Genomic DNA, 132,136 nt, shown 5'->3' with positions numbered 1-132,136 from the left:
CATTATTTGGTGTCTCCTGCCTGGGACTGAGGCAAGCAGAGGAGTGGGAGCTACAGACTGAATTGGTGGGAATAACAGGCATTGCTCCCACCTTCTTACTCCAGCTTCAGAGCTCTGGGAATCAGACCGTGTGAGCGCTCGATTGATGTGCTTGGGGGGAAAAGAAAGATAGGAGACAAAAAGGGAAGGGGGAAAAATGAAAAGCAGAAGTGCAGCAGTTTTGGGTAGGACCGAGAGACCCACCAGGTGCCAGGGCAGAGCAGGCAGGGGCTGCAGCTCTGGGCTAGGATACATCCCAGCACTGTGTGAGGACATCAGTTGGCACCTGCCTGCACTCTGCACACAGCACTGCACCTCGGGGTCAGCACGTTTGCTGCTCTCCTCTTTGTCCTTCAGGAGGAAGAAGAAAAAGCTCAGGCAGGAGGAGATGGCTGGGAGAGGCTGCGTGGACGTGGTGTGAGCAAGGCTGGAGGGGGCAGGTGCAGGGAGTTCTCACCGTCTGTGTGGCAGGGAAATGATGTGCACTAATAACAATTGTGTGGTCTGGGAGGTGAACCGGTGTTCCTGTGAGCTCAGAGCAGGGCAGGGTTGTGGGTTCTTGCACTCTCGGCCCAGAGGAGCGGCTCTCCTTCCCTCTAGGTGTCATTCATTCCTCTATAGGTGCATCTGCATGGACTGTCCTCCACCGTTCCCATTGTCCTCCTCTGAAATGCACACTGTGGGTGCGCTCCAGCAGCAGCTGCAGCTGCAGACATCTGGAGGGGCTTTGCCTGCAGTGCAGTGAGCTCAGGGCACTGTGGGACAGCAGGGCACTAAGTGCCATGTTCCTGCCCGCCTCTATCCCACCTCCTCACACTGGAACGCTCAGACAAGGCTGTTAACTGACAGAGGATGCTCCTTCTTGTGGCCCTGCCCGTCGGGAGGTGGAGGGGTGGTTCATTGCAGTGTGAGCATCACTGCAGCAGCACATCCTGCAGGGCCGGGTGCTGGGAGAGCCCTGTGGGATGGGATGCTGCTCCTTCCTTCCAGCTCCAACAAGACAGCAGCTGAGTGGGCAACGAGGCGATGATTATTTCCTTCTCTGTAGGGACGAATGTTTAGGATTGGGTTGTTTGGTTGTTTTTTTTTGCCTGATTTCTTGGTATTTTCCCAGGGGTGCCAAAGGTCACCGCGGTCCCAGGATAATGAGGATTGTGTGTCACACTGGGCTTCAATGGGTTAATTTTTGTGCTTCTCTCCCCAGCTCACTGCGGACTCTGGCTGGGACAGAACATCTGTCTGTTGCTATGGCTGCAGTACACTTGAAGGGGATGACTGGATAATTATTGCAAACATCCATCCTGCCTGATGTGCTCCCGGACCTCGCTGGCCCAAGTGAGGGGCAGCGACCGACAGCTCCGGAACCGGCCTTGGCCACGGGGACCCTACCTAGGGACTGCGCCTTGGCAACACCTTTTCATTTGCATCATTAATGAGGCTGAGGCTGCAGGGCTCCTGGGAAATCCGACGCAGAGCAGCAGCGAGGAAATGGCACGGAGGGTTTGAGCCTTCACAGTGGCTCAGAGCTCTGCTCCCCGCTTTGGGGCTGGCAGAGGGGATGTTCTCCTGTTCCCATTCATTTACTGCCCACTTCCATGTGAACAGATTGCTCCAGGCCTGATCCTGCACACACCTCCTGCAGGGCTCTGGATACAGTGCTAGGTGCAAACCCACTGCCTGCAGCACCACTGTGCCTGCCGAGCCCGGCCCTATGCCTTGTGGGTTGTCCTTGTCTCAGCCTATTCCCACGTCTGAAATAACACAGCAAGAAATGACACCGAGGTTCCCCATCTGACTTGGTGCTGCTGCGCTCTTCGCCCAGCCACACAACTTCAATGTGCCCATTGTATGGGTGTGTTGGTTGGTTTTTTTATCTGTTTATCAACATGTGGAGGGACAGTGAGTCAGTGGGGGGAGTTCTGGGGCTGGGATGAGCATGGGTGTCCTCACCCAGGGCAGCATCACAGTATCACAGCAGGGACCCTCTGTGGGGCTCCCTGGGAGCCATGCTGTGCAGGACAGGGCAGACCTGCTTGTCCCAATGCCCACGACATTGGCGATATGTAATCACAGGGTGCCAACAAATCAGAGCAGGACACAACAGAACTCATGGCTGCTTCATGCCCAGGGGTGGAATCACTGTGGAGCACTCCCCAGGGCTGATGACTTGCTCCGATCTGGGGCAGATCTGTGAGCCCTGCATGACCCCCTCCAATGGGAGGGCAATGAAGGGGGGGGGGGGCTGCGGGCTGCGTGCTGCTCCTGGCCCTGCCTGATCACTATCACCCCAGCAGTTTTGTGTATGATTCAATAAACTCCTTTGCTTGCACAACTTACCCGATTCTCATCAGCATGACTCAGGTGCAAATGATCCGCTCACATTAGCAAGGGAGAGAGTCAAACCCCACGGCTGCAAAACCTTCAGGAGATCCAAGTTTTGATTCAGGTCGGCCTGGAGGGCATCCAAGTGCTTCCCTCTGCGGCCATTGCGGAGGGGATGGGGAGCATGTGGGTGGAAGCGCAGGCATTGCCCGGCTCTACCAAGGGGGGTCCCAGGGTGTGCCTCTGCTTGCTAAGCCCACTGAAGGTCTGTCAGAGTCTGGGGGACTGCTGGGTGCCCAGCTGCCAGGGTCACAGTGTTGTGCCATGGCAGGGAGCAGGGTGTCACCTCCTGGCAGGCCCAGTGCCGGTCCGATGGTTACCCACCTTTCTACTCCGTCCTCTATGGGGGAAGGACTCCTGCGGTCAGCTCCGGGTGCTGCGATGCCGGTGGGGAGGGGACACGCAGACCGTGCCTTGCTGGGGGAGGTGGCAGGAGCGGCTTCAGCGAGGCTCACCCAAAATGTGCCCTCACCTGGAGCTCACAGCATGGCGATGGAAGCTGCCAACCCCCCTACGTCCTGGGTTTGGCCCCATTTCCAGCGGGGCTTGGCACCATATGGTGCACGCTTTATTTGTTCTGCCGCCACTCGGGAAGCAGGGCAGGGGCTCATTGTCTGCAGGAGGAGGTGGGACGCAGCGAGGGGACGTGTCCCGGGGAGCGCTGCCCCCCTCTCGGCACAGCGCAGACCCTCAGCACCTCGAGCCCCGCGGTGCACCCACGCGCTCATCCCTCGGCACGCAGCGGGACACGGGCGGGTGGGAGGAACGCGTGGCAGCGCCGAACCTGACTCATCGCAGCACAGGCAGCGATCCTGCGACAGCGATGCTGGGCTTGCCCAGCACCAAAAAGTGACAGCTCGCTCCTCCCACCCGGCTGCGGGAGCGGGAGCCCTCCTCCCCTGCACGCCCGCATCCCCTCTGTGCGCCCGCACCCCATCCCGCAGCCCCCGTGCCCATCCAGTGCTGCGGTTCTGTCCCACTGCTGCTCGGCGCTCGGCTGCTCTGATTGAGCTACAGAAATGGGGGAAGGGGAGAGGCTGCTTAGAGCCTCCCAGGCCCATCCCTGCAAGATTTGCATACATATATATATATATATATATATATTGTTCCTGGGCCCTAAATAAGACATTTCTGAGGGGAAACGAAAGCGTCTCCTTCCATCCCCGTGGGTGCTGCGTGCTGGGACAGCAGCAGCCGCTGGCGGAGGGTGGAGGGGATGTGGCCCTGTGCCCACCATGGGAATGCTGCAGGCACGGTCGGACTGCCCCCCCCACCCCCCCACCGCCCCACCAGAGCCCTTTTCCCAGCAGTTCCACAGTCCAGAGGTTCTCCCGCTGCTGACCCAGGATCAGGTCCCGCTGCACACAGGAGGAGCCCTGAAGGCTCCGGGCTGCACAGACCTGCACCTTTTTCCTTTCACTATTTCTTTTCCCCTTTTTTCCCTATATATAGATATATTGCCAGAATTTCCAGCACGTCCCTCCTCTCGTGTATAATTCAGTCGCATGAAGAGAAGCCGTGAGCGGAGGGGAGAGGATGAGGAAACTTGCAAAGTCAGCCGCGGAGAGGGAATCTGTGTCAGAAAGCATTACAAAGGGAGCGGGGGGATTGGCTCCAGTTGCTTCCAGTTGCTGTTTGTTTGTGCCAACCCCTTCGGAAATTGCCCAGCGCAACGCACGGCTCTTTCTTTCCCTGCGTCCCTCTCTCTCCCTTTATTGCACTGCAGACTCCGGCTGGGACAGCCCATCTCTGTTGCTATGGCTGCAATATGCTGGAAGGGTTTGGCCGGATGATAATTGCGAGCATCTCTCTCCTTCCTGCCTTGCGGTTCCCCCGGTTCCCCCGTCCAGAGATTCTGGCGGATCCGCGAACCTCTCCGTCCCCCGCACGGCGACAAGCGGCGCAACGGGCTTTTAAGGCGCATTCGATCCGACAGCGCTGTCTGGGCGCGGGGCGGCCGTGCGGGGGGCGGCGGGGCAGTGCGGGCAGCTCCGATCCCGCAGCGTCGCCGAGGGCCCCTCCTCGGGGAGCGGGGGGGCACGGCTGGGGCGCGGCGCAGCTGATCCCGAGCGCGGAGCGCAGCTGAGCCCCGCCCGCTCCCCCCTCCCGACCTCCCCCCCCGCCCCTCCCCGGCAGCTGCCGCAGCGGGGGCAGCGCGGAGCCGGCCCGGGGGTGCGGGGCGGTGTGCGGGGCGGTGCGGTGCTCTCTCTCCTCCCCTCCGCCCCGCCGAGCTCTCAGCTCCCAGCCCGGGCCGGAGGCGGGGGGGATGAGGGAAATGAAAGTGGCAGGGAGGGGAGGGCAGGGCGGAGAGAGCCGGAGCGGGGAAAAAGGGGGGAGACGTGGGGGGATGGGGGGGGGGGGGGGGGGGGAGCAAATCCCCGGTGCTGGGAGGGAAAGAAAGGGCTGCGCGGGGGCGGGGGCGCCGGGCAGGAGCTGGAGCCGCGCCCGGCCGGGACGGTGCCCGCAGCCCCAGCGCCGGGAGTGAGGAGCAGCGGCTGGGACGAAAACGGGGCGCTCTGCCGGCTCCTTGCAGCCCCCGGTGCCGCCGCCCCGCAGCAGACAGAGCCGAGGGGGGTGCGGCCGCGGGGCACGGAGCGCCGCAGCGCGGAGCCGCGTCCCGGGGAGCAGCGCTGAAAGCGGGAGCCGAGCGCTGCAGCAGCTGCACGGCACCGGGAGCCGCGCCCGGCCGGGCTGAGCTGCGGGCACTGCCGTTGTTCGGCCCCCCGCGAGGCTTCCCCTGGTGCCAGAGCCCGGCGCTTTGTGGGGCTGCTTGGGGAGAAGCCCCGGGCTGCGGGCACGGCTCCATCCCATGAGCTGTGATGGCAGGGCGGGGAGGGGGGGCGGCAGCAGCACGCCAAGCCCTCGCCTTGGCTCGCTTTGCCCTGTCCTCGCCGTGGGGCCATCTGTGCTGTGCAGCTGAGAGCCGCAGCGGCCGCGCCGCGCCGTGCCCTCCTGGGGCTGCAGCCACTCTGCGGTGCTTTCCCCATCACGGGTGCCCTGATGGGTTGAAATGGGATAGGTTGGGATGGGATGGGGCTCGGCTGCGGCCTTGGGACCACCGTTAGTACTGAGCTATTGCGGTGCCACGGCCCCAGTGCCCCCGGCCCCTGCTCCCCTCTGCGCCGTGCCCTGTGCCTCCCTGCGCTCCTGATTACCATCTTGTTTTGAGCCTCTACAGCGGCTGTAATTTGATGCTCTCGAAGTTGGTGTTTACAAGGGACGAGGCAGCCATCAGAGGGCTCTTCTTGTTCTCCCAGTGAAAGGATATTCCTCCCTCCGTGTGCCAAGCACTGCTGGGTTACACCCGGCACCTTCCAGACACGCTCACAGGGTCAACAGCTCGGGATCTGCAGAGCAAAGCCTGACAGCCCCGCACGGCTCCGGGCAAAGACGGGGTGCTCAGCGGGGTGTGTGTGTGTGGGGGGGGGGGTGGCACTGAGCCCCACAGCACCCTGCCACGTGCTTTGGGCCGCCCCCAAGGCAGGGGGTGTGCAGGGCAGCCCCACGAGATTCATCAGCTCCCTGCTGACAAATCCCTTCACCCACAATAGAGCAGAGCGCGATGCAGCTCGGTGCGGGGCCCCCAGCGTGGCTGCAGCCCTGCATCGCTACCTCTTCACTGGGGCTCCGTGGGGCTGGGCAGCCCCCAGACCTCCTCAGTGACTCATCCACAAGCGTGGGGAGGGGGTGGGGGGCGAGAAAGGGAGGGGGCTGGGTGGGTCCCTCCTGCTCTCACCGGTGCTGAAACGGAGCCGGGGATCAGAGCCCAGCCGGGTCCCGTTGTGGGTGCGGGCCCTTTGGCAGCTCTGCTGCGGCGCAGCGTGACACCGGGCAGCGCCTGCAGAACAGATGGCACCGCCTCACTGACAGCGAAAGACCCGCTGCCCTCCAGCCTGTTTGTCACAGCCGGGAGCGGGCAGCCCACCCCAGGGCCCTCGGGAGCAGGGTCTGCAAAATGCCATCGACAAGGGCAGGCTGCGCTCCAGGCAGCGAGCGGCGCGGGGCTCAGCAGCAATAAAAGCTGTGCGAGCCCTTTGTGCTGCGCCATGTTTAGGCAGCGCTGTCTATCACAGGGCAGCAGACCCTCCCTTTTTCTTTTCTTTTTTTTCCCCCTTTTCTTTATATTTTTTTTTTGTGCCCCCAGCTGATGGGAATCCCGCTGGGAGGGGAGTGATGGATAAAGGCCAAGCAGCTAATGAGAGGGAGAGATGTTAATAGGGGAGCCCTGCGGTGGGAGAGGCTGGGGGGCACCTGGGCAAGGGGCTGTGGGGGCAGCTTAGAAATCCTACGGGAGGGGTGTGGGGAGGGGCAGCCCCCGGTTACCGTGTGCCCTACATAGGTGGTGGATGGTGACTCCTCTCTCTATACAGAGCTGGATCTTCTGTAGTGGAGGCTAAAAATACCAGCCTGCCTGGTTCAGTAACCAGATGCCTGGAGGTAACCCCCAATGAGCCCAGTGTTTCCTATCGTTATCATTTTTAATCAGCTCTGACGGGTGAACTGCCCCGACGTGGCACGCTGTGGAATGGGATGGGGCTCCTCCGGCACCGTCCCCAGGCAATGGGAGGGAATGGGGACAGTTGGTCTTCGGTTTTATTGTGTTTTGAATCATTCTGGGCAACGGGGAGAGGCTGGATGACATGACGGGGCTCCTGCACACCCAGTTGGGGGCTGACTGATGCTGCCTGCAATAGGCTCAGTGCTGTGTGCCCGTGTTCCCATCCATCTGCCCCAGCACTCGCAGGGCAATAGTATATAGGACTGTCTTGGTGGTGGACGTGGTGCCCACGAGTGATGCTCACAGCTCTGCCTTAGGGTGGTTCCAGGGCTTCTGCCAGGGAAGGCCACGTGGAAAAAGGCTCATAGGAACTGGGGGAGATGGTAATGATGGAGGGGAGTGGGGTTGGGAGGAGGGTAATGGCTGCTGGGGGTAGAGAGGGGGAGGGGTGCTGGGAGGGAGAGGAGTGGGGCTGGAGGGAGAGATGGGGAAGGGATGGATGCCCATAGAGCAGATGTAGGGAGCCGTGTCTGGAGGATGGAGGAGGGCTGGGGAGCAGTAGATGCCAGGGTGGGTTGGCATAGCCGAAGGCAGTGCTGGATCTGGGATGGGGCTGCGGCGGGATGGGGCTGCGGCGGGATGGGGCTGCGACGGGATGGGGCTGCGACGGGATGGGGCTGCGACGGGATGGGGCTGCGACGGGATGGGGCTGCGGGCACATCGCGGTGCTTTGGCGCCCCCTGCTGTCCGCACCGCGCACTGCAGGCAGAGGGGCGGGGAAAGGGGAGCAGCGCGTGGTGCCCGCAGTGCCCCGGGTCGGCAGCGGATGGGGGGGGGGGGGGGGGGGTCTGCTCCGCTCCCCCCGCGTGGGGAACCCATCTGGAGCCCCGCGGGGCGGTGTGGGAGCATCACCGCGGGGTGAACTGGCGAGGACGGTGAGCAGAGCGGGGCTGCTCGCTGGGAGCGGCGCTCACCGCCCCCTATCCCGGCTGCCGTCCCTCTGCCATCCGCCATCCCGCTCTGCTGCGAGACAAAGCGTGATCAGGGCTGGGGCTGCTCCCCCAATCGCAGCGGCAGACGCGGCGCACAAGGGCCGGCAACGCTTCTGCAGATGTGGGAACGCTCAGAGACGAGGACGGCACGAGGGCTGCTCGCCTGTTTTGCAGCGGCACCGGCACCGCTGGGACCACTGAGGGCGCGTGTTGGAACAAAGATGCTCCGCAGCGCTGCGCGTTGTGCCGGCAGCACAGGGGTTAACGCCGCTTTCCCTCTCATTCCATGGCCAACTCGGTGGCGTGGTCGGGGATAACCTCATTAGCGGCTGCGCTGCAGCAGCGATGCCCCTGGGACAGAGCAGACCTATAAAATGGAGCTGAGCGCTGCGGGGAAGCGAGGGGAAATGGTCGCTGTGTTGGCGAGGAGTGGGGCAGTGCCCTCTGCTGTGGGGCTGGGAGAGTCGGTGGGATGCAGGCTGGGCCCATCGTGGCCGGTGGGGGGAGGGGGGCTGCTAACAGCCCTGCGATGAAGCCACCGGACCTGGACAGGAATGCTCCGAGGTTGTGGGGCAATGTGAGGGATGAGGGTGCTGGAATCCCTTCCCTTTGGAGGGGCTGTGGGGCTCCACCACCACCCTGTGCCCAAGCTGGTGCCTGGGCATTGTTTGCTCCCTGCGCCTTTGTGTGCCACGGCCCCGTTCTGGTTGCCACCTCCCCGTGCTGCAGGAGAAGATGGGTTCCTTATGGCTGAGCATTCATTCGCCCCGCTGATCGACAGCCTGCGGTCTGGCTGAGCAGCCCCAATTGTTCCCAACGAGCCCGGACAAAGAAATGCCTGGAGAGATGGCACGGCTGGGGAACGGAGCACATGCAAGGAATATTCCTGCAGCCTCACACACCGCCAGCCTTTCCTCCTCCAGCAAGAATGGGCGGCAATGCTCCGTGTTCACACGTCTCCATGAGCAGGGCTGCAGTGTGGCTGTCCCCACGCAGGCCGTCCCCATGGCCCCGCTCCGGCCACCGCAGCCTCCCCGCAGAGACGGGGCCGGTGCTGAGTGCCCCGGTCAGGCTGTGGGGTCAGCGCCATAATGCAGTGTTTGTTTCGGGCCGTAGGGGTCACAGAGGCCCCGCTGTGCATAGCCGGGCTCTGGCCTCTGCCGAGAGGAATTTGCTGATCTGTGGGTTTGGGGCACCTGAACTTGTTCTTGCGATTGCTGCAGATTGATGTGGAGCTGGGGCTGTGTTCCCTGCCTGCCTCCAGTCCCTGTGCTCGCCATGCTGGTGCTGCAGTGTGGGGCTGTGCTCTTGGCTGCTGGTTCTGGCTGTGCCATCCTCCTCCCTGTCTGAGCCCCATCTGCAGGAGCTGGGAGACGGGATGTGTCCGCATGGAGCAGCCCCCATTACAGCCCCTTCCTGCCCGGATGGCTGCTGCAGTGGGAGCTGCCTGCAGCAGGAATGTGGTGGTGCTGCAGATGGGAACAGCAGGACGCTGGGATGATGGAGGCGATTCGAGGTGTGCAGAAACGGAGCCAGGCACAGCACGGTGCCCGCATCACAAGGCAGGTCCTGTGCCTGCAAACCCCAATCAGGGCTGGGGCTGGTGCACCACCATCCCACAGCTCCTCCCAGGGAGGTCTGCGGGGCCCCACAGCCTTCAATCCTGCAGCAAACACTTTCTAGGAAAAGCTCTTGGCATTCCTCCATAGGTATCTGTGTGCTCTGGTTGCTCCTGGTCCGCTTCCAGCTCCTGGAATGGGAAACCTTGGAGGGATGAGTGTGGTGGGAGAGGTCACCCTGCCAGGCAGGCGGATGAGAGGAGCTCTGCCTGGAGCTGAGCTGTCTGCCTCCCAGGGCTGCTGATCACAGTGGCACTGAAGCTGTGCTGGGGTTGATGGGCCCTGGGGAAGCAGCCCCCATCTCCCAACTGTCGCTCGCTCACGGGGGACACACGTGTGGGATGTATGGGGTCATGGGATGCTGCAGCCCAACCCGTGGGGTGATGCGGCCCTTGGTAGTCTCTGGGTGGGAGGAAATGGGCCGAGAGAGCCCCAGGGGAGGCAGAGGACAGCAGCAGTGTGGTTAGCTTCACCCCACACCGCGAGGGGCCCCGTTTCCCCCACGCCTGCTGTCCCACAGAGATTAGGTCTGACAGGCGGCCGCAATTGGCAGCACCGGTACTGCAGGAGGCCCGGAGCCACCAGGAAACCCGGGCAGAACCAGGCTGCAGTGGGACTGCCCACAGCCCTGCACTCACCCACACAGGATGAGGCCGCACCACATCTCCCAGCCTGTGCCAGCATGTGACCCAGTCCCTCCTCTGGACCTGGCTCCATCGCACACAGCCAAACACAGGGGACAAATGGCTCTGGGGGCTGTGGGTGGCCGTGACCCCCACGCTCTGCACTGGAGACTGTGGAGCAGCACAGAGGTGACCCCCACGCTTGGGGTCAGCGTGCTGCAGCCCTACAGAGCTTCATCTGAAACAGGAGATGGGGATCCTGAGCCGCTCTGAGCATGGCATCTACCAGCGGCCCTTTGCCACAATGGGATGGGCTGCAGCAGCAGGGAGGAGAGCAGGGGGGGGTGAGAAGGGAGGAATGGCCAACAGAAAACGTAAGGCAAAAAAATCCCTTTTGTCTGCTGGAAGCACTCGGGGGCTTTTCCTGCCACCAAAAAGGGAGGTGGGATATTTTGCAGGGCTTTACGTTAAAGAATTTGGGTTGTTATTTTGTTGTTACCTTCATCAGGTGACAAAGCTTAAAGTGCTCAGGAATGGCCCGACGTGTCAGGAAATCAATATGCAGATGCTGTCCCCAGGCTTTATCAGCAGGATCCCCTGCGCTGTGCTCCAAGCACGTGACTCAGCCTTTCCTCACCATAGGCTCCAGTCGCTCCTGCAGGATTGCATGAAATGCAACACAGATTTTCTGCAAGCTGAAAAGGCAGATGTGGGAGAGATTGAGATGGGATGTAAGGAAGGTTTCACAGTGGGGTGGGAGGCAGCGGCGCAGAGATGCAGTGATTCAGCAGGCTGGATGCTCTCCTTGCATCCCATCCATTTCTGCTCTGTTCTTCCTAGTTTGAGATCAATTCTTTGCTCAGTTTCTTTCTCAATAAAATCAGAGTCTGATACAAACAGGGAAGGATGGGAGCAGGTTTATTTCTTTGCTGTTTTAGTACAAGTGTCCACATCTGAGCATTTCTCATAACAGCATAAAAAAAAGAGACAGGTGGACTTGTAGCACCTTCCAAACACTTGCCCAAGTTTTGGCTTTGGAAGGACTGACGGGTCCTTCTGACACAGCTGTTTGTTGCACAGCCTCATCTTCTCTTACCAGCTGGGACAGAGCAGATCTGCAGGTCCACAAGGGGAAATTAAACACCCTGGCCAGGTGACAGGTCAGGTCCTTGTAGTTTTAGCTGAAGCTTTCAAGTGTGGTTTTGGCCCGTTCCATTTCATGTAGGAAACTGTAAAACTGGGGCAACGTCAGCTCTGTAGGACAAAAAATAATAGAGGTATGAAGTCTTAGATGTCCGGTTACACTGAACACTGGAAAAGCCATTCTGGTGCTGTCACAGAGCACAAGAATCACCTAAGCTAGGCAGGGCTAAACTCTGACTCTCAGCAGCTGTTTCTTTATGCTGGCTGGGCTGTGCATGGGTTCCAGGTGAGGACTCTTGGAACAGCAACTGGCACTTTCAAGTTGTTTCTTTTCTTCCTCTGCCAAGCTGCTCTGACTGCTTCCCTGCGCTCTGTGGTGTATTTGCATTTACTTCTGCAAAGATGTGAGCACTGCCCTACAGTCTGTTCCCAAATACTTCCCAGTGACCGCATCAAGGGGCAGCAGCATCTCCCAGCAATGCTCCCACATTGATTCCTCCTGGGTCTGCACCCAAAGCTCCCCCACCTTCCCAAACACCCAGAAGCTCTGAGCTACAGCTCACATTTCATGTTCTCCAATGCTTGCTTCTTTCCCAGAACTGTTAACTCACCTACGTACACATTCTCCGTTTGGCTCCCTTTTTTAATCACCAGCTTCAGCTAGGGGGAAGAAGAAGCAGAGAGCTATCAGTGCGGAAGCCCGTATTTCAAGCACTGTGAAAAGACAGGAGTCTGCTCTGCGTTTCAGTGCAAACTGCTGCGTGGAACGCATCTCTGACAGGCTTTGCAAGAAGTGTCACTGTAGGAATAGATAAGGGAGGATCTCTGGGAAGTCCTCACAGATGATTGAGTTTCCCCTCCCTCCCTGAGACAGCACCACCTTTGCTAGATCGAGCTTTTTGAACAGCTTTTCAGAGTGGGTTGCACTTGTGTGACACAGCGTCTTCTGAAGAGTAACAAATAGCAGCACGTCAGCTGGCAGCTCGCTCAGGAGGCTGAGGCAGATGTGCCACTGCAGAGCCGGCTCCTATGAGATCCAGCTCTCCTCTGCTCCCTCTCACAGCCAGTTCCCCCCACACACACACAGGCCTGGCCACGGCTTGTTCCCTGACTGCACTGCAATTCTTTCATGCAGGACATTTACCTGTAAGAAGATGCTTCCCACTTTTTCAAGTTCGCTGCTCCCAGCTGTCACTGCGATTCACAAAGAGCAGAAGGGAGACAATGTTAGTTAAGCTGTGAAACAAAACGTGCTGCGACCAAAAGGTGCTCTCGGCTTTCCCGACCCGTTCAGTTTAAGTTTTAGCTCCGTTACCACCAAACTTCCACTCCATGTCTATCAGCTGGTTAATCATCAGTGTCTGACCAACAGCCAGCCGTGTCAGGGTGGGGGCGTTCAGCTTCCACTGCAAGAGCAAAACACGCCATCAGTTCAGAGAGGCTCAATGTGTGGTACCTGTCATTCTAACATCAATCAGAAGACAAGTCCCTTGTGTCAAGGGACAAACTAATGCAGTCAGGAGGGCTTTAAGGATGAGTCCCACAAGTTTTAATTCCATCTGTCTGTCACTTCTGGAACTGGAACTCACCGGTTTTGTTTTAACGTTGGTTGTGTGTAACAATATCTGCATGAAAAGTCATGTGTTTGTGTTAAGTGTGTGACCCTGGGGCTCAAAGCGTGCACAGCAGAAAAACAATCAGATGGAAGCCACAAGGAGCTGCAGGAATCACTGAGCCCACGGGCTGCAGGATATGTCAAACCACAGCACCATCATACAAGGGTTTCTTATCAGTTATCTGAGAATGTTCAGTTTGGAATTTGGAGCTGGTTTGGAAGAAAGCAGCTGATGCATTTGCATGGGGTTCTGCCTTTCCCTTTTTCTCACAGGCTGATTTTTTGTCAGTTCAGAAACAAGCAAGGAGGTATTCATACCTGCTCTGCAAAATAACTGGCTTTCTCTTCGCTGAGGCCTGTGGGAGAAACCATACGAGGTTACTAAAGGTGATAACTATTAATTAGCTTTTATTTAGCGAAGTCACGTGACCTACCTAGAGCAACAAAATCTGCTCTGACTTGCTCAGAAGACAGATTTCTCTTCAGGGCACCTGAATAAACAGTGCAAGGGGGGAAAAAAAAAGTCAGCTTCCACTGAGTGGAACCATTCCTTACCAAGGCCAACAAATGCAGGGATGGAGACCTTGCCACAGAAAGACTGTTCTTGGGCTGTGTTTTGAAACAAACCACAGCTTGCCAATAGGAAATACAGTTGTGTCTGCTGGTATCTTTGCAGATGCCCAGTGCTTTAAAAGTCAGTCCTATGGAAGTGCCTGAGAGAGAGAGGGAGAGATTTCATTGCAGGTAACCATGGTAACGGCAGCAGCAGTTGTGTTTTGAAGTTGCTGCTTTCTCTCCTATAGAAGCTTTGCTTGTTAAAGGGGGAACTGTTAAGGCTGGCAGGCTACTAATTTGACCTACCTGCTGTGTTTTGGATTATGGGTGTGAACGTGTGCATATAACACTTTCCCCTGCTGTGTCTGCCTCCTTTGTTCCGGAGCTCAGGCAGCACATGGAAGTTTACAAGGATTCTGTTCTCTGAAGCCAGAAGCAGGAATAGGGAACACTCAAAGAGACTGCCAGCCCCACGTGGCTCTCTGTGTAGCACAGAGGCAAAGTTATCTGCTGTGTTCTGCTCTGGTGCAGCCCGTGGCATCCCAGAGCTACTGAGAAGGTGTAACAGGACTGAAGCCAGTGCACGCAAACAGGAACTGTGACGCTGAGTGCACCCAGTGCACAAACAGGAAGGGAGAAAATGCCAATTCTGCACTAAATACCTCCAAGACAGTTGTAGGGAAGGAAGCTATTCTCAGTGCTTCTCTGGGACAGAAGAAATGGCTTGAAACAGTAGAATGAAAGTTTAGCCCAGATGCAGGAAACCGTTGTGCGTGGCCTCACTGCTGTGAGGAACACTGCGGGAAATGGGGGACTGAAGGATATTTATAAGTAACCATTGATAACAAGGATCAACACGGCATGAATGTGCATGCAGGGAGGATGTCTGATGCAGCGTTACATCCAAAAGCAGCCAAAACATCAGAGCAATCTCATACAGTGCTGGAATCCGAACAGGGCATGCAAAGGGAATTCTCCCACCCTTCTCCTCCAGTGTTTATGAATGAGAATTCACTGAAGGCTTATGTGGTTTTTCTAAAACAAGACTCCAAGGACAGACATCACATGTACACGGCCCGGAACTGCGCCTGCTGCTTCCCAGTCCAATCCAGAGGGGTGTGAACGCAGCCCTCAAACGGCGCTTTGTTCTTGTAGGGGTTACAGTGCTGGTTTACTTGGATGGAAGTGCAAAGATTTGGTGCCAACATAAGACTGTGCTGGTCTAGCACAAGTGGATTACAGGTATGGGTTGAACCGAGTTCTGTTACCATCACAATGTGTTGTGCTTGCAGGTGAGTGAATGTAGCCAGGCCTGCAAAACGTGTACAGAGGCAGAGTGGAAAGAAGACAAAGCCTGAGTCACTCAGCAGGGATACTGCAACAGGAGAGCAATGCTTCAATCTTTGATTCTTAAACTCTAAGCTATTTATGAGCTACTATTAGCAAATCAACTGCACAAAGTTCTGAAGACATGAGGCCTTTAGCAGCATGCAGGAATGGACACAATAGTTTGGCCTCAGGGCACCATATGCATATGTACCACATACGCACCACTTACCATTGGGTACCAGAAGAATACTTTTGACAATGTTCTTCAGGGGGCCCAAGCTGATTTTATTCATGGCTGCAAAGTCTGAGAGCTGAGTGAGAAACCTTTCTACCTGCTCAAGAGAAAGAGCAACAGCATGATCTTATCTCTGCACGCTTCTCACCTGAGAACTGCGTTCGTGCTCTGTGCAGCCTTACCTCCTTGGGCTCTGTCAGAAAGCCAAAAAGCACTTCAGTCAGCGCTGAGAATTGCTGTGAAGAAACAGGACAGTGTTAAGAGTGGAGCAACAGGCTTCGTTCCTCAGCATCTCCTTCCCCCCTCACCACACTGACTGGGGCTGACGTCCTGCCCTGACATTGCTCTGCCTGTCTTCTTGTGCTGGAGTTGGAGCTCCTAATGCTGGAGTGTTCCCTCAGCCCTTAGCATGACAAGGTGCCTACGGGCAGCATTTGTGCACGGGCTCTCTTCATAGACACCCAAGGGGTTTGTGCAGCTGGCACCACACGGGGCTTTTGGCTCTGCAAACACCCACCGTGATGCACCACGAAAGCCACGGGGGGGTGGGGGGTAACCAGAGCGACTGGGGGGACAGAAGCCTTCAAGGCCTCACTGCTGCCCCCGGGCCCTGCTGTGTGCAGAGCTCACCGCCTCCCAACGCTGCTGGCAGCAGCGCGGCCTGCAACCCGGGGTAGGCCGCGCTCGGGGCCTCACAGCCGCCCGTGTTCGCTCTCCAGGCACCGCCTGCCCCCCTCCCCCCTTCCCCCGGCCCCGCACCTCGGCGCTCAGCTGGTTGAGGTGCTGCACATCCCCGCTCCCCGCCTCCGGCCCCGCATCGCGGCCGACGTTCAGCAGCCCCATGGCGGCTTCGGCCCCGCCCGCCCCGCCCGGCCCCGTCGCACCGCCTGACTCAATCTGAGCGTTGGCGGCCGCACTTTCCACAGAGGAGCCGGCAGGATCGAGGGGGGGGGGAGCCCTTTGGTGCCGTAGGATTTAGGGGAAAAATAAAATAAAATAAAATAAAATAAAATAAAATAAAATAAAATAAAATAAAATAAAATAAAATAAAATAAAATAAAATAAAATAAAATAATAAAATAAAATAAACCCAAAATAAAATAAAATAAAATAAAATAAAATAAACCCAAAATAAAATAAAATAAAATAAAATAAAATAAAATAAAATAAAATAAAATAAAATAAAATAAAATAAAATAAAATAAAATAAAATAAAATGCCCAAAATAAAATAAAATAAAATAAACCCAAAATAAAATAAAATAAAATAAAATAAAACGAAAATAAAATAAAATAAAATAAACCCAAAATAAAATAAAATAAAACAAAATAAAATAAAATATAAAATAAAACGTTAAAAAAGCTGCCGTTTTTGGGGCAGATTTTCTTTATTCATGTATTGATTTATTTTATTGATCCATCCATCCAGCAGTCGATGAAGGATAAAATCACCCCCTCACTTCTCTGTTCCATTACCCCCATTTCCAGGACCCCAAACTCGGTGTGTTTCCCCCCCTCAGGACCCCCCAGCCTTGTGTCTGCAGATCTGTGCCTCAGCCCCTCTGTCCCAAAGCTGTTCACCCATAGGAAAACCTTCATGAAAGGCAAAACCACGCGGTTCACAATTGCAAACACCAGCATGGGATGTTTCCATGGGTTTATAAGCAAAGATCAGGCAGCGGAGCTCCACGGAGGATGAGGAGTTAAGCCAGATTCACTCCATGGCTGGGAATCACAGCCCCGTGCCCTTTCTTTCCCCCCTTTGCCTCCCAGCTCAGCCCGGAGGTCCCCACTCCATTCCCAGCATGGTGGGATGCTGCTCTGACCTAACAGCATAGCGGGGGTGGGAAGCTGCACGTGGGATTGAATGGCTGCAGGGTTTGACCCTCAGCTCAGCCCAAAACAAGTGTGGGTTTTTCACCTCGCTGTTGATACGATGCGTCCGGCCCCGTGGTGAAGTGACCAAATTCATTCACAGTCAAAGAAATGATTAAAGAAAACGAGGAAAGAGACAATCTTCTGTTTGGTTTGCAAGCCAGGATCAGCCACGTGGCAACAGCCTGTGACTCATCCTTAATTCCCCATGTCTTTCTAGGGTGCTGCTTTAGGAACTAATTAACGATGGTCTCAGTGCTGGTGCGTGCTTGTGTGAGCATGTACATGGGATGGCAGAAGGGAGAAACCCATGGAGGTAAAGAATTTCCCAGGCAGCAAACCAAATTCTTGGGGGAAAGTTGAGCGACGGGATCCGCAAAGAAGAGTTGGAATGGTGAGATGTGCTCCTAAATCCTGTTTGAACAACCAATGGGAAATGCATCCATCCTGCTGTGTGGGACACGGCTTTGTGGCAGTGTGTGCTGAGCACCATCAGCCCTCTGTGCTGGGACCTGGCTGTGGGGTCAGGCAGTGGTTGTTGGGAAAGGATTTGGGGTTCATCTATGAACACGGCTGATGAACTGCAGGCCATCAGCATCAAGGTGCTGCTTTGGGGCATTCTCATGCAGAGCATTGCTGATGGGCTCAGAGCTGCGGGTGGCATCTGGGTGCTGTTAACTGCAGGCACTGCAGCAGGAGCAGCAGCAAAAAGCAATGGGAGGAGGAAAGGTGAGGAAGCAGGGTATTCCAATGGGGTGCTCCAAAATAAACTGCAGGAATAATGTGCCCTTTTTGAGACACTTTTTCAGCTTCATTTCACCTGTCCGCTCAGCCCTGGGCTTCCTCCCTGCCTTTCCCCTGTGTATGGGGAGCATCACCTCAGGAAGGCTCCTTCCCTTGTGTTCCCAAAAGACCAAATCCCAGCTGGCACATCCTCTTTGGGGATCTCAGATGCCCCATGGCCAGCCCTGGGGCACATTCCTGGGGCAGGAAGGCTCCCAGCTGCTGCTGTGGGGAAGGCCCAGAAGGGTGAGAGACTGCCAACGATCCCAGAAATCACCCCGGCACCTTCCACCCCTCCAGGACCAGCTCTGTTTGTTCTGCCGATGGGAAGCATCCCCTCCAGCTGTGCGGATTTGGGAGAGCATCCCTCCAAGAGGCTGAGGAATGCTGACATTCTCCCCTGCCTGCTCTTGTGATGGATATTGCCCAGCTGGAGGGGGAGCACTGTTCCTTCAGAGGCTAACACAAATGGCACCTCTGAGATCAGGATTTCAGTTTATTCTGCAGCTTAATGCTCTTTCCTTTCTCTCATTGCACTCTGTGCCGTTTGCTCCCAGGGAAGTGCTGCTGCAGGAGCACATAATTGCAAAGGCAGCGGCGGTGTGGCAATGTGGGCTCTGGGTTCTGCTGTGCTCTTGTTGCCTTGTGACCACGGGGAAAACATTTCCTCTGCAGAGCTCTGCCTGCTGCTGCCTGCATTCACAGCCCACCATGTGGGGCCTCTGCTCTTCAGGTTGGGCTGCAGCAAATGCATCCTGTTTTCTAGAAAGAAAAAAAAAAAAGAAAGAAAGAAAAGAGGATTTTGTGGCCAGAGAGGCACGGGAGGTTTTTCTTTGTGTGCCTTCTTGTTTGAAGTTCACATGCTGGTTGCCGCAGTCTTTCGAGATGTTCTGGTTACATGGGTGCCAATTGGTTTTAACCTTATTTTTATTAGGGACTTATAGTATGTGGTCCTGGCCAGCCCACAGGAAGGGCTTGAAATGCCGTGTAGGAGGGAGAACACTTCCTACCTTCATGTCAACAGCAGCTCCCCACAGATGTGAGCAGGCAGCCCAGCTCTGCACAGGCTGCAGGCTCATTCTCACACGTGGCAGCAGGCTGAGGCTTTCCAACAGCTGAGACAGCCTCCAGCAAAGCCCAAACCCTGCAGAGATGGCACAGGGCTGTGTGAGGATGTGGGCATGGGGCACAGAGCCTGCATGGAGGGGGAGGAGGCGCCTTGGGAGATGCACTCTGTGGGGTCACTCGGAGGGTTTGCAATGGTTTGCAGTGTTTTAATGGCACCACCTTCAATGGAAGGCTGAACAAACACCTCGCCTCCACCAGGGCCTGGGACGGAGATAACAAGGATGCACTGCTGAAGGCTGTAGGGAATAAATCATACTTGCTCAATTGCTTTATTTGTCTGGGATGTCCAGGCAAGCTGCTTGCAAAGCACAGAGCAGTTTTCAACTCACATTTTGGTGCAAAGAGACAGCAGGTGCCCAGAGGAGATGGGGCAGAGCTTTAAGAGGAAGCAATATTCGTTTGCCTGGCCAGGACAGCAAAGGAGAAATTTAGGAAGAGGTTTGACAGAAGGGAATAGGGCAGGCAGCCAGGATCAGGTGGCTGCTGTGACCAACCTGGGCACGCATCCCAGCCTCTGGCAGATGCATTGGTGACAGTGGTGAGCTCCAATCCCACAGCTGCATCCCACTGCTGGTCCTCACTGGGGAACCTCAGGCTGATGGGGAGCAGAGCTGTGGTTGCTCTGGCGCTGCTGTGACTCAGCATACCCAAAGTGCCTGGCAGGAACCTCAATACAAAACCTCCTTTAGGATTTTGTCTCTTTTAGGTTCTTTTTTAGGAACCTTTTTATTTATTTTTTTTTCCCCCTTTTGCCCATAAAATGACATACTTACTTTCTTGATGGGTAAGAAATAAACTCACAGCATCTCTCCGCGGCTGTGTGCAGCGGTGCCGGGGTCAGGGTTTAGCTCATGATCTGCTCAGAGCGGCTTTGTTCAGTGCCGTGCCTTTTTCAAACCGTATGCACAGAAGTGCTCTCCTGAATTAAATGATAACCGAGGGAAGAGAGGGAAAGAGGCGTTTCCACGGGCAGGAGATTGATGGCAGGTCAGCGGGGCCAGCGGCGGCAGGAAGGTTTTGCTAGAAAGGGAGAGGAGCCTGAGGGTCCTTGAAGTAAGGGCTAATTCCACTCCTCACGGTGGCCTGGAAACACACAGAAGCATTTTGCTTCTCAAAATTTGAAGAAACCAAACAGGATTGCATGGATTTAATCCATTCAGCAGGGCTGCAAATCAGCTCGAGGTTTATTTGGCGTGTGTTTATTTGAATGGTAATCTCCAGCATTCCCAAAAGGCTTCCCCGGACCAGATTTCTCATCTCCTCCTCTTGTTCACTTGCAGGGCTTTTCTCTGCACGTGCAGCCACATTTTTCATGCTCACGTTGTGCACAGTGGGGTGGTGGTGTGGGGAACCTGCTGTATGGGCCCATGGGCTGGGCCAGGAGCTGCGTGCAGGTTGCTGACACTTTGGCTGCCTCATTTTTCCTCCTGGCCTTGAGAGCTTATTTTCATCACAGCAGGCTAACAATATTCCTTCTCCTTCCTGATATCCAGTTTTCTGTTGTACCCAGCAGCAATAACAAGGGAGCAGAGAAGATTATACCCCACGTGGACTAGGGATGCTTTGTCTGGGGCAGGGGACGTGCGGGCTGTTTTACTTGTCCCCGGTGCAGCCTTTCCAAGTTCTCGCCCCTGCATGGGAAAGGAAAAGAAGGAACAAATTACCAACTATTGCAAAACTTGTGTGGCTTTGTCCATCCACACCATGGTGGAGAGCTGTGGGCAGGGAGAGGCTCAGCTCAGAGCACCCAGCAGGGCTGGGGGCTGCATTGCAGGGGATTGTAGGGCTGAGCCCCGGGGGGATGTCGAACTCTGGGGGTATGTTGAACCCCGGGGGGTTCCAGCACTGGGGATGGAGCACTACTGAGGGATGGAGACCCCGGGGTGTGAGGAGGGGGAAGTGGGAGTGCGTGGAGCCCCGAAAAGTGGATGTGAGGCATGGTGGGGCTGTGGGAGCGGAGCCCCGAGCGATGCGGAGAAACGTGGTGCGGTGGGGGAGTGCTCGGAGCACCGATGGCGCGGGGCACTGGTGGAATGCAGGGCACGGGGAGGAAACTGGGGCGGGGGAGGGACAGGGGCACGGAACCCCGAGAGTGCCCGGTTCCTTGGCGGGGGACTGCGTAGCCCGGGGTCGGCGGCCGGGCCGGGGGGTGCGAACTTCGCCCTCCCCTCCCCTCCCCCGCCGAGCGGCGTGGGGCGGCGGCGAAGGAGGAGGGGCTGCCCAGCACGGGCAGGGTTAAAGCGCCATGTAACCGGAGCGCGGGGCTGTCGGGGGGCCGGCCGGGGCGCGGGAGGCGGCGAGCCGGCGGTGCGGCCCCGCTGGACGGCGCGTCCCGTCGCGGCGCAGGTGAGCGCGGGACCGGGCAACGTGGGGAGAGCCGGGGGTTCCGGGGCCCACGGGGCTGGAGCCGCAACGCATCCTCGTGGGCGGCTTTGTTGTGAGCGGCGGCGGGGGACAATGGGGCGGGCGGGGACGCGGCACCGGAGCGCGGCGCCGGGTCTTTGCGGGAACGTCCCGGGCCCCCGTCGCCCCGTGCCCGGTTACCGAGGATCGCGGCACGGGGCAGCGGGAGGAGGGAGGGGCTGCGGGCAGCGGCCCCGCCGCCACTTGTTGCCGGCGCTCGGTCCCGGGAGGGCTGCGGGACTCGGCGGGGGGCGCGCCTCGGGCTCCCTCCTCTCCCCGCCCCGCCGGTCCCTCCCGGCCCCGCCGGCTCCTGCCGCAACTTCGCGAGTTACCGGCGGTGCTGCGCGCCGCGGGGCCCGGCCCGGGGCTGTCACAGAGGGGGGTGGGCGCCGAGCTCCTCCCGCGATGTCGGGACGGCACGGCGGACCACGGCAAAGCCACGGGGCCCCGCGTGCCCGACGGCGAACCGACAAGTGATGCCTTCGGGGTTGGGAGGGTCCGGGGATGCTGCGGTCACCACCTCTGAGGGCACTGGGGCAGCCGGGAGGGTTTCCGGGAGCCCGCGTTGGCACTGGCCGTGCTCGGCATAAACACCTTTGTTTTCTTCTCCGTGGGCCGGCGACGTGTCAGTCCATCTTTCTCTCTTCCCACAGGAGAGCGGCTCCCGGTGGTGCCTGAAGCGTGAAGTCCTCCCTCGAGCTGCGCACGGAGGGCAGCGAGTGACTGGAGCCGGGGTGCGCTCAGCTGCGGGGCAGCGGCCGGGGGGTGGCGGGGGAAGCACCTCCACCTCCTCCTCGTCCTCCTGCCGCCGGGTCCGGGGAGCTCCGGGGGAGAGAGGCTGCGGAGGGTGTTCTTACGGTGCGGCAGCTCGGTGCCGGGGGTTGCGGTGACACCCTCGGGGCGAAAGGTCAGGGGACACTGGGATGCTGTAGCTTGAAGAGGAGAACCTTGGTGTCTGAAATTGCTGCCCCGCAGGAGGGTTTCCATTCCTGCCTTTCCCCGAACCGTAAAGAAGCGTCCGGTTGTCCCCGCGGTGGGAAGGGCGGGTGGGAGACGGGGACAGCGAGGTGTCATTGTCATCACTCCTTTCCCTTTGTGCAGGGCAGCGGGGATGCAGTAGCCGCTCCGTACCGAGGGGACCCGGGGGCCACCACCTGCCCTGCCCGCCGGCACCGGGCACCGCGATGAGCATGGTAACGAGCCTCGAGCGGCTGGAGCAGCGGCTGGCCGTGATGGTGGCTGCCCAGGAGACTTCCCAGGCCTGGTCTTCGCTGGGAGAGGAGGGGCCGGTTTGTGGTTTTTTTTTGTTTTGTTTTGTTTCTTTTCTTTCAAGCGAGCTTTGACGGAATGCAAAGGGGCAATGGAGCACGGGGCGGGGGGAGGGGGGCAGGGAGGGGGCACAAAAGGGCTGCGGCGGTTCGGCGGGGAGCGGGGCAGGGAGGGCAGAAAAGGAAACGGGGGGGAAAATGGAGGGAAGTGCCGCAGCCCGGCGTGCCGGGAGGGAGAGCGGCAGCGGGGAAGGGGCCAGGCACAGGAAGCGGGCAGGGGAGGGGAGAGGCCGGCAAGTTAATAAGCATATCTGCCCCAATGCGCTCTTTTTCTTACTAAACTGCCAACCAGGCGACTCTTTTCTTTGCAGGATTAGAGGGAAATGCTCGGTTTCGGGGGAGCGTTAAAGGCCATTTGTGTTGAGTGATCGCCCGGAGCCGGCTGCAGAGCCGGGGTTGGAGGGAGCCGGCCTCGACCATTGGGGGCTTTTAGTTCTTTTTGTTATTCAAACAGGGCTTGGGTGATGGCTGCCATCGCAGCCATCGCGCAGTGCTTCCCTCCAGCCTTTTGATATGCATGCCCCTGTCTGGAGGCAAAGTCCGCCCGTCTCCCCTGCAATCTCTCCACCTACTGGGGAAACCGTCCTGATAAGGGCCCTTCTTCTGTTTTCTTAAGTAGGAAAACTGAAAGCTGCCCGGCCCGGCCCGGAGCTGCCCCGGCCCCGAGTTGGGGCCCTCTAGGTGGGCTCTGCCCACAGCTCGGCCGGACACAAGCGGGCACTTCCAGCCGCGGGCTCCCTAAGCAGTTAATGCCATGGCACGGGCTTCAAGCAGCTTGGCAAACCGTAAAGGAGCTGGTATTGCAAAACTAGGGCGGGTTCTGGAGGCAGCGGGTTTATTGTCTCCATGGGGTATGGCTGCAGGGAACGTCCCGGTCACCGAGGCACTGTCATGGGCTGCCGGAGTGCCAGCTTCTAGGGGAGCCTCGAACATCAGAGCTGGAATCCTGGAGTCGTTGGTTCTCTGTAGGTCCTATGGGCTGCATTGCCATAGCGTCTGTCTGCTTGCGTTCAGCAGGGCAAGTGCTGCAGTGCTGCTTTTCTCCTCCCCCCTGCCAGAGGGAAGCATGCAAGGGGAGCGTTCTGTTTCTTATTATTTTCGTCAGGCCGTATCTGCACATGTTGGTGCGATTCTGCGAGGGGAGGTGAGGACAAAGAGCTCTCCTCACTTGCACACAGCAGGCGGAGCTGCATGGACTGGGGTGACCGTGCTTGAGGTGCACAGCTCTGTGTCCTGGTGCAGAAGCTGGCAGGGGGAGGAGAAGGGATGGAGGTGGCTGCCCAGGAGGAGGGCTTGGGGAAGCCAAAAGTTTAGCTAGCTTTGCAGCCTGTGTTGTGGTATAATGTTTCCTTTCCCACTTGCATATCAGAGGACAGTGATGTGATGTCCTTGAGTGATCCCAGGCTGTGCTGCTGGAGGAGTGCATGGAGCAAGCAGGCCCCTGGGGCTGTCCTCCCCACACCTCAGTGCCACGTGTCCCTATCCCTTCTCTGTCACATCTCCTGGTGCTGTCCCTGTCCATCACCTGTGCTGGAGAGAGCAGCGTTTGCACTCCCTTTATGGGATTCTGAATGAGACATGGTCGTGAGATACTCAGGTTAGGGTTGGAATGCTCTGGTTTTACTGCCAATGATCTGGTGCCAGGGAGAGCTGCTGTGCTGGGGATGCGTCTGCACACAGCCAGGGTAGCTGGGGGCACACGGTGAGTCCAGGCAGCTCCTGGGGGTTGTTCACTGGTCTGGGAGCAGATGTGCCACAGCAGTGGGATTTCTGTGCACAGCTGTAGGGCTGTATGTGGTTCAGGCTCCCGCCAGGGCTGCTTCCCTCCTCATCCCTTTGTTACAGAGCTGCGTCTCTGGTTGGGGGGGAGGATGTGTGCCTGGGGGTCCCCCTGCCTGGAGAGATGGGGGTCGGGCACCTGATTCCCCTCACATTTGGGTTTTACCAGGGTTTTAATGCAGCCCTCTGCATCCAAAACATCAAACCCCGACTGGTCTTTGTTTGCCAGAGGTGCTGACAGATGATCTCAAAGCAGAAATCTCAATTGTTAGTGAAGCAGTCAGAGGCGATGCCGAGAGTGGGAGTGCTGGGGAAGGGGCTGGAGCCCGGGGCTGGGGGTGGGGGCTGCAATGCATCCCCTGCAGGGCCTTGGAGGGGCGAAGCCGTTTGCTCCCCGACTCCTCAGACTGATTTGCGTGCTCCTGAAATGACTGTGCTGGCGAAGGGGCAAGTCGCAGCACAGACCCGAAGCCCGGCAGTGAGGCAGCTTCGTTAGCACCGTCCTGGGTGCCTCTGGGAGAGTCTGGGAGCTTCTGGGAGCTGGAGCTTCCGAAAACACGATCCAGGAAGGGCACCCGCGGGGAGGCAGAGGCGGCGGGTGCAGGCGAGGTGTGTCCCACTGCTCCTGGAGCCCTCTGCTTCCAGCGCTGCTGCTGCTGTGAAATGGCTGCTGCGGGGCAGGGGGTGCTGCTGGGGAGTGGGAGAGGTCTCCGGGGTGGGATTGTTTAGCAATGCCCAGCTCAGGCTCAGCGCTGCTTTGCTCTTTTTGGGGTCAATCTGCCTTTGGTCTCGGAGCTCCTGGCGGTTTCGGCTTTGTGGGGCCTCGTGGAAGTGTGGCTGGTGTGGCTACAGCTGCTGTGGGGAGCTGGGAGCTGCCTGACCCTGTGTGAGGAGCAGCAGGGCCGGCTGACGTGCAAATGGCTGCAGATGCAGATGTTTGCACCGGCCCCGCATGCCTCACAGGGGGCTGAGCACGGCAGGCACAGGACTTTGGCCCCGTGGTGCTGCTGGCTGTGCCTGGTCTGCTGTGCTCACCCACTGCTGTAGCTGTGGAGTTTGCAGGGCAGGAGCTCAGTGCATGGGGCTGGGGGCCGTGGGCAGGATTGTACCCGTGTGCCACTTGCATGGAGCGCATGGGAAGAGTCGGAACCACAGCTGGGCACAGCACAGAGCCTGTGTGGAGTGTGGATGCACAGAGCTGGGAATAGCCCTGGGAATAGCCCTGGTGCTTCTCTAGGGATGAATGTGTTGGGTCTGGGATTTCTGGAGTTTGTGAATCTGCAGGGCCACAGCTGGGAAGATTTTGTCCAGGTGCCCATGAGCACGCAGTGTTACTGCAGATGTATCCCCAGCCAGAACCTTCTGCCTGCCCCTGGTGCTGCAAGAGATCTGCTAAGGGAGTAGTCTGTGCCTGGCTTGTATAGCTCACACAACTTGCTCTGCATTTCCAAGGGCACTGCAGCTGGCTAAGCTTACCATCCCCTATTGCTTCTACAGGCAGCCATGAAAAAGGAGAAGAGCCACAGCCGGGATGAGGCAGACTGCAGGGCAGAGCTGATCCTCTTCGATGGGGACTGCACCAATCCCACTAAGGACACACCTGCTCTGCTGCTGGAGGCCAGTGGGAAGCCCAGCGACCCAGGTGAGTGGGACTGGGGGGATTCCCAGCTGTGTGCTGCTGAGGTTGGGATGTGCCCCAGCTTTAGAGTGCTTGAGTTGTGGCCCTCAAATTCTGGCTCTTGGTTGGCCAGGTTATGGGAGGGTTTCTGCTTTGGAAAGGGAATAATTAGAAAGTAAACTTGATGGGACTGTCAAAACTGTTGCTCTCACTGTGCTGTCTGCAAGATGAGGCTTCGATCTCTTCCCATTCTGACACTGCTCTCATGAGATCAGCTCGCAGAGCTGAGCCTGCTCTGTTCTTGCACAGATGCTGGGAGCCTGGGGCTGGCACCCCTGAAGAACAAGAGGGTGAGCAAGGACCTGTCCAAGGAGGAGCTGTCCTGGCCACTCACATTGATGGAGCCACAGGAGGTGAGTGGCAGGTTGGAGATCTGCCTGTGACTGTAGGGTGAAGAAAAAGCCATAAATTCAGCTGGGGGTGACAGTTCTGCATTCCCACTCTGCCATGTGCAGGGGCTGCTCACTCACACAGCCCCACTGTAAAAATCTCATTTCATTTTGAAAGCGCTGTGCCGGATGCTGGAATCATGCCTGGTTTGGGCTGCTTGGTAAACTGTGGCTGCTGCAAACCACAGGGGAAAAGCTGCCCTTGGTGCCTCCAGGCTGTGGGGTCGGGCACAGTCACATGCAACTTGAGTGTGCCCGACCTTCGGGGGTGTGCGAGTTCTGCCCGGGGTCTTCCCTGTGCCCTCATCCATGATGCTGTCTGTGTCCCTGGGGTGATGCTCACCTCCATGCTCCTTCCTACAGGTGCGGCCCCGGGGCAGTGCTGGCTGGGAGAGCAGCCTCCGGCAGAAGCCCCCCGTCCGCCTCATCTTCCAGGCAGGGCAGAGCCACCACGAGATGCAGATCAAGGAAACCAGCAGCGTGGAGGCTCTAAGGGAACTGCCAACTCCACTGAGGGTGAGAGCTGCAGGACCTGGAGCTGTGTGCAGGGCTGGGGGGTGGCCTGAGTGCTGCATGCCCCATGCCTCAGCTTCCCTCTGCGGTCTGCATGCCTTTGAGTTGGGTACTTTGACTGCCTGGAGTGAACTGGAGGGAGGAAAGCAAGAGATGCCCCTTTTGCTGTGTGTCTTAAGCACAAAGCAGTGCTCCCTTAGCTGCACCCAGCCCTGGACCCTCTGGTTCCAGCTGGGAGTCATCTATGCTGTAGGAGCAAGGTGATGGGGGCTGCTCCCTGTTCCCATTGGGTTCTCACACCACTCCCTCTCTCACAGAGCTCCCGGAGGAGGACAGCCGTGCCCATGCTCACCACCATCGACCTGACAGAGGAGGACTCACGGGACTCTTCGCAGAGCAGCAGCACACTGTCAGGGAGCAGCTCCCAGGAGGGCCAGAATGGTTCCACTGAGCTGGTGGCTGAGGAGCCAGAGAGCCGGGATGCAGGGATTGCGCTGGAGTACCAGGTAGAGGGGGGGGGATGCACTCTACCAAGCACCCCCTTCCTGTGCTGGGTGAAGGGAGGGCGGTGGGTCTGTGCCCCCTGGGTGCTGGCAGCAAGGGCTGTGCAGGATGTGCACTGCCACGGTGCTGAGCTGTCTGTACTGTGTGCAGCTCAGCACTGCCAGCAGCCCTGAGTGCAGCACGCACCTACTGGGCCTGCAGGAATGGGCAGCTTCCTGCCCGCAGAATGCCTTCCTATAGAGAGATGCTGAAGGGGGGAGTGAAAGCGGGGTGATTTGATGCCTGAGGGCATCAGGGCAGGGCCTGAGACTTGGAGGAATTGGGCAGTGGCTGAATAATTAGGTGCCTAATTGCTCAGTAAAACTTGAAGGAGCACTGTACTCATGAGGCAACAGCTCCTGTGAGAAGATTGTGGACCAGCGCAGTGCTGGGCTGCCTGCTGGAGGTTCTCAGCCATACCAACTAACTGTCCCAGCTCTCTTTGCTCTGCCTTGGTTCCTCCTCTACCCTGTGGGCAGCAGAGGAGGGTGGGTGTCCTCTCACTGCGCTGCAGACAGATGAGTGCATTGTTGCCCCATGAGCAGGGGCTGCCAGAGACGTGAGACCCAGCCCCAGCTGCCTCGAAGCATTCAAGGGAGTATAAAGACTGGCAGCATCCTTGCAGAGCTCCACACGAGTGCTGTTGTAGCTCTGCAGGGTGCCCAGCTGTTCCTCTACACTACAGCAGCCCAGGGCATCCCATTGTGGGTGCTGGGATGAAGTGTGGGTGGGTGCCTGCTCATGGCTCATCTGTGTGTTGTCCTTTGCTTTCAGGATGGGAAGGAATTTGGAATCGGGGAGCTTGTCTGGGGGAAGATCAAGGGTTTCTCCTGGTGGCCAGCGATCGTTGTTTCCTACAGAGCCACGTCCAAGCGCCAGGCGGTGTCGGGCATGCGATGGGTGCAGTGGTTTGGGGACGGGAAGTTCTCCGAGGTGAGCCTGCTGCTTCTGGATGGGGCTGGAGCCTCTCCTGCACCAATCCCTGTGATCTGTGCCCATCTCTGGGGCTGCCTGTGCCTGGGGATGGGTGTGTGTGTGTGTGTGTTCAGCTGCACCCTCCCCGGGGCAGGGAGTGCAGCACTTTGCACACTGCAGCTCTGGAATGCTCTCTAATGCTGGCAGCCCATTCCCTTCTCATCTTCCTTTCTGGTTTGTCCCAGCTGTCCCTGCTCACTCCGTGCCTTGCTGAGCACTGCCCTCCCACAGCCCCATGCTGGGTGCCATGCTTGAGAGCTCAGTGCCAGCAGAGGGTGCACGCAGCCCATTGTAGCCACGTGTGCAATGATTCCTCTGCCTGTCCTCCCTGCTGCAGCATGCCTGCTCCATGCAAAGCTGCTGCTAACTTCTCTGCCAGAGCTGTACCACACTGTATGGGGACAGGAGTGAGTTGTGTCATTGCTCAACGCTGAGTTTTTGCCCCTCTGTCCCAGGTTTCTGCAGACAAGCTTGTGGGACTGATGGCCTTCAGACAGCATTTCAATACTGCCACGTTCAATAAGCTGGTCTCCTACCGCCGAGCCATATACCATGCCCTGGAGGTATAATTGCAGAGCAGCACTGGGCTCTCTATGGAGCACAGGGTGGGGGGCAGCTGGGGGCTGGCGTGGCTGTGGCACTCCCAGTGCTGGAATCTGGCAGCTGCTTCTGCTGGGAAGGGGAGGGGACCATCCCCCCATGCCTTGTCACTATGCTCCACTGCCTTCCTCTTGCAGGTTGCCCGGAGCCGCTCGGGGAAGACATTTACATCTGCCCCTGGGGAGTCCCTGGAGGACCAGCTGAAGCCCATGATCGACTGGGCACTCACTGGCTTCAAACCCCTGGGCGTCAAAGGGCTGCAGCCACCCAAAAGCTCAGGTGGGCTGGTGGTAGGAGCTGGGGGTCCAAAAAGACCTTGAAACACCCTCCAATTAATTATGATCTGTGGCCATATGGGAGCTGTGGATTTGGGGTCAGCAGTGGGAGCGCAGACCCCATGGGGAGGGGAGCAAATGTGGTCAGGGTCCCTCTCAGCTCCTCCTTTGTTTCATCTGCTGAGAGGGGGAAGAAGGAGGAGCGAAAATGGCAGTTCTGCCCTGCAATGGATGCCAGTGGGCAGAGATGGTCTCTGCTGATTTGCAGGGTGTTGGCATCCCCTGTGAGCACTGCACCCTGGGCTGAGCTGGAGCCTCGAGGAAGGGCTCTGGGGTGGTACTGTGACAAAGCTCAAGGGGTGATGTCCCCACGTGTCCCCACTGGAGCTGCCTGTCCCTTACAGAGAATGGGGCCCTGAGGAACGGCACAGAGGAGGTGCTGTGCCTTGAGCATTGTCCCCCTACCAAGAGGCTGAAGAGCAACCCCTACAACAGCAGCAAGGAGCAGCGCATGGAGGAGGACCAGACCCGAGGTACTGGGCTATGGTGTGGGCAGTGCGTGGGTTCCTAAATAAAGGTCTCTGTGTTCTGGCTGGGCTCACTTGTGCCTTAAAGGCCAAACATTGACCGTAGAATTGCAAGCCAGGCTCCATTAGCTGCTCAGCATGAAAGTTACTTTATGGAATGCTAAATCTGTTGTTTGTTTGTTTTGTTTTTAAAGAACAAATGGTTTCCGAAGTTACGAACAACAGCGGGAGTCTGGAAGGTAACCATTTGCCTGTTCTGTCCTGGTACAAGGGCTGGGAATGATGGAAGTGCTGGAGGGCAGCACCAGACAGAACCCATGGGTCCTTTTTTGAGTGCACTCCGCTAAGCTGGGTACAGGGCTGCAGGACTGGGACCTGCCCACAGCTGGGGTGATGTCCCTATCCCCACGTGGTCCCTTGGCCATGGGCTGTAAGGGGCTATGGGGTAAATGGAGTTCTCTGCCCTCAGATAGCTGCTTGTCGTGTGGGAGGAGGAACCCAGCCACCTTCCACCCGCTGTTCGAGGGGGGCCTGTGCCACACCTGCAGGGTAAGAGCGGCCAGTGGGGGCTGCAACTATTGAGGTGGGAATGGGATGGAGATGATAAGGGAAACTGCCCAGACCTGACCCTGCCATGCCCACTGCAGGGTCATCCCTTGGCATTGTCCCCTCTGAGTTCCCTGCATGCTGTGGGTGGTGCCCACGAGGTGCTGAGGATGCACATCTCTGAGCTGGGGGTTGGGGGGAGCTGAGCATGGATTCTGATGCTCTCCTCCCATCTGTCCTCTGCCAGGATAGATTCCTGGAGCTCTTCTACATGTACGATGAAGATGGCTACCAGTCCTACTGCACCGTGTGCTGCGAGGGCAAGGAGCTGTTGCTCTGCAGCAATGCCAGCTGCTGCAGGTGGGCCCCCCTGTGCCTTGGTGGTTGCTGCAGTGGGGCAAAATAGAGCTGGCTGTACTTGGAAAAGTCCTGGGGAGGGTGGTAGATTTGACCCAGGCCCAAGTCTCAGTCTGTGTCAGCAGCCCTAATTCCTGGGGTGCTGTCAGTCGGGGAGAGCATTCTTCCAAATGGGACAGGGCTGCAGGAGGGGCTGGGCTGACAACCAAGGGTGCTGCATCTGGGCAGGTGCTTCTGTGTGGAATGCCTGGAGGTCCTGGTGGGACGAGGCTCATCAGCCAAAGCAAAAGAGCAGGAGCCCTGGAACTGCTACATGTGCCAACCCCAGAGGAGCTATGGGGTGCTGCAGCGCCGTCAGGATTGGAGCTCTCGTCTGCAGGACTTCTTCACCAGTGACAAGGGGCAGGAATACGTAAGGGCTGAGGGCAGTGAGCCTGGTGCACAGGGTCAGGGGAGAGGGGAGGGTGGGGTAATGGTCCCGATTTCCCCCTGGCTCTGCCTCAGTCTCATCTAGGCTATCCACGTGTACTGGGCTCGTTCCCCCTGAATGCTCCCTGTGAAGGGAACTGGGCTCAGAGAGCACTGCAGCACTGCCCTGAGCTCTGCAGGGCTCTGCTGCAAGAGGAAACAGGGTTGCACTGCTTTCTTCCCTTACAGGATGCACCCAAAATTTACCCAGCGGTGCCACCAGCCAAGAGGAGACCCATCAGAGTGCTCTCTCTGTTTGATGGCATAGCAACAGGTGAGGTGCTGGAAGAAGGATCTGAGGGCTGTGCCGTAGCCTCAAGCCTATCAGAAAGCTTGGGGAGAATAGGGAATGGGGCAGGTGCATCCCCATTGATGGAGTCAGGGAAGAGAGCAGGGGGTAGGGATGGTGCCCACAGGCAGTCTGGCTGTGCTGGGTGCACTGGCTGCACTGTGGTCTCAGCACAGTGCCCTCAGTCCCCCATCCTCGTGCAGGGTACCTGGTGCTGAAGGACCTGGGCATCCAAGTGGAGAAGTACATCGCCTCAGAGATCTGCGAGGACCCCCTGGCAGTGGGCACTGTGCGGCATGAGGGCAACATCACTTATGTGCACGACGTCAGGAACATCACCAAGAGAAATGTGAGCTATGCCGCTCTTGGCTCAGGGAGGATTGGGTAGGTGCTGTGCCCTGATAACCAGCTCTGTATGCCCGCTGCAGATCGAGGAGTGGGGTCCCTTTGACCTGGTGATTGGCGGCAGCCCCTGTAACGACCTCTCGCTCGCCAGCCCCCCCAGGAAGGCTCCGTACGGTGAGGCTGCTTGGCCCCAAGGGGCTGGGAGCCCCCAGGCTGCCTGGGGCCGGCGACGCAGTTCTGCGGTGGCTCCGTCCGGGGATACGTGCCAAGCGCTGTCTCCCCCAGGCCCACCAGAGCCCGTCCCCACGCCTCAGCCAAACCTGCGGGGCCGCGGGCGGTCCCCTCCTAACACCCCTGCTGGGTCCCCCCGCACGGAGGGCACCGGGCGGCTCTTCTTCGAGTTCTACCATCTGCTCAACTACGCCCGTCCCAAGGCTGGAGAGGAGCGGCCCTTCTTCTGGATGTTTGAGAACGTGGTGGCCATGAGGGTCAACGACAAGAGGGACATTTCTCGGTTCCTGGAGGTAGGGATCGCTGCGGCTTTGGGAAGGGTGCAAGAGTTGGGCACCCGCACTTATCTATGGGAGGGTGCTCCTAGCAAAGGGCTCACCCTGACCCCTCTGCATACTTGCAGTGTAACCCCGTTATGATCGACGCTATCAAGATATCGGCTGCACACAGAGCACGCTACTTCTGGGGCAACCTCCCGGGGATGAACAGGTAACGTTCAGCCATGGTTTCATTCTGTGTTGTGTGCAGAGCTGAGCACAGCTCTGTGCAGCCCCAAATTCACTGCAGTGGGATGAGTGAGGGTAGAGCAGACTGCAGTTGCTGGCAGTCCTGCATTCCATGGCTCTCAGCAGCACAATGTGGAGTTGTTGCTCAGTAAGGCCTCAGTCAGCAAACACAGGGTAGCTTTTTTTTTTTCCCCACTTGTTTATATTTAAATTGCCAATATTTATTGGAATTAAAACTAATTAAAGCTGAGCCAGAGGCGTGCGGGGATTTGAAAGTTAAACAGCAATTACTGAGCCTTTGTCAGGCCGTGCCCTTAGAGATGTGGCAGTTGAACTCCCATCCAACCAGTGGAAGCACCGGTGTTACCCAAAGGATCCTGGGGCAGTGTTGGGAATAGGTCTCATGGCAGCAGGGACAGGATGGGGCCATGGGCTCAAGGCTCCTCTGAAAGTGTTACCAGGAAAAATAGGCAGTAGGGATCAGTGCTGACATTTCACAGCCTGTGTTATGTGCTCTGAGACGGGTGGGCAATAAGCACCAGCCAAGATTGTTCTCTTATTTTTGACCTTAGTGAGTCATTTCACCAGGGTCCCACGCTGCCTTCCATTGGTTGTGATACTTGTCTGCAGTGTCACCAGGGTCTGGTGGCTGTGGGGTGTGATGGCAATGGGGGCTGCTGGCATTAGGATGTGAAGGCAGAGGTCTGGTGGCATGTGGGGACTGTGAGGGGTGGCTGTGAGGTGAGGAGGCTGGATGGGGGCTGGATGGGGACGGGGCAACTGCTAAGCATCACCCATTTCTTTTGCCCTCCAGGATCTTTGGCTTCCCCCTGCACTGCACCGACGTCTCCAACATCAGCCGTGGGGCTCGCCAGAAGCTGCTTGGGAGGTCCTGGAGCATCCCTGTTATCCAGCACCTCTTCTCCCCACTCAAGGATTACTTTGCCTGCGAGTAGCCCACGCTGCATTCCTCATCTCTCCGTCACAATGCAGCTCTGCTGCCCGGGGAGGGCTCAGCTCTGTGCCTACCATTCCCAGCACTGTGCCCCCCGCTGCCACAAGGCTCGGGAAGCACCTACAACCAAAGAACCTGGCCGGGTGCCTTCCTGATGGGACTACTGACAGCACTGCCTGGGAAACGACGGACAAAATGAGCTTTAATCACCCAGCACAAAGCTGAGTGCATCACCGATGAGGCGAGAAGCCTCCTCCAGAGCATTAAACATTCCACTTGTGAGCCCAGAGCTGGAAAGCAGTGAGTGGTGGAGGCAGCTGCTGGCGTGCTGCAAATGTGGACTACAGAGCTGCTCGCCTCCTAAACAAGCATAAACCTCTCTTGAAACGACTGCCAAAAACTCCTCAAGCTGCAGCAGCAGGTGTGAGGGCCCCGGGTCAGGTTATGTACACACTGAACACGCAGGACACACAAACCAAATCTCTTTTCTTTATTATTTTTTAAGACCTTTTGTAAAACTTTACATTTTGTTGTTGAACGTCTCTTGCTGCTTTAAGGCATTACATAAGAATGTGGAGACTCCTAGACCTGAATGTAGCTGAAACTGAACTGTGAGCTGATAGAATTACTTTTCTAGTTAGGGAGATACTGTTTGATGCGTTCGGCTGTAGTTTACAGATATTCACTACGTCCTTTTCCAAGCATTTCCCCCCCCCTCCCCTTATTCTTTTTTTGTCCCCTGATGTTTCAAAATCCTGCTGAATCAGTTGAATTGAGTTACATTGGGGTTGGGAAATGGGGCTGCAGTGACCGGAGGGGAAAATGGTCTGATAATAAGTGCAGGATGGGCAGTGTTATCACCCCCTGCTGTCACCCAGCAGCAGCCAAGGACCATGAATGTCACTGGGGTGCCCGTCCCTCTGCCACCCCATCCCATGAGGTTTGTTTCTTGGAGCCAAGCGGGCTCCCCTCAGTCGTATCCCCTCCTGTCTGATCTAAAGGAGAACAGAGAAAAAAGGACTTGGGGGCGGGAAGCAAAGAAAGATAAAAGGGGCACAGGAACGGTGCTGGCATTGAGCTGACTTGATGGGAATCACAGCAGACAAGTCTTCCTTGGAACTGCTGCCTTTTCTGGTGCGCTCAGAACCACGTTGCAAGGAGAGGTGGGTCCCAGAAATGCCTTTTTTTTTACTGCTTTGTAAAGGGTTTCCGACTCTCCCCGGTGCTATTTTTTGTTGTTTTTTATAGTGAAAGGATTCCGGATGTCCAAAAGTTTTGTGGATTTTTATACAATCTTTTAAAATAAGAGGGAAAAAAAAACCAAACCCGTATTGTTCTGTGTTTCTTTTCGTACTGGGAACTCCAAACGTGTGGGGGAATGGAAGGGGAATCGATCAGCTCGCGTTCGCCGTGCAGCACAGCGGGATTAAAGACTAAAAGCGCTGTTTCTATACGGACCGGCCACGTTCATTCATCGCCGAGCCCCGCCGGCACGCGGCCTCCCGGCCAGCGTTAATGAATGGGCCGCGGAGTGGGAGGGGCTAGCAGGGCTGGCCAATCAGAAGCGAGCACTCGGGAGTGGGCGGAGCTTCGCAGTGGCCCCGCCCCCGCTGTACCGCACGCCGTTCTTCCTGCGCCGCCGTGACGTTACGCGCGTGACGTGAGCGCGCCGCGTGCGCGTGACGTGGTCCCGGGCAGCGGGCGGGGCCGGTTTGAACGCGGAGGAGACGGGGCGAGAGCGGGGCAGGTAACGGGCCGGGAGCGGGCGGGGGGACGCGGGGTTGAGGGAGCCGGGTGCGGTACGAGGGGTCGGCGGGCGTGGGGAGCTCGGGTGCGGCCTGCGGGGCCGGGCCTGGCTCCGGACGCGCCCCTCCGCGGGGGCCGCGCGGCGGAGGAGGAGGCGGCGGGAGGAGGGAGGGGCGCGGGCCGCGAGCGCTGAGTGTTCCGGGGCGGCATCGCTTTGTGCTGCGGGATCGCCCCGCGGGGAAGGGAGCTCCGAGCGGGTGGGGGGGGGCGGGTGGTGTCGGGGTGGGTGCGGGGCTGCGAGCCGCGATGGGGCTGCGGAGTGAGCGGCGTGCGGCGGTCACACCCGCGGCTCCGTCTGGCAGAAAATGGCAGTGAATGTGTATTCCACGTCGGTGACGAGCGACAACCTGAGCCGGCACGACATGCTGGCGTGGATCAACGAGTCCCTGCAGCTGACGCTGACCAAGATCGAGCAGCTGTGCTCAGGTGAGCGGCGCGGGGAGGGCCGTCTGGGTTCGGTCTGGGGCTGGGAGGTGGCAAAGAGCTCCGTAATAATCGGGTTATGGTTTGGAGTTGTATCGAAATGGTTTTTAATAGCGGAAACGTGATGGGGGCATAATGGGATGTTATGGCCTTCTGATCTGCTACAGCGTAAATGGGATAAGAAGAAATGAGGGTCCTAAGAGGGGAACCCAAGTATGTAGTCTGCATGGGCAGAAGTCCTAGGAGTGCAGTAAGGCATGTAAATGGGTGTGATCCCATATGGGGAAAACCATTGGGAGGTGCCTATGGGTTCAGACGGGGCACAGGGGTGTGAGGGGACACGCAGGTGGGTCTGGGTTCATACTTGGGACTTCCCACCTCCCTGTAGTGAAGGAGAACCTCAGCCTGACCCCGAGTCACTGTGAGCTGATCTGCCAAAGCTGAATATCTGCTGGTTGTGCACAACGAAAGGGGAAGTGCTGGTGCTCCAGAAATGAAGTCATATGTCATCGCGCAGGGAGGAGTGTGTGGGAGGAGGCTGGGTGAAAGGAACAGAGAAATAATGGTCTGTGGGGCAACGCGGAAAGAAAAGCAAACCCAAGGCTAAAGGAGGCAGCCTGGGCGAGAGGTGGTGATTTGAATAACTGCAGCAGGGAGATGAAAGGGCCTGGGTGAGAGGTAGGAGCACATCTCACGGGGTGAGGTTGGAATAAGGCGTCGGGGGCTGAACAAAAGGAGGCAGAAGTTTACGTATGGAGCTGGCAGCACAGTGTGCGGCTGCGGAAGGAGCATTCCCAAGGATGGAGAGAAGGAGGGAACTCAGAATACATGTCAGGCAGGTATTTCTGGTGGCTTCTGTCTAATAAGGTGATGCAGGAAGAACTGTAGGGATGGAGAGGAACTGAAGATCTGCAGCCACAAAGAGGAGAAGCGATGAGCACTGCTGGGCTGAACTCAACGTGCTCCACCGCAGTTTGGGGCCCAAAAGCTTTGTGGGGAGCTGGGTTGGCTCAGGGCAATACAGTGCAGTGCTTCTTGGCCTCGTGCCCCACAGGAGTTTGCTGTGCTGCTGTTTGTTTTAGGTGAAGGCTCCCATTGCTCTCCGTGTCCTCTGAGTTCTTTGATGTGGGGCGGGATGTAACGCTCAGAATGCTGTGCTTGTATTGCTGGTGACACACGGTTGTGCATCATCGCTGCAGAGTAATAATGCAGTTTAGAACTGTCTTTAAGAGGTGTGTGTGTGTTGTACAAAAGCTCATTGCTGGGTTGGCTCTCTGCTTGAACCACGTCCTCCCCACCTCACTATTAGTGAGTGCTGAATCGAAGGATTTAACATGAACAGAAAGAAGGAGTGTCTTAGCTCAGTGCTCTGATTAAAGTGTGACTTAAATACAGTAGGATGGTTTGAGTTGGAAGGGACCCATACAGGTCTCCTACTCCAACCCCTTGCACTGAGCAGGGACACCCACAGCACCATCAGTGCTCAGAGCCCCCCAGCCTGACTGGAATGCCTGCAGGGATGGGGCACCCACCTCATCCTCATTTCTGTGCAGCCACCTCACTGTAAAAACCTTCTTCCTTATATCCCATCTAAACTTCTCCTCCTTCAGCCTGAAGCCATCTCCCCTTGTCTTACCACACAGACCCTGCTAAAGAGTCTCTCCCCTCCTTCCAGCGCCTTTAGATGCTGAAAGGAGATATAATTCATCCTACTTTACTCTCTTACTTCTGAGAGCACCTTGAACTTTGCGTAGGTTCTGTTTGTAGCTGGTGAATAAGACGCTATTTTAATAACGATTCAACGCTGTTTTTAGAAGAATACTTTTTCCAGATCAGCTCTATTAATATTGATAAGGAATGCCCACGAGGGATGGAACACCATGTTACATGTTGGATTTTTCCTCTTGGAATCACAGAGGTGTTACTGCTTTTTGGGTACAAGAGCTCAAGCCGTGGGGCCAGACCTTAGTTCTGCAGCTTGCTTACAGCCACACTCTTCCAAACCAGACCAAGGGGTCCTGTTAGCTCCTTTCTGCTGCTCTAAGGGCTTGTGCAGTGGTGGGATGAGGCTGGGCAGCGTGCTGCTATGGCTGACCATCCGTCGTTCATCGTGGAATGATGTTCTTCTCTCTCACAGGTGCTGCTTACTGCCAGTTCATGGACATGCTCTTCCCAGGTTCAGTAGCTCTCAAGAAAGTGAAGTTTCAAGCAAAATTGGAACATGAATACATTCAGAACTTCAAGGTTCTACAAGCAGGTTTCAAACGAATGGGTGTTGACAAAGTAAGTTGGGTTGGGGTTACTTCTCCTTCCTGGGATCCAAATGGGTGGCATGTACTTTCCAATCTGGCTTGGTTGTTGGCTTGCAAATCCCACTTGTTTTGGTTCACACCTAAATGAATGCAGAGTCTGTTTGAGCAAAGGTTGGATTTGCAGTTTTTAGTGCTGGTTTCTTCCATGTTAACTCCATTCAACTTTACGTAGCGTTGGCCAATACTGAAACCTGAGAAATCATGAGCTGACATGGCACGCAGCCATCCCAGTAACCTGTTGGTGTGGTGGTCTTAAGGATTTCCCAATCTCCTTTCCCAGTGTGCACCATTCCACTGGTGAGAATGGGATCTGTGGGGAAAAAAATGTCTTTAGATCAAGTGAGTGCTGTGCTTATGGAAGAGTGCTTTATGGAGGTGGTAGTTATCGATGGCTTGCTTGGTGCAATGCAGAGCGTTCCCTTGCTAAAGCTGCTCCTGATGAAGAGGGGATCTCATGCTGTGTTGGCCAACAGCTCCAGCACTGAATCTCTCCTGTTCCCTGGGGCTGTATTTAGAGCAGTGTGCCCAGGGCAGGGCTGTGCCCACAGGTGCCAAATGGGGAATGAAGGGACTCTCAGCTCGTGGCTTACAGGCAAGATTTCACAACTTGCTTCTTTTTCTCCAGGATGAACAAAGAATTGTATTTGCTCCCAGTTTTAAAACCCTTCTTATAGAATAAGTCAGAGCGGTTCTTTTTCCCCTTGCAACGCGTTTTATTGTTTATTGTTCTTTTTCTTTTTCTCCAGATCATTCCTGTGGACAAATTAGTGAAAGGAAAATTTCAGGACAACTTTGAATTTGTTCAGTGGTTCAAAAAATTTTTTGATGCAAACTATGATGGGAAGGAATACGACCCCGTGGCTGCCCGACAAGGCCAGGAGACAGTGGCACCAAACCTCGTTGCTCCAGTGATGAACAAACCCAAGAAACCTCTCGGTACTGGCAGTGCAGGTAGAAATGAGTTCAAGACGATCTCGAGCCTTTTGAAACTGAAGAAAATGAGGCTGGGTCACTGTTTCAGTATCTAAAGGGGCTGTAAGAAAGAAAGGAGCGGGCTCTGTGATAGGATGAGGGGAGATGGTTTCAAGCTGAAGGAGGAGAAGTTTAGATGGGATATAAGGGGGAAGGTTTTAACAGTAAAGGTGATGAGGCAGTGGCACGTGTTGCCCAGAGATGAGGTGGGTGCCCCATCCCTGCAGGCACTCAGGGTCAGGCTGGGGGGGGTCTGAGCACTGATGGAGCTGTGGGTGTCCCTGTGCACTGCAGGGGTTGGGCCTGATGGCCTTTAAGGGTCAGTTCCAGCTCAAGCCATTCAGTGATTTTAAATCAGTTTATGAACACACGTAGTGTTTTGCAGCTTATCTCAGGTGCTGGGCTTCAGCCTCTGGGTGTGAGTTATCTGGGAGCTACAGAAAGAAAATGGCAAGGGTTGGTGTCAGGATGTACTGAAGGCAATGGATGTAGCATGTGGGGTGAAGAAGGGATGCTTCATAGACGAACATGTCTTCAAATTGTGAGGTGGTTGGAAGGGGGAGAGGTGTTCTGAGGAGAAGTAAGAGCACGTTTATCTTACAGCCCCACAGAGGCCCATTGTTGCACAGAGGACCCCAGCAACTCCCAAAGGAGGTACTGGGATGGTCAAAAAGGCTGCGGGAGATGATGAATCAGCGGGATTGATTGAGCAGGTGCGTTGCCAAATGGCCCAGGGTACTGACCTGGGCTGTGTGTTGGATGTATAGGTATATATATTTACTAGCATGAAGTGACTGTGCTGGGGAGAGACAGATCACTTTCTTCTGTCTAGTAAGTTCATTTAAAATGGCTTAATCAGAAGCCTTCAGCGTGGTGGCCTTGCTCTCCTGATAGCAGCAAAGCCCCTTTTGCAATACAAGCCCCCAGACATTTAAATCTGCTGTGTCCCATATCACACATAGCATTGCTTTTAAGTATTTCCACAGCTGTGTTGCAGCTATCACAGCATTCCAATGGAGCTATGAGCAGCTGCTGTGTCCCCGAGATGCTGAATGCAATGGAGCTAAAGCTGCCACCAGTGCGAGGGCTGTCCTGGAGGAATGTGTTAGCAGGGGGAGCTGCAGGCGTTTGGATTTTTACCCTTGTCATGCAATAAGCCTTTAGAATTTCCATGTGGTATTGCATGTGTTGGGCTGGGTGTTGGTTGTTGAAATACTCCAACGTGAGAAATAGAGCTTTTCTTCCCCTTGTACCCTTCCCATGGTGTCTTGGTTACTTCTGAAGTGCTTTGCTTACAAACACACCTCAGAGCATCTTGGGGGGGGGGGTGTTGCCCTACCTTTAGGATGGACACCACTGCATTTGCTCTGGTGGGTAAATCACTATTGATTCTCGTGGGCAGATCAACGTGTTGAAGCTCACTGTTGAAGACCTGGAGAAGGAAAGGGACTTCTACTTTGGCAAACTGCGGAACATTGAGCTGATCTGCCAGGAGAACGAAGGGGAGAACGACCCAGTGCTGCAGAGGATTGTGGAAATTCTTTATGCCACAGATGTAAGTGATCTTCCCTCCCCTCCCCCACCATCCTACCTCTCTATGGGAAGCTGCTTTGGTTTTTCTACTTGTTTTCTACTCTATTTCCCCCTCCATTTACATTTATGGCCATCTACCACTGTTAGAGTCAGGCCACAAATGTGGTTGGGTTCTCCTGAGGGCTGTGTAACACATAGATCGAAGCTGAAGAAAGTAAGCTTGTTGGTGACACTGTGAGTGGTTGACTTAAGGGTACTTCATTGAAATAGAAATAACTAAATGAATGTGCAGAGAGCTGGGAAGTGCCTGAGTGCTGGTTTCTCACTGAGCCCTCATTGTGTTCCCTGCAGGAAGGCTTTGTGATACCTGACGAAGGAGCGCCGCAGGAGGAGCAAGAAGAGTATTAACAGACCACATACTGTACCAGCAGAGCAGCAACATCGGAATTCTGTGCCCCAGATCATGTGCTTAACTGTAAAATACTCCACTTTATTCTTAGAGGACTCACTGGTTTCTTTTCATAAGCAAAAAAACAAAAAAGTTACCTCTTCTTAAAGTGCACTTTGCGGAAGTTTTCACTCTTTTTTGCAGTGGGTTGGAGTTAGGAACTCTCTCTCACTCTGTAGCAGAGCAGTATTCACATCTAGGTGGTATCTTTAGGGAGCAAGAGGCTGAACATTTGGAACTCGTTGGTTTGCTGGTAAACACTGGTTCGTGGAAAGACTTTTTTTCTTGTACCCGAGGTGCTGTGTAGTAGATGAACGTAAAAGACTCTGACTCATGGAAAGGTGGAGTTAATGTGAAATTGCAGCACGGAGACGATAATAAAATGCCTTAAAGAGTATTGAAAATAATGCTTCCAAATGCCAAAATTGAAGTAATGTGACAGGAGATTTTATGTGCTTCATCCTGGGGAGACGCTCCGCTCCCCTCCCTGCTGTCCGAGGGGCTCTTAAACAAACCTCCATTCCTGCATAAAGCTGCTTACCGAGTGATTAGTTCTCAATGAAATAGGCCTTAATGTTGCCTGTCACAAGATTAGAGGGAGTATGAACAGCTGAGACACATAAATTACCTTGAGGACTGCTAAAGCATTTCTTTTTGTTTTCCTATGGCATTGTGGCTCACGGCTTTGCCAAAACGTACTGTGTTTTCTGTATTCAAAAAAGGAAAAGCTCCATAAACGAAAGCAGAGGGCACCACTCTTCCTGCCCGCAAGGTCCTTCTGAAGTACTTTCCTCCTTTCTGCTTGTTCTGTTTCTTTCTGTGCTTCTGGCCTCGCACCCTTCCCCATCCCAAGGAGCTCTGATCCAACTCTGCACTTGCAGCAGGGTTGGGCTGTGCAGCTCATAGGATGAAAGTGAATTGAGCACATGAGGATGATGATTTATTTTTTTGGGTCTCTTTTCTATTTTCCTCAGCCCAGGGCGTATCTAATAGTAACTCTTTGCCAGTTCAGCTGTCTTCTGGGGTCAAAACTAAAGAGATGCTGGCTAACAGAGCTAATGTTCCTGCAGAAAATACAGTACTGAGACTAACTTAAATATTAATATTTAAAGTACTTTCTTTAATTGTCCCTCCTGCTTTTTCTTTTTTTTTTTAATGTTTTTTCCTTTTATTTTTTGCTCTCATGCCCCCTCATTACTGTTGTGTTTGGCGAGATCCTGCAAGACTTTCTGATTCCCCCCCCCCTCCACTACTGAGATCCATCAGTCCTGTTGTGCTGTATCCATTCGTTCCTGGTGGTAGCTTGTCCTAAAACGTGTGTAGGAGAGCATCTTATGGTAACTGTTGTGTAGTGCATGAATCTTTGTGAAACGCAGAGGAAAAACCCAAATTCAGTGAATGCCAAAAAAAAAAGAAAAGGAAAAAAAAATGCAAGTATATCCAGCCATTGTTTGCAATTGCAGTGGTGCTATTTCTCTTGTGGCCTTTGAGACTTTCGTTGCCCTAAAACTCCACATTTTACTGAGAAAACCGTATTTGACTCGGATTTTTTTTTTTTTTTTTCTCGACAGGGTTTTTCTATTTTAAGCAGTTTCTAAATAAAGTTCTGTATTTCAAGAGTGTGATGGTCTGCTGGAGTTGTCTCGTGCTTTCAGGTGTGAGCAGGCAGCCCTGGAGCTTCTCGTGGTGGAGCATTGAGGACCTGTGATGTCGGCTCTCACCTTCCCATCCTAGTTGTGTCCCTGTGGGTAGCAGGAATGCTGAAGCTTCCTTTGGAGCGTGCTGGGGGAAGCATTGCTCCGCTTCATCCCCACCATTGAGATGTTGTCCTCCTGCAGTGCCTTTGTTCTATGGGTATCGCTGGTGCTGGAGCTGGGGTTGGGCTATAGGAGTGCAGATGCAGAACCCGGGGGTTTTGATGCACATAAAATCTTCTTTACCATTACTTGTTTACTTAGAGCTCAGAAGCATAGATCTACCATCTTTAAATACTGCTTTATTCCAGCAAAGCCAGCCTGGCAATGACACACGGCTGGGTCAGAGGTGATTTTAGGTGCCTGTTTCCTTGCAGCTGGGTGATGTGCTGGGATGTGCAGCTGCCTGAGGTGTCTGTGATGGGGATGAGGTGTGTGTGAGACTGTGGGGCACGTGGGTCAACCCATGAGCTTCGTGAGGTTTTGAGCTCTGCTATTAGAAGCCAGCAAACGTCCTTTTCTGCTGGGAGTCAGCAGGCTGTGCTTTGTGAGACCGGACGCATGGTCCCATCCAATGTGCATTGGAACTAAAGTGAAACTGATCTTCTAAGTCAAACACTGCTAAGATTTCCAATTCATTACATCGTTTCTGTGCCCCCAGGGTGGGGGTTCAGCCTTGTGGTCTATTTAAATGGCCGCAGCGTAGGTAATGTTGGTACAATCTGTTGCTGGTGTCCTTTTTGGGAAGACAATGACAATAAGCCCAACTCAAACCCATAGACCTGACATAGCTACTCTGCTACATGGTACAGTATATGCTGTTAATCTGTTACGCTGCTCACCTACAGAGCAGTCCAGCCTTCCTTGGTGTCTTAGTTTTGTCAGGTGTTTGAAACACAAACAGAATGGAAGAGGCAGAAGCTCACGTCTCCCTGTTGCCTGACTTGCAGGTGGGATCGTGGGTGTTTTTCTAACTTTTATCGTCCAATTTCTTTTCACAGTTCCTGGTTTGCGATGCCAATTCTTACTGTAACTGTTGAAAGCCTTCAAATAAAGGCCAAGAACTTGCTGATGTTGCATTATATCGCTATGTTGTGGGGCTGCTTAAGACTGATCATCCTCCTTAATTTGTGTAGCGGCACGAGGCACACGAGGGATGGTAGTGTGGGCTTAGAGCACTGCTGGGTTAACTCCAATGTGCACAACTTCAAACTGAGGGTAGAGGCTGCTTGGTAAAGTAGAGGTTGGGCCTGAAGGCTTTGGGTGTTCAGTCAGGTTTATCTCATAACGAGAGTTGGGCAAGTGTTGGCCTGAGGTCTGGGAGGCTGATTGTACTTATGTTCTGGTTAAGACAACCTCTGGCTTCCAATCAGCATTGCAGGGGTTGGGAGGGACCTTTGGAGATCATAAAGTCCAACCCCGTGCAAATGTTTTTCTTTATAATGGAGAAGGAAGGAACAAAGTTCAGCTTCAACCTTGATGTTTTCTCAGGTCGGAGTTGATTGTGGTTTCAGCTCTTCCCTCTTTGCACAGCTGGCTGGCTTGGTGAACCTTGGCCTTCGTATGTGTAGGCTTACATCCTATAATTGCACTTATTTATACAAATGCATAACGTAGGAAATACAGCTTCATCCACCAGGACCTTGTTCAAGTCTGTGGGGCCAGAATACGAGCATCTCAGTGTTCAGAACTGGCTGAGCTGCTCCCCGTGTCCAAAGGATGGTGACTGTCAGGTGAGGTCCTCGGGGCCTGGATTTGGATGGGCAGAGTGCAACAGCTGCAGCTGGGACAGATGCTTCATGGCTCTGTGTTTATGCAGATGGAACACGGCTTTAGGATTAGGGAGATTGAAGACTGGAGGTGGGTTTCACCTGGAGAAGGCCGAGGTGAGGCAGGAGGGGGAGTTTTGCCACATACACAGGGGGAGAGGACACAAACTGATGGGGCTGAACCTCATGTATTCTAATGGGCAGCCTGTCAAGTCAGCTTTCTTAAACCAAGCAGGAGGTAATGAATGAGGGCTGGGTGCTGGAGAGCTGCAATTAGACCATAATGTGATTGGGGAGCTTCAGGCTTGTGCTCTTTGGATGTTCTCTTTTGCTTCTTGGTTTTTCACAGAGACTGGGCATGGTGCTCCTGGACATCAGTGGGATCTCGTGCCTGCCCAGAGGGGACAGAGATGCTGTGGCCTTGGATTATGGGATGCAGATGGAGTTATGGGATGCAGATGGAGTTATGGGATGCGGATGGATGATGGATGACTGATATACAGTGTGAACCTGAGAGCTGTTGGGAGAAGTCCTGGAGGAGAAGCACTGCTCATGGATCCAGGTGCATCCCCTGAGCTGCAAACCAATGCTCTGCTCCTGGAGGCGATGCTGTGGGAGCAGCGCTGAGCACCATCCATGCATAACTGTCCATGCATTACTGTCCTGGAGGTCTTCATGCAGTGCCTTCTCTGGGTGTCTACACTAAGCACAGCCCTGCTGAGGCTGAGCTCCCCCCCAGGAGCTGTGTGCTCAGCAGTGATGGCCTCAGAGCCTTTCCTGTAAGGCGGTGCATCCCTATTCCCCTATAAATGAAGTATTTGCTGTGAAACATGGAGGCTCAAACCCTGGTGCCAGGAAGTGAAATCTTTCTTCTCTTCCAGCTGCTCCTGGGGAACTGGTGCCACCAGATAAAGCTCATTCCTGACCTCGAGCTTCTTGCCTCCTGTTCAGCAACTGATAAGGGAGCTGTGACACTTGCTTGGCCATGAAATAATGCAGGGAAACTCCAGTAAGACAGGTCTCAGCTCTGTTCTGTAATGGACCTGTTGCACAATAGTGCCTGACGATGCTGCTGGCATCTTAATGTTGCCTTCCCTACAAGTAAAACCAACCCGTACCAAACTTTTGGGCTGTGGGAAATGTGAATTAAGGAGAACATGTGGAACAGGCTCAGTTGTTGTTTGCAGTGTCCTGTGAATAAATGAAGCTTTTGAAAGCTTCTGCAGGTGGAGAATGAATGGGGATAGGATCAGCTCCTATGAAACTGTGGGGACATCCCCTGGCTGGGAGGGATTGTTGGTGCAGGCTGTGGTTCAGGGAGGCTCAGGGGGCTAAACCTGGGGGTGGGGAGCAGTGCTGTGCTGTGTGTGCTGTGCTCACCCCTGGGATGCTCAATGGCTCCTTGGTGCCTGCATGGTGATGCATTGCAGAGTAGAGTGGTATGCAGGCTCTTCATCTCTGCCTAAAAGGCACAGCTCATGGTGGTGACTGTTAAAGAACGGTGTTACGTAGCTGAAAACCTGCTCTATTGAAGAACGTCGTTGTACTCTTTGTAGCTCCCGTGGAAACAAGCAGGAGGCATTACTTTCGGAGCAAGCAGCCCAAGGCAATCCCTTGGGACGGAAGCGCGGCTCCGGAGCGCCACCAGAGAGCGCCACCAGGGGGCGCTGTTGGGCCGCGATTCGTCCGTGTGCGGAGATCGTTGCGTCGCCTCCAGGCGTCCCGTTTTGCCGCTCGCTCTTCTCCCTCCGAGCGCCTTTTGCATCTTCCGTCCCGCTGCCCCAACATACAGACAGCCGTGGTTCGTCCATCCCTTTGCCTCCTTTTCCTCCTCTTTCGTTCCCTTTGATGTTCTATAAGGTTTCCTCCAGGACCCCGCTGTTCGTACCCCTGCGCTCTCTTTCCTCCTCACCGACCCTTTCACACACACACACATCTGCCCTCCAAAACCACTGCAGGGGACCAGCAGCCATCTCCGTGCATAGCCGTCCATCTCAGCTCATAGCCCATCAGCGGTTGCTTTTAGAGAGTGGCATCTTCTGCTTTAATGGCTCCCCGGAGATGGATGCTATTGGCAAAGTGGTGCCGTAGAGGTGTTTTCTTTTTGCTGTTCCCTGGCTGAGGTTGCATATAATGTTGTAATGGCTGTGATTTCTGATGCAGTTGTTACAGTACGGCAACTTCTGCACGCCCATCACCTTCCAGGGAAAGCAGTGCTGGTGGGAGATGGGAGTTGATGAAGGATTTGAATGCTTGCTGAGCTTTAATGGCATCCTCATTACCAATACGGCACTGCAGATGCCCTTAATGCCTTGTTTCCCCTTAGCATTGTCACTGAGCCTCCAGTTCCAGTTTGGGGGTTTCTAACCCTGTCATCATGCTGCTCTATCTGTCTGATTGCTACCTGTCTGACTGCTATCACCTTCTGCTTCTGTTGTGAGCTAGAAGAGCTTTGGAGTTTCTTGTTGGAAAGCAGCGGTGCGTGGCTGGTGTGACCCCAAAGCAACAGGGTGCTGGCTGTGCCCTCAGCAGGGCTGAGGATGCAGCAGGACCCTGAGCAGCAGCAGGTGGAACTGTGCAAGGTACCTTTAGCAGCATCCTGACTGTGTGTGAGAAGTTCCATCCCTGCAGGAGCTCAAGCTCTGTGCCCTGAGCTGGTGGGGGGCAACCAGCCCATGATGGGAGGGGGGGGGGGGGCTGGAACTGGGTCCCCTCTAAGCTCAGCTGTTCTATGAAGTGATGTGACAGCCCCCAGTGCTTGTGGCAGCCGATGCTGCTGTGCTCTCGGTGCTTATTATTGGAGCCAGTAGACGGCATTCAGTGCCCTGTGACGTAAGGACAGTTGGGAGCATCAATAGAGGCTTTCAGGAGATGTGACTCACCGCCTATGGAGGACCCAGGAGGGATCCATGAGAAGCTTGCAAAAGGAACAAAACGTTTTTGTGCAAGCTCTGAGTGAGGCTGATGGGAGGGAAACCCGGCGGGTGAGCTCATCCATCCCGTCTGTAACAGTGCCCTGTCTGTGGAGCTCTGCTGCTGCTTTGCTTTCCACTGGGCTTTGGCATCTGCTTCCAATGCATCTGGGAGGAGCTGAGTGCAGCTCCTGGAGCTGATAGGGAACTTAAGCAGGTAGAGATCAGCCTTCCTCCCACGGTGTCTCCCTGTCCTCACCTCCTTCAGTTCCGTTTGGTTTGGTTTGCTGGCCAAGAGAAAAACCCATGGAGAGGCAGTTGGTGTCCGCAGCCACGTGTGGGTCACACAGCTTTGTGGGCAGGAGTTGTGCCCACTGCTGTGAGCTGCATTGAGCCTTCCTTAAAACATCTCTCTTCTGTACCAAGCAGGCTTGTTTTGACACCTAATTAAGTTAATTTAGGTGGCTTAATGCAGTTCAGCAGCAGCTGAAATCACGGTCTCCCATCCAATCTGATGTATCGATTCCTCCAGTGTTTTGTCTGTAAACCTCCTTCTGTGTCTGTGCAGCTGTAATTGCGTTTGAGAAAGGGAAACTTCTATCTGTGCCCGCATAGCCAGAGTGTGTAATTTCTGTGTTGAAATACCTCTGAGGTGAACTGAGACCAACCCAGTGACAAGGAGTTCATCAGCTCTTTTCTCTGTGGATTCTGAGCTGTCTTAGAGCTGTTGGCTGCCATGCTCTGCTCAGGAGGGGATGGCAGAGGAGCTGCAGTGCTGCCCATCAGCTGCCAGAGCCTGTATGGGATGGCGCTGCTGCTCTCATCAGCATCACTTGTTGATTGAGGTCAGTGCTCCGAGGGGTTCTCCCCTCCTCACCCCTCCTCCTGATTTGAAAGGCTCCTTAAATTGCATGGAGTTCATACAGTGCAGAACGGGATTTTCTCCTGCCCTCCTCAGCGTGCCGTCAGTGATGGATGCTGCAAAGCAAAACCAACAACTTCGGCCTTGCGGTGTGCTGAGGCTTCCAGGCCCAGGAGGAACACTTGCTTGCTTAACTGCGTGCACAACCCGATGTGCAGGAGGAGCTGCTGCTGCCCGACGCCGAGCAGCACAGATGGGCTCCTCGGCATTATTCTTTGCTCTAAAACTCCGATTGTTTGAAGGGGGAGGAGGACCCATCTCCGCTCTTGCAGAGTCGCACCTCGCGAAGCTATCAGGAATTGCAGATACGGATTAGAGGACTTGAATGCGAGGTGTGTTCGGTCACCTAAATCCTATTGGCACCGTTTGAGCTTCGCCTGGGTAATTGATTCACATGTAAATCGGGTGCGTAAATCCTTTACAGCTGAAATACGCTCTCTTTTACCCCCATTTCTTTGCTTCTTTCTCTTGAATGGCGTAGGACTATAATCTCACAAAGGGAGTCCTTTGCCAGGAGGGCAGGAGAAGCGCGGTCCCTATGATGCTTTTTTCTTGCATTCCTCACCTGTTAACGGCTTGGTTATCACTTCTGGCCCATCACCTGCTTGTGCAACCCTCACGCGAGGCCAGGTGCGCCTTTATTGCTCTGGGTGCATGTTGGCCAAGGGCTGAGCATGGGACAAATCTCTTTATTTTTAGCCACAGAGCGGAATGTTGTTGTGAAACGGGTGCCCCGCTGGCAGCCCCCGTTTGTTTGGTTTGGGGATCTGCAGGGAGGGACTCGAGCTGGTGGGAGGAAAAGCCTTTGTGAGCGCTTTGTTTTGTGAGCATTGAAGGCTATATTTTTCCATGAGGCTTCACTGCTGTTCCATTAGAGACAGGGCTCCGACAGAGGAATGTCGCCCAAGCCTCCCTCCCAACCTCTTTGCTCCATCCTCACTTCCACGTCAGACACACACTTGCCCTTTGCTGCCATCCATCACATGGCAAGAAAACGTATTGGAATGTTACAGCAGCCCTCATTAAGAATATGGTTCATGGATACAGATAACCAAGCTTATGTTAACCTTGATTGGTTTTTTCAACCAACAACAAGAAGAGGGCAATGAAAACACAAAGCCAGTGAGATATGGGACCCATGGGAGAGGCTGCATCTCTCCTGGTGTTGGTCAGGGGTGTGTGGTGGGGTTTTATTCCTCCTGTGCTTCGTCCTTCGTTTGGGCACCACCAAAAAGCAGTGATGTGAATGAAGTGCGATGGGAAAGAGAGGGAGGTTTCTTGCTGGAAAGAGACAGCTCAGGAAGGAAGGTCTGGCGAAGAGGCAGAAGTTTCCTTTGAGCTGAAGGTCTGGTTGCAGCTCTGTCTGTTCTGTTTGAAACTTTGCAGGTAGCGTGTTTGTGTCAGCAGGAGATAGAATCTGCTCACTGTGTGCCTCTGGGAACGCTCAGGCTGCTTTGGAATCTAATTAACGCCTTGGCTTTGGAGATGCCCTTTGGCAGCATATCCCATATTTGAACCATCCGTGTGAAAACACATTTCGTCCCGCCCCAAATCCCTGCTTGAGCCGCTTATGCTGCAATCCTGTTTGCTGGAGGTGTTCTGCTGATGTGATTTCTTTCCCAGTGCTTTACTTCTGCCTCTGCTTATCTGCCCTCTCCCCTCCGCTGTGCTGGGGGGCACTGGGGGTGGGATGGCCCTATGCAGAGCTGAGTGTTGCCCCTCGCTTTCCTCTAATGGTGCATGGGGGTCTTGGAACCCCTGAGGTTCCCTTGGCTTTTAGGGCTGAACCAATTTGCTTCTGCATTTGTGTAACAAAAGCTGCTGTGTGCCTCCTATCATCGCTACCAGCTGTTGAGCATCAATATTTATAGGGTTTGTTATACAGCTTCTTGCATCTCCTCTGTAGATATGAGGGGGGGGGGGTGGGGGAAGGCAGCCAATAAAATGGTTTGTGCCCACTGCTGCCACTGACCAGAATGTGATTTTCTCTCCCCATCTCTGACAGGGTTGCCATGAACAGAACAGGGGGTTTTGTGCCTGGCTTTGGCTATGTAGAAAACATCCATAAATCATATGGGGAGCAGCTGCCGCTCTCTGCCTGAGCCAAAATGCATCAGATATAAAATCACTGCTCAGTTCCTGGGTTTGGTGGGGATAAAGTTGCTGTAGCAGAACGTCGTTACAGGCTGTGGTTAATTCACCTCAGGGGCTGCTTCTAACAGCACGGCACCGTTCCCTTGTGAGGATGAGGTGGGTGTTCTGATGTCAGGCAGGAACGGAAGGAAGGTTTTAGGAATCAAAGCTTTGAGAAAGGAGCAACTGCGGTTTGTGCTGTGACATGGGGAGAGATCCCTGCTTTGTTACTGATGGAAGCCCTGACAGTTCCTGGGGGACTGCAGGCGGGTCTGTCTCTGAATGAGGGGCTGAGTGTTGCTGAAGGTGACCATGATGGCTGTTGGGCTGCATTCAGTTCATCCTTGTGTAGTTCAGCAGCAGGGCGTGCTGCTGTGGTGCTGCTGGTCTGACACGGTGCTGCCCCTTCAGCCTAAAGGGGAAGGAAAGCAATGGGGAGATCTGCACTGTTTCCTGGACAAGGAGCCGGCGTCTGATCAGGGCTCTGCTTTTCTCCTTAGAAAATGAGGCTTCAAAATGTCCCATCTCCTCCTTGTGCCATGAGAAGTGAGAATTGGGTGGGTCTGAAGGCATTACTGCACTGTGGGTAGGATGGAGCTGCCGTGCTGTTGTGTCGTATGGGGTCCTCCGGTGCCAAACCCCCTCATGGGCCCTGAGCCTGGGATGAGCAGTGGGAGAAGATGACTTACAATCTCTGTTCTTATCAGATGCTGAGGCTGAGCAGCGCTGCTCTGCGTTCCGTGCAGTGCTGCTGATGGCTGCGGTCACATTAACCGTGCTCCCTCCAAATAGCCGCCACTTAACAACAGCTTCTGCTGGCAAAGAAACAAATGTTTGCAGCTCGAGCAGAGCCCAGGGAGAGGAGCTCTCAAACTGCTGGAGCTGACCTTGCTGTGATGCGCGAGGGCTGCAAAGTGCCATCGTTCAATGAGAGGATTTCTTCTGAGCTGCTCTGCTGTGTCTCAGGGAATCTCAGGGCTACGTTTTCCTTTCAGGAACGCTGCAGCAAATGACAAGTTGGGTTTTGGATTCAGGCTGCTCCAAGGAAACCTCCGGAGTTCTCCCCTCCCACACACGGTGCTGCTGGTAGGGTCGCTCAGTTCGGTGCTGCTGGTGCCTGTGTTGCACAGCAGCTCCCTGCGGACGGCGGCTGCTTTGATGCCACTCGGTGTGAAGCACACATCAAATCCTTCACTTGGGTTCTAAAGTCTCACTCAACAAAAAAATCCTGCCGGGACTTTGATGAGGAGGAGATGCTGCTCAAAGTGCCCCAACCCTCTGAAGCCTGCCTGCCCACCCCTATCTCAGAGGCAGAGCAGCAAGTGAGAGCCTCAGGCAATAAAACAGCAGCAGCAGCAAAACTGTGCGCTGATTATTTATGGTCTGAGCATCTGCAGGCAGAGGAAATCGCCCTGAGAGCCCTGAGGTGCCTCGAAGGAACCTGTTCTTTGTTATGGAGGCTGTGAGTGGCTGCATGAGGACCTTTACCGTGTAGCTGAGCAATGCTGGGTGCTGGGATGCAGTAGGGCTGCTGCTGTAGGATCAGGCTGTGCTGCTCCGCCATTCCCATGCCTTGCTGCTGCTGTGTGAGCGAGGGAGTGAAACTGGCCTTAATCCAACACGGTTTTATTCCTTTCTTTAGTTTTACTGTAACTTCTCTCAGCAGTGTGACATACCAGGGCTGGGTGTGTGGTTGGCTCCCGTGTGCTATATTTGTTTTCCAGGGCGATGCTCAGTGCTCTGCAATGTGTCACACACTGCACCAAATTGCTTTTCACAGTTAAGGGGGAATTAAATGATCTCTTTTTTTTGTCTATATTGCATTTCTGTGCACAGGAATCAATCCGACCCCACTGTGAATTGGTTTAGGAACGCTCTCCTGCCCGTGACTGTGAAATGATTTTCTACACAGCATTCCCAGCCTGTTCCCGTTTAGTGCTGGCTCTGACAGGGTAAGCATGAGTGTGCCTGATGACACTGGGTTGCAGAGCAGCCCCATGCTTTTGGGTTCACTCCCTGCCCTGCCGAGCAGCACCAGGGCTGGTACAACCCCACAGGGCTGGAGGGATGAGCCCGTTGTGCTGGCTGCAGGTTCGAATCCCGCCTCGGCACTTTGCTTTGTGAGTGCAGGGGCTCCCTTAGCAATAGGCATTTATTTATATTGCGACTAGTGGCAGGGCTGTGATTTACCCCTGGAGGGTAAATCTGCACACTGTGCTGAGGATGTGTCCAGAGACGCTGTGTCCTGTCTTCATTAAAAGCTGAGCGAGATGGAAGGCTGAAATCTTTACTTACAGAAGATGTATGTGTGTAATATAAGGCTGCTGCTAATTCTTCCTCGGGATTGATAGAGAACATCGAGGACAAATTCACTCAATATTGTGTTTCCTTCTGTAAGTGAAGCTTCCCCAAACCTGAGGCGAGGCAGAAACATGACTTGGTGTCTGCGCTGCTCTCTTTCAGTCCAATGGAAATAGCTGTCTTTGTTTAAGATGTCTCTGTTGTGCCGATGCTTCCAGAGACAATGCAATGGACAGAAATCTATTTTCCAGGCTGGAAGGAAAGCAGAACAGAGATTGGGAGAATGAAGAGTGAGGAGGAATTGAGGCGTCCACAGAGCTCACAGTGTGGGTGATTGGAAGTGATGGGGGAAAGGCAGTGAGTGCTGCTTGTGTAACACACAGCACTGGGTCTGAGCGCAGGACCTGGTAACAAGGTTTGTACCTTTTGGTTTGGTAACATTCAGCTCATTGTACTTCACTAAGCTGGGAAAAGATGCTTTCCTGTCTATAAGATTCCTGGTGATGCTGATTTGTTGTTTCTCCTTGTAGCACTTGTGCTGTGTGCCCTGCTGTGCACCCAGAACCCAGCGCTGCTGTCCCTTGTGCTCATCATCTTCTCCCTCAGTGCTATCTGTGCTATCTGCTCATCCTTCCTGAGATTGTTTCTACCTCTTGACTTCCATATGTAGGAAACTGCACGGGTGAGAGATCAGACACAGCCGCATGAAGGGACACCTCTGACGTCTGTCTGTGAATGCTGTGCTGCAAGCCCTGTGTGTGCAGCCAGCAGAGAGTAACGTGTGCCCCAGGTCAGCGTGAACCAGGGCCATCCCGAGGCTCAGTGCTGCTATGAGTGCTCAGCACCTGCTGAGCTGCTGTGCCCCGGGAGCTGCAGAACGGTGTGAGCATGGCTGGGGGTTTAGTGGCCCTGGGATGGAGCCTGGTGCTGATTGCAAGGCTTGGTGCCTGCAGCTCTGCTCTTATCTCCAGGAGTTTCCAGGTCTTGTTTGATCAGATCGATCTTGCTGCTAGAAGTGAGCTGCTGAGCCCAATTTTGGGCTGATTCCTTCATCGCCATCTGAGCAATCCCATAAACAGGATGGGGAGACAACCCTCTGCTAGGCAGGGCTATGGGGCAGGGCGAGCAAAGCACTGAAGAACATTGCTGCACGTGTTTCTTGGTGGCTGCTGGGCTGTGTTGCTGCTGCCCATCACAGTGATGGAGATCTCCTGCAGCACAGCCCTGCTGCACACCCCGTGCTGTGTTCCCCAGGGGAGGGGAGAGCTGGGAGATCTCACAGCTGGTACAGTTGCACTTTGGCTGTTCTGGAACCAGGCAAGAGCTCTCAGTTTGTCAGTAGCCTGCATTAATACGTACTCCATATTTTCTCTTCCCCAGATGTTGCTCTTACAGCCTCACTCCATTCATTTGCTGTGCCATTTCCATACCCGAGTGCTTTCTCCCTTTCCGCAGCGCTGCTCTCTTTGGCTGCCTCCTTTGTTTTGTTGACATCAGAGAAATCACTTTCCATTGACATTTGAGCAGAGAAGTTCCATTCATGCCCGCAGCAGCCGCTCAGCACCCAACAAGCAGTGTTTGCTCAGGGCAGTGCTATCGGAGGGCGCAATTCGTGCCACCAGGTTTAGTTTTTTCCCCTCGAGAGACAGCGCTCAGTTTATGTGTATTCTTAATAAGGAGTTTCTACTTCCCCTTCGAAGGAGTTTTATGGGCTGAGGTTACTCCTCCTTTATATTCACCACATAACAATAAAGCAGCGTTGTGCTCCCGCAGCCTGCAAACCTCCAGCATGTATCACAGCCATAAAACCCCGGTGCTGTTATTCAAACCGGGGCAGAGAAATTCACCGTGTTTTCATTCAGGTTGCTCACTCCTTTATTTTAAGAGCAGTGTGTGGCTCTTCCTGAGCTCCCATGGTTCTTAATGCCGGAGAATAAAAAAAATGGCAGATTTAATCACGTCGAATAACGTATATTTGTTTGCTTTAACACCGCTCTGCGAAGCGCCTCGGGGCTGCTCGGGGCATCCACGTGCAGTCTCTCCACAGCCCTTCTGCTTTGCAGAGTTTGTGTTGTGATAATCTCTTCCCGAGTTCCTTGCGATGCTTCATTTTAATATATATGCCCTTGTTACTGCAGAGCTGAGCTCAGCCTTCCTGTAAGCAACACTGCTGCGAGGGGAGAATGAGATCCAGGTGAGTGAGAGGAGCGAAGGGTGCAACTGAGCAGCAGAAACCCACGCAGAGAGGAGGAATGCCTTTGCTGGAGCATGAAGCACACATCCTTCTTGCAACATGAGGTACTGGGAGCTCGGCTGGTGCTGTCCCAAAGGGCACAACCTGTGATGGGAGCACACAACCCTAAGGGCAGCAGTGTGTGTTCCCCTGCCAGCTGCTCCCCGGGAGCGATGCTATCGGCTCAGCTTTGTTCTGCTGCGCTCAACCTCGCTCTGCTGCACAGCACCGAGCAAAGCACCGATAGGATCTGCTCAGCCATGCACAATGGAAAGTGCCACGGCACCCGGCCAGGCCTCGTCCTCAGCCCTCCTTTGGGCTCCGCTCCTGCAGCATCGCTGTATCACATCGATGCATCTCTCACTGTTGTTCTTTACGGATGCACTAGAAATCCAACCGAAGGTCAGTCTTAACAAAGCCGATGTTTATCAGCTTTCTCCAAGTTACTTTCTGTTTATTTATTCATTTGGTTTTGTGAAGAAAATCATTTTCTGACGCTGCATTTGAAACACTGGTGAGCACTGCTAATCCCACAGCTCCTCAGGGTGGGGAGATCTGGTCCCCTCCCACCCCCATCATTCTCCAGTGTGACCCATGCACTGCAGTCATGCTGACAGTTCCCCCAAAAGATGGTTTCCTTTAAGCACGGGGATCCCACAGGTCACCACGGTGGGCGCCTTTTTAAGAGGGGAAAAAGTGGCGCCCAGGTGAGTGTCCAAGGATGGGAAGGGAAGCGGCTGCTGGGGAAGGCAGCAGTGACGTGGTGCCGTATAAATCAGCAGCCTGGCAGCTGGGTGTTGCTGGCAGGGATGCAGGGGGTGCCCACTGCTGGGATGCGACGGCTGCGAGGAAAAGGTGTGTCCAGGTGGTGGCAAATTTTATATAAGGGCAGCTGCTGGCACTGCTGCTGCAGCACCAAAAAGCAGCGAGCAGGAGCCGGGTGCTGTGCAGAGCTGGGCTGAGACGGCATCTTCCAGTGCAGGTGACAGCAGAACTGTGTCTTGCAGTGCCATCCCTGCCCTTCTGCACTGCTCACGCCGTTGCCTCCCTTGCTGCAGGACAATGAAGCTGCTGAAGCTTTTTGGAATGGTCGTCTTCTGTGGGCTGCTTTCTCCTACCCAGGGGTCCCTGTCTGGCCTGTCCTGTGCCATCAGTCCCAAAGCCATACAACAAGGTAATGGGAGCGACGCTCATCCCATGGGGCCGGTATGTGGTATAATCCCTGACTGCTGTCATCACTCTATGGTTCCTCGGGGCTGTAGGAGCCATCGCTGGGTTCACAGGGAGGGAGACCTTCTGCCTGCAGGACAGGGCTGGCATTCTGCACCCAACAGCCGTGAAGAGCTTCAGGATTCTGGATCCTTTCCTCTCCTCTGTCTTTGTTTTCATTTCCCCATTAGAGCAGCTGATTTTTTTGCCAACAGCTGTGGTGAAGCTTAGCAGCCATCTTCATGTGCGCAGTGCACTGTCTTGCTTCCTGTTGCTTCTGTTCCAAAAACAGAAACAAAAGAAAGCAAAACCAACACCCTCTGGAAGAGAGCAGCAAATGGTGGGCTGCAGCTGTGCCATTCTCCTGCTGAACCCACCGAGGGTGGCTTTGCTATTTGGCATTGCAAAACATTAGCACCTCCATTTGACTGCATGGATGCTGGAAATCGCCCCCACATGAGTTTGGGGAGAGGTGGGGGCTCACACGGAGCTGTTTTGCAGTGATGTCTGATGCCATCATTCATGACGGGCTCCTCCAGAAGCACCTGCAGGGCTTGGTGCTGCCGAACATCATGAGTGATGGGGGTCTGCTGACCACCCCCACCATCGTTACGGGGTGAGCAGCGCTGGGCATTGCAGGCCATTCCCTGGCAGTGCTTTGCCTTTGGGGTGCTCTGTAGTTTTGTGATGGCTGTTTGCTGCTTTTTGCAGGCTGCACCTGGAGCGGTCCCACATGCCCACGCTGTCGATAGCACTGCTGCCTGGGATTGGGTTACAGCTGATCATCAACATTCGCCTGGATCTCAGAGCCGACAGGTGAGTGTGCACAGCTCTGAGGTGCTGTCGAGTCTGCAGGTGTCCAACAGCACAGTGCTTTGAGCTCTGCATGTGTTCACCTATGAGAAACCTACGTGCAGCAGAGGATGGCTTGCGGTCTTCGCCACAAATTACTGCAGATGGAGGTTGTGCTGAGCGCCTCCGGTGAGCGGAATGGATTCCATCTCTCAGCTTCTCGTTTGCCTCTTTCAGCTTGATCGGCCTTCTCTCCGAGGTAATTTTTATCTCCCTGGATGTGACCATCACCACAAACATCAAATGCACGAATTTCGAGTTGGGTGCAGTCCAGGTCGTAGTTGATGACTGCTTCTGCATTTTTGGTGCTGCAAAGATCAAGCTGCTCTCTGGGTAAGCGCTCGTGGGTTGATATTTTCCATTGCCCTGTGCTTTATCCCATGATCTGGACTGGCTGTCAGCGCTGTGCCAGCAGAGCCAGGGAAAAGAGATTCCTGCTGCCAAGGCTGGTTCATCAATGGAAAATTGGCTGTTGGAAGATGAGGGCTGACCTGCCTTGTTTGCTCATGAGCACGTTAAGATCTGAATGACGAGGTTTAGCATCAATTCCAGCGTAGTTCTATTAGACCTAGCTAGTGAACTGATACCTGAGACATACTAACCTGAAGGTTAGTGACAGGAAAGCAGCCCCGCTGGTGTGCCCTGCTCTGTTCTCCAGTCTTGGCCTTTGGCCGCTATAGCAGAAAGATATTGGGTGTTTGATCCATCAGTCTGTGGGATCCCACGCAGGGTGTGTGTGTGTGTATGCCCAGATGGTTTGTGGTGGATCCTCAGATGTGTCAGCAGGGAGAACTCTCCCATAAGTAGAGCATGGTGAGTCCCCACCACCTGCAGATTGCAGCACTGCAGTGTGTTTGAGCTCAGTAGCCCAGAAATGTATTGATTCTCCAGCTGAATGTCTCTGCACTGCCTGCAGGCAGCATGTAACCCAGAGTGATCTATTTAGCAGCAGTTAGGGAATGCTTCACAGCAGATTTCTCCTCTTGTTATTCCGCATCTATATGTTCTGTTTCCCATAACTAACATGGAATTCACAGCAACAGCACTGTTAACTACAGCACTGATATAAACACCAGAGGGAGATGGCTGAGCTCAGGATACACTGTGAGAAACCTGTTCCTTGCCCATGCTTGTGTCTGCACACCCCGAGTGATGCAGCCATGAGCTTAATCCTACTCCTATGAGGCACACAGCCCCTCTGCTCATGGTGCTGGGTAGAACATCTGGGGCTGGAGCTGTGTGGACAGTGAGGGTCTTCTGCTCAGCTGCAGTGCCCGGGAGTTCTTGGTTTTTGGCTCTTATATATTCTGTTTTGTTGGTTTTTTTTTCCCCTCCTTTCCAGCTTACTGTCCCTGTCAGTGCATGACCTTGTGCTCAACCACCTGACAGCAACTCTGCCTGGTTTGGTAAGCCTGAAATCTGCCCTCCTCCCGTAACCAAAATGCAGAAATATCGGAGATTACCCATTGCATGGCTGCAGTGAGCTGTGGCATGCCCTTGCTTTGCTCCCACAGTGGCAGTGTGCAGTATGGGCAGCCTGGCTGCTGTCTGTGCATTTTGCCTGCAGTGTCCCAAAGCAGCCCACGTGGGCTCCAGGGGACCTCCACCACCCCCAGCCCATCCCAGTGCCCGCTGGCTGCCCCGTGGCTTCATGCTGCAGTTCGGAGCCATTGGTGCTGCTGGGGCCATGCAGGGCACCCATGAGCTGTCTGGTGCTGTCTTCTATTGCAGCTGTGTCCAGTGTTGGATATTGTCCTCAAGATAGTGAACATCCAGCTCATGAGCACCGTGGATGGTACGTCCCAGTGGAAGATACTTGCTGTGTTTGGGTGGTGGGATGCATGTAGTCTCGTGCTGCTACCCCGGTGCTTTGGGGTTCTAAGAACTCTTGGGGGCAGAGATTGACTCTGAATGACAGCATCTCAGGGCCTGGGATTTCAGCTTCTATCTTTGAGCTACATCCTCAGCTCAGATCCCACAGTTTAATTCAGGGAAGTTTTGCCAGTGCTGAGTGGCAGCAATTTTACAGAGCTCCCCAGAGATGTGGGTGCTTGGCCTGTGCTGCTCCCTCTGGCTGGGAACTGGGGCTGGGAGGAGCTGTGTGTTCCCTGACCATCACCAATGGTTTCCCCATGCAGTTGTGTTGCCGCTTGGCATGAAGGGAACAGTTCACTACCGCCTGGCTGGCTCACCACTCACCTCCGATTCATCCCTGCTGATGGATTTAGAGGTAAGTGAACACCCCCAGGCTCCATTCAGCACAACCAAACAGAAGGGTTGTACCAATGAACCGTTCTGGGAACTCCAGCTAAACGTGCCAGCCCCTGTCAGACCCCATCCCCAGGTGACTGGGTGCTCCCATTTGCTCTATTGGCAAACTTGCTGCATTCTGCCCACACTGTTTGCAGCTGAGTGCTCCACCTGGCAGGGCAGCAGTGCTCCATGCTTTCTTTAGGGCAGATGTCATCAGAACTGGTCTTTGCTCCCACAGACGGTCAGTCACTTTCCTTAGCAAATAGGTGGCATTAGTGCGGGTTTGTTGCAGTTTGGAGCAATGCTCCGTAGGGTGAGATGGAGAAGTGGGCTGGGATTTGGACAAAGCATGCTCATTATCAGGGGCTTCAGTTGCACACAGGGCTCCATCAGCTCCTTTCACACCCTAAATCGGGAAGGAACAGCTCTGTGTGCAGCACAGGACCACGTTGTTGTTTGCACACAGAGCACGGTGCAGCAAGTGGGAGGCACCATCATCCCCCACGACTCGTATGCCTCTGCCTTGCCCCCGCTGGTGGATGGTCTGCTGGTGGACAGTATGATGGTCATTTGTATGCGCCAGAACTTCCTCAACTCCATGCTGGCCTTGATGCTCCAGATCTCACCGCACACCTTTCCCTGCACGCCGGAAGCTGTGAGTGCCACAGTGCTGTGTTGTACATCAGCAGCCCTTCCTGCTGCTGGGGGCTCACACCTGAATGAGTGAGCAGCACTGCTCTGCATTGGGGCAGCTTGGGACTGGCCCAGGAACGTGACCCAAATGTCTGGGAGCACAGCATGGGGAGTGGGTGAGTGGTGCTGGGATCTTCAGAGTGCCCACCTGGGCTGTGTGCTTCTCTCCCTGCAGTTCTCTGGGGCCAACCAGCTGAGAGATTCCATCACAGCCCTTTATCCCACTGGGGTGAGTGACTTTGGGTAAGGTTTGAGTAAGTCTTGCTGGGTTCGAGGCCATCTACAGAATTCACCTGGACAAGCACCCGGGCCATCTCTGGTTCTCTGCAGCCTTGTGGTTCTATTCTCTCTGTTGTCTGGTTTTGTTATCTGCACTTGTGTAAATCTGGGCTTGTCCAAGGTCTGCATGACATCGGGGGAGCCCCACAGAGCTATGGGGCTGTGTGGGTCCATGGGCTGAGTTTGGGCAGCCACCTTTGTGTCCCCCATCACCACAGTGCACCAGCTGCCCTGCAGCCGGTCCTCTGAGCATCCGTATAGAGTGTGTGGGGAACCCTCTTCTCCTGTTGGAACCCAACAAAGCCACCGTTGAGCTGTCAGTCCTTCTCCAGGTGTTCATTAAGCGCCCAAATGGGCCCATCATCAACCTGCTGCTCCTGAAGGCAGTAAGTGGAACACGAAGTGCCCGGGCTGTCAGCAGGGATGGGGCTGTGGCATGGGCTGACCCTCTCGCTGTCTACTTGCAGGACCTCAATCTGAATGTCCGCCTGTCGATCTCCAGGAGCAGCCTGATGCTGACCTTCTCCCTGGGCAGGTAGCCTGTCCCCTCTGTGCTTCCCAGCCTGGGGCTCTGCTGGAGCTCAGGGTGCAGGGTTGGGGTGTGGGGACACAGCATGGTGGGAGGGACAGTGCCAGGATGCCCTGAGCAAGCTGCAAGCAATGGGTGCAGTGTGGGAGTTCAGCCCCATTCCAGGCTGCTGGAAGCTTCTCTAAGGCAATGTCGGCTCTGGAGCTGCTGTCTCTGGGCATTTTCCAGTATTTCTGGACTCTGGGTTTCCCAAATCTGAGAATTTCACACCTGAATGGTGGCACAAAGTGGAGGAGTATTGCTCATCACCGCAGTGGGAGAGTTTTAGGAGCGTGAAAGGAAATCTGCATCCATTTTATAACCAGGGGAGATGAGGCAGTGTGAAAAACTGTACCAGAGTCAGCTTGACTTTGATCCTGGGCAGCACTTCCAAGTGCCTGATATTGGACATGAGTGATAAAGGAGCAAAGGAAAATGCTATCGTTAGTGCCAGTCAAGGTATGATTAAGGATTGGGAAGCATTTCTTACAGCGTGAGGTCTGAGGAATTCAAGCCATTTACCTTGTCAAAGAGTTAGATTTAGAAGCAACATTGGCACAGCCTATATGCAGTGATACAGACAATGGAAATGCATCAAAGGGCTTTTAATTCAATAGACAAAGATATAACAAGATTCAGTGGAAGCAGAAAAGAGAAACTCAAAGTGGAAATAAAGCAGAGATTTTAGCTCTGGAGATAGCTGTGTGATTGCAATGACAGATCGGGAGCTTTGGCAGATTCTCCAGAGCTCATGATCCTTACGTTTGGGCTGGGTGCTTTTTCTAGCAGCTCTGCTCTCAGCTAAACAGAAGCTGATTCCTTTTCTAAGGTGAACAGCTACCTGGGGACGGGAGAGTGAGGGGTAGCCAAGAGCTTGTGTGTGCGCTGCTGCGATGCTGCGTCGTTCGAGCCAGTGCAAATTAAGATCTTCATGTTGATTTCTTGTTTTCCTCTTGCTCTTCTGCTCTCTTGCAAGTGTGGCAGTGCCTGCTTTTTATGTCAGGACATTGCGGTCCCTTTAGGGATGATGCTCACAGGAGTCCCTTGCCCATGGGCTGAGTTAAGCAGCACTGGGGACTGAGGGCTGAGCTCCTGCTGCTGACCCACTGTCTGACGTGCCATTGGCTTTTCCTTTCTGCAGAATTGCCCTCTTGTTGGAGTCATCTGACGTTGGCATCACTGATGTAAGTTCCCCATCAGGAGGGCCCTTCCCATGGGGTCACTGCTGACACGCTGCTGGCTCCATGTACTGGGGGGCACAGTGCCAGGGGTCTGAGCTGTCAGCTGCAGCTCTGCACACCGTGGCAATACTTTTGCTACCTTTCATTGTTTTTATTAATTATTATTATTGTTGTTATGCCTTTTCTAAAAATGCAAGATCTCCAACCTGAAGCCACAATTCTTTAAGTTGCTGGCGGAGACCTACATGCCACTTCTCAATGGTAAGGGGCCCGGGGCAGCCAGGAGCACAACTTTGGTTGTGGAGAGGAGGTGGTTGTGTGTATGGCAGGGGGGTTGCTGTGTCCAAGCTGAGGCTGCAGCTGTATGCCCACCAGCTCTCAGCACTGTGTGAGGCTGTGTGTCCCTGAACTGAGTTAGGCTCTGTCTATCTTGCAGCTGCTGTAGTTGCCGGGTTACCCCTGCCAAACCTGTTCAAAATTCCTCTGATAAGATTGCAGGTGCAGATCTTGAAGGTGAGTGTTGGACACAGCTCTGCCCTCCTGTTGGCATTGGTGTGAGTTGGGTTGCTGGGGTTGTTTCTGGCACGTGGGTCCTGCTGTGGACATGCCGCAGAGGCAGAAGGTACCTGCAGCCCTCTAGAGTGGTGCCACACAAAGAGCCCCAAGTCATTCCAAGCTCTAAGCTCTGCAGAGAAAGAACCTGGGTCAATCTGGTGCCAACAGGGTGAACAGGAGCCAGCAGGGGGGTCCCTGTGGCCTAGAAGGCCAATGGTAGCCAACAGGGGGACCAAGAGCCAGCAGTGTGCGCTGGTGGCCAAGAAGAGGATGGGCAGTGATGTGTCTGTGTTCCCCTGCAGGGACTGCTGGTGATCGTCTCGTGAGCTGTGCGGGGTGCAGGAAGCTCTGGAAAGAAAGAGGGAGAAGATCCAGCCAGGATGGAGCGCTGGGACCAACATTATCATCTTTCCTTTTCTAAACATACTGAGAGGTTCTTGGTAATATTGAAGGCACTTTAAATTCAACTGGCTTCCATGGTACTGAGAGGCTTGCATAAGCCAACACCAGTTAGGCAGCTCTGTGTAGAAATATTTATTTAGAGAAATGAGGGCGAATTAGAGGTCACGGTTGTAGAAGTGGCAGCAAAGTTGTTAAATTCCTTGAGAATTTTGGGTCTTCGGGCAAGTTGTTGTCAGTGTGATGAAAAAGTGAACTTTCTGCACGTGGCTCTCCATGTGGATGTCACCATCTGGGCTGAGAAAAGGCCGAAGCGCTGAGCAGGAGCTCGGGATGCATTTGTCATTAATTCCTTCAGTAATAAACATTCATTCTTTTTTTAATGCTCAGAAGGAGGTTTGTGATGCTCTTGGGGATGCCCCTCTGTGCCTCCTACTGGAGGGTCTGGTCCTTCTGTGACAGTGTTGGGGTTCGGTTTGCAATCTTCCATCCCAGATTTCTAAGTACAACACTCTTGGATATTGCCAGTGGCTCCTGCTGTTGGGTAACCCTTTGCTAAGACACGTGTAGAAGCCAGAATGAATTTCCAAACTGGCAGATGTTAAGTCTTGTGTCACTCAGGGTGCCCTGGGCCTGGATGAGCTCCGTGCACACATGGCCCAACTCAGTGCTGTGTGCCTGGCAGTGCCAGCCTGGTGCCAGGAGGGGCTCAGGGCACGGTGACTCTGGCCCCTTGCTGCCAAGCTAATGAATGTCTTTCCTACTGCAACCTATTCCTCTTGGGAAGCTAGGTTAAGATATATTAGTCAAAGAATAATGGTTGCAGCTCTACCAGCAAACTTTTATTAGGAACAGTTCCTGCTATTGCCAACCTCGGGCATTAAAATCATTAGTCAGGTCCCCAGGACGGGCATAGAAACCTTCAGGTTTTTTCCCTCCCTGCAATAAATCACTCTGGCTTGTTTTGTTTTCTTCCCTATCCCCAAGTCTCTGAAATATGAGGTTTTCAAGTGCTTTTCAGCTGCTCGAAAGGCTGGAAAAGATGTGGACAGGGAAAGCAGATGGATGTGTAATTAACACAGCTCCGTGGGCTGACTGCTGAGTGCACAGTGTGGGCACTCCTCCCGGGCAGCACATGGGGACCCTTATCCCCCACTGGTCATAGGATCACAAGGTTGGAAAGGACCTACAAGATCATCTAGTCCAAAAATGACACTTGTGGCACTGTGGCACGGGCTCTGACCGGTGCTCCTGCCCACCCCCTCTGCTACAGCTTTGCCAGAAGCATGTTTTTGGAAGCATGACCGGCTTCCAGGCTAATATTAGAAGCCATTATACAGATGATCCATGGTTTTTTCCCTTCTTTCTGGCCTGGCTTACCAGCATTTTGGTTCCCATAGTAACACTAGAAGTGGAGGAATAGACACAAGGTGTCTGTGGTGGGTAGGGGTGATGCTGTGCTGCACGGGGATGCCTCGCATCCACAGGAATTAATGCAATTTTGATGCTCCCTCGGTGAAATCTAAGGGCTGGGCATTGGTGCTGGTGCTCCCTGAGATGGAATTCATCCATCTTTTGGTACGCCGAGGGGGAAAATAGTCGATACCGTATGGGAGAATGCAATATTAATGTTTAATTAAAGCGTGGAACATTGTTACAATCCATCCTCCTTATGTGCCAAAAATGCAAAGATCGGGGTTGGAAGAGGAGGACTCTTAATGCAAGGGCGCTGTTATCCTAAACGTGAGGAAGTGTTGTTTTACTTAAGAAATAAGATTATTCCTGCTTCGTGTGGTGAAAATCCACGATGAGGAGAGGTTTTCCACTGCTTTCACCCAAACATTGCAGCAGGTTCAGGCCATGGAGCTCTGCAGCTTCAGGTTGCATGGGACCAGGATGTAATCCTACAGACAGAGGGAAGCAGGTGGGGGCAGAGCACACCCTGCTCCTCACAGAGCGTGCTTTTGGCTTGTGCTAAGGTGGCTAGTGAGGGATGCCCATGCAAAGCAAGGGAGCATGGTTCTGGGAGGGAAGTGTCTGTCCTCTTTGAATCAGTTATAGCAGGAGCACCTTAAATGCCTTGTTGCAGGGAGCACTTTGCAAGTGCTGCTCCTTACCTTGTGGATCACAACTCTGACATCGGTGTAGGTGAAGAGGGACAGGTGGGGCAGATGTACGCCTTCCCTCAGCACATCTGGAAGGAGAAATGGGGAAAGCAGATAGGAAAGTTCCCAGCAGAGCACTGCCCTGTGCCCAGAGCTGCCTGCAGGACTTTCTTGCTGCTCACCATCCATCCACGCCGGCACCTGCTGGCAGACGGGGGCCAGGAACAGCTCCTCCAGCAGTGCAGCCTGCAGGGTGAGACAGGGCAGAGTTGGCTCCATAGGGAGAGGGAAGAGGCTGGGGCTGGTGGCAGTGGGGTCCTGGTGTGCTGCCACAAGAACTGTGAGCACACGCTGCCCTGCTGCTGGCCCAGCTGTGGTGTCTGTGGTGTGAGGTGGCTGAGGATGGCTGGGCTCAGTGCAGTGCTGATAGGGGCCTGACCATGCTCTATTCCCCGGGGGGTTCTTGGGGCACCTACCGGCACCAGGCCCACATTGGAGGCAGCCAGGCTGAGCTCAGCATCCCTGCAAAACAAAAGGCATCACAGCTGTTGCTCAGCAGCCCTTTGGCTGGGTGGTTTTCCTGAGGCACCTATGCTCGATGACAGGCAGAGGCTCACACACTAGGCAGTGTCTGGCCAGCAGCACCCTGCATCCAGGCACCTCCCAACTGCCTTTGCCCTGCACACAGCACCACAGAGCTGGGGGTGCCCAGCCCCAGGGCTGCAATGGGGGTTTGCTGTGGGTTATGGGATGCTCGGGGTGATGCACAGCAGCTGAGCACTGCTTCTGTTTTCCTCTCACCACTTCCTTTGGGTAAGAGCTACATGTGCAAGGCCAAGCTATCAGAGCTAAGGAATTCCCTGGGCTTCTCTGCCTTTCCCTTCCCATGCTATGGCTGTGCTGTGTCCCCTGCAAGGCTGCAGAGCACAGCCAGGCTTGTTACTCTATCACCGCTGTGGAGATCATCATCCGTGTGTCAAAGACGCTGAGCTGCAGTCCTGCGGTCACATCCTGCGAGGAGAACAGGGTCAGAGTGAGCAAAACTCTGGCTCAGAATGCTGTGATGCAATGAAGCTGTCTGCGTGCTGCCCCTGCAGTGCACTGCTCACATCCTGCTCGTGCAGGAGACCGATGTGACGGGGTGCCATGCCCATTGCAGTGCTCACTCACCGCGTTCACACTCAGGAAGCTCTGGAAATCAGGTGAGCCTGCCCCAATGTGAACAGTGAGGAAGAGCCTCAGAGCTGCTCTGCCTTCCTCCAGCACCACCCGAGGAGAGCTTCGGAGCGCAGCACTCAGCATGATGGGCAGGTCCTCATGGTACAGGGAGCCCACCTGCAGGGATGTGTTTCCAACCTGGCTGCTCTGCAGTGTGCAGAGGGCAGTGGGGCATCACCCCATGGCTGCAGGACACAGCCACGCACCTGAGGGATCTTCAGTGCCAGCGTGGCAGTGGTCAGCATGCTCTGGAAGCAAAGTGCAGCCCATCAGCTGAGGTAAGGACACAGGGGGTAATGTGGTGCAGCTCTGGGGGTGCTCTGGGTCACGGCCCCAAGGGGTAGGGGCACAGCAATTGCTGTCATGTCCTTCCCTCCTCCCTTGCCTGCTACTCACGGGGATGGTCATGTTGAAGGCTCCGGCTCTCTCCAGGGTGAAGTAGAGGCTGCTGTAGAAGTGCTCGGACAAAGCCAGGATGAGATGGGAAGTGCTGGTGCTCGCCAGCTCAGGCATGCTAAAGGGCACGGGGCTGACTGGCACAGGGACAGCTGCCCCCGCCACCTGGAATATCGTCTGCAGGGACATAGGGAGGGGAAAAAGGGCTGGGGGTTCCCAGGGCATGCTGCGGGCACTCAGCAGCTGCTTGCCCAGGGCAGAGGTGCAGAGTGCAGCACACAGGTGGGTGCTACAGAGCCCTGCCTTACCTGCAGGGACAGGGCAATACCCTGCTTGGAGAACACGGGGGCAGCCAGTGGCAGGTACTGGAGCTGACAGCTGGGGGTGATGGGAAACGGTGCTGCAAAGTGAGCAGAGGAACAGTTGGAGGGGAGCAGAGGTGAAAGGAGGAATGGAATTCAGAGGGGGAGAGCAGAATTCACTTCTCATCATGTTCCGCCCTCCCCACTCCCAGGTTTCCTGTGCCTGGAACTGCAGTGCTGCTCACCTGTCAGCGACATCAGCTGCTCGTTTGGAAGAAGGAGCAACTTGGAGACATCCAAGCAAAGCTACAGGATAAAGAACGAACCCTGAGAGGTGGGAGATGAATGCAGGGGCTGCCAGCACTGTCCCTGGGTGCGTCTGCTGCAGGCCTTCCAGAGCTTTGTCTCCTGCTGCCTCCTACCTGTGCAGATGTTCTCTTACCTTATCAACGTTCACCTCGTTGTCCAGGATGGATCTGAAGGACTTGCTGGATGAAAACAGCGGGACAGAGGAGGTTAGACAGCACCAGCTGGGCCAAGGGACCCACAAGGCATTCAGAGATGTCCTTATCATTACTTTCAGTCATCTGTTAAACTGTGACTACACTGTGGAACCCCAAAGTACTGAAGACCTGCCACTAGTCTTGCACTAAAAATGTTCCTGCTCAGTGCTTGGAAACATCTGCTCCCTTCTGAGAGAACTCTATTAAGAGAGAGGTGAGGACAATGCTGCGAACAGAACAAAGCTTCTGCCTTGAGGCTAAAGCATTTGTATTAACCTCTGTAACCTTTTAGGTCACCGATCAGCTCTTGGTCCTTCCACCTTCCTGCACAGCAATGCTTATTGCTCAGTGTCTTTTCCCCTATTCACCCAACCATGCACCCAGGGAAACCCAGAGCTGACCTTTCTGCCTCCCTGATGTTCTGTGCCTGCACAGTGGGTCTGCAGGCAGAGGTCAGCAGCTGCAGGTTGCCATCAGGGCCCATATCCACGTGGAGGTCAGCCTGGATGAAGATCCTCACCGGCATGGGCACGGCACTGTGGGGGGAGGCAGAGCTGGGGCTGCCCCGTGGTGCTGAGCCACGCTGCTGCCCCACTGCCCCGCACTGTGTGTGGATGTGACTCACTGCAGGGGTGCGATGCGCAGCTCCACCTTGATGCCCAGCCGCAGCCCGGCCTCTGGGATGAGTGACAGCCTCAGGTCAACCACTTTTACAGAGGAAATTCTGCTCCTGCTCGAGGAAACGTGGATGTAAGGAGCCACGTGCTGCTCCTGCCCCAGGGTCTGTGGGATTGGTGCCTTGCACCTGAGGATGGCACCAGGGCTGATCAGATCTCAAGGGAGGAACCAGGAGCTTGCTTCCTTATGGATGTTTTAAACTTTACTGTCAGTTCCCAGGCACTTACCTGCTGGGGTCCATGGAGCCAAGGAACAGGTCTGAGGCTCTCTGGGCCATCAGGTCCCGTCTGAGGGCCACCTCTGCATGTGGCTTTGAGATTTCAGCAACTGTGAAATAGGGCAGACACCTTATGAGATGCTCCTGAGCCTGTGGTCCCATGCACAGGGATGCAGTGTCCCATCCCACTGACCGGCAGGAAGGTTCCCTCCCACCCCATTGCAGGCTGAGAGCTGCATACTTACGGTAGTTCAGTCCCAATGGGGTGAGGATGCCCCCACAGTCAGGGGCCCTGGTGGGCTCCACAGGGACCAGGAGGGCCAAGAGGGCACCCACGGTGCAGAGCAGGGGCACGGCGCTGCCTGCAGGAGGGGAAGTGAAAAGCATCTTGGAATTGCTTATATACCACAGGCTGTGCTGCTCTAAGTATAAAGAGAACAGCTCTGTGAGTTCAGGCATCCCAGCAACACACGTCTGTGTCAGCCTTTGCAGGAGAGGACCTCCGCCCAGCATTGATGCTCAGAGACCACCCAGGTATGTGCCCACGTTGCTCTCCCTGTGTATGAATGCATCTTTACCTTTTCTATTTGCTTTTCCCATCCTCCTGGCTCCGTTCTGTGCCTTGCTGTGGCTGCAACAGGGACTTGTGCTGGCTTTATATATCTGCCCAACTGGGGTGGGAGGAGGTGGGAGAGATTGGTGGAGAGGGCTGAATGGGGTGTGCTGGGCAATGGGACCTTGTTTTCTGTGCCATTTTTATTGTTTCCCATAGACCTGGTTACACTGGCCATCGACCCAGCAGGGTGACATTTGGAGCAGCAGGTGTTCGGGCAGCTTGCCTCCATTGTGGGGCCACTGAGAGCACAAAGAAAGGTCCCAGCTCCCAACTTGGAGACACAGCCACTGCAGGAGGGGCTGCTCAGCCTTACTGCAGCATCAGTAACCCCAGCAACAATGGAAGTGCATTGTGGTGTTACCATAATCTAGAGGGGCACCAATACGTGGGGCTGAGTTGATGGGACAGGAGGGTGCTGTGGTGTTTACATGTGGGCGTTCTGCTCCTCAAGAGCTGCTCTGGACCTGGCAGTCCCTGTGGAGGCTTAATGAGATGTCAGGTTCCATCAGTGACTGAGCACAAAGGTGTCTCTCTGGTGTGATGGGCTCCTCAATGGGAGTCATCTATAAATCCTATGCTCCTGTTAGATGAGATGTAAATCTCCCTGCCTGCACTTAGAGCCACTGAGTATATCACGGCGGGAGGTAACGACAGATTAAGCCCCGTGACATGTTTTATATGGAGATGAAGAGAAGAAATAAATTCCATGGTGCTGCAGGATCCCAGCAGGGCAGGCTCTGGGTGGCACAAGAACAGCCACAGCCTGCCTGGGGTTTCCCTGCTGCTCCCAGGTCCTCCCCTTGCATTTGCAGGAGCTCTGCCAATATGGGGGCAGGTGGCTCATCCCAAGGGACAGCCACATCCCATCCGTGTCCCCAGAGGTGCAATTCACCATCTCCCTTCTCAGCCGAGCAGATCGGTTTTTCTCTTTCAGATGCCACATGGGAAGCTCTGTGGGCCCTTCCTGAGTGTTGAGCAATAGAGTCAGGAGCTCCATCCAACACTGCAGCTCCGGTGCTTACCACAACCTTCAGGTTACTGGTGAAATTATTTGTGTTGGAAGATGGCAGAATCACCGAGGGATTAGTTTTCCACTGCAGTAATTACCCAGCTCCTTAATCTGTTGCTTTCTCCTCTTTCTAAGCCAGGGCTCTGTATATAAAGGCTGGTGGGAGCTGCCTGCAGCTGATTGCTTCTTTGTGTCCCTGCAGCCTCCAGAGCTGGGTGCACGCTGTGCCATCCATGACCATGCTGTGGTGTGTTTTGCTGCTGGGGGGCTGCCTGCCAGCATCACAAAGTGCTGGGGGCCCGGATGCCATCCTTAGGATGGATGTTGGAACCATCAGCCGCGGTAAGCTGGGGCAGGGATGTGTTACCAGCCCTGTTCTATGGAGGTGATGAGTTCCCTCTGCTCCAGCACTGTCCCCCCCAACCCTGGGGCTGCAGTGCTGAGCCCCTTGTGTGAATATTCCAGCGGTCTCCACTGTGCTGAATGAGAGTGATGTTCTCCAGAAGCTGGTCGAGGGAGTGACAAAAAAGAAGGCAACCACGAAACCCATCAAAGGCATCTCTGGGTGAGTGATGCTCGGCAGCCTTTCACCGGGAGCCTGAATCTGGAAAGCACAAAATAAAAGCAGAAGGTTTGGAAGTGTCAGCCCGGAGGCAGAAACAAATCACTCCCTGCTAACAAGCGTGATATTAAAGGCGGTGATTTTCTGCATGGCTGTGTCTGCAAAAGGGAAACCATAACTTAGAGGCAACAAAGCTTGTTGGCTTTTGCTTCCAGCTTGGGGGGGGTGGGAGGACCGCTGTCCGGCAGTACCTCTCTCCCTATGCTTTTCTTCTCTTTTCCCCCAGGCTGAAGGTGATGGAGCTCCGTGCCACAGAGGTTGCACTATGGCTCTCACCCACTGTGGGGGTCTCTGTGGCTGTGCCGGTCCGGATGACCCTCACAGGGAAAAGGTGGGGGAATGGCACATGCAGGGGCTGCTGGAAGGCTGGCTATCCTGTGCTGATGATGCTCTGTCCTGTGCAGCTTTGTAGGAGGAAAAATGGAGATCCCGATGGCTGCCAACCTGAGTGCCAGCAGTCGGATGGTGCAGGACATGCAGGGCTATCCACAGCTTAGTGCCAGGCGCTGCCACGTGGCACTGCTCCACAGCTGGGCCAACCTGCCCCACCGGTGAGGGGGGTCAGTGCCCAGCAGTGGGGTTCTATAGAGCTCAGGCTCTTTTCACTACATCTATTCTTTTATTGAAGACCCTGCTTTTTTTTTCAGTATGAAACCCCAGATGTTTTATGGTTGAATCCAGGCTGGCCCTATCTGTGTCATTCCATGCAGCACCCATTTTTGGCCAAAGCCTTTGTGGAAATGCTTTGATGCTTTCAGGCCTCGAGCCTTTTTGCTTGTTTAAAGCTAATGGCATCCCTGAGAAAAGCTTTCTATGCAGGGAAATAACTCCCACTGCACACCATACCAGCTGGGTGTCCTTAGCACCTGCCTTCCTGATGTTTCAGTCTGCAGTCGGCACACACTGCCTTGTGGCTCTGCTGGTTGATGGTGTGTTCTCTTTGCCCAGCATGCTGCCCCTGATCATGAGCAAGTTCCTGGATAGCACCCTCCGGAGAGCACTGCACGGCCTGGTGAGTGCTGCCTGGTGCTGTACGGCATCTCCTTGGTGTGTTCTTACCCCTGTTCCTGCTCTGCTGCTTCTCACTGCTCTGGTAGAAGTGAGTGGATCAGCTGGTGTGTGTGTGTGTGTGGGATGCTGGATTTGGGCATAAATCAGCCAAGGTGAGCCTGCCGGGGTAATTAGGAGCAGAGGGTGCCAATGCCTTGTGGTAGGAGCTGTGCTCCCCCCTGGAGCTGCCGTGCATGGTGCTCTCACAGCTCTCTTTTCACCCTCCAGCTGTGTCCAGCCATGGACATGGTGCTTGACTTCGTGAATGCAAAGTTTGCCGCCATGATGTGTAAGTTGGCATCTGTCTGTGCATCCACCCACCTGTCCACCTCTCCATCCACAACCCCCCTCCCATTAAGCCCTTGTGTCCCATCCCACCCCCACACCTGTGTTGGACTCAGGTAACTCCCCAGTGGGGTCACATGTGTCCCTGCTCAGGCCTGGGAGTGTGTGGCACTACCTGGCATCGCCAGCACTGACATGGAGCTGCTGTAGTGCTGTTGGCATGGCTCTGCTAAGCCCCCCCACCTTCCTGCAGATGCAATTCCTCTTGGGAACGCTGGGATGCTCCAATATGCCCTGCTGAACACCCCCGTGGTGAGAGAAGATTTCATCCAGCTGGAGCTGAAGGTCAGATGCACCCGGTCCACTGTGCACAGGCCAAATACAGACCCTGGAAGTGGATCTGTGCTGACGTGGCTTTGTCTGTGGGCTCTTTCAGGCCACTCTCCACAGCAAAGAGGGAGAAGAGGTTGCACTGCTCTCAGATCTGCCCCCTCTCACTTCTCTGCCACCGAAGAGGGAAGCAGCCACTCAGCTCATCTTGGCTGCGAGCTTCCTGAGTGCCGAGCTCTCCATCATGCAGACGTTCTTCGGCCTGAACATCACCAATGGCATGGTGGGGTAACACCATGGGGCTGCTGCCTTCTGCAGCCCCTCCCCACATTGATTGTCCCAGCTTACATGCCTTCCATCCCTGTGATGTCCTCAATAGGTTCTGGGGCTTCTTCCACTGGTGACCACAACGCTGAGAGCCCTCATTCCTGAGGTGGGTGGACTTAGTGCAGTCCTGCTGCTCTCTGGCCACCTCAGGCCATTGATGTTGTAAGTCAGCTTGGTGCTTTTTGTGTTCCATTAGCAAAAGTGGTATAAATAACACTGATGAGCAGCGTCACCATGGACTTTGGTGAATGGTCCTGATGCTCAGCAGCTCCCAGGGCGGAGAGCTGGGAAGAAATAGGAATGTCACCCTCTGCTTGGTTTTCCCCAGACCTCCAGCATGCTGCCTCCATCACAGCCAGTGGTGATTGAAATGCAAGAGACACAACCACCGCTGGTGACAATAACCCAGGAGAAAAGCACCGTGCACCTCTTCAGCACTGCTGAGTTCTGGGCTTCCAGTCCTGGCTCTGCTCCTGGATCCCTCTTTGTCCTGGATGTGGTGAGCTGAAGCCTTTGGCAGCGTTGGTGGGATTTGGTCACTACTGAAGAGGGGCAGCAGGAGGTGTGGTTGAGGGGCTGGAGCTGATGCTGAGGACCTGCTTACACGCACACATATCACACTGGGGATCCGCTCCCCTTTTCTCCCTGCAGCACTCTGAGCTGGGTGTGCGGTTTGCTGTCGCAGAAGAGAGGCTACAGTTCTCCCTGACACTGCACAGGTAACAGCTCAGGTCTGTCTGCCCAGTGCCACAATGCTGCAGTGGGGCAGTGCTGCAGAGGGGCAATGGTGCTGGGCAGCAATGTGTCTCGCACCTAGCAGGTGCACTTCCATCTCCCTGCATGGGTTTTTGGTGGTTGATACTAACAGCTATGGGGGTCCTGGAGGAGTGTGAGCTGAGGCCGAAGGAGAGCTGCAGGGCAGGGCAGTGACCCCATGCTCCTGTCCCCACAGCCTGTCTCATGTGGCCGTGGTGAACTCCTCCATCGGTGCATTCAATGTGAGTCCTGCAGGGTGCGGGCATGGCTCTGCTCTGTGGGTCTGAGCACAATTCCCTCCCCTGAGCCTGGTCCTGTTTCTTTCATTACTAATAGCAAATGTATTAAAACACTAAAGAAAGCCAAACAGAATGCTGAAGATGAACATTTCAAGGGGAGGTGCTGTAAATGATAAATGAACTCTCAAAACCATTGAGCACAACTGCTCAGACCCTTCTCTCTGCTCACAATGCACCCTGTGCATTCCTGGGAGGTCTGGGCCATAAATGACAGCTGGGCTGTCCCACACTGTGTGTGCCGGGTGCTCCAGCACCCAAATCCTGCTCCAACCCCATCACAGCAGCAGAGTCACGCGGGGGGTGGATGTGAACAGGGTCGGTCTGTCTGTCTGCATGGGGCTGGGTGGCGAGAAGGAGGCACTGGGTACCCACAGTGCTGCAGGTGTGGGGAAGGAGAGCCTTTCTGACAGCTTGCAATGAAATTTAGGAATTCTCCAATGTTCCCATTCATCTCGGGGGGGGCTGTGCAATTTTCCTGTGATTTGAGGCCTCACCGGGGGAATTAATGGAAGGGAGCCTGCCAGGTGCGGCTGCTGGCATTCGGAAAGATGGGCTGCGTCCATCACCACGCTGTGTTCCAGGTGCTGCCGCTGAGGGGAGTCCTGGCAGACATTATTCATGTGGCTTACGTGCCATCCATCAACAGTAAGCATGTTACAGCTTCATCAGAGGGCTCGAGTTGTGCGCAGGGAAAATGGTCCTCATTTCTTTGCCCGTAGCCTGTTGTTATCTGCTTTTGGGAGTGGCATTGGCTGGTTGGCCTTGCCCAGGGGGGACAGAGAGTGATGGGCACAGGGAAGCTGCTGGTGGAGCAGTTATCCCATAGCAAAACATGATTAAAGCAGCCTGCCATAGAGCATCCGTTCATCTGCTGAAGTCCTATGGAAAGTATGCCAAGGGACAGGATCTCATTTGTGCTGCTGTACCCAACCCAACATGTCAGCACTGCCTGCTGTCCCCTGGGTCTGGTGCCTATGTTCTGCCCCTGACAACCCCCATCACCACTTGCAGGAGCACTGCGAGGAGGAGTCCCACTGCCCCCATTGCTGGGCACCCCGTACCAGCATGTGGAGCTCAGGCAGATACAGGTAAGCACAGTGTGGGGATCTGGGCACCCCAGGTGGCTGAGCCCTCATTCTCCACACTGACTGCAGTGGAGTGATGGAGCTCTGCCTGTTGCTTTTCCTCTTGAACCCACAGGGTGGGCTGGTGCTGGATGTGCCTGTGGTGGAGCCCTGATGCACGGGGAGGGATGGCTGCACTCCTGGGAGCTCCTTGCTCTCCCCTTGGCTTTTCAGTCTCTGAGCTAAAATAAAGACAGCATGTTGCCCAGTGATGGACTCTGGTACTGCTGGGTGTTCCAGAGGAGGTGCAGGTTGGATTTTAGGGGATATTTGTTCTCCAAAAGAGTGGTGATGCACTGGCACAGGTTGCCCAGGGGGGGTGGGGGGCCACCATCCTTGGAGGTGCTCCAGAGCTGTGGAGATGTGGCACTGTGGGATGCAGTCAGTGGGCACAGTGGGGTGAGTTGTGGTGTGTTTTAGTATTTCAGGAGCACCTCCTGCCACAGCCATCGGCTGCACTGCAGGTATTGATGCCGAGCATATCGCTCACTTATTGCTGGATAATTACCTGTCATTAGGAGATCAATAAACAGCTTCGATCCCCATTTCATCGAACCGACACGAGTTGAACATTTGTTCCCGGTGTCAGGTGGCCGGTGTGGAATTCAGATTGTATTTATTTGACAAAAAAAATCATTGTTTTTTTAAGAAATTGTCCCAGAGGGCACCACGCTGCAATGCTGCCTCTGAAAGCCCCATTTGTTTTCCCCTGCGTGGTGCTGGGTGCTTGGGGGGAATGGGCTCAGTGTATTTGGGCAGCGGTCACAGCTCCCCATGAGGTCTGTTATGGTGTTGCTACAGTTCCTGCCCTCCTCAGTGCCATGCAAACATTCCCAAGGCCAAAACCATTTAAAAAAAGCAGAGAAAAAGATCTTCCTTATTGTTCTTGCGTTAGCTAATCCAGGACCAAAGCCTTTGGGTTTGGATTTCTCTAAGATGAAATACAGATCTGGACGTAGCTCTCTCCAAGGAGAAACCAGAGCTGTGCATCTCAGGTGGCACCCATTTAGCCTGCCATAAAGCATGTCATACAGTGCCAGGCAGTGCTATCACGTAACCCATTGCAGCCTGCTGGGTGCAGCTCAGAGCCATTGGGCCCCTTCCTGATCTGGGGACAATGCAATTCCCTCTGAGCTGAGGCAAAAGGGGTTGGAGGGGGGGGCCCACACCCCAGTGGTGAGGGGAACCCAAGTGCTGCCACCAGCTCCATCTGTGACCCTAAAGCTGTTGCAGTCCCAGTAGCCCATTGCCCCATGGTCACAGCATTGCCCACCTTCAGGTGATGCCTGCTCTGCTCATGTCAAGGTCTCCAGGGCTGGTTGGGGTTGCTGTTGCCCACCCTCATCTCTCATCTCCCCACCGATCCAGGCATCAAAGAGATATTCATCCTTTTACTTCTCCCTTTGTTCTGCTTTACTCTGTGTGTCTGCCTTCCCATGCTGATTTGGCTCCGAGTTCTGCGGGCTTTAAGAATCACTTTGGTGAGAGCTGGACCTTGAGATGTCATTCTCTTTATGGGAACCTGTGTTGGTTTATCTAAAATATTTGGTCGTCAGAGACCTCTGCATTCAGTGGTGCGAAGCCCCGTTGCAGTCAGGTCTAAAAGGTCACTGCACAGGAGCTATTCCCCAACACCCAGCACCTCGTGTTGACCATCATTGGATCTTTCTTTACGGTCGGTCAGTCTTCCCAGCATGATTGATTGCCCAAAGAGTGAAGCGGTTCAGGAGGGATGACAACATGATACCATCTTGTTAACACTCTCTTCCATCATATCAAATGCCACGATCTGGCAATGACAGCCCAGCTTTGTGCTCCGGGGGTGTCTGACCGATCGGGTTGCGGCACAGTGACAGCTCCATAAGTACTTTGGCACCTTTGTCATCCCCTCCTTGGCCCCTAGCTAAGGTATTTCTTAAAGCTGGAATTAACGTGTGACAGAAGCTGGCTAATCTCCTGGAAATACTTATTTCCAAGTTTGCAGAAAGTATTAACTCTGAGCAAGCATTTTTCTGGGCTATTACTCCTCCGTGCTGGGGATCAGCCCGTCTAACCCTGTTCTTAATCATCACCGCAGCAGAGTGAATAGTTCACAGCTGTCCCCTGGGCTGGATGGTGTGACCTTTCCCAGGAGCAGGGTGCAAGGTGCAGGCCTGCAGTGGGGCTGTGTGGGTCACAGTTGGGGCACTGCTGCTGCGGTGAAGCTCAAAGAGCAGCTCCACAGCACTGGAGCCAGTAGTGAGGGGACAAGGAGAGAGCCAGGGTGGCTGTGGGTACACATGGCATGTGCTTTACTTGCATGAGAGCTCATCTCACCTCTGGTCCTGCAGCACATGGAGGTAGTGATGGGCTCAGAAGTGTTGTCTGAGTCTACAGTCAGATGGAATCTATAAGCTCAGGGTATCCATAAAGCCATGACACCTCACCCATATGCCCTATGGTGGTGCCACCACTCCCTGCCAGTTCAATGCCTCCTTCTGCTCAACTACCAAACATGTTCTGAGCCATTCAAGTCACTGTTGGTAAGTGCTGGGTAAGGCCACACAGGCTGTAGGCACATCGGGTCTTGCCTTTCAGGCACGATGAATACCCAGCTCTGATACCAGCCCCATGGACTGCCATGGCATTGGGATGGGTGCTGTATGGCTTTTCTTCAACATCCCTAACATAAGGTACGTACACACTGCATGGTCACCTGGTGTTCTGACACAGCTTTCAGACAAGGGCTAAATTTCATATGGAAATAAAAGAGTATTTTACCTGGGCATGACTTTACAGCCACGTCCACACCTTGATACAGCCCCAAACCACACTGTTCTATCCAGCTGCAGTGCGTGCACATCCCATGAGCACTGGCACCCAGCATTGGACTGACGTTTGCTGCTACACCTATTGGTTGTTGCTCAATAATTTACCCAACTCCTAAGATCTGTAAGGAAATATTTGCAGTGGAAGTCACCAGAAACCATGTCTTGTTTGTTTTGCTCCTCGCTCATTCTTCTGGATGCCCTCGGTGACATCGTTTGCCTCATTCCTTCTGAAAAGTTCTGTATATAAGGATGCATTGCTGTGGGTCATCTGCAGAAGGCAGGGGCAAGTGGCTGGAGACATCCTTGCTCTGCAGAGATCAGTCAGGTAAGAGCAAAATCGTTCCTCAAACAGCATGCTCGTAGCTTCTGCTTCTGCAAACCTCAGTGCTTCCCAAAGGGGAGGCCTTGATGTTAGCTTACGACTGTGGACTTTATAACAAAAACTGTTATTCTTGCCTGCAGCAAGAGGTGAAGCGATGCCAGGAGCTTTCTCTCTGCTTTTGTCTTCCCTGAGAGTCATTCCTCCTTTTCTATCCTTCTTCCTCCTCCTGTTTCCTGCAGCCATCAGCTGGTGCTCACTGTCCAGCACTAACCTGACGGCAACTGCTTCCTCCACTTAACCAGGACTGAAGATGGGTGTGCTCTGGGTGGTTTTCCTCACTTGTGGCCTGCTCGGCTCTTCTGAAGGACTTCTTGGCAGCGCCCCGGTGTCTGCCAGGCTGGATAAAGATGTGCTAGAAAGTGGTGAGTGTTTGGAAGGGACGGGATTTATCTTCATTTTGAGGTCACTTCTGCTCTTTCTGTCTCTTGACCACATTCAGAAAATCAGAATCTGATTCAGATCTGTTCAGGCTGCAATGACAATGCATTTGTTAAAGCACTTTGAACATGGCACTTAAGATGCTGTGCTGAGGCTGCAGCATCACCCTTGTGTAAAAGGGAGAAAAAGGGGCAGAGATGAGGGGATCAGTCAGGCTGACACAGAATATTTGTGTGCTGGGTGTGCATGGCTCACGGTGACCTCTCATCCATTTCTTCAGCCATTACAGGGTCACTAGCCAACGGCAACCTTCTCCAGGGGCTACTGGATGGTCTGCTTGGCCCCAATGGACTTCTTGGTGGTCTACTTGGTGGCAATGGACTTCTTGGTGGTCTGCTCGGTGGCGACGGACTTGTTGGTGGTCTCCTAGGTGGTGATGGTCTTGTGGGTGGTCTCCTTGGAGGTGATGGTCTTGTGGGAGGTCTCCTTGGAGGTGGTGGACCTGCTGGTGGTCTCCTTGGAGGAGATGGACCTGCTGGACCTGTTGGTGGTCTCCTTGGTGGTGATGGTCTTGTGGGTGGTCTCCTTGGAGGCGGTGGACCTGTTGGTGGTGTCCTCGGCAATAAAGGTCCTGTGGGTGGTCTTGTTGGCGGCGATGGACCTGTTGGTGGTCTCCTTGGAGGAGATGGACCTGCTGGACCTGTTGGTGGTCTCCTTGGTGGTGATGGTCTTGTGGGTGGTCTCCTCGGCGGTGGTCTCCTTGGAGGAGCTGGTAACCAGGGTCAAGGCTCACTTCTTGGAGGAGGTCTTCTTGGCAAGGATGGTCTGCTGGGCACCGTGCAAGGACTCACAGGGTAAGTGAGAGTGGTAGATGTGCCTCCAAGCAGATCTCCATCACTGGCCATGCTTGTGGTCTGGACATGGCACCTACCTCCTCCTCTTTGGGCGAATTCATAAATGAGGGTTGGGAGTTTCTGCCATGAGGCTGCATGAAGCTGGTCCTGGCTAAAAGGGAGCCCCACTGGCCCAGGCTGCAGGGGACCCCAAGATCCCAGCTGTGTGGCCACAGAACTGGGGGCTGAGAGGACCCCTGGGAAGTAAGAAGTAGCAAATATATTATTTACTGCCTTTCCTTGTTCCAACTCCAGGCTGAGAATTGTGAACATCACTCTCCCCAAAATAACTCTGCGCTTCCTGAAAGGAACTGGTCTCGAGCTGAATGTCTACACTCAGCTGCTGATAGATGGCAATGGGTAAGGAGCATTCACTGGGGGCATAGAGCAGGGCAGCGGCTGCATCATCTTGTTGGAAAGCAGACGGCACCCTCTGAGATGTGTCCCCTTGGGCCATGCAGAGGCGTGGGCAGTCTGCTCCAGCTCCAGGTGGAAGCAAACATCACTGCAAGAGTGCGGCTGGTCCAGGACAAGTCAGGGGCTCTCAGGCTGGTGGTTGAAGACTGCAAGACCCTTCTTGGAGACATCAATATCCGTGTCGGGTAGGTCTGTAGGGCAGTTTTGGTTCATATTTTGGCACTGATGGACGACCCTGGATGGTGCAAATAGGGCCTCATATTTCTCTTGTTCAAAGTACACTTACTTTCTAGCTTATTTGCTCACTCTTCTCTTATTTTGTTTCCTGTTTTCTTGTTACCCAGACCCAAAGTGCCACTTGTACAAAAAACTTTAAAGAGCGTCCTTGGGAACGTGCTGCCCAGGCTGGTAAGTCTGGGCAAGGAGTGTCATTGCTGTGGGTGGCAGGGGCTGTTTGCACAGCTGCAGGCTCACCTGGGACACCCAGCCCCACTGCCACCACGGCCCCTGGAACGTGAGCAATGTGCTCATGTGATGGCTCCTGTACACCTGTGGCAGTGGCAATGCTGAGCCCTGCCCCACACTCATGCAATGCCAGTGAGAGCAGGAGGGGGTGACGAGCCCCCATCCCCAGTGACACCATGCAGCTATGCTGCTGTGTGCTGGGGGCCCTGACACCCTTCTGCCTCCCCAGCTGTGCCCCGTCGTTGACACCGTGCTGGGCGTCGTGAACTCATTGCTGGGCTCTGTTACCTGTAAGTGCTGGCAGCCCCCTCCCGTCCATGTGCCCCACTGAGATCTGCCCTGTACTTAATAGTTTTTGCTGCAGAACAGTGCTCACAGCCCCTTGTCTGGATGGGCTGGCTGCAAGCAGGGGCTGCCTACAGTGCTGGGTCTTTGGGGACCACAGTACTTGTGGGCAGCTCTTCCTTGTGGGTTAGGAGACCTCCTCCCTGTGTCTTGCAGCTGTGCTCCCTCTGGGAGCTCTGGGAAACCTCCAGTACACTCTGTCCTCCCTTCCCATCATTGGTGACAAGTCCATCCAGCTGGATCTGAACGTAAGTGCTGCCTTTGAGTCGCTGGCTTTGGGTAATTGACCTCTGTGGGGTGGCTGCTTGTGGAGGAGTGCTGGTACACAGCTCTATGGCAGGGTGCTCACAGAGCAGCACAGCCCAGCCAGCTCCGTGCTCCTGCCACCGCTGGGTCTATGTCAGTTCCATATTTGCTGATCCTTGAGGGCACCATGAATCAGACCAGCTGGAAGCTGGCTAATTAAACATAATTGCAGTGCTCATTGTGTCGTTCATCAGAAAAGCCCCGTGTTAGCATTTTGTTCAGGAGCAATGGGTCGCCATTTATAAGAAGGTTCCGTTTGTAAGCGGTTTGTAAAAGTTGGGAATGTAATTAATAGGGATTATAATTGCACAGGAAGGATTGTCAGTGTGTCTTCCTGATCAGCGGATGTCACAGAGCTTTACACAGAGAGCTGCAGCGAATGCAACCACTGCCTGTGCCAGAGCAGTGGAAAGCAGCAGTGCATTGATTATTGGGAGCTGATTGATGACACGGGTGGCACCGCTCGTGTCAACCTCCTGCCCTGCTCTGTCCCTGCAGCTCCTCCTCAGAGATGCAGAGGGCAACGTGGTGGAACAAACAGGAGGTCTGTCGGTGCCCGTCACTCTGCCACCAGCTGCGGGTCCTGGGGCACAGCTGGGGCTGTCGCAGGGCGTGCTGGGTGCTGTGCTGGCATTGGCACAGCGGCAGGGAGCCTTCAGCATGGACATCTCCAGCTCAGCGGTAGGTCAGGGCAGGGATCAGGGGTGCTCCCACCACCCCCCAGCATCCAGACTGACCCCCATCACCTCTCCTACAGGTGCCCAGCAGCATCCCGCTGACCACCTCAGCCCTGCTCACAGCCTTCCCCCAGGTCAGCCCCCTTTGTATTATCGGTGTTATCTGTGTTTCTGAAGCCCCAACCCTAGACATGCCATGGCTCTGACTGCATCTCTCCCTCCAGCTCAGCACCGTATTACCTGGGTCATTGCCCCTGGCACTGCGTGTGCGCCTGGCTGACACACCTGTGGTAGCCCTGAGGGACGGGAAGGCCACTGCCACTCTGCGAGCAGCCATCGATGTCCTCGCACAGCGCCCCGGCTTCCCCCCACAGACCCTCTTCAGCCTGGACTCGGTGAGTGCCCAGAGCCACTGCCTGCCCTGCACACCAGGAGTGCACTGCCCAGCCCCGCTGCCATCCCCATAACTGCACAGGTGAAACTTTGGTGAATAACTCCATATCCTGGGTGGATATCTGTGATGCCAGCAGTCCAAAAAATGTTATTTCTAAGCACAGACAGGTGTTTTTTTTTTTCATGGCCCGAGTCACTTCCAAATATTCTGGGTTTTCTCTGAAGGGAAATAACTTCTTTTTTTCTATTGTCACAATGGCAGGATATCGTGCTGGACATCACCCCATCTGTCTCCGGTGGCCGTCTGCACACTGCTCTGGCTGTGGACAGGTAGAGCCCTGTTGGGGGCACAGGGGCTGGGTCTGACCATGGGTAACGGGGATGTGATGTGGGTGTGAAGGGCTCAGAGCTGCCCCAGTGCCGACCTCAGATGAAGAGCTTGTCTGAAGTCAGGAGAGACTTTGGAGTTGTTTCCATTCTACCTTTGTGTGGATAGGATAGGAAAAAATTCTAGGATCGGAAAACTTCTGGACCAAAAAGGGTGTGAGAATTGCTCAGAACGCTCAGTGGCAGATACTCCAGTGGCACTCTTTGTTTTTCTCTTTTGCAGGGTCAATCTCAGACTGGCATCCTCACAGCTCGGCTCCATCAACGTAAGTACACGGCGCAGAGCTCAGCTCTCTCCATCACCTCCACTCTGGCTCTGACTTGTCCCTCCTCCCACTGCAGGTCTCCCGGCTTGAAGGATGGGTGAAGAACATCCTTGCAGCTGCATACGTGCCTGCTGTTAACGGTATGGCGGGGGTGAACCCCCCCTTCCAGCCCATAGCCCCCTCCCCAGCTGGCACTTCTGGGGTTTCATCTCTGATGAGCTTCTCTCTTGGTCTTGCAGATGCTGTGGGGATGGGGATCCCACTGCCCAACGTCTTCAACACCAGTTTCGAGAACGGCCAGGTGGACGTGGCTGATGTAAGACTCACATCTGTGCTGGCCCCATCCCAAGGAGCTGCTGTTCCTCCTATGGGGCCCCACTGTGCAAGGCTGGGCTGGTTGGGTGTAGGGAAGATTTGGGGAAACCCAAGGGAGAACACCGACTCATTTTTATCCTTCTTCCTGGCAGAACACGTTTGTGATCAACCAGAGCAGAGAGCTCTAAAACCAGCTCATACCAGAGGAACCTCCATTTCACTCCTGGGTTGAGACAGACAATTCCCGGAGAGCTCTGGCCATCCCCAATAGCTTTATCTTTATTTTCTCCTGAGCACCATCTCAGGTTATCACTGTGGTCCCAGAGAGAAGGCTGCTTCTGCTCTGTCCATCCTGCTGCAGCCCAACCTGCGGTCTGGAGATGCTGCTCAGCTGCTCAGTGTCATGGGGGACTTTCCGTGGCCAATTCTAACACCCAAAGTCTGGAACCGCAGCTGTTTAGCCATCAGTGTTGCTCTCAAATAGCTCTTTCAATAAAATCCTTCACTGCGTCAATATTTCTCTCTGAATATTCATTGGATGTGAGTCTCCAGCTGCCAGGGCCTGTTCATCTCTGCAGTGCCCCTGCACCATACGGCCATAGAAAAGCAAAGTCGTTTGAAGAGAGGGCTGTACCCATGGCAAAGAATTTAGTAAGCTGGCACTTTGGGGAACACGTTCCTGAAGCTCAGAGCTGTGGGTGGAGGCAGAACAGTTTGCTTGGAGCACAGGGAGCAGGGCTGAACCTTGATGGCAGAATAGGAGCAGAGAAGGTGGGCTGGGAAGGAGCACCACTGCTCGCCTTTGGAGCCAGGCACGAGCTGAGCTCTGCGTTCCCACTGCTTTGTTTCTGGATGTATTTTGCCCCTGTTATGGAAGATGCACTGGATAGTTTTAGCCCAGGTCTGAGCAATGTATTTTCTCTTGGGAAGGCATTAACCATCCAAGGCATCGGGACAAAAGCAATGCTGTGATCAGCAGGCTGACACCCAATCAGTGCTGCTCAGCATGCAGGTGCCTTCCTGTGGCTGCAGAAATGCCTTCAAGGCTGGGGCAGCTGCGTGGGCTGGGAGGATAATCCTGGGGAGCTGCTTCTCAGGTGGAGCATTCAATATCTCCTAGGGTTTGTCTGGCTCCTACCCATGTGCTTGTTGGAAAGCTGGGCAGGGCCTGAAAAATCAACTGCAGGTGTGTGTGGTTTGTGTGTGTCTGGGTGCAGGTGTTGACCCACACAGCCATGGAAAAGGATGGTTTTCCAGCATCTCCTATGGGCCTGGTGGCAGCTCTGTGCTCCTGAGGTTCAGGGATTTTCCCCCCTTCCTCTGAGCTCTTGGAAAAGGGCACTGCTGATAAGGGGGGATCCAGTGGCCCATTGCACAATACTCTGCCCCAGTGCACAGATCCTCATTTATACTGGAATACAGGAAAACCGCAAATGCTCCTGGATGGGCTCAACCCACCAGTCCACCTTTATACAACTCTAGGTATCCTTCCTCTTTCCCTGCACCAGTTTTGCTATATAAGAACCCTCCTGTCCTTCACAGGGAGGAGGTGATGGCTGGGTGAGCTGCAAGGTGCCCACCCCAGGCCAGGAGTGGAGCAGGAGGACCAGAGACTGGATAGGGCCAGGTAATGGTGGTGCAGCCAGGGTGCAGAGCTTTACCACCAGCCTTGTGCTGCGTTCTGATGAGTGGAAAAAAAACCAACCCAAAGATGGGGAAGCTACCAGCCATGGCACAAATGTAGGTAAGTGCTTCTGATTCAGCTGAAAACTCAGAAAAGCAGATTTGAAGTAGAACTGAAAGGCTGCATTGCAGTGCAAACTGTGGTGCACCCACACGGGGTAGGGGTCAGCAGGGGAAGCGTGGAGCAGCCTCTGGGTTATGAGTAATGATTTTGCACTGCAAGTTTAAAATCATGTCACGGTGACCAGAGATGGAAAGGAGCACTTTGCTCAGCTGCGTGTGAGTGGCAGCAGCAAGCACACAGGTGTTGTGGCTGTGCAGCAACCCTGCCTGCAGACGTGCCTATGGGTGCCTTCCCCCTTTACCCTTTTTCATGTGCATCCAGATCTGTTTGCTGAATGGGGCTCAAGCACACGAAGGCTTTTGGTTCTCCTAAAGCTCAGATTTGCTACTCACTAAAAAAATGTGTGCCTTCCTCACAACCCCTCCGGGGTCCCTCTCCTCTCAGTTTCCCTCCCCAGGTTGCTGTTGGTGTCTTGGTGCCAGCAGTGTGAGCTGTCCCCTGCATCCCCATCCTGCCACACCAGAGGACGCCATGCTGACTGCTCTGAATATCGCCGTGCTCTTCACCCTGCTGTCCCCATCCCTGAGCCAGCTGCCCACAGACGCTGTCCTCCGCCTCAACAAAGGTGTTCTGAGTGATGGTGAGTGTGATAGCAGGGTCCTGGGTTTGCTGTCCCACCTCCACGTTCCCCTGGGCACAGTGCTCCTGCCCCAGCATCTACGTGGTTCCCAAGCCCTTTGGGTACAAATATCACAGTACAGGCAGGGATTGGTGCAGGCAATGATCAGAATGGAGAGCACAAACACCCATGACCCACACCCTGACTCTTTGCTCATCCCAGTGTGGCTCTCCAGCTCTTGCAGGTTCCCTGCAACACGGCGCAGTCCTGCAAGGAGCCCTCAGAGATCTGCCCATCAGCAGGATGGATGGAAGCAGAGTGCTGCAGGATAGCCACGGAGGGGGCCTCCTGGGCGGTGGGGGGCTGCTTGGTGGCCTGCTGGGCGGTGGGGGGCTGCTGGGGGGGCTGACAGGTGGTGGGGGGCTGCTTGGGGGCCTGACGGGTGGCCTGCTAGGTGGAGGTGATGGCGCTGATCTCCTTGGTGGAGGGAGTGATGCAGGTGCTGGTCTCCGTGGCAATGGGGATGCCTCCTGGACGGCTCCCCATAGCCGTCTCCCTCCCAGAAGCTGGTCTGTCCCCAAGGGGTCCCTTCCTGTGGATGTGCCAGGTGCGGCAGAGGGGCAGGGGGCTCTGCTGGGTGATGGAGGCCCCCACGGCACAGCTGGTATCCTTGGAGGAGGCTTGCTGGGTGTCCTTGGGGACGGAGGCCTGCTCAGCACGGTGCAGGGGCTCACGGGGTAAGTGCAGCTCCTGGCATAGCTCTGAGTGCTGTTGGGTGCAGCAGCTCAGGTGTGATTGGGTGGTGACCGTTTGGTGTCGGTGGTGCCTGTGAGGCTCCCCGGGTTGGCACTGAGGCTGCATAAGGACCTCTCAGAGATGCAAGAGGTTTGGAGTCCGAAGCTGCTTCCCATAGGGGGAGCTCGGAGCCGTGTATCAGCGCTGCTTCCAACCCACTGCTGGGCTGCTGGCAGATTTCCTGCTTTAACTCCTGAAGCCTAGCACTGAGCACACGGACAAGCAGTCATAAAGCAACCAGAGCAAAGGTTCTGATAAAACAGGAAAACAGCTGAGAAAGCAGCGTGCCCTTGTTATCCATGCAGGCTGAGGATCGTGGAGCTGACACTGCCCAGGGTGTCCCTGCGGCTCCTGCCCGGCATCGGCCTCCACCTCAACCTCTACACACGGGTGGCACTGAATGGCAGAAGGTGGGTCTGGTTGTGTCTCACTGCCCTGCAAGCCTGGCTGCCAGGGGATGGAGAGCTGAGCTGCTCTGCTCCCCCTCACAGCCTCCTGGGTCTGCTGGACATCACCGTGGAAGTGAACATCACCGCACAGGTTCGGCTGACCATGGACGGCACCGGCTACCCCAGACTGGTGGTGGAAAAATGCAACACGCTCCTTGGAGGCATTAAAGTCAGACTGCTGAGAGGGTGCGTGATGTTCTGAGGGACGTTCCTGTCCCTTGTGCTGTGTTTGAGGTCATTTCACCTGAGATTGTGTGGGATCATCTGAGGTGTGAGCGTTTGGCATGTGAAGCACAAAAAGCTCTCGGGGCTGAGGCTGCTGTTGCTCATTTAAGGAGCCTCTATACCGGTAGATAAAAGGCAGAACTAAATTCCCCACTGGCTATTTTGGGATGCCAATTAGACTTATCTCATGCAAAATCCGAGCATACACAGTGCACTGTGCTGCTGCAATTGCCTTGCTCCAGGAGGTCTGCTCTGCACTCATTTTGCAGGGAACTGTTTAAAACTCATTTACCTTGAAGCAGGCTTTTGGGTTTTTGTTTTTCATGAAGATCCTTTGTTTTTTCCACAGCCTGCTCCCAATTGTGGATAATTTACTGGCTGGTGTCCTCAATAGACTTCTTCCTAATCTGGTAAGATGGAAGGAAAAATCTTCATGGTCCAGCTCAGTTTTGGTGCACCTGATGCAGGGCTGTAGGGCTGTGCCCAGCTCTAAGCAGCTTCTCCTCATCCCCCACCCCACAGCTCTGCCCAGTACTTGATGTTGCCCTGGGACTTGTCAATGATCAACTGGGGCTGGTCAACTGTAAGTAGTGGAGCCCCCCACCCTGCCTTTCCCTTGGGTCTTGCTGGTTGCATTGAAGCTGTGATGCTGCAACCCCTTTGCCGGCAGCATGGAGCTCTTGCGTCCAGGCAGAGCCTGCTTGGGGTAAGCTCTGTGCTGCAGAGCTGCAGCAGCCACTGAGCCACAACCCCTCCACCAGCACTGGTGCCACTGGGGTTGCTGGGCAGTATCCAGTACACTGTGTCCAGCCTGCCGCTGGTGACCAGCCAGTTCCTTGAAGTAGACCTGAATGTAAGTCCTGCACCTTCTGCTCTATGATATTTCAGGGGGGGTTTGGGTGTATCTCCTGGGCTGTGCTTGTAGTCACATACATCAGACCTGAGGGGGCTGTGAGAGGGTCACAGAGGTCCTGGCTCCATGCCCTGCTCCTGCGCTGCTATCGTCACGGGGTTCACATTTCGTGAGCTGCTGGAGAAGGAAATGCAATGGGATCTGAGTTGGCCATGCGTGCGGTGATTTCACATTGGTGGAACATGAAGTTAACCGTAAAGGCAAATATTGCAAACTGCTGCAACCTTTTGGCTTGTGCTTCTTTCCCTGTAACTGCAGACTGTGGTCGGACGAGTAGCAGGAGGTCTGGTCGATTACCCATTGGGAAGACCAGAAAGGGTTTCCATACCTCCACGGGTCCCCATGCCGCCTCTGCCACCGATGCCAGACACCAGCTCCTCCCAGCTGGGCCTATCTGTGAACTTCCTCAGCTCAGTGCTGGCTGCCTTGCAGAAGGAAGGAGCCCTGGACCTGGACATCTCCAACGCTATGGTGAGTGCTGGAATTGCCTGCTTCTGACATTCAGAAAGCTCAGGGTTTCAGCAAACTGCTCTCAATTTGCAGTACTGTAGCACCTCATCACCATTTATCGGGATCTCTGGTCTCTGAGAGTGATGGGCCATGTGGTCTTTGTGTATCACTGGGACAAAGTAGGAGATCTCTGCTGAAAACCAGCACACATCCATGCAACATCTCCCCCTTTGTCTGTGACAGTTTCCTGAGCTTCCACCACTGACAACGTCGACTCTTGGAGCCCTGGTTCCTGTGGTGAGTCCTGGTTCCACAACGCACTGCAAATATCCCAGTGTGAGGAGCACCCAGAGACAGGGCAGCCCCTGCTTCACCATCTCATGTGTCTGATGGCAGAGCTTTGGCTCTGTTCTGAAATCACAAAGCACAGCAGGGTTTGTCATCTTGTCCCCTGTGCCGTCTCCATCACCAAAGCCCCTTGCAGCAGCCCCATGGCCAGGACCAGGCATTCCCCACAGGGTTTGGGGCACCCCAGTGGCTGAGCTCCCACCTGGCTTGAGTTCAGTGGTGAACATGCTTGAGCTGGAGCAGCACAGGAACAAATCCATCCCCAAGAGCAGCAGATGCTGCCCAGCAGGCAGTTGGCCCCATCCTTACCCTATTGCTCCTGGTGTGCTCGCTCTGCCTGGTCATCACAGGCTTTCTGCCTCTGGATGCTGCAGGTTCTTAAGACATACCCTGAGCCGTGTGACTTGCTGTTGAAAATCACAGTCCCCAAAGCACCCGTGGTGACCTTCAAGAAAGATAAAGCTGCCATCCAGCTCAAGGCTACAGCAGAGGTGGTGGCCACACACTCAGCCGACATGCAGGAGTTTCTCTGCCTTCTGAATATTGTATGTACAGAGGGGCAGCTGTGCCAACGTGTGTTGGAACGCAGTGGTGGGCAGCTGCCTCCTGCGTGGCCAACCCATGCCTGTCCCTTGGCTGCAGGATGCGTCCTTGCTGGCTCAGTTTGCTGTTGAGGCCAACAAACTGAAGATCAGTGCTGGCCTTGAGAAGTAGGATGCTGCTTTCTGCCTCTGCTCCTGCTGGGGTGGGGTGGGACGTGATGGTAGGATGGCCCCCCCACCCCTCACTTTGCCTCTGCTTTCTTCTGCAGAACTGAGCTCTCCTTGGTGTCTTCATCCATTGGTGATTTTGATGTAAGAACACGAGCAGCCTCAGCAATGTGTGACATCTACCGCAGAGAGCAAAGCGCTGCTAGAGATTGGCTGGGAGAATTAAGGGCCGATTATGCAGCGTCGTTTGTGTTGCATTTTTAATAGGACCTTTCTTTCACCTCTGCGGATGCGTTTGCTCCATGAGCAAATGATGATCCATGAGCAATCTTTGGGGGGAAAAAAAGGGCCACAGATCTGTGTGTCGAAAGATAGCAATGGGGAATGGGAACCATCCCATTCGCTGGCACCAGTTGGTGTCGGGGCACATGCAAACAAAGTAGGGATCCCCAAAGCATTTGGCACCACTGCAGCACTGTGGGTTTGGTACCTGAGCTGGGAGAGCCTCAGCATGGGGCAGGGGCTGCATTGCTCTGCATGCACCTCCAGTTTGTAAGCAGTTTGCATGAATTGGGTGATAGAGCTGGATCAGCGGTGGGTGAGGAGAGTCCCCACACCCCAAGGACAGGGTGAGGCACACGGGACCCCTCTCCTTGTTGCAGATCTCGCTGCTGGAGACACTGATCAACAAGGTCTTTGATGCTGCCTTCCTGCCTGCCTTGAATGGTGAGAAAGCTTTGGTGCCTCAACTACCTCTGGGGAGCTGAGGCACACACTGCTGGTCAGGGGGCACAGGAGGAGGGAGTGGGCAGGGCTATGCTAACCATGCTGCTGTCCCACAGCTGTGCTGGGCCATGGGGTGCCGCTTCCACGCCTGCTGAACATCGACTTCACCAACGCTGACATCTACGTCATTGAGGTGAGCACTGCCCTGCAGCACCCCTCATCCCCAGGCATGGGAACACCCCACATCACACTGAGCTCTTTGCCCCACCAGGACCTCCTCGTGCTGTCGGTGTGAGCCACACGTTGCCCAGCTGCCCCCAGGATGGGAGTCCAGCCTGATGCTGCCCACCAGCACTCCCCTCTGCACCAATGCGAGCAAACCAGCTCCTCCATGAAAGCATCACATCCTCCCTGTATAGCTTTGAATATAGAAGGAAACACAGGTGGTCTTTGCCTCTGATTGGTGTGTTCTGGACTTTTCCTTTTGTGGATGCTCATCAGGCTGTGCTGGGCTCTGCAATCTAATGAGGGCACGTTACACATGGGGTTATGTGACCCCATCCCACATGGTCCATGTAAAACCTCCTCACTCACCCACAGCACTGCCCCACTTCTGGGGAAGTCACTGAGCACTGCTGGGCTGCAGGGAGCACATTTAGGACTGCTGTCACACTGCTGCTTTCCAGCCTGTGCTCTGCCAGCCCTTCCCCTCGAGCCCCCTGGAGCCGATGTGGGCTTTTCCTGCCATCTTTCCCATTCTTTTTCCCTTCCCATCTCCATTTATTCCCATTTATTTAGTTCCCTCTCGAACTGCCCAGATCTCCCTTTGGGACGCAGCCACCTCCTCCTTCTCACCCCTGGGTACGGTGTGGTTCTCCCCAAGCAGTGCACAAACCCACACACCCTCTGGTTGGCAACGACCCCTTTTGATCAGCCTCACTCAGCTGCCATGCACAGCGTGCTTGCTGGGTGCTTGCCGGGGGCAGCCCTCCTCCTGCTGTGTGCAGACACGGGCACTCAGCGCTGGCAGCACCTCTGGGTGTATGAGCCCTAACGGCGTTCGTTTCCTTTGATTTCTGCAGCAGCATTTAATCATTGATGAAAATGAATTTTTAAAGCCAGCAGAGCTTCTTCCTTGTCAAATCCCACGTTTATTTTCGTGCTGTTAAGTTTATTACATTGACCGAGAGGGAAGAAACGAGCCGGGCTCTTTAATTGTTCTTGTTGCCTGGGATGCAGAACAATTCTCAGCATCTCAGATCTAATCTCAGCTGTCTGCTAAACCGTACCAACGTTCTGCACGTGGGAGACGCTCCTCTCCGGCACGAGTGCCACCAGCCAGGTGGGCACGGCTGACACCTGCACGGATATTTCCCTGCTGTCACACGTATTCTCTCTAAGAGCTTCTTTTTAAAGACCTGAAACCATCCTGGCATCCTCTTGCCATGCTGCACACGTCCTGCAGGGACCCTCCGACAAATCCCACTGATTTTATTTGACACCGCTCTCAATCGAAGCTGCTCCAGCCTCTATCTTTCTCCCCTGCTCGATAATCGCAGCTGCAGGAGCGGTGCATCATTACGTGCTGATCAAAGGGAAATGCAGAAGGCAGACTGGTGAATTAAAGTCTGATTTAATTGTGCCAAGAGCTGTCATAGAGGGATTGCTAAAACGTATCTGGAGCAGGTGAAAGAAGTTGTTCCGAGTGACCTAAATAATGTTATTTCTCAATGCTGATGCACTGCAATATGCAGATCCAATGCAGTCTTTCATCGAGGAGATGCTGCTGGGACAAAGGTGGGTGTTGGAGGAATGGAGACCACAGCACTGCTTCACCGACACCTTTCTTCCTCCTCAGCAACCACAGTGTGGCAGCCCCAGGAGCGGCACAGGGAGGTCCCACTGTGTGACCCATAAGGACACGGGCAGCTCCGACACGGCAGAATGGGCCCTTAAAGGATGAATGGAGCAAAGTGGGAAAAACAAACAGCCCGGCCACGGGGAAGTGGAGCTGATTTTGGCTGCGCTTTGAGCTTTAATAACGCAAGGTGCTCTCCGTGAGGTGCAGAAGGACACAGCTTTGACACGTACCATTTTTTATCTGGCTGTGCCCCTTTAACTGCTCTCATTTCAGGGCCGTTCCGGAGCAGGTTGAAGCGATCCATCTCCTCACTCCAAGGTCCTCCGCCTCTCCTCCTGCTTGCTTCACAGTGCCGTTCCTCTCCCTGCAGCCTCCCTGTGTGCCACGTGGATGCTGGGCATGGGGATGATCCATGGTGTGAGGTGTCCCTGCTTCGGGAACCATCTGACAGTGGTGGGATGGGGGCACGGTGGTCCCTGGTGTCGGGGTGGTGCGGAGCGATGGGCACACAGGGCCTTGTCCTGGTGATGCGGTCTCTTGGCAGGTGCTGGGATGGAGATGCGGACACTTTGGTGTCTCACCCTTCTTGGAGGCCTCCTACCCCCCTGCTGGGGGTTTCTCAACTTGGGAGGCATCTTGGGCTCCAGCCCTGCACAGCCCTCGGATGGTGAGCTTAGGATTCTGTCCCTGCGGTGCTGGCATGTGCTGATGCTGCATCCCCATGTTTCAGCTTCTGGGTGGGACCTTGGGGATGGCTGCTCATAGGGGGTACCATGCATGGGGCTTTGCTCACCCCCAGAGGGTGCCCTGGGGACTCCCCTTTTGGAGGACAAAGCACCCAGCACAGAGCACAGATCCTCTGTTGAGCCTCCCATATCCATGGCCAGAGGATCTCCCACAGAGCTGGTGGTGACACCATCATGGTGAAAGTCTGCTTGGTAATTGGAATTGTTTGCTGCAGGAGGTCTGCTGGGCACTGGCCTCCTTGGGGAAGGTGGGCTCCTGGGCACTGGGCTCCTGGGCAGGAAGAGCCCAAGCACAGATGGCAGCGAAGGCACTGGAGGTGAACCCCAAAGCACGGGGCTCCTTGGCACAGGGCTGCTGCGTGAGGCAAATCTGCAGCATGCATGCACCTGGGGGAGGAGGGCTCCTGGCAGCCAAGCTGGCACAGTGACACAGTCTGACTGTTGCAGGAGGACAGCCTGGTGGCAGCGGTCTGCTCGGCACGGGGCTCCTTGGTGGGGAAGGACTCCTTGGCAGCAGTGTCCTTGGAGAGAAGGGTCTGCTCGGCACAGGGCTGCTCGGCCAAGTGGGCAATGGAAGTCTGCTTGGGCTGGATGGACTCCTGGGGCAAGAAGGTCTGCTGGGACAAGGAGGGCTAGGAGAACTGCTGGGACAAGGAGGGCTTGGAGAACTGCTGGGACAAGGCGGGGGCAGTGCTGCTGTCCCTCAGCCATCACAGCGCTTAGCCTGGTGAGTGGGACCAGACGTACAGCAGCGGTGCTCACTGCAGAGCTTTGGTCCATACATGGACTTCCCTGACCTGCTGACAGCACTTTTGAGCCCCTTCCCCACCAGCACATTTCAGCTGGGAATACCCACGCAGGGAACTGGTCCAGGGGCTGCAGGATTGGTGCCTGGCTCCCAGCTCACGAGCTTTGCTTCTCAACAGGCTGAAGGTACTGAACCTGGAGAGAGCCCGTGTGTCATGGAAGGTGTTGCCTGGAGGCGAGCTGGTCCTCAACCTGTATTCGAGGCTGAAGCTCAGCCTGCCAGGGTGAGTGGGGCACAGCGGGGGGACGGGAGCTGAAGAAGTGTCTGCAGCCATTTGTTGGGTGGCTGTGCACCTAACAAACAGAGCCCCGGAGCTGCTGTGATTTCAGCTTTGCAGCTTCTCTGGGCTTTGATCTCTTCCATCACCTCTCTCCTCATTTCTCAGAATATTTCTCTTTCTGAGCGGATCTTCTCTAGAAACGAACATCACGTCCCACATTGCGCTGACACAAGACAGCCCCGGTGACCTCAGGCTGGTGGTGAAGGATTGCAGGAACCTGTTCGGTGGCTTTAAGGTCACCCTGCGGAAGGGGTGAGTGCCACATTTGCTGGTGTTGTGCTGTTTTATGGTGCCGTGCAGCTTCTCAGTCAGAATTTCCAGGGTGTTCTGCAAGGGCAGATACACAGGGCTCTCCTTCCATCATATGGGGCTCAGCCAGAGCTGCTCATGCTCCCCAGGGAAGGATGGCTCCATGGGCAGTGGGCAGGGTGAATGGGGGCTGGTGGTCCAGCCATCAGGAAAGCACGGGGTTCTGCTCACAGAAAAGCCACTTTTTTTTGAAGAATCTGTATAAGGAGATGGGATGCTGCCATGTGCACATGGAAGTAGTTGAAATAATGAGCAGGATGAGGTATGGCTCAGCTCCGTGCCGTGGGTCAGCCCTTGTCCATGGGTGAGCTCTGGAACGTTTGCAAAGGGCACGGATTTAGATGTTCAGGGTCAGATGATGCTGAGCAGACACAGAGCCCCGAGTGCTGATAGCTCCTGCTGAAGCCTGGGGGAGCTGTGGGCTCACAGCATCCTTTGCCATTGGGGAGAAGCTCACAGCATCAGTGCATTTCAGCCCCATCTGCCTTCAGAGACCAGGCAGTGACTGCTCCATCCCTTGCCTTTTCCCCCCTGCAGGCTCCTCACCAACGTGGTTAGCGGTATGCTGAACTCTTCGCTCCGCTCTTTCCTCCCTATGGTGGTGAGTGCACGAAACTCCATCGCCATCAGAAGGCGCCGCTGAAATGCAATCAGCGCTCTTTCCTTGTCGCCGCGCGGCGGATTTACATATCCATATCCTCATATGGATGTGCGTGCACAGCCGCACGCCCACACCCTGTAACTGAATTCTGCAGACTTCCTTGATCTTCCTGACGGTCAGGATTTATTTGTTAGAAAGTAATTCAAATTCCATCATGCGGCGTTACGGGATAATTTGTAAGCGATTGCTTGGCGCAATGCCGCCTCGCACCGGGAAGGTGCAGTAAACAGAAGTGACAGCCTCACTTAAGGAAAAGGTGCTGGCTGGAAAAATCTGTTATTCTGCTAAATAGGATCTGGGCTGCTCGCAGAAGAGGGCTGAGCAATTTATAGTGCTCTTTTTTTCTCCATTGAGGAAATGATGCTCCGGGAGCGGATTGCTCCATCTTCATTTGAAGTCTGTGAGGCTCAGATGATGGTGCTGAGATGTTGCTACAGCTGCGATACCTCACTGAGGTTGTTCCTCTTGTTGTGCCGTTGCAGTTTTGCCCATTAGTGAACGCTTGGTTCAGCATCGTCAACATGAAGCTGCAGTTTCTCAACCGTAAGTTGCCGACGTGCCCATAGGAACTCACAGAGCAGCAGATGGAGTGTCTGTGTGCAATGGAAAGTTGTCACTGTTACCCCAAAACATTCCCCCGTGGGCTGTACCATCCAGCACACATCCCCAGCCCAATGGCTCCCAGTGACCCTGCAGTGTTTGAGACCTCAGGAAGATGAGAGCGTTTTCCTCTTGGCATTGGGAACCCCCATTCAGGGATGCATCCTCAAGCATGGGGCAGCGGGGGCTCAGGGCAGGACATGGCCCTGCTGCCAGCCCAGGGCTTTGCCTCTCCTCCCATCCCTTTGCTTTCTGCAGGCATGGTCCCTTTTGGACTCCTTGGGAAGATCCACTCTGCGCTCTCCAGCTTGCCGCTGACCTCGGAGCACTCCATGGATCTGGATCTGCAGGTACAGCCCTATGGGTGCTGCGAGCCGTGGGGTCAGCTCTATCCTACCCCTCTCCTTTCCACACCTCCCTGCACTCACAGCTCTCCTTGTCTGTTGTAGAATTCCCCGTTCCCAGCTGTGTTCATCGATTGGCTGCTGCGCAGTGAGTGCAGAGGGGGCCATGGGGACAGGGGAAGACATGGAGATGGGGGCCATTGGGACGGGGTTAGGGGGGGGGGACAGGCAGACAGAGGGACATTGGGATGGGGGGCAGAGGGACAAGGAATGGGGGGACAAGGAATGGGGGGACAGGAGGATGTAGGCAGCAGGAGGTGATGAGTTCTGCTCACTGCTGCTCTGCATAGCCCTGGGAAAGGCGCTTCACCTCTTATAAAAGGATCTCATAATATTTACCTAGTGGGAGTGAATAATGGTTCTCGGGATGCTGGGAGGATTAATTAATATTTGCAGAGGTGATTGGAAGAGCTTTCAGCTTCATATGCAGGTGAAGTTAATATAGAGAAGAAGGAAGGCAGAGTTGGAAGCCATCCCAGCTTCCCCAGGGCCCAATTCCTCAGGGCAACAAATCAGTTCAGCCCACAGAGCCAGACATGGGCAGAGCACGGCAGGGCTGGGGGCTCACAGCATTGGGGGGGCTCTGACCATGCTCCTCTCTCCCAGCTGCAGGCATTGACCCCCAGCAGTAAGGTGAATGGCTGCCCTGGCCTGTGTGCTCCAACGTGCTGTGGGTGAGGCTGACCTGCACCCCTCTGCTGCTCCTTGCAATAAAAAGGACTTTTCCTCATCTGCATTCAGCACGTGGTTTGGGTTCTTTCCAAAGGAGCTTTGCATTTGTGAAGGTTTTGCTACTCGCCTCTCCCAGCTCCCGGAGTACCATGCGTGCAAGGAGCAGCCAGGGGCAGAGCAGCAGAAATGTGGTCAGTGAGAGGAAGACTTTCCCCATCCTTTGTATGTATGCAGATTTATTCCGCCCCTGTCCCGGAGGTTCTTTTATTTCCTTCTCCCACCAGCAAACCAACACTGCTTGAACACAAGCTAATGCTGCTGGAGTGGGACAGGACATGCAGACCCCCCACACACACTGGGGGCTGTGGGGTGCAGCAGGAGGGGCTGCCATGAAAGGCCTCATGTGCAGCTCTACCCCCCCATCACAGCCACCTCGTGACCCTGAAGCATTGACTGTTCCCACTCAAACTGGTGCTCCAGGTCCCCAAAGCCCCAACTGCTGCTGCCGCCCCAGTGACACCCACGTGAATCATTTCTGATGATAGAAAATGGGTTTTTTTTCTGCTAAATTAGGTACCCCAGGGTGAAGCTGTGGGGCTGGGGGGGGGTCTCTTGATGGCTCTGGGTTAGGGGCTGTGGGGCAGGAGAGAGATGGAACTCACTGCTGTGAGCAATGCCTCAGGGTGCTGCACTCACAGGTCCTAAGGAAACAACCTGCAGAAGATGGAGCACCTCCTTCAGGCTCACGCAACCCAAATCAGCTCAACAGAAAGTGAATGCTGTGTTTGTTTCCTCACCTCAGCCATTCCCCTTGGCGTCTTGGTGGATGCAGAAAGGGGAGGAGGACCGTTCTGTCTGGCTTTTCATTTTCACAGCACTGCTCTGAATATTAATCAGCCCAAAAACAGTGCTGTAGGCACTGCTGCAAATGACAGATCTTGCAGTTGGTGGCACTTTGCTGTGTAATTTCTGCATGCAAGTCAACAGCAGGGGCTGGGCAGCTAATTCTCCCTGTGACCTGACTTTGCAGATAGCAGACATAACACCGAGCGCGAGCAGCCCTGAAGCACCCTGATAGCTTCATTAGCAATGCCACTGTGCGGCAGTTGGTTCTCGTATCGGGGTTTTCTGACAAGGAACCAGGTGCCCTTCTCATCCCCATTAACATCAGAACTGTGAGCAGGGGAGCCCTGAGCTGTGACCACACTGAGTGGGAGCTCTGGGTCCCAATCCCTTCGCTGCACAACAAGACCTCAAACCAAGGTAACCTCTTATTCTGGACCCACTCCACACAGGCTCACAGCCACCTCCATTGGAGTGCACTGGTCCATGAGCACTCAGCTGCCCTGTGCACATCCAACAACCAAACAGCATGGCCAGGAGGGAAAAAGTGTGCGAAGCTACAGAGCCGTTAACAAAGAACATCAGAAAACAGATATCGAATAATGACACCACGACAAGAGCTTATTAATAGGAAAGTCTAAAGATAAAACTAATTTAAAGCTGATGAGGCAGGACAGCTCCTCTTCAGGAGGACGAGGAGTCAATAGTGAGCTGTCAGCACAGGAGATAAATTGCTCACAAAGGAGAAGCTGTGGGACTCCAGGTCTCAGGTTTGTTTTTGGGGTTGCTGTGATCCTTTGGTTGGCTGTGACCTCCCTGCAGTGCTGTGAAGTTTGCTGTGTGTTCACGCTCACGTCCACCTCGCCCACCTGCAACACTCTGCAAGCAGAAAGCGTGTGGTTTCATGCTGTGAAATGCATGTGCTGGGAGCTGCCTCAGGGCACGGCTGAAGCTTGAATACAAATATCAGCCCAGCAGTGTGGGCTGTTTCCAGCTGTGCTTGGAAACTTACCTTCCGAGCAGCTCATCAGAACCAAGGAGATGTGCAGCTGTCACTGGGGCTCCTCCAGCCCCACAGATGGACTTTGTTCCCATTCCCTGAGCTCTAGGACAGTCTGAGCTGCAGGAAGCCCTGAGAAGGCAGCCTAGGTTGGCAGGACACAGAAAGAGATAGGAGCTCGATGTTGCCAACAGCCAAACTCAAGGAGCATCAGCTCATGTGCAATACGGAAACCATGTGCCTTCCAGCCCCAGAGGGAAGGGGTGGGGGGGACATTCCTGCTTTCAGGCAGTGTGGGATGGCTTAACTCTGCCTCCAAGGTCACTGTAAGTGCTTCCTAATGGATGCTTTGCTGCCTTAAAACCTCAGCCTTCATTCCCGAGGCCTATAAAAACTAAGGAGGCGAGGTAAATGGTAAGCACTATGGCTCCCTGGGGAGTCTGTGCAGTGAGCGTTATCACCTTCTCATCAAAATGTAAAACCCAGCTCTCCTCCTCATTAGTCTCTCACTCTTAAAATAATGCTTGTAAAACGACCACAGCTGGCCTCAAATCTGGCTGGCAGGAGTGGAGAGAGCACACTCAGGCCTGTGTTTCTCACCTGGGAATAGGTGCTAACAAGGAACACAGGGACAGGTGAGAACGAGCTGTGAAAGGCAGCAGTCAGCCCTTTTCAGGGCTTTGGCCACAGCTTCAAGACACAGGGCAGAGCATGAGCTGAAAGGGATGCCACAGACACAATTATATCCCAGATAAAGTCTTCTTCTCCTGCTCAGCTCTCCAGCAAAATGGCTTCATACCTCACTTAAGAATTCCATAAGTTCATGTAGGGACTCCTCCTGTTCCTTCAAAATCTCTCTGCACAGAGTTTTTAACAACGATTCCTTTTAGTAACACGATAATCAATACTGAAAGGTGTGATTTTTTTCCTCAAACCTCAGAGGAGCGTTTGCTTACAAGTGCAGGTTGCAGGCATTTGTTTTCATCTAGCAGACCAGGCTGGAATACGACACAATGCAGCCACAGCTAACTGCAGGCTCTGATAAAAACAAGCAACCGTAAGATGTACTTACAAAGTGATCAGCCTTTTAAACTGGCACCATTTCTTTCCTCTTGCAAAGCTGAAGGAAAGGCTTACCACAGAAAATGAGTACAAAGCTGTCGTTAAAGATTTAACAGCCTAGAGAGAGAACCCTCAGCTGGGAGACAGCTCTTCCCATGTATTCATTCCCTTAGGCCTGGAGACAGGGAAATCCCTTCTAACTCAGATACAAGCAATCCCAGAGCAAAGGCAAACCTGTATTCCCTCAGCCCCACATACAACTCATTAAGCATCACTCATGTTCATTAAAAAACCATTTTATATTCCACACTCTGGTGCTACATTCCACCATATAGGCACAGTGCAGGGTCTTACTTGCCAAGTACTTTGCAATCGAGGAGATTATCATTATTTGGAAAGAATTCATCACAACCTTGTCCTGTTCTTCAAGCAGCCTGTCTCCTTTGGCACTTCTCCTGCGATCCTCTGGAACTTCCTGGAGTTTTGTTTTCCAGGTGCTGTCAGTCTTTGCAGCTCCTCCATTCAGCTGGGCTAGGAGCAATGACCTGCTCTGCAGGCAAAGTTCTCAGGGCTGGGCTGCATTAGAGGATGCAGTCAGAAGACAAACCCACAGCCCTGCAAAGGTGAGCCAGGCCTGACAGCAAGTGAAAGCACCAAATCACACCCTACTGGGGTTTGGCACATGAATGCACGGCTTCCATCCCTTTTACTATAAACTTGCACACATCTAGAAGGGGCATACTGTTGCCCAATGGGAGAGAGACCCAATTATATTAAAAATAAATAAATAAATTGATCCTGTTTCTGCTCCACTTCCACTTAACCAAATATCCTTGTTTCTTCTTAGAGAAAATAAGCTACTTCTGCCCACTGGAAGCAGGGATACCTCAGTGACAAGCTGCAGAGCGGGAGAGGGTGGTACGACAAAGCAGAACTCCCTTCAAGGTCTGAGAGCTGGCAGAAGTTACCTGAAAGAAATAGCATAACATCCCTCAGGAACAAAAAGGCTGAGGAGGATCCATTCTAATTTTAGGCTCTCGTGGCAACAGCTGCTGTAGGAAACAGCACTGTGCAGAAAAAAAAAGAGAGCCTAAGGAAACAAGAATTACAGGCAGGTCACCTTCACCAAAACATAGTCTCCAGGCTGAGCTCTGACCAAGGCCTTGCAGCCCCCAGCATCCTCTATGTCAGCATCAGGGAAGATCACCTTGATGTTGCCATCATTCCTCCCACACAACTCAGAGGCAGAGCGCTTGCTGGGCTGGAAGGAGAACAGGAAACATTACTGGCGTGGCAATCGCTTCGACTCATTCCTTGGCTTTATTGCATCAGAAACTGAGCACCAATGTCAGTACAAAAATCCTAATTCCATGTGATTAAGCATGCCAAAGAACAAAGCCCTATGGACAGAGCTGCTGTTGAGAGACACACCCTGAAGGCAATGTTTGAAAGCCCACCCTCAGCCCACGTTTGGACAGAGACATATCTCTAACCTACCCCATTCCTTTCCAGGACCACCAGTCCTTCAGAACAGCCTCACCTTCACAAATGTAGGTAAGATCCAACCTGTGGTTTGTGCCTTGCCACCAAGCTATAAGAAATCATTTCAGCCCCATCCAGTTACCTCTTCACAGACTGCTGTACAACATCCCAACTATGCAGAGTTTCCTAATATTCAGACCAAGGTTTTTAAGAAGCAAAGTCACTAAAGCCCAAAACCAGAAGGACTGCAACTTTACATGGCACCACTTTATGCTCAGCTGAGTGCCGTGGAAAAATCAAGCTGAATGTGTGATCTTGGAGTATCATGGAATGTATTAGGTTGGAAGGGACCCCAAAGTATCAGGACTTTGTGGAGAAAGGCAAGAAGTGAAGGCAGAGCTGACGACTGCAGTGTACAGTCCAAGAGCCTCCTAGACAACATGAGGGCAGACAGCTCTTACAGGCACACTCACCCCCTCCACCAGCACCAGCTGGGACTGGCCCACCATTGCCTCATTTGCCCTTGCAGCTTCCTCTCGAAAGACAGTGATGAGCTCTTCCAGTCGCCTCCGTTTTACATCCGCAGGCACATCATCCTGCAGCCGGTGATACGCCCGGGTTTTCTGTAAACAACAGAACTTCTGACATGAGAGTATTTGAGGCTGTGTGAGGCAGCAGTACTGCAGCTCCTGTGTGAGATATTTGTGTTGCCTGGCTGTTCACAAGGACAGGCAACAGATTCAGCATCTCTACTTCAATCGTGCTGAAAGATGATCCATAATCCTTTTTCCCTTACATTTCCCAACCTTCTGTCCTCTTCCCCCACCAACAGCTTACACTTTGGGGAGCATTCTAACAAAAAATCTGTCAACTGTCAAGTTTTTTCCTTGAACCACCTTCTGAAAATACATCAGTTCTCTCTAGACTTGACTGACAAAACGTCTCTATAGCTGGGCTCAAGTCCAGCTACATCAGCACAACTTTTCACCAGCAGAGAAAGATGGACCTGCAACCAGGTCAATGCCAACATGGCAGCTTTGTTGCAGTTGCTCTAGGACACCTGCAAAACCAGGCTGCCCTATCAGTAATCAACCCTGATGCCTGCACAGGAGAGCTGCATGCAAGCAAAAGTTTGCCAAGATACCATGTGTTTAGGTATTATTTTCAACAGATTTTGCTACTGTCTTAGTGTGTGAAATAACACTTAAGGAGTTAACAGGAGACGCCCAGAGAAAAGACTCTTTTCCATTAGATCTTGCACTCACCTGTCTCATGCTATAAGCGAAGAGGAAGCCCACATTATAGCGGACTTCCTGCAGCAAGGACACAGTCTGCTGGTGATCTTCTTCTGTCTCCCCACAGAAACCAGCAATGAAATCACTGCTTAAACTCACTCCTGTCATAGAGATGAAGATTTACACTTGACTCGTGGAAGATAGGAACATTTCATTCAAGAAAGGACAGTAAGATACAGCTGTAGTGAGCTCAGGTCAAGCTAAAGGGAGTCCCTACCTGGAATGGTGTTGCGCACATGCTGTACGAGCTCTAAGTATGCTTCTCTTGTGTATCTGAGATGGACAACACAAGGATTTGTTGATCAGAAAACTGACATTGGTGAAGAGAAACCAGCACTGTAAACAGGCAGCAGGGCATAGAGCTCCCCATGGCCATCGCTCACCCCCGTCGCATGGCTTCCAGGACTCGAGTGCTTCCACTCTGGGCTGGGAGGTGAAGTTGTTTGCAAATGTTGTGTCGCTCCTGGATAAGCTGCAGGACCTGTGGGGTGTATTCAGGCACATTCAGGACACAGTATCACAGATAGCTCAGCTCTACCAGAATGCTAAAGGAGAGTCTTCCCCAGATAAACGACAGCAGATTGGAAAACTGCCAGCTTTAGCATATACATTCTCCTTCCTAAGCTCCTATCCCGTGATTCTTTGTTACCTCTGGGAAGGAAGCACAACCCACATCTAACATTTCACAGCTGTCTGCCTGTAAGATAAGAGGTCCAGGTGTTTATTTCATACTTGCCTCATCAGGAAAATCCTTGGGGTGTGGAGAAGTGAAACGAATCCTCATTTCTGGATCAATTCTAGAGACCTGGTCTAGAAGATGTGCAAAACGCAAGCCTCCTGGTTTAGTTTTATAGACGGTGCTAAAGCCACGACTGAGGGCTGGGGCAGCAGCTGACTGAAACTGCACCTCAGACATGTCACGAAAGCTGTTGACGTTCTGACCCAAAAGGGTCACTTCTTTCACCCCCTACAAAGATAAACAGGGAAGAAAAAATTACAATCCAAACAGGATGGCTAAGCTGCAATGGCAGCCATGGCTCCACTCTTACTACAAGAAGTCTCCAAGGGAAACCTTCTCTTCCCTGTCTGTCTCAGAGTATTACAAGGGGGATGGAATAGCAACTGCTGGAACCTCACAGCAATCTCTTCTCCAGAGATGAAGGCTGTGTCACTGATCTCAGCTATCACTGAACATGCAATCACTGAGAATCTGTACACCATTTGGAACAGGTGAAAGCAGGCTCTGCCCTACCTGATCTGAGAGCATCTTCACCTCCTGCAGGATGGACGCAATGGGGCGGCTCCTCTCACGGCCACGGGTGAAGGGCACAATGCAATAGCTACACATGTTGTCACAGCCCCGCATGATGGATCTGCCGGGAGGTGAAGCACAGGTCACACCATGATCACTCTGGAAGAATCATCCATGTTCAATCCTGCCCTGCTTCGACCTGTTCCAGCACTGCTACCTTCAGCCATCTCACTTGTCTGCAGCACACACAGCACCAACTCTGAACGTAGCACTGCAGCTTTCTCTTATACATCATTCCAATTAGAGCTGGCTTCTGCTTGCCCCTAGCTAACCCCTCATGCTTTTCCATGCACATTTCTAAACATCTAACCCAGAAAGCAACAGATCAGACACAGACTTCCACTGCATTCTGGCAGCGAGGTACTTCTGCACTCTGCACCTGCAGAGGGTGAAAACTATTCCTCTGTGCACTAAGGTCACACCTAGCAGAATCTGACTTCATTATTTGGGAATCTTATCATCAAACCTGAACAAATGGAAATAAAACCAACAAAAATTACAGCGCATGGAGGATTAGAAGACAGGACACAGCAGAAGCAAGGAGATAACAGAAGGCACAGACTTGAAAGGCAGAGACATCAGTGGGACAGAAATCACTTGCTGCAGTACCGTGCTTAGACAAGCGGCATTCTCAGAGGACAGTGAGAAGCCTGCAGCCAGCCAGAGCACGGGTCAGCCTCTCCAGCACTCAGTCAGACAGCAAAAAGACAGCAAACACAGTCTGGTAGGCTGGTGCCTCTGGGCTGAGGGAGTGAGTGCAGCCAGGCATTGACTCTCTCGGGTAGCTGCTGTCACTGACATGACTGCTCAGCACAGCAACATTTCCAAACCAGAATGACAGAAATACACACAGAAAAAAAAGTACTTACACAAATGCTGTTTTGCCACCTGCACTAGTCTGGACAGGCAGAATATCTGCATAAGTCTCATCTAGTGATAACAGGACATTAGCAGCTTGCTGCCCAGATTCTGCCACAGCCAGCAGCCGGGGAAGGTCCCGATACGCATCAGGTCCCGCCACAATATCAACCAGCTTCTCCCTATGCAGAATCTCCTCCTTAAGCCTCTCAGCCATGCATCCTGCCACCAAAGGAGAAGGATTCTTGTGAGAAGGTGTCCACCCTCAGTGAGCACTCTGCACCCCTTCCCTAGCTGCTCTCTCCCAGCAGAACAGGCTTGACTCTATCAGAAGGAAGAAGAAATGCAACATGATGGGATGTGGCACAACAGCCAATGCTCCCTGCCGTTGCACAACCTCATACCTAGAATCCCAATGCGGAGAGGCAAGCGTGCCTGGTGCCGCCGGGCCTTCAGAGCCTTGAGGTGCTGCAGGCGGTTCCAGATAGCCTGCTCAGCCTTGTCCCTGGGAAGCCAGAAAAACAGGGATTATTCCCATTGCTGCACTTTAACAGTTCTCCAACCCAGAGCTGCTTGAGAGCATCTACAGTGTAAAAACACCTCATGGACTGACAACTCAGATCGTACAGAGAAAAAGTATGACTTAACCAACAAATAGGAGCTACACTGCAGGTGATAATGCACAGAGAAAAACAAAGTTCCCTATATATTTATATCCCAAATCAACCCTAAGTGAATACAGGACAGACCCTATACTCCTGTACTACAGTCACTTCAATAGGAGACCAGAATAAAGTCATACAAGCACAAATGTGTGTGGATCTCTAACTGCTCATTAAGTACATACATAGCACACACCACCGAAGAGTCTCTCTCACTCTACTGTAATCTATTACACAATTCATGCTATATATTGTAACATCAGCTAGCCCTCCTCTAAACAAAATGTGCTGTTTTGCATCCGTGTGCTGTTTTAATCACGTAACTCACTTCTTGCCTTGCTTTGCAAATTGCAATTCCTTAAAAGCTGCCAAAAAATAGCAGTGACAAAAGTTTCCTTACCTAACAGAACAGGTCACAAGTAGAATCACATCCGCCTAGATTGAAGATCACATAAAAGGAAGGAGAATTTGTAAAAGCCAAATGATAAGTACCAATGCCCTGCACATATAACCTGAAGAGGCAGACTATAAAAATCACTTAACTCAAAGAAAAAGATCTGCCTAAATGCTCAGAGGATTTCAAAGAACAAAGCCACAAGAAAACTCAGCAAAGCCTTCATCTGAAAGGCAGAAGTAAACCCGAGATGAGTCAGGAGCACCCCGCTGTGCCCAATCCACTCTCCGACTGAGAGAACCCAGCAGTTTAAAGGAGCAAAAACAACCCGCAGCTTTTTAGCACTGCTTGTTAAGTAGCTTCCTCTCCTGCACAGAATTTAAGGCTGCAAAAATCCCACTGCCCTGTGTGACCCTAACTCACAATAAAGCCTGGGACCTTACAGCGGTGTGAAGCCCTCTCAGGCCTTCATTACAGGCAGCTGCCACAGGGTGCCTCACCTCCTCTGCTTCCTTTGTCCTGATGTAGCCGCTCTTCTGCAGGATAGCCCAAGCAATCTCCGTGTCACTGACATTCATCTGGCAGCCATAGGTCTCCAGGTACACTGCAACAAAGACAGATAGGAGCGATACAACACTGCTGTGAATCTCTCTCATCTACAAGCTGTTTCTATGACTTTTTTTCATAGGAAGGAAGCATCAGTTCCACAACAGAAGAGATTCAGGAAAGCTGCATAAAAAGTACATTTCCTGACGGGGAGAAAGAGCAGCCAAAAATACATACAGGCTCTTAGTGGCACTGGGAGACCTGAGCGCCTCGAATTGCATCACTACAACACTACAGGCCTGGACTGCAGCTTGCAAATGAGTGATGGCTACTGCCACACAGCACTGCAGGCAATGAAAGCCCCCCCTCCTCTGGGCACTGCAGCTCCGGGCAGACAGGGCTACATGGAGAGACCCCAGAGAGGCACAGCAGGAAGGAGGAGACCACCAGGCTAGACTTTTCATACTATGAGAACCACTCCGAGCCCAAACCAACACAGCCCCGCTTTGCTTTGCTTGCAGGCACCGGCAGCTCCAGCAGCGCTCATGGCTGTGCTAGGCTCGGCTGGGCCATGCGCTGGGGCTGTATAGCGGCACACCGACCTTTCCCGAGACCGGAGGTAGAGCCCTGCCCCGGCTCCGGCTCCGGCTCCGACTCTCCTGCGGACGGCGGTGCGGCCGCGCCCCTTAGGAAGTGCCTCAGGTCCGGCCCCGCGGGCAGCTCGGCCCTGCGACCCTGAGGCCTCTCGCTCTGCCCACAGTGCGCTGCGCGGGCGGCCCCGGAACGGGCAGCGACCCAGCGGAGGGACCCGGCCGCCCGCAGCGCACGCCCCCAGACCCGCATGGCCGAGCCCGACGAGAAGGCCTCACTAGGCCGCGGGAGCAGGCCGCGTTGCCATGGCGACGGCGCACAGAGAGGGGCGCTTCCGGGAGTGGCCCCGCAGTGCACCGCCCAAACGGTCCCTCCCCCCAACACGCAGCCCCGCCTTCGCGTTCCGCGCCGATGCCGTTCCGCCGGGCGGAGCCGCGTCCCTGCGGGCAGCCACGCGACGGGAAAAAAAACGAAATAAAAAGGAAAAGATGAATATTTTTTTTTTTCCCGTGGTGTTTTAACACGACGAGGGGGATAAAAATATCCCCCAAAGGCGCTCCCGGCCGCCTCCCTTCCCTTGGGGAACGTGTTGGGAGGCAGCGAATAATAAACACCTCAATCACGCTGCTTGCTGGTTTCACCACCATGTCTTTATGTGGGGGCTCCGAGCAGGGGCTCTCCTGGGCGCTGGGACCCTCCTGGACGAGCACAGCACTGCTCAGGGAAGGCAAAGCACAGGCAGAGAGCAAAGGGGCAGCTGCTAGTCCTGCTGCAGGCCTCACCAGCCGCTGTGCAGCTGTGGCTGGCTGGGAACGGGGTGGGAAAGAGCCATGGGGGTGGGGGTACAGACCGCCCCCCCCCAGCTGTGATGGACCCCTCAGCACAGCCTGGCCGTGGGGTTTGGCCTTGAATCCCGCCCGCGCGTCTGCGGTTTGTGCTGGGCCGGCTGTGAGTCAGGCTTGGCAGGGCAGCTTGTTTTCTGTCTCAGCTTTGGGGATGGCCGGGGGGAGCAGCTGAGGCTGGAGCTGAGGCTGGGAACCAAGATGGGGGACCGGAATAGGGTCCCCTGGGAGGGACAGTGCGGGGCAGGCTGAGGGGCCGTCCTCATGGTGAGAGCCCCTTTAGTCTTTATCTGCGTTCCCGGGGCGTGTAGTGCACATCTGCTCCCAGCAGCAGGAAGTTCTGGGACAAAAAGAGAGGGGGAGGGGGGTTGGGAGGCATCCATGCTTGCAGCTGTTTTCAGCCCCGCTCCTCATCAACAGCCCGCTTTGTGCTGCTGCCATCTTCCATGGCTAATTTTAGCTTAGGAAGGGCTGTGAAGATGTTTCACAAGCACATCCCCGCCAGCAGCATCCAGACAGTGACACTCCTCCGGGACCTCCCCAAGCCCCTTTGAGGTGCCAGATTCCGTCTGCTTCCAGGATGGGTTTTGTCCAGCCCCCCCCACCCCCCCAATACTCACCTGATGAAACTGCACAAGGATATTGGAGAGCTGTATTCGATCCGGCAGCGGCAGTGGGAAACCTTCAGCTAACCTCTCTGGAAGAGACAACACACGTGGCTATGTTGGGACCAAGGTGGGGAGCATGGGGATGTTCCTCCAGGCTACACAGAGGTCTGGGGCTGCATGTTGTGCTGTGCCGCTCCTCCCCAGACCCATAGCAACCACCATCCCTTCTCTGGGCTGGTTTGCTTAGCAGAAATGAAAAGCAGTCAGTGGAGGAGAGGGTCTGGAAAGCATTAGGATGTGTGTCAAACTCATTTTTTCCATTGTGTTCACTTCTTAATACATGTCACGGCATGGAAAGAGGCTTCTGCACTCAGCTACCCACAGCCTGCCTCTGTCAGCCCCAGACACGCTGGGTACTTTGCTGCATCCTCCTCTCTCTGTAGGTTCTACCCACTGACCAGGCCTGGCAACAGGGATTTAATCAACAAGCTGGGCCTGCTCAGGCAGAGTGACCTGGCTGGTGACTGTTCCCATAGCCCCATTCCTCCAAGCAGGTTATTACCATTAACACGTGGGAGCAGGATACTGGAGGCATATATATTCATTATTGACTGCAGCATTCGTACCTGGAGTTGCAAAGAGAGAGGAAAGGAAAAGAGCTTTAGCAAGTGACCAGACCCTGGAGGACAATTAGGAGGAGGAAAATGAAGGAGATGCTGGGATGGGCTCCTCCATTGACCCTCAGCTTTGTGCCACACTGGTGGGGTAGGAGATGAATGAGGCAATGGTGACCCTGCTCCTGCCCCCAGGCTGAGACAGAAGAACACCCCCAGGTCCCATGTTGGGGTGAGGGGAGGGGTGAGCCGCCTCCACAGCCCCCAGCAGGCTCTCAGCTCTATGCTGGGGGCTTTGGTCACGGTCAGGAACGGCTTACCTGGAAAGTGCCGATGTCTGAATGCTTCAGAGAGAGCTTCATCCTGCGCAGATAGAAGTGATGCTGTGCAGGCTGTCCAGGGGAATGGAGTCCCATTCCCTCCAGGCCCAGCTCATTGCTTCCATCACAGATCCCATCCCAACACACCACCTGTCCCTGGCCACCACTGGGCAGTGGCTCCCCCTGGACTGTCCTGCTCCCAGCTCACCTGCCCACACTCAGGTTCCCAACGATGTGGCCAGATTTCACATCAATGGTGGCGGACACGTTGCCTGTCTGTGGAGGGAAGCAGAGCTCAGTGCCACCAACTTCACCCCAAAGCAGGCTCAGACCAGCCACAGTGCAGAGACCCGTATGTACTCAGTGTGAAAACTGGCACCTGTGATCTTGAAGGGCTCCCCATCCAGGAGTGGCATCCCCACACAGCCCAGGTCCCAACTCACCAAGCTGAGGAGGAATAGAGGGGTCAGGCTGGTGTTGGTATGAATGACATAAGCCTGGATGTCCACAACGGGCTGGAGTGAGATCCCTTCTGGTGCGATGCTCAGGAATGGGGCAGAGGGAGCAGACAGCCTGAGCTTCATCAGCATGTTGGGGTACATCTTGTCCAGCTGTGAGAGAGCAGGGGCAGGGAAGGAACCATGGCACATCCATGGGAGCACAGAACCTCCTGCAGCTCCTTTCCATGCCACCAGCCTGTGGGGATGCTTCACCCATAAGGGATGGGCAGCCCCTGCTCTGAGGTTGCTCCTGCCCACGGGGAACCCAGGGCTGTGCTCTTGAGGGGCACCTTATGCAAAGCCTGTGCTGGGCAGTAGCTGGGGGGCAGAGCTGGGACTCACCTGAGGAATGAAGGCTGCGAAGGTGGAGGTGTTCAAATGGAATTCAACACCCTTTGGGATCTGTGGGAGGAGGATGGTCACTGCTGGGCAATGCAGCACAGGGCTGGGGCAGGGTCAGCCCTTTATGTGTGCATCAAGTCCCTGCACTGTGCCTGCATGCAGCTCCACAGGGAAGCACAGAGGAGATGCAGAGGAGCCCTTGAAGCCAGCCAGCCCCATCCCACCTGCCCTCCTCACCATGGAGTCTGTGATCTCGAAGACCAGTGCTCCGGCTGCGTGGTAGGCAAAGCCAGCAGTGTTGAAGAAGTAGCTGGAGGCCCCAAAGTAAACCATGCGGTCATGGTAAGGAGGGAGGGCCAGTGCTGGAGGGGGGAAGGGAACAGCAGCACGGTGTGCCAGGGAGAAGAATTCACCCTGGAAAGAGGAAACAGGTGAAGCTGGGGGCATGTGTGGGAGACAACTGACCCCAGGATCCCACCTGCCTCCTGCAATGGTATCAGCCACCTTGAGTCTGCCCAGGGCAGGCTCTCACCTTCAGGTCTACATCCAGGGTCTGCGCAGTGGCCATTGGCGGTGCCACCAAGGAGTAATCAATCCCAGCCTTGGCATCTATCTTGGCTGTGACTGCAAGACATGGGGCAGAGGGATGAGTGAGAGGCAGACGGCACAGCAGAGCTGGGAGCAGCTTGCCTCTGCTGACATCCGCGCAGTGCCGTGCCCTGGCTTTCCGGAGCAGCAGAGAGGCAGAGGTTTCGCACACGTTTGCTTCTGTTTAGAAATAAAAGGGATATTTCCCTCCTCACTTCCAGCCATGCCAATTCATTCCTGGCCTCGAGAGGCTGCCTGGGTCCCCTCACTCACAGAGGCCAGGAAATGCTGGGAGGGAGTGATCCCTGAGCTACATGTGGAGCCATGCAGTACCTGGCAGGGTCTGGACGTAGCGCTGCAGATCACCACTCACAGAACTGACCACGCTGTCGCAGACCTGGAGAGACAAAGGCAGCAGAGCTCAGCTTTGTGGCTCTGCTGGAGTGGGAGCCTCAGGCACACACACTGCTTGGCTGCCCCGTGCTGCATGTTCGTAGCAAAACGGGCTGAAATAAAAGTGCATACAGTGATGTTTTCTTCTATTCCAGGTGATACAGGCAAGGTTTATACCTGTAGCCATCTGCCTAGAGCAGGATTCCCACCCAGGTAAGCTGCATCAAGGCCCTTTGAAGGAATCTCGATTGTGCCTTCTGACTTCCTGCAGTCCTACAGTCCCTGCAGGAGTGCATTGTGCTGAGCAACGACACTGGGCAGAAGAAACTGCAAGGGTTCATCTGCCCCCGTGTGGGGCAGCCCAGTGCTGTCAGGGGAGGAGAGCAAAGCCCTGTGCAGCTGCCATCTGCAGGCAAAGCCTCAGCATTTGTGGGGTACATTTAAATGCATGCTGATCGCTGGGCCAGGAATTGGCTGCTGGGAGTGGTCCTGTAGATGGCCAGGATCATCTGCATAAGCTTTTCCAATGTCATAATGTCACGGGAACCCCTGTGCTGGGTCAGGCCAGCATCTGTCCAAGTGGGTACCCAGCTGGCAGCAGGGTGAATAGAATAGAAAATGGAGGCTGGGATGGCATGGGATGGCATGGGATGGCATGGGATGGCATGGGATGGCATGGGATGGCATGGGATGGCATGGGATGGCATGGGATGGCATGGGATGGCATGGGATGGCATGGGAGCACTGCCCAGCTCTGCAGAAAGGGCTGCCAGGGCTGGGCCAGACAGAGACAGGGCTGTGCAGCTCCATGCAGTGCTCCCAGCCTTCTCCTTCACCCCACCTCACATGCAGAGAAAGCCCCCAGGGACCACATGTTTGGCAAAGGGACTCAGCCGTGCAGCAATGACAGCTTCCTGAGCTGCTCCTTCCAGGAGGCACTGCAGCATGAGAGCCCTCCTGTGCAGCCCCACGGCGCCTGCTGCCAGCCCATCTGTTGCCACAGCTCTGGGTGCCCCCAGAGAGCCCAGCATGGCATCAGCCAGAGACAAGTGACAGGGCCTGAGCCTGACCTGCAGTAGGGTGGGATTTGTCAGCTCTGTAGCTGCCTCCTTCCCAAGCAAGGTTCACGGCCAGGGAGGCTGCGGCTTGTGCCAGCGAGCCTTGTAGCAATTATTGCTAACAGCTTGTTTCCATGTTTTGTTGCAAGTCTCCTGCATACAGGCTTTTGTATGGGCATGGAGGTACCGGGGCTTCCCTGGTGCCCCCTGTTTAAACAAGATGGCAAACGGCTGAAATGCAGGGATGAGAATTTCTACCCCATTGCTCCCAAACACATGAATGAGTTCAGGCCAATGGAGGGGCAGCTCTGAGCAGGTTTCCTCTGCTACACTGAGTTTGGCTGAGGCGTAAGATCTAATTAACTGACCACATGGAAAGAAAAGTCTTTGTTAATTAGCAGCCGATTATAGCGGGCTTTGGCAAATGCTGCAGGTTTAGAATCCAGGCCGAGCCACACGACGCTGCAGGGACCATGGTTGGCATGTGCCCGCTCCACAAAACCTGCTTCCACCAACCCTGCAGCATGCTCTGGCTCTGGATAAAGCTCTGTGTGTGACCTGAGCCCTTGTAACATCTGCTACAAGTGCGGGCTATAGATGAGCAGGAAGCCTGGAGCTCGCACATACCTTCCTCTCCAAGATTTTCTTGAACCTGGATTCAACGGCGTTATAGAAGAGGTTGTACAGCCACCTGCAGAGAGGAGCGGGGTCAGAGGATGCAGTTTGGGCAAGAAAGGGAGACCCTGGGGCTGTGGGATGCATGGGAATGTCATTCCCACAGCAATCTGGAGTTAAACATCGCCTTGGGGTTTATGTTTGCTACCAAAGCTGCTTGTAAAGAACATGTAAACAAGTCTCGTGACTGCCTGGAAGCTTCACCGTTAAATGTGCAGCCACGACAGGGCAAAACTCAGAGCAGATCTGAGCACACGCAGTTGCAGCGTGCTGAATAGGAAGGAAGCACACTGCCAGCAAAGGGGTGTGAGGGGCAGCAGCCGCCCACCTGGCAACCACCTTCCCCTCTCCCTGTGCTAATGTGGGGACTCCGGTCCTTCACAGTGATGCTACGTACCCAAACTTGCCCGAGAAGTGGACGTGGACACTGGAGATGCGGGTGCTGCAGGCAGAAGTGCTCACGGTGGGTTTCCCTGATGCATCATTGCCCAGCTTCAGGTCAATCTTGATGTAGACATTCTTCACCTCCAGGCCAAAGGATCCATGGTCCCGGCTGCAGGGGAGCGAGGACAACAAGGGACAGCCTGCCTTCAGCTCTGCCTCATAGTGAGCATCCAGAAAGGACTGGGGGGGCTTTTAAATCCAGGGAAACCAACTTGCATGGGAATATAAGCTAGGAAAGGCAGCCTTTAAACTGAAAGAACTGAAAGCAAGCGGGAGAACAGCAGAGAAGGAGGAGAGCTCAGCACAGCTCCCCACCATCCATCTTGCTTGTAATTCTCACCCCACAGCAGCTTTCTCAGCAGCAGCACTCTGCCCAGCTGCATGTCCCAGTGTGGGGAGAGGAACCTGCAGGACTCCCCAGGGCCAGGGCTCACAGGTGTTGGGATTAATGCAGTTGTAGCACAGCTGTGGGAGTCAGCAGGTCTGGAGGTGACAAAGCTAGAGCTGCCCAAAACACAAGGGCAAAGGAGAAGGGGGAAACCTGCCCGATTCAGAGAAGGAAAGGCAGAATGAGGAAGGGCACCCACATGAAGTGAAATTTCACCCGCCAGTTCCCATCCACCTCGGCGAAGGCGTTGGAGATGGCAACCTGCAGCCCCACGTTGGGGACCAGGGAGATCCGTGAGTATGGCAGATGGAAACTGCGGAGGTTCAGGCTGGAAGGAAATGTAAAACAATAAGAGAAATAAAGGCACTTGAGTGAGCTGTATGGCTGGGAGGGAGCACTGTGCTGGCTGCATCCCCACTCCTTCCCTGCCCATGAGCAAAGTAGAGCCTTTGGGATCGCAGTCCTTCCTTGTGCCCTTGCATTTGCCAGAGGTCACTTCTTGAGCTTCAATTGCCCTCACCCCCAGTGCTGCCTCCCATGGTGCAAATCAGAACATCCCTGCCTGCACCATGCACCAGGGTGGCATGGGAGAACCTCTGTCCCCTGCAGCCCCCTCCAGCCCTGTGTGGCTCTGTGAGGGCTCACCTGGAGATCTCATAGTGCACCTTCCCCAGGTGACGGACTGGAAAGTCACCTGAGATGTCCGGCAGCTTCAGCTGGGCCAACTCCTTCTGCAGGACGGTAATCCCATGCTGGTGGGCTGTGGGGGGACAGTATCACAACCATGTGCTATCCCAGGGAGCTGGGAGCACACCCCAGGAGCACAATGAAAAGCTTAAAAGGAATGCCCAGGGAATGGCCCAGCTGCTCTGCGCTGCATGGCTGGAGCTGGAGCTGGAGCTGGAGCTGGCTGCAGCACAGAGCCCAGCAAGTCCTGGGGATGGTGCTGCCCAAGCAAGCACAGTGTGGCGGGTGCCATATCTCTGCACCCATATGGGCAGGGGGTCACATCACTTTCTGTGCAGCTGGTGGCCCTGCAGGGTCAGTGAGCTTTGCATGCAGAGCATTTCAATCCCTAACAGCTCCCTGCCAGAGCTGAGGCCCTGCATGCCTCAATAAACCCAGCACGGGGCCCATCCATCTCTGTCAGCGTGCTCCTGGCACCTCCCCACCTCCTCCCATGCAGTTCACTCCTGGGGCTCAGGGCTGCCTGGATGTGTGCTCCTGAGCTGGACCCCCAGCCCCACCAGCCTCACACCTCCTCGAGCTGGTGCCCCCTGCATTAGCTGTGTGCAGCCCCCTGGACTGCAGAGGGGGCAGCAGTGTGGGCAGACGGGTGCATTGGGGCAACGTCAGCACCCAGCTCTGCACCGCAGCCACCAGTACCTGCAAGAGAAGAGGGAGATCAGGAGCCAAACCCACCATAGTCCAGGCCCGCCTGGGTGATCCTGACCACGAAGCCGGGGTTGGTGGCTGCAGTGAACACCAGGCACACAGCCAGCACCACTCCAAACACTGCCAGGCTCCGTGCTGCCATCCCAGCTGCTGCCCAGCGCTCCCTGCCTGCACTGCCTTTATACCCGCGCCAAAGGGGAACCAGGGGTGAGGCAGGATGCAGAGCCACGGCCGCAGCCTGAGGGGCCTCCCCACAGCCCTGTGCTTCCTGCTCACCCTCCACCCGCTTCCATTCAGCCAGGGAATGGCTGCATGGAGCAGGCAACCCCCCCGCAGCGCCCGCTGGGTTTGTGGGACACCATTATGGCTCTCTGCTGCACCCTGAGAACAAAAAACCTGAGCTGCCCCTCTCCTGGGGGCTGCCTGCTAAGCTCCACGGCCCTTGCTGCTCCCCCACCAGCACCAGTGAGAGTGATGGAAGAAGCTTTAGGCAGCTTTCATTTCCCTTTCTGGAAGCAGCGAGACATGGCACAGGAAATCCACAGGGGCTGATGCGGGCAGATCTTGTGCTGGATCCAGGGAAGTGCTCTGGTTGCCAGAGGCAACATCCCTGCATTGAGCACTTGTGAAATGCAGCTCTTTCTCAAGCACTGTAGCCTGGTACAGCCGTGCCACGGAGCAGCTCGAGCCACAAAGCCTAGGACAGCTTTGCTGGAGCCCCTGGCACAGGGAGATCAGCTCTCAGCTGTCCTTCCTCCCCCCAGTTTTGGTCAGAAGCATTTGCAGGCTGCCTGGACCAGTGCATGGCCAGGGCACACACTGCAGCCATCACATCCCCAGGCAGCCAGCTCAGTGTGTGCCCAGCCAGCTCTGCCCAGGATTACAGGCAGGAGAAGAATCTTGCACCCTAAGCCACACATGTCTGGGTCTGCTGCTCTCTGGGTCTGCTGCAACCCATGCCATGCACTTCCAGGTCTGCTGCTGAGGCTGCACCATGAGCCCCAGAGCAGTGGCAGCTGTTGGACCAGAGCAGACGCATAGGGACAATGTGGCTCTGGTGCTGAATGGGCCACCAGAGTGGAATGAACAGCCTGGGAAGAGCCATGCACCACACAATGCCCACACATTGTGCCCATCCCCAGTCCACCCCTGAGCCCATTGTGCCCCAAAAGCAGAGGAGAAGTTCAAAAGCCAAAGCCCCGTTTCAGCTTATTGCTGGCTTTTGCTCCCCAAAGCATAAAGTTCATGCTGCAGAACAGTTTCAAAACACCATTTCAGACACACATCAAGGAACCAGAACCTCTTCCACAAGGAGAAATGAAATTTCATGGGGAGCAGCATATTGAGGAAGCACAAACACAATATTTTCCTTCTGGGTTCGAGCAAGTTTTAAAGTTGAACTTTAAAAACCTTTTTCACAGCACAAAGCCTGACCAAACAATCCCATGTTTGCCAAGGAACAGCTGAAAACACCTCTAACGCCAGCACGGAGCTGCACAGCTTCCTCCAGCCCCATGTGCTCCCCATCACGTGCGGGCAGTTCCGGGTCCCTCTTGGGGCTCTTTCCACATCTACATGATGCAATGGCCAAAGTTATCCTGCAAGTGTGGGGCACTGCGGGTCGGGCTGTGGGTCCACTCCATGGGTGCCACAACCGCAGTGGGAGTTCCCTGAGGCCAGGCAGCACGTGCTGGTCCCAGGCCATCACCACTGCTGGTGATCTGGCTTTGGCTTGTGGCCTCATAGCCGAGCTGTGGTCTGGCAAACACTTCCATAGGGAAACACAAGGGAAAAACCCAGGGGCGCTTGGTGAGAAAAGTGAGAGCGGCGCAGCTGGTTCAAAGGGAACTTGGAACAGGTCCACAGCCAGGAAGAAAACTCTCTCTTTATCTGCTTCCAGGCAGCGAGCCCGCTGCCACCAGCAGAGAGGACCACTGTGAGTGTCTCTAAAGCTGCAGGGATCTCACTCACATCTCTGCAAAATGCCATTGGCATTGGGGTGCTGGGAGTTGCATCATCATCGGGGTGCCAGGAGCTGCATGATCAGCATGCTAGGAGCTGCCAGCCCAGTGCTGCTCACCCTCACCCTCTGCTTCCTGTCCTGGAACCCCTCAGTTTAGCATCACTTGAGCACACAGCCAGCGCAGTGCAGGGCCCTGCACCACTGTTTTCCCAGCTGCAGGCTCGGCGTGACCCAGTCCCAGCTGTTCCTGGGAGCAGGAGAGGCTCTGGGCCAGCATGGGGTCACCAGCTGACGCCAGCCCTGACGGCTGCATCAGAAACACGCAGTTGGAAATGCTCGGGAACCCCCAGAGCCAAAAAAGCAGGAGACCCACTGGGTGCAGCGAGGAGTGTTGATCTGCAGATGAGGACTGTGGGTCTGGGGACACAGCTGTCAGCAGCAGGGCTTCTGGTGGGATCCTGGCCCCAGAAACCCACACCCACTCTGGGATCCCCATCCCCACCCTCCCTATGTCCCAAAGTCGTGGTGACATCACAGGTTGCTGCAGAGCAGTCCTGTAGCCAGAGTGTCCCCTACCCGCTGAGGACTGTGCCCTCATGCATGGGACATGTTGCCTTCTGACAGCATGTCTGAGAGCCTCGGGTGGGGGACAAAAGGGGGCACAGGGAGCAGAGGGGGGTGATTTTACAGCAAAGTAAAAATAAAAATGCAAGAATGGTGACCTCAGACAGAGCCCGGGGGACTGAATGGTGGCTCTGTGTGGGCAGGGTGAGGGGCTGTACACAGCCTGTCCCACAGCTGCTCGGGGAAACAGGGCATGGAGAAAGGGAGAGAGGAGGGTGAGCTCATGGGGTCAGAGGCCATGGGGCGCTGGGGAGCCCGAGCTCTGCCCCGTACAGGACAGCTCAGCAATCCACTGTGCCCCCATGTGTGTCTGTCTCAGGGCAGCTGGGGGGCACAAGGTTGAGGGGATGTAAGGCTGGATCCTACCCTGCTGAGCACAGCACTCTGATGGTCCCACCAGGCCTACTGTCACAGCATCACACCTTCCCCTCCTGCTCTCCTGTCCCTGTGCTGCGGGGGCACCCAGCCATCCCCCTCCTGCCTGCGGCCGCTGCAGCTTTCCAAAGGTTCTGGAGCCAAAGTGAGTTCTTGGGCTCACTTCAGAGGTAACCAGGCAATTAGAGACAGCCAGAGCATGAGCTCATACTCCCTCCTACCCTTGCACGCAGCGAAACTATAAAAAGGCTGAAGCAGAGTCTGTGAACCGGCACAATTAAAGGAGCAATTGGCAGATGCTGGGGGGAAGGGAGGAGCTGCCCGGTGGCCCCAGTGCAGGAGGGATCCTGGGGCTGTACTCAGCTGAGAGCAGCTGGTGGGGCCGCAGCCAGGCTGGGGATCCGGAGCTGTGCAGGGGCACAAGAAGAGCTGTGCCCACAGACCTCTGTTGGGGTGGTGCAGCCCATGCTCAGGGCTGGAGCAGTGACAGCAGCTCTTTGCGTTAGGATGCACCAAACCTGCGGCTTTGGCTCCCGCACTGAGTTGCTTTTGTACAACTTTGGGTCTCTCAGTCACACGTGGTGCCCTCAAATGGGTACTTTCCAAAGTTGAATCATCCCGGAGAGCCGTGAAAGACACTTTTCTTCTGCTCTACTTTTGAGCCAATCCAGGAAAGGAAGCTCCCGAGTTTTGAATACAAAACAGCGAGAAGTGTTTTGTATCAACACAGCCCGTGTTTATTTAGAAAGGGAAAATCCACCGCAGCTCGTCCGTGCCTGCATGTACGAGCACACACGCACAGTCGTGCATTTCACCCCGCGCTGCTCCTCGCGGTCCGGGACGGGACGTGCTTTGGCCCCGGAGCCGCTCCGTGTGCGGGGACACCGCAGGGCGGCGACTCAGAGCAGAGCGGGGTCGGGCGGTGCGGGACGGGGCGGCGGGGCCGCATCCTGTGCGGTCTCCCCGCACTCCTCGAGCCCGGCACCGCGCCAGCTCCTCCCGGGGCTGCGGATCGGCCTCACGCGGCCCCACAGCCGGAGCCGCCAACCCCCTCTTTCCCCTCCCCCGCGCTCGCACTTTTTCTTCTCTTTCTTTCTTTTTCTTTCTTTCTTTTTTTTTTTCTTTTTCCATCAGAGCCGCTGCCGGGGGGAGGGAGCAGCCCGTCCTCCAGCTCCGGGCGGGCCATGGGGCGGGGGGGGGCGACAGTCCCGCAGCACCCTCGGGCACCGGGACCGCACCGCGGAGCCGCAGCCGCCGAGGAGACCCCGCGGGCGGGAGGCAGCGCCGGACCCCGAGGAAGAACGAGGGAAGGCCCCCCCGGGCGCGCTGCCGCTGCCCGTTAACCATGGTAATGCCTTCTGCTTTGCTATCCTTTCTCCCGCACCTGCGCAGCGCGGAGCCGTCGGGGGGCGGCGGTGTGCGGGGCTCGGATTGCCCCGTCGTTCTGCCGGGACCGCGGGCGGTGAAGCGGGGGCCTCTGCCCCGATCGAGGACGAACTGAGGCTGAGCGCTGCGCTGCTCTTCTCTGTTCCTCGGTGTTCCTCCGTCCCCCTCCCCGTGAGACGGAGCGGAGCTGTTACAGACTGTGGATTCTGGCGTTCTGACCCCGCTCCTTCCCCAATGGGGGGGAGAGGAGAGTCTGTGCGGTCACCCCGTGGCTTTGGGCTCGAGTTAACCAACCTTCCTGCACCACAACACCGCTGCCCAGCCCGTCTCGTCAGGATAAACCACCGCTAAAAGTTATGGGTGTTCGGGGAGAAATATCAATCTCTATTTAACAGCACTTTGGCTTATAAAAATGGAAATGGCTTTGCAAATGTAAATCTTCTTGTGCTCCCTAATGCCTTTTGTCTCAATCCCTTGCAGCTGGAGGAGGGAAGGGGGCTCACTGGGTCCTGCTTGGTTTCTCCCCGCTCCTTACTCTCACCTCAGCCCTCTGCATGAGCACAGAGCTCTGTGCCAATCTCATCCCAAAGCCTCTCCCATGATGAAGTGCTCTGTGACACTTAACAAAACATTTCTGGACACTGTAGGCCAAAACGCCCTTTGGCACAGCCTGGGGTGCATCCGGTGCCTCCATCCATTGGCCAATAATTCTCCCCAGGATGCTGTTCCCGCTGCTTTAGGGAGGTCTGATCACTTTTAGCCCGTTCCCAGGAAAGCAGCTGGCTTTATTCCACTGATCCACACCCAAGCGAGCCCCTTTGGTTGGGTTTTGTTGGGGTGAGGAGGAAGGTTCTCCTCTTTCCTCTTACTGTGGGGCCATCCCTGCTGTCAGACACCCTGTGTTGTCCCTCCATGGGGTAAGTCCAGGCTTCTTCCCCAGCACCTTCCCCATCCCAGACTGGGGAGCAGCGTGAGGTCAGGACACATTTCCTGCTGCCCCAGAAAGGACGTTGGTTCACACAGCATCAGTCTGCCCCTGTGTCTGCAATCCCTGCCCTGGGGCTCAGCTCCAGCATCAACTGCGTCTGGAGCCAGGGCTATGAGAAGGGCACTGCCTGCTTGTGGCCAAGCTGAGTTTGCATGCTTCTTGTGGCCTCTCCACATCTCTTTCTTGCTTGCTGTTGCAGCTCTCTGCTCTGCAGCCATCTGCACATTCACCCTTGCTCTCCCTGCATTGCAGCTGAGGCTTGAGATGAATGCTCGGATCACTTCCTCCCATGCACTGCTGTGTCCACGAGCTCTGTGCAATTCTGTCTTTGCAAAACTGGGGAAGCAAAGTCAGCAGGGCGATCCAATGCATGGCCCTAACTCTATGTCTTTGCCCCTTTGGAAAGCTGTGCTTTGCTGGGCATGGGGCTGTGACTGGGCAGCACTCTTCTCAGAAAACCCTCCAGTGATTAATTCGGAGTTCATCATATCCAGCAAAGTGTTTGAACCCAAACACCCCATCCATCTCCAGCTGCTTGGCCTTCCTCCTCTCCTCCAGCCACTGCATTCCTGGGAGCTGCTGAGCACACATCTCTGCTTGGACTCCGCTTAACCCCTCAGCTGCTGCAGGGCCACTTTCCCCACTGGGTGCTGTGGGGTGCAGCACTGTGGTGTGGGCTGTGAGGGTGGGTGTCAGCACCTTGTTTTGGGGCCGCTCATCCCAGCAGTGCTGCTTTCCTCCCGCAGGACTCACAGTCCCTGGATGCAGCTGTGCAGAGTGCCCTCCGTGCCCTCTATCCACCCTTTGAAGCCACGGCCCCGACAGTGCTGGGCCAGGTGTTCCGCCTGCTGGAGAGCAGCTACCAGGGTGATGGGCTCTGCTGCCTGCTGGACTTCCTCATCCCTGCCAAGCGCCTCTTCGAGCACGTGCGGCGGGCGGCCTGTGTAAGCTGGCGAGCTGCTCCGTGCTTTGCTACCCTGTGCCCCGTTGTGTCCTAAAGCGTGATGCCCTGCACAGCCGTGCCCTGCCCTGGGCTGCATATCCCAACCCTGTTACCATGGGGGGAGCACCCAACCCAACGGGCTTGGTGTGGTTTTGTTTGTGGGATCTCTTTGCCAGGAAGCACAGGAGCCGCAGAGGCTCTTGCTGACACCCTGCATTCTCCTTCCCTTGCAGGCTCCCTACTCCAACTGCATCTTCTTGCACGAGGGCTGGCCCTTGTGTCTGCACGAGAAGGTGGTGGTGCACCTGGCACCTCTCAACCCACTGCTGCTGCGTGCAGGGGACTTCTACCTGCAGGCAGAGCCCTGCCAGGAGCACGCAGCACGCATCGTCCTCAAGCACCTCTCACCAGACCTGGACAGTGTGCAGGAGACACCCGTCCCCGAGGCTGCCCATGCACTGCTCTTCACCAACGAGTGGCTGGAGGAGATTAATTGCAACCATGCTGGGTCCCCCCTGCACACCTGCCTGGTGGCCACTGAGAATGGCGTCACCCCGCTGCCTTGGAGCAAGATTGCCACGCCGGAGTTTGTCGACAAGCCCAAGGCTGGACCCAGCAGCACACCCATGGGTGCACCAGGCGGCTCCAGTCCGGAGCCAGCAGCACTGACTGAGCCAGTGGAATCGATCACACCCTCAGCCCACAGCACAGCAGAGAGCTCAGTGCCCTATGGCACCGCTGGCATCGTCCCAGGCTGCAGGAACAACTGGAAGCCAAACCAGGGACGGTACCCAGGGCTGATCAAGGTGGAGCAGGCAGGGTTGAGGCAGAACCCGACCACGTTGGCTGTGCCCAGCCTGCAGGAGATCATCAGCCAGAACCTGGAGGGGGAATACGTGGATCTACTGCAGCTCTCCCAGCAGGACCTGGGCCTCCTGGCCACGTCCCGCTCTGCGGCGGCACAGCCCTGGGTGGGCTCCTGGCCCTGCAGGGAAGTGCTGAGCTCCCAGGAGGGTCCCTGTACTCCATGCCAGAGGAGGAGGCTGATTGGGGAGCCTGGGGCACACAGCCTGCGCTGCCGGCACCGCGACTCCTACCTGGCCGCCCTACAGAACCCAGTGAGCTTTGGCCCAGCACTGATGGCTTCCATCCTGGAGGAGCCCGACAGCCCTGCACCCCTCGCTGAGCCCCCTGTGCCGGGTGGGAGCAAAGCCAGCACCCCCTGCCCCCGCAGGGCTCGTACTGTGGGGTCAGGAGGGCAGGCAGCGGGGCAGCGCAGCCCCCATCTCCCCACAGCCCCCACTCGCTCAGAGGCAGCGGGCTTTGGCCACAAGTTCTCCTTTCTGAAGGGGCCTCGGCTCGGGGACAGTGCAGGCAGCCAGCATGAGGGTGGCTGGAGGAAGGTGTCTGCCATTTACTCACCCAGGATGGGCAGAGCCAAGCCGGCTGGGAAAGGTGATGATCACAGTGGGGCTGCGGGGTACCGCGTTTCTCTGCTAATCACACTTTGCCAACCCCTCTCCTCTGTCCCCATGGGCAGGTGCAGATGCGGCAGCTGCAGCCCCTGCAGAGGAACGGTCCCCGCAGAGCAACATCAGACAGAACAGCCCCTCCGTGCCCTGGCAGGAGCTGCACACCGGGCTGCTGCACTCAGGCATCATCTGCCTGCCAGGTATGGGGATCAGCTGCCTTCTGCTGGGCAGAGGGTTGGGGGGGGGGAGGTCTCAGAGCTTTGCCCCTAAGAAAGCCCCCACCTCAGAAATTTCCCTTCAGCTGGGCAAAAAAAAGGCAGGCAGGGAGCTCCGGGCAGCTGACACGGCTCCCAGCTGCATGCAGCCCTCCCACACCATTCCTCACAAATGAAGCTTTTCAGCTTGAACTGCCAAAAGGCGAACAACATTTGGATACTTCCTTTTCCCAAGAACTGAATAACTGTGGCAAAAACATCCTTGTTTTCTGGGGGGGAAAAACATCCCCCTATGAACCATCTGAACCGTGGCGTTTCCAGGCTTAGTGATCATGCGAGGGCCCTCGGGGACTGGCACAGCCCTCGCTGCCCCTCTGAGGGGATCAGGCCCAGCTGGATGCAGGCAGGTCTTGTGCCTGACCCCCTGCTGCAAAATGCCAACGTGGGCTGTGCTGGCTGGCAGGGCTGGAGGGGTCACTGTCCTGCTTCAACTCCGCAGGTGGCACCGACAAGCTGGGCAGGGCTCTCCTGCAGGTGACCACCAGCAGCAGCGCCTGGGGGACCACGTGGTGCTCAGCTGCCGAGCTGGTGAGGCTAATCCTCTGCCTCTGCTCCCTCCCAAGGTAAGGGCTGGGAGGACCTGAGAGTCCCCCCGCAATGACCTGCATCCTGCATGCATCGTTTGGGCACATCCCACGTGCACCCATTGGGCACATCCCACATGCACCATTTGGACACATCCCGTGTGCTTCTTGCCATGTCCGCAGCCCTTGTCACAGCCACCCATGGGCAGGGGGTGCATGTCCTGTGCCCCTGCTTGTGCACTGTGTACACTGTGCTGAGCTGGGCTTATCCATAGGGATGAAGCCACGGCTCCAGTGCTGCTGTTTCTCCTGGGGACAGGCACTGATCTGCCTCCCAGTGGGTCAAATCCCAAGGAGCATCTTCTGACCTGTGCAATTTGCCTCCTTGTCACTGTGCTGTGTTTCCATGTGCCAGGAAGGATGCAAAGGACAGCGGGCTGACAGCTGTGGTGGATGCCAGGAAGCAGCCTCCCTCTCCCAGCCTGTACTCTGCTCTCCGCTCCGTCCAGGTACACCAGGGTCATTCTGCAGGTGCCAGCTGTGTGCCTGCAGCCCCTGTCCCATGGTGGGTACCACCACCAGCCCTCTCCAGAGCCACATTCCATCCCTCAGCTCAGAGCAGCCCTACTGGCAGCCCAGCCCTGAGATGCCCGAGGCTGCACTTTTATCTCACAGATTTCCCCCATGAGCGCCATGGTGTGGATTTAGTGGGACAGATAGAAGCATCCCGCAGCATCATCACCACGCTTTGATTTAGGAAAAAAAATCACATCTCTTACTGCCTTCTCATCCCCAGATTCCCCACAGGACTGACAACAACCTCCCCTTTGTTCCCAAAGTTGCTGCTCAGTCTCTAATTCTGGGCACGTCCATAGTGGCAAGGACAGCCCCTGACCAGGCACAAAGAGCCCATTTCCCCTGAGCAAAGCCCCCCATGCAGACAAGTGTCACTGCTATGAGGGAAGGGACTTGTTCACGGGCCCTTTTGCATGGGTTTCTTCAGCCAGGAGATCTATTCTGTGGGTTGGGACAGCGATATGGGGACCGGTCCCATTTCCCATGCCAACAAGCTCGGGGCCCTTTTCCCTTGGTTACTCATGGCTGTGGCTGACTTGGGTCTGACAGCCATGGCAGCATGGCAGGGCATGCAGGAGTGACTGTCCTTCCTTACAGAACATCTCACCTGGTTGCATCCACACCGTGCTGCTGCTGGCTGAGAAGGAGCCATCTGCTCCCCGTGAGAAGCTGCGCGGGCTGCAGGTGAGAGCTGTCTGCCCCATCCCCTCCACGTGTCCCTCTGTTGGATCCCATGGCAGTAGCACCCCACATCCCATGGGGTGACAGCAGCCTCCCAGTTTGGAGCACCCTCTATCCCCTCACTGGGGATGCCGCTCCCTACTTTGGGGCTCACTGCTGCCACGGCTCTGTTGGTGTATTGGTTGTTAATATACAGATGGTAGCAAATGTACAGAAGGAATAAGCAAAGGAAAACTCACCAATGGTGGTGCCTTGGCTGAAGAAGCTGGGGCAGTCCTCACTGGTGAGCCATCTCCAAGAGATGCTGCCTCAGTGGGAGTCAGCCCTTAAATGAGGTCTCAGAGGGGATGGAGTCGAGCTCCACCCCTTCCGGGAGCACAGCTCCATCACTCTCACCTGTGCTCCCACAGCTGACCCCACACTTGCCTCAGCTGATTAATCAGAGGTTCAGGCTGTGATTACCCACCTCCCATACAGCTGGGCTGTACCAAGGGTTGCCTAGTGCTTCTCCATCACAGCCATCAGCCAGACACAGGTGTCAGGGTGATAAATCTAAACCTGAAAGGGTTTACTGTTCATCTAGTGATGCTCACTGTAATTAATAACATGTGAAATATTAATGAGCCCAATTACCTCGTTTGGATGTCGTGGCAGATTATTGCAGTCCCGGTGATGTCCCATGCATTCAAACATGGCAGAGCCGCAAGGGGACACAGCCAGAGCTGCACTGCACACTCAGAGCCTTAGGGGGATGAGGGCCACGGTCCCCAGCTCCAGGCTGCCCCTGGAGGACAGGACCTTTGTGGTCCCACAGCCCTCAGGAGCCCTGTTCCCTGCAGGTGGAGACGCTGACATCACTGAAGGCTCTGGGCCGCTTCGTCGACAGCTCCCAGGTGACGGCGGAGCTGGAGGGCACCTTCCCCTACTGCCACGGCGAGTGGGTGCAATTCTTCCAGGTGTCCACAACTGCACCGTCAGCCACCTCCTCCCTTCCCACGGTCCCCCTCGGTCCCCATAGCTCAGAGCACAGAGCAGCCTTCCTGTCCCACCCCTGTCCCCACCATAGGACAGCTTGCTGCTGGCCTAGCTCCTGCCATCGCTTCCCCATCTGGCTTTCACATGATGTCCCCAAAGCGTTCCCCACTGTCAGCTGCTCTGGCAGTGATCCTCCTCCTGATCCCCAGCCCCTACTCCTGTCCCACTGCCTGCCTGCTTATCCCTGTTCTTCCCCACAGAGGCTGCAGCCCTTCACCGCCAGCCTTGGGCGGGCATTGGAGCTTCTGCAGAGCTGCATCCAGGAGCTTCAGAGCACTGATGGCTCGGCAGGGCTGCAGGTACCGGAGCTGTACCATCTCCATCCCTCATGGCACAGCCTGAGCTGCCTGTCCTGCAGCCCTCACTGAGTGCAGTCTCTCGGCAGGATGCGGCCGCACGCATCGAGAGGCACCAGGAGCTGATGCGCAGGGTGCTGAGCGACCCGCAGCTGTTGTGCCTGCAGCGCGAGGGGGGCGCCGTGCTGGCCCGGCTGCGCAGGGATGCTGCCCGGCTCCGAGCTTCACCCCACGTCAGGTATGGGGCAGAGGGGCCGGGACCGCCTCCCAGCGCTGACACCCGCTGCTCAGCGCCCTTCTGCCGTGCCCGCACCCTGTACAGGATTCCCGCTGGGGAAGCTCAGGGAATCGGGCTCCGCGCTCCCGGCGCCTGCAGCCATCCCGTGGGCTGGTCTCAGGCAGAGCCACTAGATGGGGCCAAGCCCCGGTGCTGCTGCACATGTCCAGCAGAGCCGCTCCCGTCCAGCGGCGCTGCTCACGCTCCCGATACGGACACCCAGCCCTGCGCTGCCCACCCCCGACCCTGACCCCGACCCTGACCATAACCCGACCTCAGCCCCAACCCCTTTCCCCACGCAGGGCCGGCATGGATGCGGCCGAGGAGCGGTACGCGCGGCTGGAGGAGGAGCTGCACCTCCTGGTCTCGCTGTCCAACAGCCGCCTGGAGCGGCTCAGCGCCCTGCAGAAGGTGCGGGAGCTGGAGGCCGAGCTGGGCCAGGTGGGTGCTGGAGCAGAGTTTGCTCAGCTTACAGGGATGGGTGTTAATTACGGGTGCTGTGCATAACCGGGCGGTGCAGGGAAGGGCAATGCTGGGGTCCATCCCGCTGACCCCCACCTGCTCCCCACAGCTCAGGCAGTGGCTGGATGGGGAAGGTGCGGCACGGCTGCGTGAGATGGGAGCTGAGGAGTGCAGCCCTGACAGCTGTGAGAGGTTCACAGAGCGCTGGAGTGAATTCCTGCTGCAGGCAGCGGTACGTACAGCCACCTCTGGTGTCACCTCCCAGCACACTGCCCAGCAATGGGCACAAACATCCATGTGCAAAATTAGTGCAGGGTTCTGATGCTTTTACGGAGTTTGCTGTACTCAGCCCAGCTCTCCCAGGCTGGCAATGAGATCTCTGTGCAAAATGAGTTTCCTCTAGTCAAGGCCCGGCTGTTGCTCCCAGCTCTGCTGTCCTGATGCTGCTCCACGCTGCAGTCAGGGCCCTTAATTTCTTGCTCTGCACAGGGAAGAAGCAACACAGACCCACTTAGGGCAGTGCAGTCCATGCGGTGCAAAGCTAGGCCATGCAGAGCAGAGATGTGCAGAATGCTTTGCTGCCTCTCACCTGCCCAGAACTGCCCCTCTGCATGCACTGAGCACACAGCTCTGGCTCCATGTGGAGTGCTCTGAGCTGTGAGCTGCACCCTGAGCCATCAGCACTGCTCCCAGTGTGGATCTCACTGCTGTGCCACCCCGCAGGCCCAGCACCGGCACGGCCTGGCGCTGTGTCAGCAGGCAGACAAGCTGAAGGATTCCGTGTCCCCCGAGGCTGAGCCCTTGCAGGCAGCCGTGGCCCTATTCCGGATGAAGCTGATGAGCTTCCAGCAGCGCATGGAGCGGCGGCAGGCAGAGCTGGAGCTGCTGCACGAGCTGCATCAGTTCTCCAGCAAGGTGGGTGCACGCTGCCCTGGGGTGCAGTGCGGGCAGGCAGCGGGACGTGCAGCACCGTGCCTTGTTTTGCAGATCACATGTTTGAACGCGGGCTGCAGGCAGTGCTCGGTGCAGGCGAAGCACGGCGGGGTCAATGCGGGGCGGCCCGAGGCTCTGCAGAGCCTGGAGAGCTCCTTCCAGAGGCTGTCGGTGGAGTTCTCCACGGAGAAGCTGCAGGAGATGCGGGTGCAGCTGCGCCGGATGCAGAGCAGCAACGGGACGGGGGCCTGGACGGCAGCGTGGCACAAATACCAGGAGACACGGCGGAGTCTGGAGGCGATGCTGGCCGAGCTGTGGGAGGGGTCTGCAGCCACCGCTCCTGGGGTCATGCAGGCTCCGGGACAGCCCTCAGCCAGCAGCTCTTGTGGCCGTGCCACGAGCACGGAGCTGCACGATGCCGCCCTCTCACCTCCAAGCTCCCCACGGCCGCGCTGCAGCTCCCTCCCGACGTGCGGCAGTCGAACCCCAGCACGCACCAAGAGGAACCCATCCCAGGTCTGCGGCCCAACCCACCGTGCGTCCCCCTCCCCACCGTGCGCCCCCCTTTGCAGCGAGCCCCCAGCACACGGCTCGGCACATCCACGGGGTGATGCTGCTCAGTACTTCCAGGTCTCCAGCCACAGCAGCTTCTCCTCTGAGGACTCAGACACACAGAACTCTGCCGAAGAAACCCCAGCGACGGTCCCAGCTGTGCCCCAGGATATGGGGCCGCCTGGCAGCCCCAGCAAGCCCTCCCCAATTGTGTACCTGGAGAACCATCGTGCCACAGGGCTGGGCAGGGCAGACACCAAGTGAAGGTGACCATTATGCCTGGGGATGCTTGGGGATGTGCCCTGCTCAAAGGGGAGATGTGGGCACTGCTGCCCAGCGCTCAGAGCCCATCGGTTTTTCAGTCTTTCAGCATTTAACGCTCCATGACGTAGCCATAACCCCACTTAGAGGCCCTCACCGGGTTCATTGCTAACATGCCAGGTGTGGCAATCCTCCTGCAAAGTGCATTTATCAGCACAGGGGGCTGGACATGCCCCTGTCCCAGCAATGAGCCGAGGGATGCAGAGCCCCATCCGTGCCCCCACTGTCATGGTGCCGTGCTGGTGACAGTGACAAAGGGCACTTTGGATGCACTCATTAACGTACCACTAATGATATTAATGCCAATAAAGCTCCTGGAGCAGTGGACGTGGAGCACAGTGGAGCCCCACTGCACACTGTGGGTGCCACAGCCACAGTGCTGACCCTCCCAGCAGCTCATGGTCAGTCTTACAGCCAAAAAGCCCTGGAGCAACTCATGGGAGTCCTCTCCATGCTGTTAGAGTTAGGAGAAACAGCTGTCTGCTGTTCTCCCTCTGTCCCACCCTCTCCATTCAGGTCTATAGATGTGATCCCTCCCACCACCATCCAATCCCTGGGACGTGGCCCTGCCTGCTCCATCCCACAGCACTGCATGGGACCACACGGTTCAGGAGAGCAGGCGGGGCTGGGACAGGCTGACCATGAGCGAACGGAGGGAACTCTTACAAAATGCAACGTCTCACATAGAGATTGGTCCAGAAAAACACGGCCCTACTCCCAGCCGTCAGACGGGCACGGCTCGTGGTCCCACACAGCACAGCTCCCCAGCATCAAGGGCACATGGTGCCCACCCCAGAGTTTGTAAGCATCAGTCATACCCCATCCAGCCTTGTTTGAGCCAAAGTCACCAAACAGGGCTGGTCCCCACGGGGCTGGGGGGGGGGGGCTGGGGGTCCCGGCCGTGCTTTGGTGCTGCCCCACTGCCCAGCCCCAGCCTGGCCCATGTTGGTTTCTAAGGCAGAGCGGAGCAGTGTTTCCCATGGAGAAAGAGAATCATCTCTCAAAGCCTCTTACAATCTCTTCCTAAGAAAACAAACAATGCCTTTCCTGTTTTCCTTTTTCCAAAAGAAATAAAAATAAAAACAAAAATCTCATTTTAATAACCGTAACAATAATACGGTATTTTGCAAACCCTGAGGTTAACTGATAACAGACCGGAGAGCTCCCAGCTCCTCAGCAAAGGGAAAAGCATTTGTGGTGCTGGGAGCTCCCTGCCCAGCTCTGTGTGCACAGTGGGGTTCATCCTCCCCGAAAGTGTTTTTGTAACACTCTGCACAAATTGTTCTTAGCTCCTTTGATCCTTCAGTGTCTGATTTATGGCTCCGGCTCTGACCAATTAAGCCGTAACCTTTCCAGAAAGGCAAGTGCAGGAGTTAATCAATGTCTCTTTCCCACCCAGGAAATGGCAAAGCCATTCATCAGGGGTTGTGGGGGGTCTCCAGGAGCTGCTCTCCCCAGCGGGGCTGCATGGAGTGCTTCCTTTTAAACCAAATGGATGAATGAATGGGGGGGCAATGGGTGCAGGCAGGCACTGAGCCTCCAGACCTGGGCACAGGGCTCTGTGCTGCTGTTATAACAGCCCAGGATGGGGACCCAGCACAGTCTGCTCATGCCTAGAATTGTGCTCACTGCACTCAGTCAAGCAGTGGGACTTTGGTTTCTGTAGGTAAGCACAGACAGAGCCCTGGTGCCAAGGGAGCTGAGCTGCAGCGCTGCTCTGTGTGATGCCTTTGGCTGAGAGCAGAGATCTCTGAGCTGTGCCGCTGCCTCCAAGTCCCTGCCCTAAACTGGGACAAATGCAACAGCAAAGAAATTCCCGACAGTGGAGGCAAAGATGGCTCCATTGGAACACCAATACCCAGCACAGCCTCAGCCTGACCCCTGCTGACCCTGGGGGCCCTGAGTCCTTGCCCCAGGGAGGCACACAGCTGTGCTGGGCTGTGGGGCAGAAGGGCCCTGAGCTGGGCTGACCACCAGAGATGTGAGAGCATCACTCATCCCAGCATCTGGAAAATGCATCTCAAAGGTGCACTGCCACAAATGAAAGCCCTGAGCAGGGAGCAGGAAGCCATCCTGATCCCTCCCAGAGATGCCTGTCAGAAACCACAGAGGTGTGGGATTACTGCAGAAACACGAAGGCTTGGTGTGGAGAGAAGGGCTGGGGTTCTTCCAAAGGGCAGCTTGGAAATGACACCCATCAGCTGGAAATGGGCTCGCTGTGGGGTGAAGTCACTCAGTTCACAAAGAGAGCACTGAGCCCCACTCCACGCTGCGGACATCCAATGCCACGGGGACATCCCAGGGCTGTCAGAGCCCAGCGCTGGGCCTGGCATGGAGCTCGGAGCTGGACAAAAGGGAGCAGGGAAGGTTGGCTTCTCCTCATCTTAAATGGAAAAACACCAGCTGGGCTGGAGAACAAAGGCCGTGAAATCACGCATTCCTCCCAGAGCCTCCCTCAAGCCATAGGGCCCAGCACTTTGCCCCCAGGGCTTCCAGAGAAAGGGCTGATCAGCCGCCCTGCTCTCCCCTTGGGGCTCTGCTTGGCAGCCCTATGGAACAGATTTGCACAGCTCAGCTTTCGCCTCTCCACTGCAGTCCTACACCAGAGCAGGGTGACACTGGGATGATGCAGGGATGACACTGGGGTGACACCAGGGTGACATCAGGGTGACATCAGGGTGCCACCAAAGCACACCACACCCCTCAGACCTGCCCCTCCTGGACCCCCAGCACAGTTCCCAGAGCTCCGTGGTGTCAGGGGGAGCTCAGGACACCCCCACCCACTTCAGCCACATGAAGAGCATCCCAGGGCGGAGGAGCCCAGCACAGGCAGAGCACTCAGAGGCAGCTGATGGCGCAGCTCAGGGCTCAGGGAAGACACTGTCCCTTTCAGGGTTTGTTTGCTCACCTCACTCAGGATGTGCAGAGCGTGGGGCCGGGTGTAGCTCGTTGCACACCCAGCATAGCAAACAGCCAGGACACGGGCACAGCCCCTTTGAAGCTGCTCCAGCATTGGGTGGGAGCGGGGCAGGCACAGCCCTCCATGGAACACCTTGAGCACACGGGCTATTTTGGGCATCCGGCAGAGCAAACACCCTCTTAATGCATCCTTGTCTTACTAAGGAGAGTAAAAATAACACCATCAGCACGGCTACCTCCCGCCTGCAGCACTTCCACTGCGGGGCAGACAGAACCCCCCTGTGTGCAGGGGTTAACAGAGAGGGCACCCACTGCATATGGAGGGGTTTCTCCTGCAGGGATGCTGGGTCAGAGCCGGCTCCCACTGCTCCACTGGCCCCATAGGCCAGGTACCACCACTGCTCTGTGCATGGCCAGAAGGCCGTGCAGGAACCACCTTTGTGCCACCAGCTCCGTGCCATCAGCCCCAGCATTGCACCCACCGGGCTTGCAGACTTCTGCTGCGCAGCTGATCCTGAGTTGGAGCAGAGATGAGTGAGAAAAATCTGTTTTGGATCGCTCCAAGAAGACGGTGCCATCAATGGCTGTTTGTCACGCACCAACCGGAGCAAATCAAACACATCCGAATGCTGCACTCCGGGCTGCAAAGTTTATGCAGGGTTCACATGTGGTGAGAAGGAAGTGAGGGCTTGTGCAGGCAGAACCAAGCCTGCACCCTCGGGGTAAACCTGGGTGCATTGGCATTGCATTGACACAACACTGCTGGTGGCAGAGGTTCTGACACACTGGAAGTGGGGCTGGGAGAGGGGTCAGCTCAGGACAGGTAAAACCCTGCTGCCAGCAAGGGCCCCAGTGCCTCCATCCCTGCAGTGGGGAGACGGGATCCAGTGCCTGGGAGCTGGCACCCCCCACAGCCCCTGTTGCCCCACGTGCATGAGAAGATCCAGCCCTGTGCTGTCCATGGGGCTGGCACTAAGAGGACCAGTAGGAGGGAGTGAGTTCCTTCCCATTGCTGCCACAATCCCAGTGCGCACACACAGATGATGGAGTGAAGAGGGAAGGCTTCAGTTCAAGCCATCTCCCGTGTTACCCCTTGGAGAGGGGCTGCGCTGGCTCAGATCCCCTCCCACTTCTGTCGCTGCTGCAGAACCAGCTGCGT

The 132,136-nt window shown here is 55.2% G+C and overlaps 12 protein-coding genes across 19 annotated transcripts; 8 read left to right on the top strand and 4 right to left on the bottom strand.

Moving 5' to 3' along the window:
• Positions 1–11,054: 11,054 nt before the first annotated feature.
• COMMD7 (COMM domain containing 7) lies at positions 11,055–15,905 on the bottom strand. Its single transcript, XM_072350167.1, has 9 exons — positions 15,790–15,905; positions 15,213–15,266; positions 15,025–15,127; positions 13,346–13,402; positions 13,230–13,267; positions 12,612–12,702; positions 12,441–12,490; positions 11,908–11,956; positions 11,055–11,407 (listed from the first exon to the last, which is right to left on the bottom strand). The coding sequence occupies exons 1-9, from the start codon at positions 15,871–15,873 to the stop codon at positions 11,331–11,333; spliced, it is 603 nt and encodes a 200-aa protein (XP_072206268.1). The 5' UTR covers positions 15,874–15,905; the 3' UTR covers positions 11,055–11,330.
• Positions 15,906–21,059: 5,154 nt separating this feature from the next.
• Positions 21,060–33,668, top strand: DNMT3B (DNA methyltransferase 3 beta). 3 transcript variants are annotated; one of them, XM_072350059.1, is made up of 21 exons: positions 21,060–21,161; positions 21,872–21,952; positions 22,320–22,507; positions 25,823–25,967; positions 26,253–26,356; positions 26,756–26,908; positions 27,223–27,411; positions 28,223–28,381; positions 28,879–28,986; positions 29,161–29,302; positions 29,703–29,831; positions 30,020–30,064; positions 30,295–30,374; positions 30,619–30,731; positions 30,957–31,140; positions 31,386–31,470; positions 31,689–31,834; positions 31,914–32,004; positions 32,116–32,354; positions 32,465–32,550; positions 33,382–33,668. In XM_072350059.1, the coding sequence occupies exons 3-21, from the start codon at positions 22,403–22,405 to the stop codon at positions 33,521–33,523; spliced, it is 2,445 nt and encodes an 814-aa protein (XP_072206160.1). In that variant the 5' UTR covers positions 21,060–21,161; positions 21,872–21,952; positions 22,320–22,402; the 3' UTR covers positions 33,524–33,668. The 3 variants fall into 3 exon arrangements, with proteins under 3 accessions (XP_072206160.1, XP_072206158.1, XP_072206159.1); XM_072350057.1 differs by having other exon boundaries at positions 31,914–32,354; XM_072350058.1 differs by lacking the exon at positions 21,060–21,161 and adding an exon at positions 21,526–21,691 and having other exon boundaries at positions 31,914–32,354.
• A 1,461-nt stretch (positions 33,669–35,129) lies between these two features.
• On the top strand, positions 35,130–42,635 carry MAPRE1 (microtubule associated protein RP/EB family member 1). 2 transcript variants are annotated; one of them, XM_072350402.1, is made up of 7 exons: positions 35,130–35,269; positions 35,631–35,754; positions 37,889–38,034; positions 38,810–38,999; positions 39,639–39,748; positions 40,438–40,590; positions 40,920–42,635. In XM_072350402.1, exons 2-7 carry the CDS (start codon positions 35,634–35,636, stop codon positions 40,974–40,976), a joined length of 777 nt encoding a protein of 258 aa, XP_072206503.1. In that variant the 5' UTR covers positions 35,130–35,269; positions 35,631–35,633; the 3' UTR covers positions 40,977–42,635. The 2 variants fall into 2 exon arrangements, with proteins under 2 accessions (XP_072206503.1, XP_072206502.1); XM_072350401.1 differs by having other exon boundaries at positions 38,810–39,014.
• A 12,260-nt stretch (positions 42,636–54,895) lies between these two features.
• Positions 54,896–63,357, top strand: LOC140259260 (BPI fold-containing family B member 4-like). Of its 2 annotated transcripts, none has more exons than XM_072350404.1 (16): positions 54,896–55,382; positions 56,039–56,154; positions 56,691–56,805; positions 56,901–57,005; positions 57,219–57,374; positions 58,384–58,447; positions 58,773–58,836; positions 59,180–59,271; positions 59,761–59,949; positions 60,163–60,216; positions 60,485–60,652; positions 60,734–60,801; positions 61,976–62,018; positions 62,213–62,276; positions 62,452–62,528; positions 62,873–63,357. In XM_072350404.1, the coding sequence occupies exons 2-16, from the start codon at positions 56,043–56,045 to the stop codon at positions 62,894–62,896; spliced, it is 1,395 nt and encodes a 464-aa protein (XP_072206505.1). In that variant the 5' UTR covers positions 54,896–55,382; positions 56,039–56,042; the 3' UTR covers positions 62,897–63,357. The 2 variants fall into 2 exon arrangements, with proteins under 2 accessions (XP_072206505.1, XP_072206504.1); XM_072350403.1 differs by having other exon boundaries at positions 54,931–55,045; positions 62,873–63,020.
• A 1,223-nt stretch (positions 63,358–64,580) lies between these two features.
• On the bottom strand, positions 64,581–69,015 carry LOC140259141 (protein TENP-like). 3 transcript variants are annotated; one of them, XM_072350176.1, is made up of 16 exons: positions 68,967–69,015; positions 68,634–68,750; positions 68,399–68,498; positions 68,119–68,298; positions 67,895–68,029; positions 67,433–67,478; positions 67,236–67,296; positions 66,997–67,088; positions 66,689–66,865; positions 66,499–66,540; positions 66,245–66,409; positions 66,018–66,085; positions 65,551–65,596; positions 65,257–65,320; positions 65,087–65,163; positions 64,581–64,873 (listed from the first exon to the last, which is right to left on the bottom strand). In XM_072350176.1, exons 1-16 carry the CDS (start codon positions 68,986–68,988, stop codon positions 64,823–64,825), a joined length of 1,443 nt encoding a protein of 480 aa, XP_072206277.1. In that variant the 5' UTR covers positions 68,989–69,015; the 3' UTR covers positions 64,581–64,822. The 3 variants fall into 3 exon arrangements, with proteins under 3 accessions (XP_072206277.1, XP_072206280.1, XP_072206278.1); XM_072350179.1 differs by having other exon boundaries at positions 68,119–68,223; XM_072350177.1 differs by lacking the exon at positions 64,581–64,873 and having other exon boundaries at positions 65,021–65,163; positions 68,119–68,223; positions 68,967–68,988.
• Positions 69,016–70,252: 1,237 nt separating this feature from the next.
• Positions 70,253–74,921, top strand: BPIFB6 (BPI fold containing family B member 6). The gene is made up of 15 exons (XM_072349842.1): positions 70,253–70,355; positions 70,479–70,578; positions 70,862–70,966; positions 71,040–71,186; positions 71,584–71,647; positions 71,914–71,974; positions 72,224–72,315; positions 72,407–72,583; positions 72,680–72,733; positions 72,956–73,126; positions 73,279–73,346; positions 73,580–73,625; positions 74,264–74,327; positions 74,694–74,770; positions 74,883–74,921. The coding sequence occupies exons 1-15, from the start codon at positions 70,253–70,255 to the stop codon at positions 74,919–74,921; spliced, it is 1,368 nt and encodes a 455-aa protein (XP_072205943.1).
• Positions 74,922–78,179: 3,258 nt separating this feature from the next.
• Positions 78,180–83,352, top strand: LOC140259326 (BPI fold-containing family B member 3-like). Its single transcript, XM_072350533.1, has 15 exons — positions 78,180–78,360; positions 78,657–79,230; positions 79,525–79,629; positions 79,731–79,871; positions 80,031–80,094; positions 80,381–80,441; positions 80,653–80,744; positions 81,301–81,483; positions 81,560–81,613; positions 81,704–81,874; positions 82,135–82,202; positions 82,483–82,525; positions 82,602–82,665; positions 82,765–82,841; positions 82,993–83,352. Exons 1-15 carry the CDS (start codon positions 78,249–78,251, stop codon positions 83,026–83,028), a joined length of 1,845 nt encoding a protein of 614 aa, XP_072206634.1. The 5' UTR covers positions 78,180–78,248; the 3' UTR covers positions 83,029–83,352.
• Positions 83,353–84,427: 1,075 nt separating this feature from the next.
• On the top strand, positions 84,428–90,220 carry LOC140259256 (BPI fold-containing family B member 4-like). Its single transcript, XM_072350394.1, has 18 exons — positions 84,428–84,467; positions 84,552–84,584; positions 85,032–85,227; positions 85,442–85,666; positions 85,814–85,943; positions 86,307–86,411; positions 86,493–86,636; positions 87,025–87,085; positions 87,198–87,258; positions 87,437–87,528; positions 87,847–88,059; positions 88,282–88,335; positions 88,761–88,931; positions 89,029–89,096; positions 89,198–89,240; positions 89,759–89,822; positions 89,939–90,015; positions 90,094–90,220. Exons 3-18 carry the CDS (start codon positions 85,119–85,121, stop codon positions 90,115–90,117), a joined length of 1,641 nt encoding a protein of 546 aa, XP_072206495.1. The 5' UTR covers positions 84,428–84,467; positions 84,552–84,584; positions 85,032–85,118; the 3' UTR covers positions 90,118–90,220.
• A 1,774-nt stretch (positions 90,221–91,994) lies between these two features.
• On the top strand, positions 91,995–96,233 carry LOC140259281 (BPI fold-containing family B member 4-like). Its single transcript, XM_072350427.1, has 11 exons — positions 91,995–92,001; positions 92,228–92,350; positions 92,645–92,746; positions 92,877–93,156; positions 93,356–93,460; positions 93,623–93,769; positions 94,364–94,427; positions 94,970–95,030; positions 95,346–95,437; positions 95,537–95,579; positions 96,098–96,233. Exons 2-11 carry the CDS (start codon positions 92,236–92,238, stop codon positions 96,121–96,123), a joined length of 1,035 nt encoding a protein of 344 aa, XP_072206528.1. The 5' UTR covers positions 91,995–92,001; positions 92,228–92,235; the 3' UTR covers positions 96,124–96,233.
• A 3,111-nt stretch (positions 96,234–99,344) lies between these two features.
• Positions 99,345–106,561, bottom strand: CDK5RAP1 (CDK5RAP1 mitochondrial tRNA methylthiotransferase). Its single transcript, XM_072350421.1, has 13 exons — positions 106,220–106,561; positions 105,572–105,675; positions 105,078–105,112; positions 104,420–104,520; positions 104,027–104,237; positions 103,098–103,218; positions 102,582–102,812; positions 102,229–102,326; positions 102,063–102,118; positions 101,816–101,946; positions 101,024–101,173; positions 100,189–100,329; positions 99,345–100,036 (listed from the first exon to the last, which is right to left on the bottom strand). Exons 1-13 carry the CDS (start codon positions 106,458–106,460, stop codon positions 99,956–99,958), a joined length of 1,701 nt encoding a protein of 566 aa, XP_072206522.1. The 5' UTR covers positions 106,461–106,561; the 3' UTR covers positions 99,345–99,955.
• Positions 106,562–106,839: 278 nt separating this feature from the next.
• LOC140259275 (bactericidal permeability-increasing protein-like) lies at positions 106,840–114,547 on the bottom strand. 2 transcript variants are annotated; one of them, XM_072350420.1, is made up of 15 exons: positions 114,403–114,547; positions 113,626–113,740; positions 113,180–113,308; positions 112,546–112,701; positions 112,101–112,164; positions 110,356–110,419; positions 109,967–110,058; positions 109,672–109,848; positions 109,435–109,494; positions 109,036–109,203; positions 108,801–108,868; positions 108,593–108,635; positions 108,221–108,284; positions 107,671–107,747; positions 106,840–107,390 (listed from the first exon to the last, which is right to left on the bottom strand). In XM_072350420.1, the coding sequence occupies exons 1-15, from the start codon at positions 114,515–114,517 to the stop codon at positions 107,337–107,339; spliced, it is 1,446 nt and encodes a 481-aa protein (XP_072206521.1). In that variant the 5' UTR covers positions 114,518–114,547; the 3' UTR covers positions 106,840–107,336. The 2 variants fall into 2 exon arrangements, with proteins under 2 accessions (XP_072206521.1, XP_072206520.1); XM_072350419.1 differs by having other exon boundaries at positions 106,842–107,390; positions 109,967–110,202.
• Positions 114,548–118,105: 3,558 nt separating this feature from the next.
• KIAA1755 (KIAA1755 ortholog) lies at positions 118,106–129,113 on the top strand. The gene is made up of 14 exons (XM_072350567.1): positions 118,106–118,685; positions 120,458–120,655; positions 120,888–122,109; positions 122,195–122,326; positions 122,841–122,964; positions 123,341–123,434; positions 124,099–124,185; positions 125,022–125,138; positions 125,418–125,516; positions 125,603–125,751; positions 126,093–126,231; positions 126,362–126,484; positions 126,976–127,167; positions 127,240–129,113. The coding sequence occupies exons 1-14, from the start codon at positions 118,683–118,685 to the stop codon at positions 127,999–128,001; spliced, it is 3,441 nt and encodes a 1,146-aa protein (XP_072206668.1). The 5' UTR covers positions 118,106–118,682; the 3' UTR covers positions 128,002–129,113.
• Positions 129,114–132,136: the final 3,023 nt, after the last annotated feature.

The sequence above is a fragment of the Excalfactoria chinensis genome, chromosome 15 (genome assembly GCF_039878825.1).
Source record: "Excalfactoria chinensis isolate bCotChi1 chromosome 15, bCotChi1.hap2, whole genome shotgun sequence".
Taxonomy (NCBI): Eukaryota; Metazoa; Chordata; class Aves; order Galliformes; family Phasianidae; genus Excalfactoria; species Excalfactoria chinensis.
Note: the sequence above shows the minus strand (reverse complement) of the source record. Positions and strands in the feature narration are given on the sequence as shown.

Excerpts from the sequence above, each read along its gene's own strand:
- KIAA1755 (XM_072350567.1), top strand. Across the intron at positions 122,110-122,194 it reads AGCCAAGCCGGCTGGGAAAG|GTGCAGATGCGGCAGCTGCA; the intron begins GTGATGATCACA and ends CCCCATGGGCAG. Across the intron at positions 122,965-123,340 it reads TGCCTCTGCTCCCTCCCAAG|GAAGGATGCAAAGGACAGCG; the intron begins GTAAGGGCTGGG and ends TCCATGTGCCAG.
- CDK5RAP1 (XM_072350421.1), bottom strand. The coding sequence starts at position 106,460 with ATGCGGGTCTGGGGGCGTGCGCTGCGGGCGGCCGGGTCCCTCCGCTGG. Across the intron at positions 105,113-105,571 it reads GGACAAAGGAAGCAGAGGAG|GCGGATGTGATTCTACTTGT; the intron begins GTGAGGCACCCT and ends TCTTCAATCTAG. Across the intron at positions 101,947-102,062 it reads TGTGCGCAACACCATTCCAG|GAGTGAGTTTAAGCAGTGAT; the intron begins GTAGGGACTCCC and ends TCTCTATGACAG.
- DNMT3B (XM_072350057.1), top strand. The coding sequence starts at position 22,403 with ATGAGCATGGTAACGAGCCTCGAGCGGCTGGAGCAGCGGCTGGCCGTG. Across the intron at positions 30,375-30,618 it reads GCCTGTGCCACACCTGCAGG|GATAGATTCCTGGAGCTCTT; the intron begins GTAAGAGCGGCC and ends GTCCTCTGCCAG. Across the intron at positions 31,835-31,913 it reads GGAACATCACCAAGAGAAAT|ATCGAGGAGTGGGGTCCCTT; the intron begins GTGAGCTATGCC and ends TGCCCGCTGCAG.
- LOC140259256 (XM_072350394.1), top strand. The coding sequence starts at position 85,119 with ATGCTGACTGCTCTGAATATCGCCGTGCTCTTCACCCTGCTGTCCCCA. Across the intron at positions 85,667-85,813 it reads GGGTGGCCTGCTAGGTGGAG|GTGCGGCAGAGGGGCAGGGG; the intron begins GTGATGGCGCTG and ends TGGATGTGCCAG. Across the intron at positions 86,412-86,492 it reads GTGGCACTGAATGGCAGAAG|CCTCCTGGGTCTGCTGGACA; the intron begins GTGGGTCTGGTT and ends TCCCCCTCACAG.
- BPIFB6 (XM_072349842.1), top strand. The coding sequence starts at position 70,253 with ATGCTGTGGTGTGTTTTGCTGCTGGGGGGCTGCCTGCCAGCATCACAA. Across the intron at positions 70,356-70,478 it reads TGTTGGAACCATCAGCCGCG|CGGTCTCCACTGTGCTGAAT; the intron begins GTAAGCTGGGGC and ends TGAATATTCCAG. Across the intron at positions 73,347-73,579 it reads TTCTCCCTGACACTGCACAG|CCTGTCTCATGTGGCCGTGG; the intron begins GTAACAGCTCAG and ends CTGTCCCCACAG.
- LOC140259275 (XM_072350419.1), bottom strand. The coding sequence starts at position 114,517 with ATGGCAGCACGGAGCCTGGCAGTGTTTGGAGTGGTGCTGGCTGTGTGC. Across the intron at positions 110,203-110,355 it reads CTACGTCCAGACCCTGCCAG|AAGCAAACGTGTGCGAAACC; the intron begins GTACTGCATGGC and ends ATTTCTAAACAG. Across the intron at positions 109,204-109,434 it reads TCGCAGCCTTCATTCCTCAG|CTGGACAAGATGTACCCCAA; the intron begins GTGAGTCCCAGC and ends GCTCTCTCACAG.
- LOC140259281 (XM_072350427.1), top strand. The coding sequence starts at position 92,236 with ATGGAGATGCGGACACTTTGGTGTCTCACCCTTCTTGGAGGCCTCCTA. Across the intron at positions 92,351-92,644 it reads CCCTGCACAGCCCTCGGATG|GAGGTCTGCTGGGCACTGGC; the intron begins GTGAGCTTAGGA and ends TGTTTGCTGCAG. Across the intron at positions 95,580-96,097 it reads CATCGATTGGCTGCTGCGCA|CTGCAGGCATTGACCCCCAG; the intron begins GTGAGTGCAGAG and ends CCTCTCTCCCAG.
- LOC140259260 (XM_072350403.1), top strand. Across the intron at positions 60,802-61,975 it reads CTGACCTTCTCCCTGGGCAG|AATTGCCCTCTTGTTGGAGT; the intron begins GTAGCCTGTCCC and ends TCCTTTCTGCAG. Across the intron at positions 62,277-62,451 it reads CTACATGCCACTTCTCAATG|CTGCTGTAGTTGCCGGGTTA; the intron begins GTAAGGGGCCCG and ends TCTATCTTGCAG.
- MAPRE1 (XM_072350401.1), top strand. The coding sequence starts at position 35,634 with ATGGCAGTGAATGTGTATTCCACGTCGGTGACGAGCGACAACCTGAGC. Across the intron at positions 35,755-37,888 it reads GATCGAGCAGCTGTGCTCAG|GTGCTGCTTACTGCCAGTTC; the intron begins GTGAGCGGCGCG and ends TCTCTCTCACAG. Across the intron at positions 38,035-38,809 it reads AACGAATGGGTGTTGACAAA|ATCATTCCTGTGGACAAATT; the intron begins GTAAGTTGGGTT and ends CTTTTTCTCCAG.
- COMMD7 (XM_072350167.1), bottom strand. The coding sequence starts at position 15,873 with ATGGGGCTGCTGAACGTCGGCCGCGATGCGGGGCCGGAGGCGGGGAGC. Across the intron at positions 12,703-13,229 it reads CCAGTTATTTTGCAGAGCAG|TGGAAGCTGAACGCCCCCAC; the intron begins GTATGAATACCT and ends TTGCTCTTGCAG. Across the intron at positions 12,491-12,611 it reads CATGGAGTGGAAGTTTGGTG|TGACAGCTGGGAGCAGCGAA; the intron begins GTAACGGAGCTA and ends TGTGAATCGCAG.
- LOC140259326 (XM_072350533.1), top strand. The coding sequence starts at position 78,249 with ATGGGTGTGCTCTGGGTGGTTTTCCTCACTTGTGGCCTGCTCGGCTCT. Across the intron at positions 78,361-78,656 it reads TAAAGATGTGCTAGAAAGTG|CCATTACAGGGTCACTAGCC; the intron begins GTGAGTGTTTGG and ends CCATTTCTTCAG. Across the intron at positions 81,614-81,703 it reads TGCTCACAGCCTTCCCCCAG|CTCAGCACCGTATTACCTGG; the intron begins GTCAGCCCCCTT and ends CTCTCCCTCCAG.
- LOC140259141 (XM_072350176.1), bottom strand. The coding sequence starts at position 68,988 with ATGGGAAAAGCAAATAGAAAAG. Across the intron at positions 67,479-67,894 it reads AACATCAGGGAGGCAGAAAG|CAAGTCCTTCAGATCCATCC; the intron begins GTCAGCTCTGGG and ends GTTTTCATCCAG. Across the intron at positions 65,164-65,256 it reads GGTGCCGGCGTGGATGGATG|ATGTGCTGAGGGAAGGCGTA; the intron begins GTGAGCAGCAAG and ends TTCTCCTTCCAG.